A 105,917-nucleotide genomic window follows, 5' to 3' on the forward strand; every position below is an offset into this window, starting at 1 on the left:
AACTGTGTTGCATCCTAGAAGAAATGTTGAAAGACTCAAAGTATATTTGGTATTAATAGATAAATGGATATGATGTGATTTTGAATCAGATGTGAGGCTGCTATTGTGATATAACTCAAATCTGAAATAGAAAAGATGTTCTGCAGGAATGCCTGGTGATGTAATGCCTGCTCTCTGTTTCACTTATTAAATGGTAATGCTGATTTCTGTATCTGACACCTGGGCTAAATAAAGATTTATTCCTTAAGTTGCCTTAGTAATGTATACTTATGCTTAGCAATATATACAATATTACAACTGAAACATGTATTTACTAAACAGTTTGGCCTACATTTAGCAGTCTTTCGGATATTTGTAATTTTAGTTGCTGAAAGAGATGCTATCCTTGAATAGAAGTCAGTTTTATATTTATAAATATAAAAGTCAGTTTTATTTTTATATTCCAATTAAGGAATAATTGGAATATCCAATTTTGGAGGGTCAATGAGCCTAGGTATTAAAAATATGAAATATGTTTTAAAAATAAAACTAATTCATCAGACAATATTATTTGGATCCAAAGAATGTTTAAACTTTTTGTATTGGCAATGAAAGCATTATTTAAATGACATCATTTGGTTTTGTTCTGTTATACTGTGGTTTTGGTCTCAATATATACTGTATGTTAATATGATTTTGAAAAGACATTAAAATCTCAATGTCATGTTGAACTGTATTTTTTAAATATGGATTTTTTCATATTGTGATGAGCTTTAGCTTTGCTGTATTGAGCTTAGAGTACTGCAAAGATGATAGTTTTATGTAACTGGAAAGTCACTCTTCAGATTCTTGGTATTTCTTTTCTTCAATAAAACAATACTTGTTATTTTTCTTGTATTTTATAAAATATTGTTGGTTGATTAATTTAACTTTTCTTGTCCTTCCTATGAGATGTGGAACTCTATCAATATACAGATACATTTTTTAACAGTCTCTCCCAATAACCAGAAGGGATTTTCTAGATCAGTTTTAAGAAATATAATCTTGGAAAACACCAAAAAGATTGAGTTTGGTTTATCCTTAAGTATATGCACTATGGTAGTACATATTTTAAAAATACATGTATCCCGTATATATTCAATAGATAAGCCCATTCATAGATAAACTGACCCTCAAATTTTTAATCAAAATAACATGAAACATGGATGATCCATGGACTACCTATGGTCAGACCAATTGTAAAAAAAATTTTTAAAATGAAAATTTTGAAGGTTCACTTATCCACAGGTAGTGCAGTATCTTGATTAAAAATTGGAGGTTCAGATTATCTATGGATGGCCTTATATGTAAGTATATATGGTAAATTTAAGAATATATGTTATAATTATTATCAAAATAATGTTTTTGGTAATCATTATTTAATCAGTGCAATCAATATTTATCCATTCAGAGCAATTTATGATTGACCAATTAGTTGATATTTTTTGTTAATAACATATACAACATTGCTATTGTCATAAGCAGTTCCACAATTAATTTCCTGTATATTATTTGTAATTCATATGTGACCTTGGAAGGTAATTATCTGTCTTTCTGCTTGACTGATTCTGCTTGACTCTGTGATATTGTCAGGGTAACAGCAACACACACACACACACACAAACACACACACAAACACACACACACACACAAACATAAACTTTATTTTTATGCTGCTTATTTACAAAGCTCTTGGCACATAACAATAAAAAACCACACAAAAAGAATAATCTAATAATATAAAATAAAAAGCAAAATATTATTGTAGAAAGAGACCAATGAATCAAATATCAATTAAAGGAGTACATGCTATTTTAGTTTCAGAAAATAATAGTTTATCACTTGGACATGCACTGAAATATTATTAATTAGCAATGTAATTCTATATATAATGTCTGAGTAAATATGGATTATAGTTTCTGAAATGTCTGTATTTGTTCCAATTTAATTGCATAAGCAATCTGAGATGGCCTGAAATAGCAAAATAAATATGAACCAACAAAAGAGCATGTAACACCTTGGGTTCTCTTATAATTGTGTACAACTTTCACCATAAAAACTAATCAAGTGTAAATGCAATAACAACAATCCCACACAACAATGAAGGATTCATGTATGATAAACAGCATGCTTTTCCAGATTTGCTCTATTAGTTTATGTGATACACTGTCTTAAGACAATAAAACAGATTGAGCTGGCTTTGTTAGGTTTACATTCCAGTTATATAAAATTACAAATAGGCCCTGCTAATAGAATGCAGCACTGTGGTACAAGCCAAATACATTTGCAATCCTTTTCAAAGTTACCCTGAGCTATCTCATCTTTCATTTGGTTTCTTTTCCCAGTCGAACAATCAAACAGTCTACATTGTATGTCATTTGGTTCCTTATAAAAAATATTCATTTACTGAGGTTTGTATGCTGCTCCAATCCAACAGGACTGAGCAGCTTTCACTCCCTTTACAGTAATTGTATTAAAAAAAATAATAAAATAAAATAGAACATGTAACCAAAAATCCTGCAGGAAATGGCCATTTTGGTAATGGATCTATATTGCCTTTTCCATATGCAATGGTTTGGCATAAAATAATTTTCTAATCATGTATTATCGAAAAGAATTTGCAATCTTTAGTTTTGGTCTTTTGCCTAAATACCTAATTGTATTTTACTAATATAAATAGAATGGGCTCCAATAGGGGAGCATTGCGGTGGAGGTGATTGATAGATTAAAAACAGATCCTCGTCCTCCCCTCCATCCTGCTCCCACACTCCCCATATTTTAATTGGGGTATTTGGATCTTCAAAGTATTTGATGTATATGCTTTAGCTCTTGCATAATTTTTAACTTTTTTTAAATTGTAAGCCACCCAGAATTACCCTGTGGTAAGATATGAGTCCAATAAATTTTATAAACAAACAAACAAACAAAATGTTTATAGTACTTACAGAACATAAAGGAAGCTCCTTATGTATTGGCTATCAATGAATTTCTTTGCTGATATGCTGCACAAATTCTCCAGCAGATGGAGTATCTTGATTGCTTTTCTTTGAAAATTCTGCATTAGGGAAAATGCGTTGGGGAAGCAAGGCAATTCAGTCTGCTTTCATTGTTTCAAGTAGTGTTTTATTTACAAGGCTTTTAAGCTGCTACCTTGGTTCCTAAGTGGAAAACACTTGTGGACATTTTGCTAGTAACCAAAAGAAAAGCTATATTAATTTTGGGATTTGACAATTAGACATGTTTATGATTATAGAAACCTTGGGTATTACAGAATTTTAGATTAATATTATTTTTTTAATATATTTGTAACTATTGAAGAAAGTTGGAAGCGATTCTGTCTTTATTTCTGTTTGTTTTTCTTTATTTTTTTGCACTTTCCCTTCACCTATGTTTTCCTTTTTTAATTAATTTTTATTTATTTTTTATATTTTATCTTTTGTAGAAAATTAGTAGGGTACAGTATATATATATATTTAAAGGCTTTTAAGCCATTCCAACGAAAGCTGACTCTGAGTGAAGGATAATGCCCAACTTCATAGATTCAGATATAAAACAAACAATGAAATAAAGTGATAGAAATAATAATAGAACATGTCCATAGCAAAAGAAAAAGAAGCAAACAAACAGAGAGGAATTTCATAATCAAAGGATCAAAAAATTAAAAAAAAAAATACCATTCTTCCCCAGAGAAAGTAGTTTTGACATCCCGATTGCTGGGATCTAATGGAACGTCCACATTTCAAAAGACTTTCTAAAAACTAGGAGGAAAGGAACCGGTATGATGTCCTGAGGCAAGCTAGTTCAGAGCAAATGACTACAAAACTACAAAACTACAAAAAGCAGCTCCTGAGAGAAGGAATTAGAATTAGAATAGAATGAGCTGGAAGGGACCTTGGAGGTCTTCTAGTCCAGCCACCTGCTCAAGCAGGAGAAGGAACTGGAGTATGACCACCTAACTCAAACTAATTAGGAATGCAGATGATATTGGGAAACAACAATGTAAGCGATATATAAGTCTAAGTGCTATTGCTATTCCAAAATCCACAGTAGATCCTTTGGTTTACCATGAGGGAAACTTTAGGAAATGTGAATAATAAGGAATGCTCTAATCGGTTTTCTTGCCCTCAACCCAACTGCTTTTTCAAAAGGCTCCTCCCCCTTCCTTTCCTGTCAGAGCAGTTACTGAATCTTATTGGACAAAGTCAAAGGCCCAGCAGCCAATCACAGAACTGTTGCTACATGACCCCTAACTGCTCTCTTCAAAAGCTAAGAAGCCTTCAGGGATTGAAGTGAGGGAGAAAAATTGCTTCTGCTGCCCAAAATATATGGATTTATTTCTGATTGCAACCCTCCGTGTTTCCAATACTCCTTCCCTAAATACTTGCTTTCCCAACTACAGCTAAAACCCTGGGTGTGTGTGTGTGGGGGGGGAGAGAAAAGCAGTTGAGGGGTCTGGTTGAGGAAAATGGCAAATAAAAGCTTGCATTTGTGGAAGTGCGATGGTTGAAGCTATTTTAAAGCTGCAAAATTGCTTCTCACATCAGCTTTTTAAAATTCTGGCAGAACATTTATTTTTATTTATAAATAAAAATAGATTATTTACTTATAAATAATTTATTAAGGGGAGGGAAGTTTGTAGGATATTAGAACTGAAGTAAGAAAAAAATAGCTGCAGCACCATCTCCCCCTCAAATAATGTTTGAATAGACTAGTATGTATACAAATGCTTTCCTCTTTTCAATTCTCCATTAATTTACTTGGACAATTGAAAACAAAATTGGAGGAGAAATGAGACTAACCAGATCTCGAGTCATGTTGTTAAGGGGGAAAATATCAGGGAGCACCTTAAGCTCATGTATAAAAAAGTAAGATATGCAGACAAATAACAATCTATCTATCAGTAAAGAAACAGACCTTGGAGCACAGTCTTGTCTATACAAAAAATTACTATTAGTCAGAAAAATAATTACTATAATTTGCTACTGTGTCACAGTATGCAGAAATCAACAAGCACAGCTTTTAGTTTTTCTCAAGATGTGCAGATAAATCTAGTTGCTGATGCCTGTAGATCACATTATTGTCAAAAAAGCCGGTTCAAAATAAATCAGCTTAAAGGATGCTGAAACTTTTTCCCATAAGGAAAGACAGATGAGTTAAAACAAAGATGGCTAAGTGGATAGTGAAGAGATATGATAAAAGGAAGGGTACAGTCCAGTTGGTTTGTGAACCCTTAAAAAAATGTCCAGGAGGGCAACATTTCAGAGGATATTTGACATACAGACCCATGAATGGGGACTAAACACATCCAGGCAGTGCAAAGGATGGGGCATCCTTTTGCTCGGCACTATGCTTAGAAGAGCAAAGGGCCAGAAAGGCAAAAGCACCTCATACTAGCCAGACATTCATAGATTAAGTGTGAAGTGGTATAGCAGAGGAGAGGTGACCCTGTTTGTGAGAAGAATTGTCATCCACAACTTGAGGCACTTGTCTTACTGCCCCACCTGCATGGAGGCTAAGAGTGATCAGTCTTGTAGGATTGTTAGAGGAAGATCTGGATTAGGAATATGGACAGAACAGAAAAAGGGTGTTATTTCCAACTGGGAATGATACTGTCTTTCTCAAAATGTAGTGCATAAAGAAAACTCAAAATGGTTTTCCTTGGCTTCTGAGTTCTGTCAGAACAAAACTTGTAAGGTTTCAAGTGTTCTATTCATAGGTAACACTAGATATTCAGGACCAGCTTCTCCTCCCTTATTTATCACTGAAGGCAGGAACAGGAATATTCAGTACGTCTCTTACTGTAGGTAATCCATAGTGAATGTTACCTACAGTACCATCAAAATTTTACAAAAATTTGGTAAAGTTATGCTTTGAAAATAAGATACTTGTCCATATTTGTTCAAGTTATCTATCATGACTTTTTAAAAAGATGTTTTTAAGTTTAGCCTGCTTTCCTATTTGTTTTTGCCTCCTTGACAGTTTTAACCAAATAAAACCAAGTGCATTATTCTTTTTTGATGTGTCTGCTTGCAGAAAGTACAACTGCTTCCTTCAAAAAATGGGGTCATTACTGATGACTCTTAATACCATAGAAAACATCTGTACATCAGGGAAGAAAATCATACACAGATTGTACTTACAAAGTTCAACAAGCCAACTAAATCCAACACAGTACTAGCTGTCTATTCATTTATACAATGTTAGTAACTTTAACAATACTTACATTTCAAGCAAACTAATCCAGGCAAATATACTTTTATATCACCTGCCAGTAAATTAAAGCACAGCAAAGTATTCATAGAAACCATGAATTATATCTTTCCATCAGCAAAGCTTTTTTAAACACAGCAATAATAAAGCATTCTTATTTATTAGATATGTTAAGGCTGTCCAATTCCCAAAAGATTCTGGGCATCTTACAATATTTGTAATATATTATTTGAAAACACAAGTCCTATAAAACAGCATTTCCAATATTTTAAACAAAGACGTAACAGGGACTTCAGAGACATCTTACCCCAGGCCTGGTTATACTAACTGGCAACATGAACTGTTGTATTCTTCTATCATGAATTTAACCCCCTTTTGTGACATAGGCTAGGTGTTGTCTTTTTTTTAAAAAAAACTCCTTTCAACTTAATATATCACATTTGATAGAAAACTCTGAGGCATGTAATTAGTTTGAAGTTAGGCATTTTGAAAAGTTGTTTGGAAGTTAAAATATTTGAAGACAAAAACATATTGAGCAACCAGGCATGAGACCACATCTCTTTAATTCAATTCAATTCAAATACTGAATATAGTTTATTATTTAATTTTACCTTTTGATTCACATCAAAGTGGGAAAAGACTTCACTCAGAGTATGATGGATATTTTCATAACTCAAAACATTTCACGCCTACATATCAGCTTACTTTCCCCTGGGTTCATCCAGATGTTGCTTATATCATAAATCTTCTATTATCTTCAGAAAATGATTTAATATATTGACAAAAAGTTGGGGTATCCTAGGTACTCCAAAATTTGTTAGCATTTTCCTCTTGGAAGTCTGGATCCTGCCTGTTACATCTAAATTTCAGCTTTCCAGCATCTGTATTTCTCTTTAATTCTTCTTTGCACCTTTCCCAGTTTTTTGTTAATTACCCCCTCATCTTATACTCATAAAAGTTTACATTGGGAATAATGACAATAACAATTATTAATGAAGTTTGAATATAGGAAGTAGAATAAATGAACAAACAATGAAAAAATATGATTTAAGTGATTCTCTGCAATTATGAGTTTATAATTTTCTTTTTCTGCTTTTAAATTTAGATTGCAAAATGGCTGATACTCTCTTAAGCAATCTGGACAAGCTGCTGCTACAACTTGGTATGTTAGAAAGTTTCATCCTAAAAATAGTCATTAAAGAAATTCCTAACTTTTTATTCCAGGTTGTCAAAAATTTTGGATTATCTGAATTAATTGCACAGATGGCTCTTATATAAATCTCTTTATGAGAGGATGTGACATTACATAGAAATGTCTCTAGTTACTCTCATTAAAGTGTTTCTTGGTATAGATAATGGTTTAAGAAATTACATATGGAGCGATGCTGTTTAGAGCAGAACAGAGTTACAACTAAAACTCATTTTGATATTTGCAGATCAGATCTGTTAGCCCTGAACTCTTCTGTCATTGGAGATTCTCAGTCATCCAGGTCATGGTTATCCCGAATGTGCTTTTTTCCAGAGGCAACTGGATTTTCTGGTTTTTCTTTGAAGACGTTTCACTTCTCATCCAAGAAGCTTCTTCAGCTTCTTGGATGAGAAGCAAAACGTCTTCAAAGAAAAACCAGAAAGTCCAGCTGCCTCTTGAAAAAAAGCATCTTTGGGACAACCTGAACTCTTCTATTACTTCTCATTTTCATTTTGCTTCCCTATTCCCAGACACTGTAAACAAGAAAAATAATTGTAAACTGTAATAGTAAAAGTAACTTGGAGATGCAGAATTAGAGCTGGAATAAATAAGGAAAATTGCATACTATGGTTCAACTACTTAAATTCATGTAGAATGGCAATAAAAATTGACCAAACTATGATTGAAAATGCATATTTATTTTTTACATTTAAATTTTGATTTATATCAATACAAAACATGTATATATCTTCTTCAGTTTTTCAGCTTGAACAAGCATCTTACTCCAAGGAATATGAAAGACAACAGATACAATGTGAGTATATTTTATGAATATATAAAAAAGGATGTAATATTATAGTAAAAAAATTACAACATGGTTCAATTCAAGGATTTATTTTTACTTTTACTTTTGCAGATTGAGTATCATTTTGAAAATTTCACATTTATAAATAGTTCATATTTCATATTATGGAATATTTCATATTCTTACTACTTTTTCCATAGCAGCTTTATTTCTGCCTCCCAATATCTTGAATCTGGTATCACTTTAGTTATTTTCTCCCTTACAATTTTCTCCCTTACCCATCTGCATGTGATATCATAATACAAATATGAAACAGTAGAGATATTTTATCTTTTCACAAAATAAGCTTTGTCATTTTGGTGTCACTGTGGTTGGGAACAGACGGTTATGTCTATGCTATGCCATGAAGTGTTTCTTTCAATCTTAAATTCTTTATATACCAGACATACAAAAATTTATTTTCAGTATATACTGCAAACATTTTGGAGAAAAAAAGTGAAATCTGCCACCTACATGAAGAAATAAATAAAAGTGAGGAAGCAATTCTTAACTTATGCAGACAAAATAATACTAATAAAGAGAACTGTAACATGTAAGTATATTGTATATACGTATATTTATTATATAAACCATTTTTACACTTTTTACTTTATTCTTCTCTTCACTGGAAAAATTCTCAAAAACACTAAAAATCAATAATAAGAATTCTATAATAACACAGGGATGTCAAAATGATGCCATGTGATCAATGACATCATCACAAAATAATGCAATTATGCTATTATGTCACAGCATATGTTGCAAATAGGTAAGTCATGACATTTATGCAATGATGTCATATTTGTTGCACTCCTTATAATTGCTTTCAGATTGTACCCAAAGGAGCTGAAAATATGCAGAGTAATGTAATTCAAATCATCAAAGGGCTCGAACAATTTTCCTTTGAAGAATGTTTGCAATATTAGAGGCATAATCAGGACACAAGCAGGGCCGGATTTAGATGAAAAGAGGCCCTAGGCTATTCCACTTATGAGGCCCTTTCACCTATAGTGAAAGTGTAATTTTAATTTTGCTAACAATTTGAATGTAGGCCCCTCTTGATCTTGAGGCCCTAGGCTGAAGCCTAGGTAGCCTATAGGAAAATCCGGCCCTGGACACAAGCAGTTAAAACTAAAAAGGGAAAATAGTAAACTGATAACATTTAACTTGTCATTCAAAGATGCACTAGAATATAGAATAAGAGAATTGGAAGGGACCTTGGAGGTCATCTAGTCCAACTCCATGCTTGAGCAGGAGACCCCATACTATTTCAGACAAATGTCTGCCCAGTCTCTTCTTAAAAGCCTCCAGCAATGGGGCACTCACAACTTCTGAAGGCAAGGCATTCCACTGGTTAATTGTTCTCACCATTAAGAAATTTCTCCTTAGTTCCAGTTTGCTTCTCTCTTTGATTAGTTTCCATCTATTGTTTCTTATCTTGTCTTCTAGTACTTTGGAAAATAGGTTATCCCCTTCTTCTTTGTGGCAGCCCCTTAAAAATTTGGAACACTGCTAGTCTCCTCTAGTCTTTTGTTTCACTAGACTAGACATACCCAATTCCTGCAACTATTCTTCATATATTTTAGCCTCCATCCACTAATCATCCTTGTTGTTCTTCTCTACACTGGTTCCAGAATCTCACCATCTTTTTTATATTGCGGTGACCAAGTGTAAAAAAGATGTTGAGACACTGGAAAGCATTCAGACAGAATTATATTATAGCTTTGTTACTTTGGACAATTCTTAAATTATGCTGACTCAACAAATATATAATTGTTATTATTTTAAACTTACTGATCTAGCTGGAAACCAACATATGTTATTTTGAAAAAACATGAAGACTATTTACAGAAAGAACTTCAGAATTATCAAGAAGCAACAGAAAAAGACAAGTATGCAAAGACATATGAACATTTCATACTATGACTTATACATATGAATGTATTATGTTCATTAACCAGAATAGTATAGAGTTTTGAAATCAAATTACAAAATTCAGGTGGAAACATATTTTTATTAAATTAAGAGAAATAACATTAATTAAATATATGTACAATACTACAGTGCTGGAAGACTGAATATGTAAGACTGAACCAATGAAAGACAGAATTAAAATATTATTTTAAGGGGGGAAAGGAATTTAAAACCCTCATTATGGAAAAAGAACATTGAAATTATAGACTTACATCTTTTGGCAATAGGAATACAGTCTTTTGGCAGACTGTATTCATGATGCATAATCTGCCTTTTAGGAATATGAGAGCTGAAGAGCAATGTCCAGATATTTAAGCATTTCAACTTGATCTATTTTATATCCAGTTTGCCAGCCATATTTTGTTAAATGCTTAGAGATGGTTAAATTATGAATAATTTGATGAAATACTGATAATTTTATTAATTCTATTCATTACTAAATAAAAGTAAAAGCAGTTGAGAACAATATAAAGTATATTTTCATGGGCAGTTGCAATTAGGATGTCACATATGGTTAATAGTGATAATATATATTAGTAATAAATACAAATTGTCAGAAATATTCACAGTTAATTAAATAATAGCATATGGTGTTAATATTTTTGCAAAACATCAGTTGAATAGAGTATATATTGTAAAATGTGATAATCTTTTGAAAATATAATTATTCACTAGTGAAAAATGACTATTTTCTTGTTTTAAAAGAAAAATGTACCAGGATTATATGAATCAATATCAAGAAGTTTTCAGGCAGCACCAAGCAAAATATTTAGAAACTACAATTGCTCAAGAATATTATCATGAAAAAAAAGAATGTGAAGAAATTCAAGATCGAGTTCAACAACATTCCAAATTATTTAAGCAGAAAGAAGCTGAATTGATAGATCTTCACAGTAAAATATGCTTTTAATAATTTTAATTTCATTTATGCAGAGTCTTTAAACTATGAGTTAAAATAAATGTAAAAGTTAAATTATTGTTTCAGAATATTTTCCCTTTATGGGCGTATTCAAAATGGCATTTTCCCCTGAAATTAAAAGCTATTGATAAAGATTGCATTATCCTGAAATCTGTCATGTTGTGCTTGATGTGTTCGCTTTTTTAAAAAAAATACTGTACTTCTTATTTGGATTAATACTGTATTTCATACCTGGATTAATTTCTCATATATTTTATTTCTATATATTCAGTTCATAAACATTTTCTTCTAGAACTGCTAATTTGGGTTTCTAATGTTTTTTAATATTTTTTCCAAAATATTATGAGGTTTGTAAGTATGTATAAATGTATCTATGCACATCTCCCAAAACTAACATGCCAAAAAAAGGAAAGAGGATATCTATAAACTGGACAAGATTGATATGAAGTAGAATTGTTCTGAGACCATAAAATCTAGGTTTAATTTCTGTTGAAAGGAATTAGCAAAATTCATATACTGAATGTGTTCAAAGAAAAGATTATCTTAATAAAGAGGAGATGGGACAACAGTGTTTGAAAAGATGTATACTCGAATATCATGAATATTGTGTTGCTATCATGACACAAATTCATAGAAAGTAGATTGGTGAAGGTAATATTCTGAATCAGGGGTGAAATGCTCCCGGTTTGGACCAGATCGCCCATCGGTAGCGATGGAGGCGGGTGGTTCAGAGAACCGGTAGCAAAAATCCCTGCCCCCCCCCCCATGCCCAGCTGAGCTGCGCTATCATCAGCGGCTTTTTTTTTTTAATTTTTAAAAGCATTTTTTCTACAACCTCTTTAGCCGAAAAAATGCTTTTAAAAGTAAAAAAAAAAGCCTCTGATGATCACGCAGCTCAGCTTGGATCGTCAGAGGCTTTTAAAAGTATTTTTTCTACAACCTCTTCGGTTGAAGAGGTTGTAGAAAAAATGCTTTTAAAAGCCTCTGACGATCCCAGCTGAATTGCCTGATCGTTAGAGGCTTTTTTTCTTTTAAAAGCCTCTGCCGATCAGGCAACTCAGCTGGGATCGTCAGAGGCTTTTAAAAGCATTTTTAAACAACCTCTTCGGCCGAAGAGATTGTAAAAAAATTCTTTTAAAAAGTTCTGACGATCTGAGCTGAGTTGCCTAATCGTCAGAGCCTTTTAAAAGCATTTTTTACAACCTCTTCAACCGAAGAGGTTGCAGAAAAAATGCTTTTAAAAGTTTTTTTAAAAAAAGTTGGCCATGCCCACCCAGTCACATTACCACCGCCACCCCAAAGCCATGCCCACAGAAGCGGTAGTAACAACTTTTAGATTTCACCACTGGTTCTGAATGATTTGTAGTATATTAGGAAGGAATTGTGGCTCCTGATAGCGATAGCAATAGCAATAACAAACCTCACCCACTCATTAAAACTGCTATTTGAGCAATATCATAAACAGGTGTATTAACTAATGCTATTACTATTACTATTAATAATAACAACTGTTTCTACTACAACAATAGAATCAAACCACTGTTTTTCTTCTTTGCTGTTTAATAAGATGCAGAACAGTTAAGATATTAATTGATTACCACTTTTTTTCCAGGACCTGGTCCTTTCCAATCACTTTCTTCATGGGCAACTCATATGTATCCATTCAACTCTCTCCCCCCCCCCCCATTGATTCTATCATGATAGTTGCAAGCTGTTACATCAATTGAAAAGCACATGTAGCAATAATGTATTTTGCCATTTAAGAAGCTAACTAAATTAGAATGACGAGAAGGAATTATGGACAATGTTCATATATTCAGGATATGTAATTGTAATCAAGATACCATATAGGGAAATAGGAAACTAGTTTAAATTTGGTTTAAAATGACTCTACTTAGTTAAATAAACGGCTATCACAATAATTAGTTATATATTATTTTTAGAACTACTAAATGTAAATTGTTATTCTTCCATACATCATATTGCATCTTAAATTTTGGGGATAGAATTTAAGGCAAATTTGGCTACCTCTTAGTGTCTATGTCTAAAAATGGATTTACGGTATACCCTCTCTTCTTTATCTCTCCCCCTATATATGTGTCTAGTTTTGTTTCAATAGCTCTCCCGGTCCAGTGAACCAATTTGGAGATCTGAGGAGGGATTACACAAAAGTAGAAAAATTTGCTTTATTCCTGGCTACCATTCTATCAATATAATACCAGTGTAAATTCATTCAATACATTAATGCAATTTTCTTTCATGTTTTATTTGAAATGGAATTAACATTCATGTCAACATCATTACCCTGGTCCCAGATTTATAGAAGCTAGCAGAGCTTCATTTTTTTCAGATGTTTTACGCAATGTTTTCTAAACTTTTGATCATTTAATATACAAATTATACCATGGCCTCTAGACTGCACTGTAGCCTAATTCTCAATTTAATTTGAAATACTAGGACCAATTGTTAGAAGTCAACTTCACATAATTAAAATGCTATATGAAATTAACATGATATGTTTCATGTTAGTTACAGGTTAGCAATTTTTAAATATAGATTCGAATCTTATATTGTATACTTTTGGGAGGCTAATAACAAATGATTCATCAACATGTTAATCACAAACTGGGTAAATTTGGATGGAGAATAAAATTATTCAAATTATGGAGAATCAGTTCATCGATTTCAGATATTTAAATGAAAATGAACTCTTCATAACTATGAGCAGAATTGTATTCCCTTTTACCTTTTTATTTGAATGTTAAATTGTGTGATCAATTGATTCCTTAACATATGAAAGTGCTTCTCTGTGGCAGAACACAAAGGAAACTCTTATTCATGCAGCAATTCTCAAACAGCAATCATCAGAACTTGTCAAAACTGCAAAAGAGCTAGAAAAGAAAATGAATTACTTCAAAGAGGTAAGTGCTTATGGTGCAGTCTAGGTGAACATGTTACTGCATCAAATCACATGGAAAAGTATTATTAGAGATTGGAGTGAATGAAGTATTTCTGAAAGTGGGAATCTAACCTAAGCAGTGATTAATGAATAACTATATTTATAACTATAACAGAAAGGAAATTTATTTATAAGAAATACATTATAGGGATAAGTGAAGTCTAATACCTAGTTAAGTACATTCTGCCAGGAGAAAAGTCAAAGACTATATGGTTTGTGCATGTATGCATGGAAAGTTAGACAGAAATAAGTGACTTCAGATTAGCTGGGTGACTCAACCCACAGGGTTGTTTTTTGAGGAAAATAGGAGGAGGAAGATTAGGTATGTTTGCTATCTTAAGTTATTTGTAAACATAATAAAGATGGGATAAAAATACACAAATAAAATATTTGCACAAAATAAATGAATTTTGTCTTTTAGCATCTAGACAATGTTACAGAAGATCAAAAGCATACTGAACAGATGGAAGAGGATTCTAATGTGATAGAAGAAAAAGCAAAAAATCAAGAAAGAAAGAAGGGCTTTGATGAAAGGTGGCATTTTAAAATCAAATATATCACAGTAAAACATGAGTTATAAAGAGGTTACTGAATGCTGAAATCTTTCTTGTCCAGAAGCTTTCCCCCTTACAAATTCAAAGAGTATTACAAATTGTATCTGCTTTACTTACTATTTTACAGAGAGATTTCTGTTCTAACAGATTTAAATACAGATTTTCAATATAATATTTACACGTAAATTGGCTAGTGCAGAAAGGTTTATACTATACTTTTCTAATGTGAAGGTTCCCTTGCAGTGATTACCTTAGAATTGAAATGGAATCATCTTATATTGCCTAAAAATATAAAAGGGCAATTGTGTGATCCTGGTAAAATGTGTGACTTTTCTAAATTGGTGTTGGCTTCTAGATCAAATCAGTTTGGGGGAAATAAAGAATGATTCTTTACACAGTCTAAGTAACTATAGAACCTCTCTAGACAAGAAAATACCTCAACTTAAAAAGCAAATCCAGCTCCTAGATAACATGAATTCACTCTAGGAACCAAAATTAAGTAACATAAAGTAAAGGTAAAGGTTCCCTCACACATATGTGCTAGTCGTTCCCGACTCTAGGGGGCAGTGCTCATCTCCGTTTCAAAGCCAAAGAACCAGTGCTGTCCGAAGACATAACATACGAACCCTCAAAGAATCAATGTGGTTTTCCATGTTTTCTCCAATAGTCAAAGGACATTTCCACACTAGTATTTTATATAGTATCTCTAATTTATATTTTATGTTCCCTCTTCTGTTCCCACTTTAAATCATTGGAAAAAGAAGATAATACTTATTTTATTTATTTTATTTATTTTATTTTTCATATTTGTATACCGCCCTACTCCCGAAGGACTCAGGGCGGTGAACAGCCATAATAAATACAAAGTCATATAGAAGTTAAAAACTATTAAAAACAGATTAAGTAATTTAGGCTCAAAGATTAAAACATCCAAATTTATCTAAAAGAGATCTAAAACCCGATTTAAAAGCCAATTTAAAAGCCAATTTAAAAGGGAGAGTTAGGCCAAACCAGCCTGTTTGAATAGAAACGTTTTCAGGGCACGGCGGAATATGCGTAAGTCTTGGATCTTTCGTAACTCCGGGGGAAGCCCGTTCCAGATGGTAGGTGCCCCCACAGAGAAGGCTCTCCCCCTGGGGGCTGTCAGTCGACATTGTTTGGCCAACGGCACCCTGAGGAGTCCCTCTCTATGGGAGCGAACTGGTCGGTGAGAGGTTATTGGTGGCAGGAGGCGGTCTCGTAGGTACCCTGGTCCTGAGCCATGGAGCGCTCTAAAGATAGTAACCAAAACCTTGAAGCGCACCCGGAAGACCACCGGGAGCCAGTGCAGCTCACGCAGGAGGGGGGTTACATGAGAGCGCCACATTGCTCCCATCACCACCCACGCGGCCGCATTCTGGACCAGTTGGAGCCTCCGGGTGCTTCTCAAGGGGAGCCCCATGTAGAGAGCATTACAATAATCCAGGCGTGAGGTGACAAGGGCGTGAGTGACCGTACGTAACGAGTCCCGATCCAGAAAGGGACGCAACTGGCGAATCAGGCGAACCTGATAAAAAGTCCTCCTGGCCACGGCCGTCATATGTTCTTCTAAAGACAGCCGCGAGTCTAGGAGGATGCCCAAGTTGCGAACCCCATCTGTGGGGGCCAACGACTCGCCCCCAATAGTCAGAGATGGCGCCAACTGACTATATCGGGACGACGGAAACCACAGCCACTCGGTCTTGGATGGGTTGAGTCTGAGTTTGTTCTTCCCCATCCAGATCCGTACGGCCTCCAGGCACCGGGACATCACCTCGAGGGCATTATTGGGGTGGTCTGGGGTGGAGATGTACAGCTGGGTATCATCAGCGTACTGATGGTACTTCACCCCAAAACCACGGATGATCTCACCCAGCGGCTTCACATAAATGTTGAATAGAAGGGGCGAGAGGACCGATCCTTGTGGCACCCCACATATAAGGGGCCTTGGGTCGACCTCTGCCCCCCTGTCAACACAGACTGCGACCGGTCAGAGAGAAAGGAGGAGAACCACTGTAGAACAGTGCCCCCCACCCCCAACCCTTCCAACTGCCACAGCATGATATCATGATCAATGGTATCAAAAGCCGCTGAGAGGTCTAGTAGGACCAGGACAGAGGAGCAACCCCTGTCCCGAGCCCTCCAGAGATCATCAACCAATGCGACCAATGCTGTCTCTGTGCTGTACCCGGGCCTGAAGCCCGACTGGAACAGATCTAGATAATTCGATTCATCCAGGTACTGAGGCAGTTGTCGTGCAACCACACTCTCAACAACCTTCGCAACAAAGCGAAGGTTGGAGACAGGACGATAATTTGCTAACACAGCTGGGTCCAGGGAGGGCTTCTTGAGGAGGGGCCTCACCACCGCCTCTTTCAAGACGGTGGGAAAGACACCCTCACTCAAAGAAGCATTTATAATCTCCTGGAGCCAGCCTTGCGTCACCTCCCGGGAGGCCAGTACCAACCAGGAGGGACACGGGTCCAATAAACATGTGGTCGCATTTAGTCTGTTCAGTATCCTGTCCACGCTTTTGGGAGTCACAGGATCAAACTCTTCCCAAATAATATTCTCAGGACCTGCCCCTGTCATCTCCCCTGGATCAATCCAGTCAGAGTCTAGCTGTTCCCGAATCTGAGCAATTTTGTCATACAGATATTGTACAAAATCCTCAGCTCTACCCTCCAAGGGGTCTTCCCGCGTCCCTTGATGGAGCAGGGAGCGGGTCACCCTAAACAGGGCGGCTGGGCGATTATCTGATGACGCAATAAGAGTAGAAAAGTAGTTACTCTTCTCTACTCTTATTGCAACTAGGTAATTCTTAATATGAGATCTTACCAGTGTTCGGTCGGATTCAGAACGACTAGCCCTCCAACTGCTCTCTAGGCGTCTTTTCCGGCGCTTCATCTCCCTCAGCTCCTCAGTATACCAAGGAGCCAGGTGAGACCGGCGCCGGGTCAGAGGCCGCAAAGGCACGACTCGGTCTAAAGCCTTAGCCGCCGCCCTATCCCAGGCGGCCACTAAGTCCACTTAAAGAAAGACTGATAAAAGAAAACAAATAATCCTTCAAAAAATAGCATCTTAATATTATTTAGCTGTAAAACATTACGTTTATGTATAATTTTGCTTTTTCATTGAACAAAAAAATATTGAGAGGAAAAACTAAAAAAAAACCCAACAAATTAAAGCTAAAAAGAACAACAAGCCAAAAATAAAACCAAAAGAAATGTGAAGACAGAACAAAAGTTGTGGTACATTGTTTACCTTTTATTTATTTATGAGTCAAATTTAGAAACTGCCCATCTGCCTCACAAAGATATTAATGCTAAATTAAAACTAATTATATTCTACAATAATGTACATGTTTTCAAAAAGAAAAGTTTATGTTAACAGTTTTAGTCAAAGGTAGGTCAATAATTTTGTAACAATTTGGTATTTTCCCATGCTTTTCATATTTCTATTAAGCAAGTTGCTCAATAGACATTATCCAGTGAGGACATTAGATAAGATTTTGCATTTTTGTATGTCCTTATCATTTATTTCAAAGTAAACTAAAATATGGCATTCAGGCATTCTATGTTTCTTTCATTGATTTAAAATTTTCTTTCAGCTTGTTCAAAGAGAGTCAACATTTATTGAACAAGAAAGAACAAACGTATAAACCATTTAATCTATCTAGCATTTTTCAGAAATTAGTTCAAAGTGTGCCAACTGTGAAACCACTATTTCAGATCACAGACAGAGGTAACAAAATATTAAGAGATTTAGCTGTGAGATTTTGAGGTGAATGAAAATAAATGTGCTACTGATGTTCATAATCAGATGTACTTCAGTTCATAATCTGTATATGAATACTCAGCTGTCTACAAATAGAGTTTTATAGAAAAGAATTGTGCTAAGTATAGTTGGGGAAACTATCTTAAAATAGTATCAAATATGAAAAAAAATTATAGAAGGAAACAAAACTTTTTGCCAAAAAAGCATTGATACAGTATTATCAGTACTGGACTTGCAGTATATTCCTATTGATTTCTAACAGCAGCATCAGAACAAGAAACAGTACAGGTAGTCCTTGATTTACTACTACAGTTGAGCTCAAAATTTCCATTGCTAAGCAAGGCAGTTGTATAGTGAGTTTTGTCCCATTTTTGTGACCTTTTTACCAGTTGTTAAATGAATCACTGCAGTTGTAAGTGAATCATGCAGTCATTAAGTGAAATCTGGTTTCCCCCATTGTCTTGGCTTGTCAGAAGCCAGATGGGAAGGTTTCAAGGCTTCCTCAGTTGTACCGAGACAGTGCAACTGTCATAAATACATGCCAGTTGCCAAGTGCCCAAATTTTGAACACATGATCATGAGGATGCTGCAATGATCGTAAGTGTGTAAGTCAAGGACTACTTTTGCAGTCTCTGGGACTCTGGAAAGTAAATGCATACATACAAACATAGATAGAATGCTGGATATTCCATCTATGGATAGTGCTGGATATTATTGCTATATGTATACCGTTTTCCCCACAGCATATATACAACCTGTGATATGACTTACCTGTGTCTTTAAATATTTATGTATACATCTGAATATTATAGAATATATTAAGGTATTTTCCTGCATAATTTGATATTTTTGTTGCAAGAAGTACAGGTGTTACTATATCAGTCGTATTGGAACTAGTTAGTGAAATACAACTGACTCGATTCTGTTTTCTATGGTGATGTGCCATCTTTCCCCTTCAAGGAAGAGTGACAAAGCCTTGCTCTGAGCATATAGAGCTCTGTTTTGCCCAATTTCTCCTCTTACAAGAAATAAATGTCAAATCCTTTGTGGGCACACCTTTCCAAGAGCCTAGCATAGGTTTTTAAGCTAGATCTGTCATCACCATCTCAAACTGAACATGGACAAGATTGTTATACTTCCAAAATCCAAATTGACACAGAACGTTTCTTAAAATATTTTATCAAGATAGCCATCAACATTTGTAATTTTTATTTGATGAATATTCATAGAATCCATCCGTTCTTCATGGCTGAGATTGCATAGCTGCTGGTTCATGCCCTGATTTCTCTCATCTGAATAATTCTAGTAGAATCCTGGCCAGATTATGTCCATATTGTTCTGTTATTCTGGGCCTCATTAAACTACCCTTAGTGCCCTCTTTTTCTAGTACCTGTATTAGCTGGATGTTTGCAGAAGGTCAGCACAAATTTGTATCAGCACAAAAATTGTAATCCCTATAGCTGATTCATTGGCTGACAAACTGTACACAATGAGTAGTCCTTAATGGTACTACATCTACATGGAGGGAAGTAAGCAGTGGGGTACCACAGTGGGGTTCCATCTTATACCCAGTACTCTTCAATATCTTCATAAATGACTTAGATGATGGAATAGAAGAGGATCTCATCAAATTTTCTGATGATACTAAGCTGGCAGGAATAGCCAAAAACCCAGAAGACAAGCGCACGATCCAAAAAGATCTTGACAGACTTAAACAATGGGCCCTATCCAACAAAATGAAATTTAATGTGGAGAAAGGCAACGTTTTACAGCTGGGCAAGAAAAACCAAAGGTTCAAGTACAGATTAGATGAAACCTGGCTCAAAAATAGTAACTGTGAGAGGAACTTTGTAGTCCTAGTGGATGATCACTTAAAATTGAGTCAGCAGTGTGCGACAGCAGCCAAAAAAGCTAATACCATGGCATAGAATCAAAATCACATGAAGTATTAGCCCCACTTTGTAAAGCCTTAGAAAGACCACACTTGGAATAGTGCATCCAGTTTTGGTCACCACATTACAAAAAATGTGGAGTGGTCGGTAAAGGTGCAAAAAGAGCAACTAATATGATTAAGGCCTGGAGGCTAAAACATGAAGAATGGTTGCAGGATTTGGGTTTGGCTAGTCTAGAGAAAAGAAGGACTGGGGGGATATGACAGCAATATTCCAGTACTTGAGAGGCTACTACAAAAAGGAGGGGGTCAATTTATTTTCCAAAGCACCAAAGGGCAGGACAAGAAACAATGGATGGAAACTAATCAAGGAGAGAAGCAACCTGGAATTAAGGAGAAACTTCCTAACAGTGAGGACAACTAACCAGTGGAACAGCTTGCCTTCAGAAGTTGTGAGTGCTTCATCGCTGGAGGTTTTTAAGAAGAGACTGGACAGTCACTTGTCTGAAATGGTATAGGGTCTCCTGCTTGAGCAGGGGACTGAACTAGAAGACCTCCAAGGTCCCTTCCAACCCTATTCTGATTGATTGATTGATTGATTGATTGATTGATGTCTTACTGCTCAAGCCTCTGCAGACACCTTCTCTCCTAACATGTTAACAGGTTTGTTTGAACCATGTTGGAGATGGTTCCCAACAATAAGGAGGAAACACTGTGTTAACATTGTTTCACCGCCCTGAGTCCAGTAGGAGAAGGGCGGTATAAAAATCTAATAAAATAAAAATAAATAAATAAATAATAATAATAATAAAAAGGCAAAATATGCCCAAAAAAGGTATTGCCAGGACAATTTTGTGTTATGGTGGGTGCAAATAGCGAAAACCCTTACTCAAATATCTTTTTTATTATAAGATGACTACAACTATATGATTACCCTTTTGATGTCATTTTTATATTATTCCTATGTGAGAATCAGCTGAATAATATAGAACTCATAATCTTATATAATACAGGTGCAGAAAAGGAAGAGGATCTGGCAGGACATTCAAGAGTGACTAGTATGTATTTCAACCATATGGAAAATGAAAATCAGGTATGCAATCAGGTATGCAAACAAAAAGCAGAATGAATAATATGCATCCATTAGTTCAGCACAATAAAATGTATTTAAAAATAATGTGGTGCATCTAAAGATAATTTTGCAAAAATAATTCTGTTTTCATTCTACTGGGATTCTTTTTGTCTAAGTCAACACAAGGTCAGTATGGGCAGATCTATCTACTGTATGAAATCCTTTAGATTGAATGCATTTTGTTTTCTTTTAAGTACAGTACAGTATAGTACACAAATTCAAAGGAAAAACAGGAAACTTACTTAAAAGATATGTTGGGTCCAAGTATCCAATGTTCAATTCTTTAAGACATGCTAAAAATAAAATAAATAAAAACAAACAATTAAAAATACAGGGATTTCACTATAACAGTTTTCCTTCCAACAAAAAGGATAAGGAATGTAGTAGCAGGGAGGAATAAGAGTCACTTGAGTATTATTTTTAGTGCTGTAGGAGAATAAATGGGTCTTCTATTAGAATTTTATACTCCTCTTAATTTGAAATACATGTTGTTTTGTTTTAGAAATATGATAATTCAGAAACCAATATTGTAGAAACAGATTCATCTATAACAAATGATCCCAAGGAAATATCAAATAGGTAATTTTTCAATCATTCTATCTTCATTAATAATATATAGTTTATGAAAATATATAATTCTGCTTAGCTTATGTAAATTAATTATTTTCTGAATTGTTTCAGATTATTAGCTAATCAGAAGAACACACTTACTAAACAGTGCTTTAACATTGAAAATACAAAAGGTAAAAATTTACTAAAATATACATTATATATAATGCCATTTACTATTAGCTATTTGATAACTTAGGTTTTATCAGAAAAGAGACGCAAATAGTTTTCTCTCCATATTATTTAAGAAGATTGGGATACTCATTATAGCTGATTTGAATATAAGTGATTTCATATAAATATTACTAAATAATATTTGATTAAGTGGACCAGTTAAAATCATATTTATACATTTGTATTACTGTTTTTATCCCCAGTTATTTAACCTTAATACAGCATTAATGCAGATTTTTTTTAAAAAAGTATATAAAATGTGTTTCAAAATACAAAAGCAGAACAGTGAATCATTTAAAAAATGCACAATATGAATGATCAGTAAAATTATGAATAACATTAAAATATATATGAGCATTTACTAGAGTGGCCTATGGCCAGATATCTAGATTGTTTAGCTATTAGGTAATATACTTAGGTGACATACTTAGGGATCACCCTTCATTTTATCCCCTCAACAACCTTTCATGAGAGATTGGGTTAAGAGATTGACTGGCACAGAGTTACCCACTGAATGCCATGATAAAATGAGCCTGAATCATAGTGGCTCCAATCCAGCACCTTTACCATTATACTGCATTGGTGAGTTATAGCACTGCACATATTGGACTGAGGCAAGAAATGAATTAAGTATGAATGGCTTCTTTGGGTAAAGTGGGGTCTTCTTTTTTTCCTTCTCAATTGACCCTACAATGCTTGGTTCTTCACCTTGTTATACCCTACATCAGATCTCCAGGATCTTAAGCTGGCCATTGGAGTATTTTGCCTCTCACCCTCTCAGTTCATACATTCATTTTTTATTGTCTGTTTGAGAAACTCCTTCTAGGTGCTGAATTTCCCATGGGTCCACAATTTCAGGGAAATAAATCAAGTGATGGATTGTTGTTTGATATTCTGCTCCCTGTATCTTACAATTTTTCTGACATTGATGCTAAAAGCTGATATACAGCTACATGACTGGAATATAGCAGCATATGTTTCTCTTCTTCAATAATGTACCAGTATAATCACCAATGCTACACCATCTTGATTTTTATAAAATATAATTTTCTGTGGTAGGAAAAAAGGCTGACTACAAACAAAAGGAAAAAAAATCAATGGATTCTGCAGTTATATCTCAAGTTAGTTTAACTTTTTGTTACATTGTTCTATTAAATGATTTTCAATAATGCTGAAAACCAGATACATGCTGATGTTAATTGATTTGATGTTTGCTGCTTTAAATTCCTTGCATTGTACTTTTTTGGAAATCAGTTGGTTGAGAAAACGATCTTCATGTAACATACCTGCACAGAAGACTAACAGCTTCAAATCTATGTAGAGTTCTCTCTGAAAAAAACACTTCAGTTCTTATTCCATCATTTATGTACTGATTTTACAAATTTGGATATGCTTTGGATGGTGAGATGGGCAGCATATAAATTAAATAAATACATTTATAAAATAAATAAATTTATATCTTTCAACTTTCATATTATTGTTCCAAAAAGTGATAGTTGAAAATTTTAAAAAGCCCTGAATATATTTGTGGTAGTTGTGGTTTCTTCAAATATGATATAGCAGCATTTTCTTAAACAGGATAGGCAGACAGAAATTTCTACTAAACCTGAATATTATTCTTCAACAAGAGATGCAGATGCGGTATCAACTCCAGGGTTAATAACTCCAGAGCCTAACATACTTCCAAAAACCCCTGACTCTGTTGAGATGAGAACTCCATTTGAACTGTAAGCATTGTTAATTCAAAGTTTATTACTGCATCAAATTTTGCCTTTCTTCAGGATCTTTCTGATTTTTAACTTCCACTTAATATTCATATCTTCTTCTTTTTCATTGTACTAGATTTCCACCAGAAAATGAAGGATTGCTGGCCAAGTCACCTGCTTTTTCTTTTCTTGCTGGGTTTACCTCAAAGTCACAGTCACCTGGATTTAATTTTTTTGATTTTTCTGCATTTGGAACTGAGAGTTCATTAGATCAGGTATATTTTAGGGTGATTAATCTATTCACCAGGGAAATCTGGTGTTTTTGTTAAAGTTTTAGACTAGAATTGACAAGATTCAGATTGAAATCCTAACTTCTTGTATAACAGAGGGAAGAATAATCATGATCAGTATCTAGAATTATGTGGAAGAAAGCCAATAAAGAGGTGTCAAAGCAGAGATGTCAAACTTGCGGTGTCACTGCGGCATCATGGGACGTATCGGGACTTTTTCCCCCTTCGTTAAATGGGTGTGGGCATGGCCAGCGTGTGACGCATCCTGCCTGTGGGCTGCGAGTTTGACAGCCCTGTGCTAAAGCCAAGGAACAGAGAGCAAAAGGCCTGGTTAATGCATACAGACCATTGCTCTTTGCAATTGCTGTTCCCTCCTGCCACAGGTTAGGTCACCATTTCACAATGCTCCTTACTGGATGGTACATTATCATTGTTATATTTGATTATATATGCAAGTTAGCAGTGGTGGGTTGCTACCGGTTCTCCCCGGTTCGGGAGAGCCGGTAGCGGAAATCTTGATGTGAGAGCAAACTGGTTCGGTCCAAGCGTCAGCTGGGCCCTCCTGCCTGCCCCCGCACTATACCTACCTTTATTCCTTCATTTTTAGCCCAGCTGTAAGACACAGCAGAGCGGATTGCCATGCCTCAGCTGTATTATAATTTAATGCGTGAAGTGCAAGTTTGGCGATCGCGCGTAAAGCGCGTGCACAAAGTGAACCGGTGGTAACATCGGTTAGAACCCACCACTGCAAATTAGCATTACTGTTTATGCTATGCTTATGTCCTTCATTTGACTTTATTTATATCCTGTTATTCTGTTCTGTTCAATGTGCAGTTGCAAGGATTCAACTCACTTTGTTGAGAAATTCAATAAACTCAGTTCTGATGATAGATTGATTGGTTTTGATGTGGTCTCATTCTTCATCAAAGATCAAGGAGACCACATCAAAACTAATCGATTTATCAGCAGAATTCAAGAAGACATTGCTATATGTTAAGAGAGTATTTCCTGAAGATACCACAAAAATCTTCCATCATTGCCTCACATCCAGCTACATACAAGATAACAATGAATTTTATGAGCAAAATGAGGGAATAGTCATGGGGAAACAACCTGGCTCTGGTAATTGAGTGCCACTTTTGTGATCTGGAGTCCTGGTAAAGAAGTCAAAAATCCCTAAAACATCTGAATAGCCTGCTTGAGAGTGCGCTATTGGTTGATCTGAAAGATTAGGTGAGGGACAGATTGTCATGGAGAAAGTCTATATATGTCGTTATTAAGAGTCAACAGTAATTTGATGGAACATAAGCAAGCAAGCAAGCAAGCAAGCAAGCAAGCAAGCAAGCAAGCAAGCAAGCAAGCAAGCAATAGTTTAGGAAAAATATAAGAAACAAGGGATAGGATGGAAATGTAAATAATTATTCCTGGTGCATAGAACATCCTTAGAAAGAAATTAGAGGATGGGACCACTAATTAAGCTGAATAATTCAGGTCAGACAAAATAACCCCGCATAATTAACTATGGATTTGCTTCCACAAGCTGTGCTGATCGTCTTTAATTTGTTAGAGAGGTATTAAACACATTTAAAAACGATAAGTTCTGTTACAGAGATTCATGACTCGCACCCCACCCCCATGAATAAAGCTAATGAGTTCTTCTTTGATATTATTGGGAGTGCCAGTGGCCAGTTTAGCACTGACTATGCTCTTATCTCATTTATTATTCTATTTGCCCATACATATACCTAATGTGCCATTTTCTAATGAATTCACTTGGTGTTTTAGTCAGGTGAAAGCTGCTCTGCTGGAAATATAAATCCAATTTCTCCACACAAAGGTATTGGTAAGTTTTCATGGTAGAAATATGTTGTGACTAGCTGTTGTTTATTCATAAATTACTGAAAAGCATTTATATTGAGAGACAGACTATGACTTTACCTTTTAAAGAAAAATATTTTAAAAAGAGCTCCATCCAGGAGCTAATGCCATCTCCCCCATTTTATAATATTTCTGGACAGTCCAACGTTATTATTAACAATGGAGTTCTTTTTTGTTTTTTATTTTAATAATAATCAATATTCATATGTTATTGATATATACTGTATCAAATTTTAATTCAGAGTATTATTCTGTTCAAGGAGATTTCTTTGGGAAAATGGATAATGAAGACTCATTTACATTTGCATTTCCAACACTTCCTTCTGCTCAGGTTTTTCAAGATGGGAAAGAAGACTTTAATTTTCCCTTTGCTTTTGGATCATCTGAGCAATCCACTCTAAAAGGTTTTCAATCTGCCTCAGAAAACAGAAAGTCATTTTCACTTTTCTGAATTTATCCTTAGCTGTGTTGTAATATTCTACATAAAACAAGAAAAAATGATAGAAAAAAAAGAATGTAAATATTTTTATCCATGGTGACATGTGTTCATTAGATTCTTTCTCAGTTTTTAAATAGCTCTTTGTTAAAAGTTAATTTGTTTAAGTGTGTAATGCATTTAATTGTGAGGCATACAGTGTAAGCTTCTAAACCTAAATTTGCACACTAGCCTTTTCAATAGGTTTGTTGATGTTGACAAAAGAATGAACTGTTTGTTTCTGTAATGACACCAGAAATATTAAAGCAGTTTTGGTAAAGTTTTTACAGTTAATAATGGCAAAATTGTTTCTCTTTGTTCTGCTGAATATATGAGATTATATTGTCACATTGTTATATATTTTACATATAAGCAAAATATTGTTTTTAACATTTAAGAACATGAATTCTTATAAATTGTTATAGTATAAAACAATTTAAATTGAAATAAAGTTTACATCACCATATTAAAACTTCACATTTTTTTCACATCTGGAAAGAAAGGACATTAAAATCACTTCTATGAACTGGTCTATTTTCAAGACAACAAAATATGATCCAATTAGCCAATAGATTACGGGACAAAGTAATCAACATATCTCTTTAATACTGCATTTATTTTAATTAGCTTATCTTTCAATCAAAGTTGTTAGAAGGAGAGGCAAAACAAATCACAAAATATGTATTGGAATATTGCAATACAAACTCTGCCCTTTATGCATTGGCATTTAATTTTACAATGCTAGTGAAAATGGGTGATGTGAAAATGAGTTGTGCTTAAATACCATAACGACATTTTAGGATTTTGGGGTCATTGTGATTAGGAATGAATAGAATAGAATAGAATAGAATAGAATAGAATAGAATAGAATAGAATAGAATAGAATAGAATAGAATAGAATAGAACAGAACAGAACAGAACAGAACAGAACAGAATAGAATTCTTTATTGGCCAAGTGTGATTGGACACACAAGGAATTTGTTTTCGGTGTGTAAGCTCTCAATGTACATACAACAATAGTGATAAATAACAAAGTTATAATCATAAGAAGATAAGGAGATCGGTAATAGGGAAGATGAGAATAATAATTGTAATGCTGCCTTTTTAGATAGTTTGACAGTGTTGTGGGAATTAGTTGTTAGCACAGTGATGGCATGGAGGAAAAAACTGTCCTTGTGTCTAGTTGTTCTGACGTACAGTGTCCTATAGCATTGTTTTGAAGGTAGAAGTTGAAACAATTTATGTCCAGGATGTGAGGGGTCTGTAAATATTTTCACAGCCCTCTTTTTGACTCATGCAGTGTACAGGTCTTCAATGGAAGGCAGGTTGGTAGCAATTGTTTTTTCTGCAGTTATAATTATCCTCTGAAGTCTGTGTCTGTCTTGCTTAGTTGCAGAGCCAAACCAGACAGTTATAGAAGTGCAGATGACAGACTCAATAATTCCTCTGAAGAACTATATCAGCAGCTCTTTGAGCAGTCTGAGCTTTCTGAGTTGGCGCAGGAAGAACATTCTTTGTTGTGCTTTTTTGATGACGTATTTAATGTCTGCGCTCCCAGTTTGTAGCACAGGCATTAGTTCCTAATAGTTTTCTGAAGACAAATAACTGGCTGTAATTTCAAACCAAAGAAACAAACACAAATCATACTTTCATACCTATTACGTTTTCTTAAAAAATATCTCCTGGACCATTTTTTTCTGACAGTCCACTTGCTTCACAAAATCAAGTAGCCAGCAAAGCTCTAGAAACCATCCATGATTTTTTATTATTAAATGCTGCTGAAAGATACGCATTAACTAGACATAATAGCATGCAAAGTGCATTTGCAACCAAATCTTTACAGGATTACAAGTTCAACAGCATTAGCAATGTGTTTCCATTGCCAGTCTGCAAAGCACAGCAAAAAGCACAAGTAACCCACTCATCCAGCCATGTAAACTCTATGTTCCCCATAGTGAAGATTAAAAAAAAAAGACTTGTCAGGCAGATTTGGTATTTAAGCATCTGCTATCAGTCTTCTTCGTTTAGCCCTGTGCTTATAATTTCTTCTTTCCTTTAAACATTCCACTCCTACCAGTTTGAAAAAAAAAATCCCTATCACAAGTCACAGGAAAATGGCCATTTCTAGGTCAAAATATTTTTCACATCCCTAAGGGAAAAAAGCTTTCTCAGGGATTTCCACTGTCATATTTCTAGATATTCAATATGTGACAGAGCTAAGTATATATAAACCGAATCCGTGAGGCTACACTGAGTAGGTGACAGCCCCAATGTGACCTTATCTGGAGTAGGAAACTAAAGCAGCATCAAGATTGTTTAGAACTTGAATGAAAAACATTCAGGAAATAAAAGAACTGTAAATCAAGAAGGCAATAATAACCCCTTCTATACTGTTACTATAAAAAGTACAAATATGTGTTCACACTGTATTCTGTTTAGAGGACTAGGACAAATGTCAAAACTACATGAATGAAAATTTAAATTACAATTTCTATTTTTAGGAAAACTGGGGACAACTTACTCACATTAGCTATTAATAAAACTATTAATATTAGTAAATTAATAATTTTACTTATTTAATCATATTCACAAACACACACACATATATATTTCTGTTTATTTCAAATATATAATCAATCTAAGATGAATTCTTTTCACTTTTTCTACTAGCAAAGAATGCATTCTGGTTACAGAGTTGTAATTCTTCCTGATCTTTTGGAATCTGTTGAAATCCAGTTTGATAGTGCCAATAACAATGACTTGGTATCTCTAGATTTTCTACCAAATTTTAATCAGCATGAGAGCCACTTAAAGAAAAAAGGCAGTGAAAGGAAAATAAATAAATAAGGCTTAAATACTGTTCAAGACATTTGACATAGTATTTAATACATAACTCTCTGCAGTTTATTATTTATTATGTCAAATAGATAATCTTGTCTGAACATAATTATCACAATAGAATATGGTCTCTGAAATTTGTAAGTCCCAAATGATTTATGAAGAGACACCCAGAAATCTAAAAGCTGGCTGTGCAGTTGGTTTAATTGCTTCTCCACACTCATCACAGGTATTATTTTTGACACAAAATCAATACTCTGTCAGCTCATCCATCCACATACTTGCACTGATCATCATCAGATAACAGCTAGGCTTCATGGATACTGATGGGGACCTAGTTATAATTTTGCAGAGACCATCTATGTGCTGATGTGCATTCATATTTTCTTCTCTTTTGATATTAGTAAGGATGGAACTTCAGAGGGCACACCTGGATTTCCTCCCCCTCCCCAAATATTGAGATATTGCCAGCTGCTTGCCTTCAAGGCTGAATGGCTCATTTAGAAACTTTTTTTTTCATCTTGGCTTCTTTTAGGGTATATCTCTTGACATCTCCAGAGTTGACACAAGTCACATGTTATCAAATCTCTGTTCCTGGTGAATAGCATTCAGTCTAATGTTCTCTGACTCACACCCAGGTTGTCTTCAGAGAGCAGTTCTGCTTCCAGACATATCACTCTGTATTCTTACATTAACATTTTGCCAGGAAATGGCCTTTGGCATAATACTCCAATTATCTTTGTTGATTTAATGTGAAGTTGATGCTCTTTTTAAAGTATTCCCAACAATTCACCTTTGGAAAGGTAATTTTATATTGTTTATATATTTATTACTTCCTCAATTATACTTTGGCCTTTACAAAAGGGCTTAATTTCTGAAGAAGAATTTTAAGCCTTATAGAATCAAGATCACGTGAAGTATTAATACCACTTTATAATGCCTTGGTAAGACCACACTTGGAATACTGCATCCAGTTTCAGTTGCAAAAAGATGTGGAAACTCAAGAAGAGTGCAGAGAAGAGCAATTAAGATGAAGAATGGTTGCAGGAATTTGAATATGTTGAGTTTAATGAAAAGAATAATTAGGAGTAACATAATAGCAGTGTTCCAATATCTAAAGGATTGCCACAAAGAAGAAGGAATCAATTTATTCTCCAAAGCACCTGAAGGCAGGACAAGAAGCAATGGGTGGAAACTAATCTATTTAATATGTTTTTTAAATTGTTTTTTAAATTTTATATTGTATCTGTTTTATCTATGGCTGTTCACCACCCTGAGTCCTTCGGGCGGTATATAAATCTAAATAAACTCAAACTCAAACTAATCAAGGAGAGACGCAACCTAGAATTAAGGAAAAAATTCCTGACAGTTAGAACAATTAATCAGTGGGACAAAAGCCTCTAGAATGCTCCAACACTAGAAGTTTTTAAGAACAGATTGGACAACATTTGTCTGAAATGGTATAGGGCAGCGGTTCTCAACCTGGGGGTCGCAACCCCTTTGGGAGTCGAACGGCCATTTCACAGGGGTCGCCAAAGCCCTCTCTCGCCCCCCCCCCCACGCCTTCACTCACCCTCACCCTCTGCCTCTGTTGGATCGCCGGTAGCCGTTTGCTTACCCAGCCCACTCCCAATCTATTGCTGCCTCCGGAGTCCCAGCTGATGGCTAGAGGGAAAAAAACTTTAAATTCTTGCCGCGGGGCTTCAAAGAGCCACCCTACTCTCAGCTGTTTTGCGGAGGGCTCTGTTGCTAGCTAGCTGCAAAGAGGTAAATTCCTGGAGCAGATTTTTTTCCCCTAGCTATGCTGAAAAAGCGAAATTGAAAGTAAAGCAGGGTCTTTGCTGCAACATGACAAAATGAGGCAGAGATATTTTTTTTTTCTTTTTCCTCACCAAAAAAGGTAGGTGCAAAACTGCAAACAATGAGAAATTTAGGGCAAAAGAGGAGGTTCAAGATTTTAAAACACAAAAGAAAAAAAGCTCTATTTAACTAGGGAATTGTAATAATTGAGATACTATTAATTGTATATTGTGTTGAAAGCAGAAATGGTTGAGTTGTGGTTTGGAGGAATATATGGGGGAAATTATTTGGTTTATTGTTATTGGTAAATATAATTAATTGATTTGTAAGAAATTGGATTGCATGGAAATAATTGGAATATTCATGTTCATATTGATTAATATACAAAAAAGATAGTTATATAACTAATTGATTTATATTAAAATGTTGAATTTGTATTAAACAACTGTATTACATAATTACATAATTAACCAATATGAAGATGGATATAAAAATAGATGACAATGGGAAGGGGTATAATATAGAATAAAAGGGAAAAATTGAATTTGATTAAGATTAGAGATGAGGATGAAGGGTAATATTGGTTTTTTAAAAAAATAAATGAGGAATAAATATGGTAAAAAGGAAATATAGAAATTGTAAATTTAATTGAAATGACTAAACACTGTGTTGGAAGAAATATACTTCTGGGTTCTGCTCCAAGTGGGGAAAAAGACACTGGAAACATGGAGACTGCTTGGAAAGATGGTTTAATGGTGGACAGGATCACATGGCTTGAGTTCCTGAACAGAAAAGGGGCAGATAAAGTAAATCCTCGGGTTTTTATGCTCTCTCTGGCTTTGCATTTCTTGGGGCCCCGAAAGAGTATCCTGATTGGTTGTCAGACTCCCAGGGGGTGGGGGTCTTAGCTAGCCTTGCTGGCTGATGGTCACATGTGCTTCCCAGGTCACATGCTTCCCAGGTCACGTGTGGTGAGTTTCGGTTGCTAGATGGGGCCCATTGTGTTAGTTTCTGTTGCTATTGTGTTGCAAATGTCCTTTGACAAAGGATTGACTTTCTGCCTCTGGCCCATTAACAAAGGGTGGGGGGCAGGAAGGTGGGAGCTGCTTTGTCTGTAAAATATGCTTCGCCATTTCTCATCCAGGGAAATATAATATTCTGCCTTTTTAATATTTCCCAAAATATTTCATTCTTCTAGGAAAGGGGGGGTGCTAACCTCCTACAACTGTTTAAATTTGTGAACCGGCCAAATACTCTGTTCAAAGAAAATACGTTGTATGTTTGTATGTGTGTTTCTAATTATTGCTATTTATTGCTAATTGTTCTCTTTTATTCTTTAAAGTTTAACAATTCATTCTTTATCTTAATATCTTTATATTTGTTTGGGGTTGGCTTTCTTCCCTTTCATCTTTTTTATTGTACAGCAATCTTTCTCCTCAAACCTACCACCTCTCTCTTTTCTTTCCTTCTTACTTTCTCTTCCCCCCACCCTCTTTTTCTCCTCCCTACTTCCTCTTTCTTTCTCCTTCTCCTCCTCTCTTCCTCCCTCTCTTACCCTCACTCCTACTCTAATTTCCCTTCCCTTCCTTCATCCCTCTCTATTGCTGTAATCCTTTAATGCATATGGACTACTCAGAGGGCTGAAAAAGTTATTTTTGACTGGTCCTTGCACTTTTGACCAGTCCTCGAACTTACGACTGTCCTCACAATTTACGTTTTTGCCCTATCTTGTCACCATGGTGAAGAGAAGCAGTTGTGAAATGAGTGACACGGTTGTTAAGAATGGTACAATGGGCATAAATGATGACCAGTCATAACTGTGAAGACTGGTCAAAAGTGTGTGGACCTGTCAGAAATCACTTTTTTCAGTCCTCTGGGTAGTCCTTTTGTGCACAGGGACTACTCAGAGGGCTGAAAAAGTTATTTTTGACTGGTCCTCGCACTTTTGACCAGTCCTCGAATTTACGACTGTCCTCACATTTTACGTTTTTTGCCCTATCTTATCACCATGTTGAAGAGAAGCAGTTGTGAAATGAGTGACATGGTTGTTAAGAATGCTGCACAGGCATAAATGTGAGGATGGTCATAAGTGTGACGACCAGTCAAAAGTCCGAGGACCTGTCAGAAATGACTTTTTTCAGCCCTCTGAGTAGTCCCTATACACATGACCAGCTAGCCACGCCCACCCTGTCACATGACCCCCAAGCCACACCCACAAAATAAGCCACGCCCACAGAACCGATAGTAAAAAAATTTAGAACTCACCCCTGGTTGGGAGTCACCACAACATGAGGAACTGTATTAAAGGGTCGCGGCATTAGGAAGGTTGAGAACCACTGATCTATGCCAAGATCTATCTTTCTTGAAAAGTTTATATTGTTGGGAAAATGGAAGGAAAAAGAAGACGAAAACCACCAGCAACAAGATGGAAGGATTTTGGTCCATTGGTTGGAAAATCTGAATGAACAGATTAGGAACAGATTGTCCTAGAGAAAAATCTCTAAGAATAAGTCACTAAGACTTGACACCAACTTGATGGCACATAATCAGTCACATTTTCTACATTCCTATTGCACTGCCTCATTGGTGGATGTTTTCCTGTGGGTTAGTGATATATCAAAGGGAGACAGCAGAAAGCTAGAGAAAACCAATTGCCAAAAATAGCATGCCGAAGCTTTATTGTAGTGATACACCAGTTATTATAAAAAGCAATACACATTACTCAAAAAGAGTATATAGGTAATCTTCGACTTACGACCAGGATTGGGGCCAGAATTTCCATTACTAAACAAAGCAGTTGTTAAGTAAGTCATGCTTGATTTTGTTCTTAAGCAAATCATTGCAGTCGTTAAGTGAAATATGGGGTTGTTAACAAATCTGGCTTTTCCCATTGGCTTTGTTTGGCAGAAGCTGGCTGGGAAGGTAGCAGATGAAGATCACATGATCCCTGGATCCTGCAGCCATCATAAATACATGCCAGTTGCCAAGTGCTCAAATTTTGATCGTGTGATATGAAGATGCTGCAAAGGTCATAAGTCACTTTTTCCAGTGCCACTGTAACTTTAAACAGCCATTAAACGACTGGATATAAGTAGGGGTGGTATTGACTTACCTTCGCTACCGGTTTGCAAATATGATTGTGCGTGCGCAGAACGTCAAAACTGGGACGTGATGACGTCTGGGCGGGTGGGCAGAGCTTCCCACAGCCGCCGCTACCAGTTCACCCGAATTGGATAAAACCGGCTGAATACTACCACTGGATATAAGTCAGGGACTACTTGTATACAGATACAAAATAAAACGTAAAAATAATAAGAATGCAATATTCCCAATCTGTGCTAAATTAATTAGTTTTTTCAGTGATTCAGGAAGAGTGAATGTTCTATTGGGATAGTTGGAAACCCTGGACTATTAATTCACTATAGCACTTTCTCCTCATCTGACATGTCACAACAATTACCACTAATAGAATATGAATTTTAAGTGCCAACTTATGTATGACAGGCACCACAGCAGAACATGTTCCCTCAAGTCCCAATGGAACCATGCATTGGTTTAATAAACCATACCTTCTGAGGTCTAATTCAATTTCTTTTTCCCAAGATGATTGATTACTATCCAGGAGGGTCAAGGAGGCAAAAATCTCTCATTAAAAATCAGTTTGGATCAGAATTGTACATGGCACAACTTCATATAAACCACAAGAGAAACTAGTCCAAATGTCAAATGTCACAAAGGCAGGTGCATTTTGAGGCGCTTGTAGTATAGATCATAAGAATTTGACTTATAGGTCTTCAAGAGACTATAAATCTTCGTAAATGCAAATCTGCTAACTGTAAAGAAGGGGACATATCATTTTAGGCAGTGGTGAAATTCAAATTTTTTTACCACTAGTTCTGTGGGTGTGGCTTGGTGGGCGTGGCTTGGTGGGCATGGCAGGGGAAGGATACCGCAAAATCCACATTCCCACCCCACTCTGGGACCAGCCAGAGGTGGTATTTGCCGGTTTTCCGAACTACTCAAAATTTCTGCTAATGGTTCTCCAGAACCTGTCAGAACCTGCCGGATTTCACTCCTGATTTTAGGTTTATAGATGTTTAATTCTATGAATAAATAATTGTCATTAACCCGGACATCTGAAAATCAGAATGAAACAGTTCATGGGGAGTTGCAACCCTCACCCATGAGCCACATAGATATTAGCAGTAGTAACGTATCATAATATTTTATGATGGCAGTTTTGTTTGTTTTTCTTAAAGTTGGCATAAGAAAAAGTGGAGAGTGAAAGTAAATTCAAGTAAGCAGAATTATACCAAGTCAGTTTGTTACCAACATATGAAACAAACACAAACTGTTGTTCTCCCTGATAGTGGATACAGTTGAGCCCATTTAGTAAAGTGGTGAAGGTTAACAGGATAGAAACTAGGAGATCTTGAGGCAATGACAAACCACAACAAAACTGCAGGGATTAGTACAGGTGGCCCCCAGAAGTCAAAACTGACCCACAGGCACACACAAAACAATTGATCTGTTTGGTGAGAAAAACGTTAACACCATTAATGATCCCAATCTTGTTCATCTCTCCTCTCCATTCCCAATCATGGCCATTTTCACTAGGATGGCTGCTAAAAACCTGGACAAGTTAAATATCTTTTCTGTAAACATTTAATAGTTCATTTCCTGTTAGAATCCTCATCTGGATATTTGTCATAAGAGGGGGAGGGGGTATAATGCCAAAGAGGCAGAATAAGCGTAGCAGTTTAGGCTATGGGTGAAAAGTACCATTTCTGAAAAGGATAAATAGAAACAGGCACATAAGGAAAGGTGACTCCTAGTTTTTAACTTAGAAAGGATTTTTTTTCCCTTTTGTTTTTTTTCTTCAGTAACAAAAGGGAACATTTAAAATGCCATTGCTTGTCCCTTGCATCTTGACTTGTTACAGTTCATTCCACTTTGCTGTATGCCCAGAACCACAAAATGCAATAGGGAGGTGTTGTATTTTTCAGCATCTCTGAAAAATGATGCTTGGTAAACAAACCAGGAAGCAAACCAATTGGAGCTTTGCAGAGCAATTTCTTGGGTGAAAAAAGGGCCCGCAAGATCATTGAAAGCTGAGTGGTGTTTATGCTACTCTCCGATGCCCACTTGGCCCTGTGGACCGGAAGAGTTGGGTTCAAAGGTTGAGAAAACTTGAAGTGACATATTTAAACCCACCACACAAATAACCTAGGTATATTTTGAAACACAGAAGCGTTTTTAACTAGCTGTAGGCAGCTCTAGCTATGCTATAATGAAAAGAGCATCATGCATAGATATGTGTATGCGTATGTGTGTGTGTATATACATGTAAGCTGTTACATGTTGCAATGGGCAGTGAAAGTGTCCAGTTGTGTTTCCAGTGTTTAACATGCTTCAGCGTGGGGCAATGCGTGCTGAGAGGAGGGGAGAGAATGTGGCCTCAATAAGGCAAAATTTTAAAAAGAACATCCTTTTCATTCAATCTCAATTAGAAACAAATGTTTTCTCTGGCGTGCTTTTCTTTTCCCCTTTCAGAGCTTCGTGCGAGGCTCTTTTGTGGTTTCCAAAGAAAAGGAGCAAGCAGTCAATAGGAGGGGAGGGCCGCGTACAGTGGATTTCTGTTTCCTGCAAGCCAGCAGCATAATGCATTGTGTCAGGGAAAGAGGCCAACATCCGGAGGAGGAGATCTAGGAATTAAACAGCGCAGCAGGGAAAGGAGACTTGTTGCTAGGTGACTGGCGGCTGCTGCATGTCCCTCTACCGCGACGAAGCCGGAGGTTGGCTCTTCTTTTATCCTTGTGATTGCGGACTCCTGTGACCTTGCCTTTCAGTCGGCACCCATAATTAACTCTGCTCAGAGGACGTCTTTCCATTTATTTGCCTTTCACCGAGGTTCAGAGAGTCCAGGTCAGTTGCTGCCGTTATTGAATCAGGAGCCTCCAAGAAATACATTTCAGTTGGCCATTGACTGGGTACCAGTGAGACTGGCTGGAAGACAGCTCAAGACAGGGTTTTTCGACTTTGGTAACTTTAAGAAACGTGGACTTCAACTCCCAGAGTTCCCTGGCCAGTAGCCTTTTGCAGTCTTCGCAATTCTAAGATGCGTGGACTTCAAACTCCCAGACGGATCCATGCATCTTAAAGTTGCCAGGATTGAAAAACTGGCTCAAGTTTCCCTCTTCTTCATGCTTATGCCAGTGCCTTCAAGTCGCAATCTTTCTCTTTTCATTCTTTGGAAGACCCTGCCATCTTGGTTCATTTTGCTGTTTAGAGAAGCAGCTCCTATGAGTATTTGTTCCTTCTGTAACTTAAATACTACATTGAACAAAGTATTCCCTCTTCTCTTCCTCCATAAATGCCTTTCTCTGAAACAAAGATGGGTTCCCTCTTCCCTCTCCCCCCCAAATATTAGCTTCAAAATTGGAGGGCTATATTAAGTAAGTTGAGATTTAAGTTAAGTGAGAATATACTAATGCAGATAGACCAGGTGTTATTTACCTCTCTTTGGGAAAGGGAGAGTTTTCATTTCTGGATCATGTTCGTTTTTGGTAACTTAATACTAAGATTTCTTGCTTTCAAGGCAAGCGTGCTGATTGGGTCTTCTCCCTTAGTCTAGTCTAGCTCAGTCTACTCTGGTTTTTAAAGCCTCTGCAATATAGTAGCCTCAGGACTTGAACTATTTTGCTCCTTTAGGGAAACAGATTGTATCCCAGATCTTATACAAGTCAAAATGTCTAAGATGAGCAAGCTGCTTTGGCTAGAGAGGTAGAAATAGTTGCCAGCCGCTCACTGGCAGTTCTTTTAATTGGACTCTGAAATCTAGATGTTCTAGTCCAGTGATGGCTAACCTTTTTGCCATCACATGCCAGGAGTGGGGGGGGGGGTTCGCGCGCACACGTACCCACATCAGTGGTGGGTTGCCCCCGGTTTGGGCTGGTCCACAAGAACCGGTAGTAAAACCGGCGGGAGGCTCCGCCCACCACCCCGGATGTCATCATCGGTGATCTGTCTCACATGCGCGATCCCATTGCAAACTGGTAGTAAAGGTAAGTAGAACCCACCCTGGCCCACACCCATAATTCTATGTGCCCTGCCCCCCCACATAAACATGCAACCCCCCACTCCTGGCATGTAATGGCACGGTGGGTCCAGTAGGCCCTTTTTTGTGTCTCCCCAGGCTCCAAAGCTTTTCTAGGAGCTTGGGGAGGGCAAAAACGGCCTTCCCCATCCCCCCAGAGGCCCTCTGGAGGCAGGAAACAACCCTTCCCTACTTCCAGTGGGCCCAGAAGGCCCAAAAATGGAGCTGAGCTCACGTGCCCACCAATATGGCTATGCGTGCCACCTGTGGCATCATAGGTTCGCCATCACGGTTCTAGTCCAATCAATAAATACTTTATAAGAAATATAATGACTATGAGAAAAGTTTAAGGGCTTTTTAGGCTATACACAATTGGATTCTATTTATTTGAGTGCTTAAAGGACTGCTTAGGTGTCTTTGAAATTGTACCACAAAGGAAAACAAAGATTTACATAAAATGTATCTGGATAGCTGGAAATCAGGCAAACACTGCTGTAAAATAGAAATACAATGTGTCCCAACTTACTGGAGAAGATTTAATAGATGAACTGTGTTCCTGTTTAGTTTGCTATCCTGATGACACTCAACTTTAAGGATACTTTGCACTCTATCTTCTTACATTTCTTTAATTTTAACCAAAGTTCAATATAGGATACTTTTAAACAGAGAAATGTTCAAAGTGAAAAGGAACATCCTGCCCTCACCATAAATTCAAGAGGGGTTATATTGGGTTTAAGGCCTAGACTTGTAACACTTAACTCTCAGAAATCTGATTTAACTTCCCTTTCTTTGCTTTCCATGGGGAAATTAAACAGCAGTTCATTCAATAGATCTTTGCTTGAGTTTCTATTTTTGTCTTCATTAAGCAAGTAACAAAGAATCCATACTTGAGTTTTTGACATCTACCACCCAGTTGGCAAATATTTAGTTTCTGACAAGGTGCTGGAGAGGGTAGTGGTCATCCAGCTATAAGCACACAAGGAAGAAGCCAATTATCTAGACCCATTTCAGATTAGCTTCATGCCTGGATAGAGTTATAGCTGTTATAGTTGTCTCTAAGGCTGGAGACAAGTATCTAATGGATGGTCAGCCTGTAATTGGAGACTCAGCAGGCATATCAGGCAGTTCCTGGGACTAATGATCTAGACTTGGAACAGATGGATGTTGACTTGGATTCTACCAGATACTAACCTTGAGTGGGTGCCAACTCCACAAATACAATGGCAATTAAAAAATTGAACAGCGGAGACCTCTATGACTTCTCAGAGAAAAGGCTTTAAACTCCTCTAATTATAGGATCTACCAGACCTTGCTTTTGGTTTAGGCAAAAATTATTGTGTTGTTTTGGTTTCACATTCTTTCATTCTCCCAACTCCTTATTTTACACTCTGCTCTTTGACTTTCCCTGGGATTAGTTCTTCTGGACTTCATCAGCTCAAGACTACAACAAGCATTTTTGTTTTGCCCTTCTTCAACCATTATATTTTATGGCTTGCAAAAATTAAACAATAACAATGATTAACTGCATGCACAACTCTGCCTAATTTACCATCATCTGTCTCTCTGTTAGCTCTTTCTTAGCTTTCTTAGCTACTGCTTTCGCTAATTTATGAATAAGGTAATAGAGCCTAGGCTTCGAACAGGACAGAGATAGCAGTCATGGTTGCCCTGCTATGAAGACTTTCAACAGGAGAGACACATAAGACATCCTATTATATTGACTCACCTGCTTTTCTCAGCAGTGATCATGCTGGAAGAGTCCAGTGCAGTGGTGGGTTTCTACCGGTTCGCACCGGTTCAGGCGAACCGGTGGTGGTAATTTGGCCTGGATCGCCGAAGTGGTAGCGACCGCTGGCTGGCCACGCCTCCAAACCAAGAACCCAATTGCCGCTCGCTTGCCCCACTCACCTGCATGACTGCTGGGAAGCGGCTGGCAAAGAGGTGGCAGCTGGGAAGCTTCTCGCAGTCGCATCGAAAAAGAAAAAGCCACCCAGCTGCCGCCTCTTTGACAGCCCCTTTGCAGCGCCTGGCTGCTGCCTGCTGAAAACTACTGGAGGTCGCTGAAAAAGCCACTGCCGTCACCACCCTGTTCTTGGCACTGGCCACACACACACATCCCATTGCCTGCTGCGCGCGCTCGGACTGATGCAGCAGGCAATGGAATGCATCAGTCTGAGCGCGACACAGCAGGCAATGGGATGTGATGGCAGCGGCTTTTTTGGCGACCTCTGGTAGTTTTTGGCGGCCTGCGGCCAGCAGCTGCCTCTTTGGGAGGCTTTTTCTTTTTCGATGTGATTGCAAGAAGCCTCCCAACTGCCACCTCTTTGCCAGCTGCTTCCCGGCAGCAGCGGCTGGCTGAGGCCACCAAAAACTACCAGAGGTCAGCTTGCCTTCCGGACTCTGGACCAGCTGCCGTGGGAGGAAGGTAAGCAACCCAAAGAAAGAGGTGGTGGAGGGGGAGGAAGCAGGGCTAGGACCAGGGCCGTTGAAGAAGGGGAAATGAGGCGACGCATGCAACTGGCAAAGGGAGGGCAGGGCAGCATGCAGGAGGAGGCCTTTGATAGATTAGGCCAGGCCTGGGCAGAAAATAAGTAGATAGGTAGAAATTTTAAAAACATTTCCTACCTTTTACTGTGGGCGTGGCTAGGTGGGGTGGTCATATGAATGAGTGGCCGTGGTCGTGAGTGACATCAAGTTGACCATGCCCACTCAGTCACATGACCACCAAGCCACGCCCACCAAGCAAGCCACGCCCACAGAACCAGTAGTAAAAAAAATTGAAACCCACCTCTGGTCCAGTGGGCTAGGAACAGGAGGCATTGTGTTCCAATAGTTATATTCTTGTGTGTAGCATCATTAGCAAAAATAACAATTAGGAAATTTCTGTTTGGCCCTATGGAGTTGTGTTATGGAATCACATGTAGATTTATTCTTTCTTTTCTGCTATTCAGTGTCAACATGAAGTAGTGAGGTGTCATCAAGATCAACCTTATCATTGGTGTGCAGTATCACCAGTATGCTGATGGCAATGAGTTTCTTTCTTTTCTATCTGAATCAGGGAAGTCTGTACAGGTGCTAGAAAGGCAACGAGACTATGATGAGTTGGATGAAGGTCAACATACTAAAGCTAAATGCATATAAAATAGATATACTAAGGAAAGACACTTCTCAAGCATGGAAAAGTCTGGATTTAATGGGGTAGTACTTCTTCTAAAGGAATAGGTGCATAGGTTGCATTCAATGTATCACCAAAGACGCTTCAATGACAAGGGCTATGTTCAAGTCCGTTGGAAAAAGTTTAAACTCAATGATCCATGTCCTAATGTCCCCTGGATTGGATAGCTGTAGTGCATTTTACATAGAGATAGCCTTGAAGTTGATGTGTAAACTACAAGTGGTACAATACAATTCAATGAAAGGGGCAGCTAAGTGGGATCAGATAACACCCTTTCCTGGAAGTGCTGCACCTTCATCCTACCAAGACAAATTTACAGTGTGCTATTTGCTTATGACTTCCTTAACAACTCAGAGCTTGGGTACTTTAAAATCTCTGCCCCGATGCATTCAAATCTGTTGAGAAAACTTTACTCATAATCCCACTCGTCGATTTGGTTCACAACATAGTGGCCAGAAATAGGGCCTCTTAGTGACAGTGACCTAGATACAAAAATTCCTGGGAACTGTTTGGCTGATCCTACTCTATCTTCTTCCAGAACACAATTGAAGTCATGTCTATTTACCCACACGTTAAAGGGCCAACAACAATTCCAAATCAAAACGTCTTTCAGCTTTTCTCTTAGTTATCTTGCTTTTCTATTTATTTATTTTTTTAAAAAGCTTTATTTTCATGTTTGAGGTTCATTTTCTTTCATCACTGTTGCATTGATTTGGAAACCCCTCCCCCCAGCTTTAGGATTTAGTAATAAACTGCTCTAGCCTGTCCTGGAGAAAGACTATAAAAATAAAATATATAAATAATGTATTATTTATAATATATAATAATAAAGTTTCTGGATTTTCTTTGGTGCTATTTATATAGTTCATACCTTTCATTTTGCATTGTTTTATTGCAACCGGTTTAACAGTAATAGTTATATATTCTGGTGATCACATTTCTGGGACAGGAGGGCAAATTCTGTTTTGCTTATTTAGGATTAAGGGACAGATGAATACACAATAAAACCACTCTAGAGATGCTCATTCAAACACAAGTCTTCCAAATACAATTTATTCATTATAGCTACATTTGATCCCCCAGTTTGAGAGATTGCTGGCATCCTAGATCTCCTTAAATAAATAAAAAAAAATCACGGCTTCTTAAATATGACTTCTTTCTTGATCCCAACTAGTTCTCTGCTAGGGAGATTTAGCTGACATTCATTTTTCGCCAGTTTTGCTAAAAAGGTTAATAGTTCAAGGAGTGAAGTTATAGCAAACAGAATTTCCCATTGCTAATCCTCTGTCTTGAAAAGCCAGGGCTTTTGTGTTGACAACTAAGTGAGATGTAATGAGACTCTAGTACATTCTTAAAGCTTGTTTCATTCACTCCCCTGTGAATGCAGCCAAGTAAAATTATAACCTATAGGAGTTTTTCCATGGCTCTCTCATAAGGAGGCTTTCTGACACCAATTAAAAAGATTATGTCATCAGCTGAAAAGAAAAGCCATAACTTTTGTGTGATAAAAGTTGTGATTAATCAAGACACAGTCACAGGGCCCAACACAATACTGGGTGACTTTTGCAAATTAAGCTCAGAGCTCAGTTCCTAATTAACTGTTTTCAGTGAAAGGATGAGTAATTTCAGGCAATGGGTCACAACATTAACGTTTTCCAAGAACCTGGATAAAAGTGAGTAAGCACAATGTTAGCCTTTCATATAATGCTTAAAAAAGGTGGATTCCAGCAGATTAGTCTTTGTAAAGCGCTATGGGGTGGTATGTAAGCCAAAATGCTAAAAGGTAGGAAAACAAGTGGAGGGAAATCACAGCAAACACAACTGAATTGTGGACCTCTCTATTGCTGGTTGGTCCAATTCCAAAAAGAATTAAACTATTTCCCTGAGATCAGAGTTTATTCTCCAAACATATAACTTTGAACATGTAAGCTCCCAAATTTAATCTCAGAAACATTCCAGAAGAATGATGAGGAAACATTGAGGAGAGCTGCTACCAGTTTCTGGTTACATAAACCAATGGCCTGTCACCATACCATATGAAGCCCCTTCATTTGTTCGATGGACCAAAAACCAAGGAAACTTTAGAAACCTAAAATTTTAGAAAAACTAAAAAGTTAGATTGAATCCAGTGAATTGATCATGCGGAAGTATATACCTCTTCCACCCTTTTATGTGGAATGTTCCATCAAAATTTTCAAGAACAATCATGTGGTTTTGTGTAGTTGTTTAGCCCCCATTTGCTTGTCAAGATCTGGTTTTTATCCACATAAATCCTGCCCTTTCACACCAAATCATTGGAAGGAGTCAATTCAAGGGAATTTCTATTCATCAACGTAGAGCATTGAAGTTAGTAGAAAAAACTTTACTGTTAGTGGTGATATCTTTGGGGTCATATTATGAGCCCTGGTGGCACAGTGGTTAGAATGCAGTATTGCAGGCTAACTCTGCCTACAGCCTGGAGTTCAATCCTGTCAGGGCTCAAGGTTGACTCAACTTTCCATCTTTCTGAGGTTGGTAAAATGAGGACCCAGATTGTTGGGGGCAAAAGGGAAACAATGCTTATATTGTAAACTGCTGAGAGAGTGCTGTAAAGCGCTATGGGGCAGTATATAAGCCTAAATGTTATTGCCATGCAATGGATTAATGAAAAGAGATATCCATTTTTAAATTTGTATGGATAGGAAGGGAGGGAGGGAGGGAGGGAAGGACATTGTATATCCAGAAGCAGAACTTCATCAATGTCAATATTTTTATCATAAAGAATACTCATGTACTCATGTTGAACTTTTGAAGATTTTTTTCGTTGCAAAATCCAGCAATTAAGAGCCTTGGTAGTACAGTGGTTTAATGCACCCTGTTATTAACACAGCTGCCTGCAATTTCTGCAGGTTCGAATCTTACCAGGCTCAAGGTCGACTCAGCCTTCCATCCTTTCTAAGGTAGGTTAAATGAGGACCCAGTTTGTGGGGGCAATAAGCTGACTTTGTATAAATATACAAAAGTATGAAGGCTATTGCTTAACGCACTGTAAGCCACCCTGAGTCTCCAGAGAAGGGCGGCATATAAATCAAATTTAAAAAAATAATAATTATATTTTTATTCATTCTCCATAGAGAGTAGGGGCGAGGCACAAAACATTTTTCTAATGTAACCTAAAATAGAAAACAAGCAAACTTAATCTTTATCCCTTTAGTCTACATTTCTTTTGTATGCAATGATTACAGCAAAAACATACACATGTAACAGTATTAAATTGTCATCATTTTTATTTGTGATAATAGAGAGGAACATCACAGTTAATTCAGTGATCAAATCAGCTCCTAAGGTCTGCCACATACCAAAATATTTAGTCATTAAATATCTCAACTCTGGACAACAAATTATCTTAATTTCATGTGTTCCTACAACATTATCTAAATTAATTATTCTGATGTAACATGGATTATACATTCTGGAAATGACATCTGGTGACAATTGCAGGGGGTTGGGTTAAAAAGTCAGGATGGCAGAGGGATTAAAGACATACATTGATATCACACATACACACACATCCTCCATAGACACTGCTGATGGTTGCACAGGCTACTGATCAATAGCTCAGACCACACTTTGACAAATGTAACTTAGCTCTCATATAACTTTTTATTGAAAAAATGCAAAGTCTAGAGCATGTAATTCGAAGTCACATGTTGAGACACTGGAAAGAGTGCAGAGAAGAGGAACAAGAATGATTAGGGGGCTGGAGACTAAAACATAAAAAGAACTGTTACAGGAATTGGGTATGTCTAATCTAATGAAAAGAAGGACTAGGAGAGACATGATAGCAGTGTTCCAATATTTGAGGGGCTCCTACAAAGACAAGGGGGTCAAACTATTTTCCAAAGCACAAAAAGGCAAGACAAGAAACAATGAATGGAAAGTAACCAAGGAAAGAGGTAACCTAGAATTAAGGAGAAATCTCCTAGCAGTGAGAGCAATCAACCAAAGGAGCAGCTTGCCTTCAGAAGTTGTGGGTTCTCCATCATTTTTGAGGCTTTCAAAAAGAGATTGGAAAACCATTTATCTGAAATGGTATAGGGCAGTGATGGCTAACGCTTTTGCCATTGCGTGCCAGGAGGGGGGGCCGGGGGGTCATGCGCGCACGTGCCCACAGCCATAATTGTATGCGCTCCACTCCGTGCATGCGCGCCTGACCCCCCTGATCCCCCTACTCCTAGCACGTGATGGCCCGGTAGGCCCGTTTTTCTCTCTCACCTGGCTCTAGAGCCTTTCTAGGAGTCTGCAGAGGGCGAAAACGGCCTTCCCCACCCCCTGGAAGCCCTCCGGAGGCCAGGAACGGCCCATTTGCCAACTTCCAGTGGGACCAGAAGACCCCAAAATCAGCTGGCTGGAGCGCACATGAGCACTGGAGCTGAGCTCGCGAGTACACTGATATGGCTACGCGTGCCATAGGTTCGCCATCACGGGTATAGGGTCTTCTGCTTAAGCAGGGATTGGACTAGAAGACCTCCGAGGTCCTTTCCAACTCTATTATTCTATGTTCTATGTTGATCCTAAGAAAATGAACCTCAAGAGAATCTATTCTGAAATTCGGGAGACAGTCTCCAGTTATATAAGCACCGCAGAAAAAGAAGTGTTATGTCTGTAAACAAACCAATAAAACCTGCTACTTTCATTGTTTGCTATTTAATACAAGAAGGGTGAGGCAGAAGAATGGAGAGGAATGATTAATCGATATGTATTTAATCCAACCTTCCCTAATTTGTTGCCTTTCAATGCCTTTACACTAAAAAGCTCCTAGCAATTCCACCCACCAACATTGTGTAACTGGATTATGTGCTAAGGAAAGCTTTTGCTTTAGCCTCAAGATCAGCCCCACATAGTGTGCTGCTCTCCTTCACCTTTTCCTTTTTTTCATTTAGGGGTACGGAGTGAATTTAAGTAAGGTGAGTATGCCTTGTAGAGACTTAAGGCAACTGGCCACACCTTAAAAGACAAATGTCACCAAGGAAAGGGTGAGGTGTCATTAGTATTTGATAACACATTGTTCTAATTCTGAATTTCAGAGGTTGATTATGGATGTGTAAGTAGCATCTCTATGTACAGGGACAGAATTGTTCTTAAAAACAGGGAGGGAGGGAGGGAGGGAGGGAGGGAAGGAGGGAGGGAGGGAGGGAGGGAGGGAGGGAGGGAGGAAGGAAGGAAGGAAGGAAGGAAGGAAGGAAGGAAGGAAGGAAGGAAGGAAGGAAGGAAGGAAATTAATATATCAGGGTTTCCAACCTGGTACTCTCTAGAAGAGGTGGATTTCAACTTGCCATAATGGTCACACCAATTAAGGTGCATAAAAGTTGAAATCCAATACAGATGGAGAGAACTGGATTGGAGCAGGGTGTTGTATTTACATTCAGAATAACAGAGTTGGAAGGGATCTTGTAGGTCATCTAGTCCAATCCCCTGCTCAAGCAGGAGACCCTATACTGTTTCTGACAAGTGGCTGTCCAGTCTCTTCCAATGATAAATCTTCCATAAAGTTGTGGGCGCTTTATCTTGATAAAGCGCCCACAACTTCTGAAGGCAAGCTGTTCCACTGGTTGATTGTTCTCACTGTCAGAAAATTTCTTGTTATTTCTAGGATGATCTTTCCTTGATCAGTTTCCATCTGTTGTTCCTTGTCTGGCCTTTGGGTGCTTTGAAAAATAGGTGAACCCCCTCCTCTCTGTGAACCTCAAATATTGGAACACTGCTATAATGTTTCCCCTGGTCCTTCTCTTCACTAGACTAGCCATGCCTAGTTCTTGCAACCGTTCTTCATATGTTTTAGCCTCCAGTCCCCCAATCATCTTTGTTGCTCTTCTCTGCACTTTTTCTAGAGTCTCAACATCTTTTTTATAGTGTGGTGACCAAAACTGGATGCAGTATTCTAGGTCTGGCCTTACTAAGGCTTTATAGAGTGGTATTAGTACCTCACTTGATCTTGATTCAGTCCCTCAGTTAATGCAATTCAGGATTGCATTGGCTTTTTTGGCTGCCACCGCACACTGCTGACTCACATTTGATTGATTGATCCACTAAGACTCCAAGATCCCTCTCACAGTTACTGCTGTTTCACCTAATCACAGTCAGGTTTCACCTAATCTGTATGTGTGCTTTTGGGTTTTCTTGCTTAAGTGTAAAACTTTACTTTTTTCTACGTTGAATTTCATTTTGTTAGATTTCTTCAAAGCTACTCAAAAAAATCCCAGGAAATTTGCTGGGTTGACATCTCAGACTTGCCCTGAATTTTCTCCATTTCTCTGGCTACAAAGTTTGCCTGTTTGTTTCTACAAAGGAAATATTTTCAACCTGCAGTTTCAGTTGACCCTTAGATGAGGTACTGGAGCCTCCTAGTGTTCAACTGCAAATCTATTTGTCACTGTAACCAGTTGTAGGAGATCGTTGCAGCCCGAGGCATATCAAGATCATGCCACCTAAAAATACAGAGATGTTCACAATATACTTGGTGAACATGATTATGTTATCAAAGTTCCACCCATTTTCACAAATCACCACTGTAGAAAGGAGACCTTTGCAGACATTTTACTGTAGATGAAGCATTCCCCAAAGTTCTTGTGTTCCTTGAGGCTTGCAAAGATGGGAATCTTTGCAGTCCCAAAGGAAGTTTTCAGTATTGTGCTCTGATTGAACTATGTGAAAAAACGATGCTTCAAAGCATGGAGCGAAGGTGTCAAGGGGCTCTCTAAAAGAGTACTACCTAAACCAATTGTATAAAATAATCTACCCTGTTTCCCCCAAAATAAGGCATCTGCTGATAATAAGCCCAATTGGGCTTTTGAACGCATGGCAATAAGGCCAAGCGCTTATTTCAGGGTTCAAAAAGAAATATAAGACAGGGTCTTATTTTCGGGGAAACACGGTATGATGACTGTCAATTTCCATGTATATTTATTCTTTCCAATATTTGATTTTTTAAAGAAAAATGCTCAAGATTTTAAAAAAAGGTTTTTTTAAAAAAATTCAGTGGCTTTCTGAAATGTTCCTTAGATAGGTCTCATCACAATTATTGTAGCTGTATTGCAGAGAGAAGCCACATCTTTCTGTTGGAATAGAACCCCTCAACCTCTAACATGGATAGACCTCAAACATACAATATTTTTGTCTTAAGCCCCAGGACATCTGTGGACTGTGGGAGGATGGGATTAAAAAAAAAAGAGTCCTGATAGCTATCTAAAAACAGACCAGAGCTTCAATTATGTAGTCATGGCTGCCATTTTGATATTTTCCTTCCTCCAAGGCACCTACTTCAGTTCATGAATCCATGGAATTACTTTCCCTGAGGTAACTGTAGAAGTTGATGTCTTCTTCACAAAGAGAGGGTTGAAAGTGGAAAAATCCTGCCCAAATGCAGCATTGAAAATACTAGCCACTTTCTGTTACGATGAGTTCCTTCTCATCATAAAGTGTTCCAGAGTATAAGACAAAAGTTCAGTCTATACCAGGGGTCTGCAACCTTAAACACTCAAAGAGCCATTTGGACCCGTTTCCCACAGAAAATACTGTGAGCCAATAATTTAACAACCAGTGTGACTGGGTGGGCATGGCCAACTCGACGTCACTCACTGCCACCCAGTCACATGACCCACCCACCCCCAGCCACGTCTACCCAGCCAGTCATTAGGGCAGAGAACCAGTTGTTAAATTATTTGCCCTGCCTGGACCCACCTCACCTCTCCCCTCCTAGCCACCTCTTGCCACACCCGGCCTCGCGGGTGTTGTTCACCTTCTCTTTCTCTCTCTCTCTCTCTCTTCTCTCTCTCTTATCAGGAGTGAGTGGGGCAGGGTTGCATTGTGCCTCCGCATCGTAATTGGCTCTAGGAGGAGGAGGGGACCCCATCTCCCCCATTGTGAAGAGCGGCTAAATTTCACTGTGCTGCGCAAGCTGCTGCGAGAGCAGCAGGCAGGCCATGGAAGCAGCACAGCTCCAAGCCCGAAGCGGCAGGAGGCAATGGCTGCCTTGAGTGCAAATGTACGCAACGAAGGCGGAATGCTGGAATATAGAGTGAGTCTCCATCCCCTGCTGTCGCCCCTACCTTCTAAGGCCAGGTGAGGAGTGACTGGGAGGAGAGGGAGGGGCCAGCCAGTGGTGGGATCAGCCAACAGATAGCCACAGCAGAGGGCCGAAAGAGCTGCATGTGGCTCCAGAGCCACGGGTTGCCGACCCCTGATCTATACAGACTAAGTCTATGGGTACGAAATGATCAAAATTACAGCTTGGCCTCCATCTTCTTCCTACACTGAATTATGAAGTGGAAGAACCAAGGTAGCTGCTTTTACTCTTGTACTCTTGTCTATTTGGATTGGTAGCAACATTCTTACACCTGAGTTTTTCAATCTCTAAATGGATTTTTTCCAGATTTTTTTTTCAAACTTGGCAATAAGATGTATGGACTCCAATTCCCAGAAGCCATGGCTGGCTGCGGAATTCTGGGAGTTGAAGTCCACACATCTTAAAGTTGCCAAGTTTGAAAAACACTAATTTTAACCATGTGCTTTATTTCTACAACTATATTGCTGCAGAGTCAACTACACCACTAGAAGATGTAACTTTTCTGCCTCAGCTGCCAAAGCACCTCCGATCCTGGGCAACAAAGTGTGTCAGGCTCAACTTCTACAATGGGGCAGCTGAGATGGAAATAATCACTATTGATGGTGCCTCCCTGTGAGTCAGAATCCCTGATTACACAAAAGCAGCCACTGTTTCCAGGGATGATGTCGAAATCAAAGCTATAGAAAGGGGAACACAGAAGCATCATCATTTAATACTCGATAGTTATTTCTTTCTTTGAATAAAGAAATGTGTCCTATGTACAATAGTTGAATTGCCTTCATGGTTGCTGCTCTATTTACCAAGGTGTAATGGCTTTTATTTGCGCTTAGTGTCATTTTTGACAAACTTACACTTCACAGCACACTTCCATTGATCTTATAGTCCTAAATTGTATGCTAATAATATTTATCTATTAAATGCAGCCTTTGAACAAAAATATTTCCAATTGAGCCCCTGCCTTAAATAAAACCCAGCAATTCGACAAGAGAGCTTATAGGTAGTGCTTGATTTACAAACTGTTCATTTAGTGACTGTTCAAAGTTACAATGGCACTGGAAAAAGTGACTTATGACTGTTTTTTGCACTTATGACTGTAAGCATTCCCATGGTCACATAATCAAAATTCATATGCTTAGCAAGTGACTTATATTTATGACCGTTGCAATGTCCTGGGGTCATGTGATCACATTTTGAGACCTTCTTGCATGCAAAGTCAATGGGGAAGCCAGATTCACTTAACAACCGTGGTACTAACATAACAACTGCAGTGATTCACATAACAGCTGTAGCAAGAAAAGTTGTAAAATGGAGCAAAACTCACTTAACAGTAACAACAATTCACTTCTTCTGAACTGAAGAAGCTTCTTGGATGAGAAACGAAACGCCTTCAAGGGGGAAAAAAAAGGAAGTCCAGTTGCATTTTGAAAAAGCATCTTTGGTGCTTGGATGGGGTTGTACAACCTCAGACAGACTCACTGCACAATCTGGAGGTCCTCCTAGGCTCACGACTCCTGCTTGAGGAACAGGTGGCAGTCATGGCTTTGTCTTGCACATCTTTTGCTCCCATTCCTGGATCAACAGACCCGACTTACAATCACTCATGCCATGGTCACCTCCGGACTGGACTCCCCATTTCCTCCCAATCAGCTGGGACTCGGGAGGCAGAGAATAGATGGGGGCGGGGCCAGTCAGAGGTGGTATTTACTGGTTCTCCAAACTAATCAAAATTTCCGCTAACGGTTCTTCAGAACTGGTCAAAACCTGCTGAATACCACCTCTGGTATACTTCCAGAACAGTGCATATTACATCTCTGTGCCATGAAGTTGCCCGTTTGCTTTCATTGAATTAGACCATTCAATGTGCTGGTTTTAATCTTTAAAGTCCTTCATGGCAGGTGGTGGGGCTATCTAAGGGACCAACTCTCCTTGGTTACTTCAGCCCACTTCACTTGATCTGATAAGAGTAAGCCACTTGCAGGTACCATTGGCTAGGAAACCTCATTTGGTGGGTCCTAGGAGGTGTGTCTTTTTCTGCCACAGTGCCCATATTATGGAAAACTACCCGCCCCCCCAATTGAATTATCTCCATCCTTTTTGATATTCCAAAAGGCATTACTCAAGGCCCTCGACTCTCAGACAACTGGAAACTTACACAGATGGCTCCATTGAGATGATCATTTTTATGTTCCCTTTCCTTATGGTTTGCATCTTTCGATATCTATTAATATAATATCAATTGCACATAACAATATTTTTGTTTTTGTTTCTTGTTTTTTTATCTATTGTGCACTGCCCAGAGTTGCTTTCGGTGAGATGGATAGGAAGGAAGGAAGGAAGGAAGGAAGGAAGGAAGGAAGGAAGGAAGGAAGGAAGGAAGGAAGGAAGGAAGGAAGGAAGGAAGGAAGGACACATTATTCCAGAGTGAAAGGACCAGTGGATTCACCCTTTGATAGTACCACTCTTTCCTCCATCTTGTCACCAATATGAATTACACAGGTATCAATTGCATTTTCCCAGCAGGCCTAACAAGAAGTCATCATACGCACGATCCTTCAGTTCAGTTTACTGTTAAGGCTTTAAGACACAGGTGAGGCTATACTGAGATTAGCAGGAAATCTCGGAAGGCAGAAATCACTCACCTCTGCATTACTTGCCTTTTCGGATGGCTGTGCTGCGTAACAGAAAATTGCCTTTCCTTTTCATTAGCTCTGCAGTTGCACTGGCATTTAGTCACACTGGCAGTATTTGAGGGGATATATGGAGCCAAGGACCTCCCAGGCACATTAGGAAAACAAGCACGTATTAGTAATACAATATAATGAATCCCACCCATTATTTTTAAATGGATACCGAGGAGGCTCTTGATTTTGGTTTCCTGATGGCTGTTTTAAAAAAATCAGCAGTTCCTGACCTCAACAGGGATGCCTTGGAGGTTTAGTAACAATCCATTCTGTATCAATGCACATACTAAAAACTTCGGAGGGACTGAGCAACGCTCAGTGCTTCTGATAGCAGGCTTTTGTCGACAACCCTCCAAGTAAAAAGATTTAATGCATCCCTCTGAATGTGAATGGGATTGTGCCCTACTGTCATTAGATATCTTGCCTCCAGGAGATCAAAGCCGGATGCTGTGGGTTTGCGTTAATGTCACCTTCATGACTACACAGAGTAATTGAGCATGACAAGAACTAGATCATAATACGGAGGGAGAGGGGCAGGAATAGGTCAGAAAGACATGTTGACGTCTCTGGCGCTCTACGTTATTGAAAAACAGCAAAACTGAAAGCTTTTTGTGAGCTTTCTTTCTTTCTTTCCATTGCAGGTAGTCCTCGATTTACAACAGTTCATTTAGTGAACATTCGAAGTTACAACGGCATTGAAAATAGTGACCTATGACCATTTTTCACACTTATGACCATTGCAGCATTCCCACGGTCCCGTGATTTACACTTGGATGCTTGACAAGTGGTTCATATTTATGACGGTTGCAGTGTCCTGGGGTCCTACGATCACCTTTTGTGACCTTCTGACAAGCAAAGTCAATGAGAAAGCCAGATTCACTTAACAGAGGTATTACTGATTTAACAACTGCAGTGATTCACTTAACAAATGTGGCAAAAAAAGTTGTAAAATGGGGCAAAACTCACTTAACAAATTTCTCACTTAGCCACATAAATTTTGGGCTCAGTCGTAAGTCGAGGACTATCTCTATTAGAACGTTTTTTTTTTTTTAAAAAAAATTGATTTATATGCCACCCTTCTCCGAAGACTCAGGGCGGCTTACAATGTGCTCAGCAAAATGGCAGTGATGGCTAATCTTTTTACCATCGTATGCCAAAAGTGGGGGGAGCACGGGGGGGGGGTCGTGCACGTGCATGCCCATACCCATAATTCAATGTGCCCCACCTCCCCACACATGCGCACGTGACACACACCCCCGCGTTCCCCCCGCTTTTGGCACGTGATGGTACAATGGGCCCAGTCGGCCCGTTTTTCACTCTTCCCAGGCTCCAGAGGCTTTCTAGGAGCCTGGGGAGGGTGAAAACAGTCTTCCCCACCCCCCCGGAGGTCCCCCAGAGGCTGGAAACAGCCTGTTTCCTGACTTCTGGGAGGCCCGGAAGGCCTGAAAATCAGCTGACCTGTGCATGCATGCATGCTACAACTGAGGTAGGGCAATGCTCGCGTGCCCACCGATATGGCTCCGTGTTGGTTCGCCATCACGGTTTTATGCTGTTAAAGTTTCAAAGGTAGGGGGAAGAGGAGGTGGAGATAGAAATGAAGAAATTTGTTGAGTCAAGAGTTCTTCAGCATAGGGTTTATCAGGCAAAATTTGGCAAATTCAAATTAACAAATTGTTACCCGTTTTAATTCCTCTTGAGTTAGCTGGTTTACACATCTTGGTGTATTCTTTCCTATCCTGGTGCTCTTCAGATGTGCTAGAATACAACTCCAGAATGCAGCTTGTAATGGCCTTGGTGGCTGAGAACTTTGGAAACTTTGGAACTTTGCCATGGGCCCAGAGGGTTCACCATTGGGGAAGGCTTCACTATTGTCCCAATTCATCTTGTCCTAAAGCCAAATTCTTGAGTTACTGACTTATTTCTTCCAAGCAGGAAAGCCAGTGTGAGATTAGTCCCTGAACCATTTTTATCTTGTTCCCATCTTCCCCTGAGCACGTTCACTGGTCTTTTCCTTTGATACTTGCTCTGTCAATGAACCAGCCTTGGCTGTTCTTAGGTCTATAGTGGAGCCTATGGTGCAGCATAATCTTGATGTCTCTAGTATGCTTTGGCTGCAGACATCACAGGATTTCAAAATTGATTGTCAATTTTCAAATTGAGTTACTTCACAATGTTTTTGAGACAGACCACATATAGAGAATGTGTTATTTTGGCACAGATAACTTTTTGCACTCACTTATAGTTTCCCAAAACAGTTATATTCAAGAGCTGAGGTGGCGCAGTGGTTAGAGTGCAGTACTGCAGCTACTTCAGCTGACTGCTAGTTCAGCAGATCAGTGGATCAAATCTCACCGGCTCAAGGTTGACTCAGCCTTCCATCCTTCCGAGGTGGGTAAAATGAGGACCCAGATTGTTAGGGGGCAATATGCTATTTAGTATACTGTCTTTGGTGTAAGCCGCCCAGAGTCCTCGGAGAGTAGGCAGCATAGAAATATGACTAATAAAATAAAATAAAATAAAAATACTTACTGATTTTCTGCTTGTTATTTTTATTCCTTTGATTAATCAATTATAAATTTACAGAGTGAAGCAATGAACTTGCTGGTTGGTGACAGAAAACCTTGTAGTTTTTCTAGGGCTGTGCTATATCTGTTGTCAATGACACCATTGTGGATAAAAATTATTGTACTATGACACCTTTCCTCAGAACTGACTCCCTGGCAGCTCCATATCCTTCTAATAACAGTTAAATATTGTTAGTATTTAAAACCTGTCCATCTTTCTTATTCTACAATTAAGTTATTAAATTTTAGACTTGCATTTTGGCTTGAACATTTTTTTAAAATTTGGAATTGGAATATTTTAAACATAGAAGCCTCTACATTGAAATCACTTGAACCGTCAGCAGTCAAAAATTGTCCAGTAGAATTAAACCTATCAAATACCAAAAACTACAAATGGCAATCAACTTTACATGATTTTTCTAGGCCAACCTATAATATTAAACATTACATGAATTAGAAATCAAACCCTTGACAACTATTCAAGAATTCAGTCAGGATCTGGAAAATGTTCAACATTTTAAAAAGAAAATGCTGAACTCAGTTCACCTCTCAATTGTAGAATATAAATAAAAATGGCTGTCTAGAAAAAAAAATGAACACTATAGTTACCAAAAAATGTAAGGAAAGCTAAATCTCTAAGGTGTTAGGTTTTTCTTTAAAAAAATATTTATTAAAGAAGTCTGTAAAAAAAAATCAAGAAGAGGGATGAGAAAGAAAAGCAAAGATGGCAAATTGTGAGGAACACAGCTTCCTTTGATAGCATCTTTGTTCTGGTTGCATCAGATGTTGCTACACTGCATTCCCAAGTAAGCACCTAGCTTTTTGTCCATCTTTAAAACATTGATTTCCCCTTCTTTCATACCAACTTTTTCAAGCATGCAATTAACAGCACCAGGTGCAACAGTTCCATTCAACTTGTGCCAGATCTATATAATCAGGACTCATCCTCAACACTTCTTTGTGGAAGTCTCCAGATGCTTGTTGTCACATTATCTCTGCCAGAAAACAGGCACAAAGGGAAGGTAAATGGAATGTGGCTGGCCCACAAAGGATTTTGCACTTCTCTGCCTCAATCCCCTCCCTTTTACTTCCCCAGGTGATTTTAACTAATCAATGACTAAATAAATAAATAAGTAACAACAATGACAATAATTTTAATGGAGGAAAACCTGACAGAAAGCCAGGTTTCTATCTTTCTAGTGGGTTTGTCCAAGTGTGCGATTAACTGTTGAAATGCACTCTGCTTAACCTGATACAAAACGATCAGATAATGATAGGTACCAGCACATGATTTAGCTTCTGCCTATGCCTGGGATAAGGACAACCCACCTTTTCATGCAAACCCCCCACTGTTAGGGTGAATAAACATGACTGCTGGTTAGAAATAAGTTCTTTACTGTTAGGAGGGAGAAGTTAAATATATGTTGTATTTAAGCAAGACATGGCATCCAGTGTTGGTTCCTGTGAGCTAGAAGGCAAGGGCATTCAGTTGTGGTGGTATCTTCATAATGCAGGAAAGAAGTGATTGAGGACAAAGATGACAGAAAAGTCTGATATTATGTGTGGTATGGAAGAAGGGATGAAGTACCATTTTCGATTTCTCACCTAAATACTAGAACTCAATCATTTGGTGAAACTGGCTAGCACAAAAAATTGCCCTTTCCTAATCAATGTCCCAAAAACACACAGTTAGCCTGATCCTAGATTTCTATTTCTGGCCCAGAAATAGGGAAGAGATGGGGTTCATCTGTGCTAACTTTCTCTGGCCCGGAGGTTCAAGGAATCTGGCCCATCCAAAGCCTCTGGATGGGCCAGATGGGAGAAAGTGGATCTGTGCAACAAGGACAACTGTCCCGGTATATAAAGATGAGGAATAGCTGACATTCCTCCTCCTTCTTTTGCTGAAGGTGGCTCATGAACCTGTCCTCAATGGTTTGAATTTATGTAGCCACCCCTCTCATAAATACAGGACTCTGGGCTATACAACACAACAGTTAAAACTCAGTAACAATCCAAAAACAATAAAAAATCAAATAAACAGATAAAATGTCTATGGAGATTCTCAGTCATCCAGGTCATGGTTGTCCCAGATGTGCTTTTTCAAGAGGCAACTGGATTTTCTGGTTTTTCTTTGAAGATGTTTCACTTCTCATCCAATAAGCTTCTATGGCACAAAGTCCAGTTGCCTCTTGAAAAAGCACCTTTGGGAAAGCAGATAAAATCCAATACAACTTGTGAAAACGATCTTGGAATAGAAATTGTATGCAAATTGAACATGAGCCAGAAGTCTGATAACTGCAAAGGACAAATGCCATATAAATAGGCCATATAAATAGAAGAATAGGAATCCAATTCGTAGGAATTAATAATTTCATTTCATTCTGTTCTGACAAGATCCCAGTTCAAGCACTATTATCTAATTCTTGGCATCACATTTTTATAAAGAGTGAAAACAGGTTCAGAAAAGGGTGATGAATGTGATTAGAAGACTTGAAATTTACTAAGAGACATGAAAGGAGCTGCTTATTTCAGCCTTGAGAAAAGTCGATTGAGGAGAATATGAGAGCACTCTTGTAAATACCTGAATGGATGTCACATAAAAGGCCAGGATTGGTTATCATTTCTGAATGCAGGACATAGAATAATAGTTTTAAGTAACTGGAAGACAGATTCCAGTTGAAGAGCAATTTGATAATGAAACTAAATATCAAGATGGCATGTCCCTTTCATTGGATGCATTCAAGCAGAGGCTAGATGGCCTTTTATTTTGGAAGTTCTAAATTTGGATCCCTGCATGGAGCATTAGCCTGAACTGATGATCCAGATGGCCTTTCCAATTATGATTCTAAACTATTTCTGCCTATTCCTGGCAGATGGCCATTCACTTCCCATTTACACCACTCAGAAACAGGGTGTCCCACTACTATTCCAGGCAGATGGTTCCACTGCTTAACAATTTTTATTATCAGATCACTTCTGATATTCCGCATGAACTTTCCTTCATGTTAAAACCCCCTGAACCCTGCCCTACTGTTTCAATAGATACCTTTTTGTATGTAAAAACAAAATGGATATTTATAGTGTTTTGTATCATCCCTTAGCCTTCCTTCTATAAGCTAAATGTGTCCACTGTTTTGCTTACAGGATTTGATTTTCAGACACCCCAACCCTGTTGTAGTTCTTCTCTGAACCTTCTCTAGCTTTATCATGTTCTTTTTTGAAATCTGGTGCCCAGAACTGGACCCAGTACTCCAATTGCAGTCTAACTAGTGCAGGATACAATGAAACTAGTATCTCTTTAGTCAGCATATAATGCTTCTTTCAATACACTCCTAAATGACACTTCACTTTTAGCTGCAGCATCAAATGGCTTACTCATGTTTAGCTTGATATCCAGTAGTTTTCCTTGCTCTTCTTTACATACACTGCTGTCAAGTTACATCTCCATAATATTGTATCTATGTGTATGATTTTCCGTAACCATTTGCCTGACTAGGCATCATCGAGCATCATATAGTTGAGTATGGTTTAATATGTATACCTGTTGAGATCATTTTGAATTGTAATTTTGTTCTCTAATCACCCTATCTTGGTATAATCTGCAACTTTAAAAAGCCTCCTTTCCATTCTGGGCAGCGTTATCAAAATGTTGAATGAGATAAAAGATGGAACCTTGAGGACCCAATTTAATATCCTCCTCCATGTTGGTACAGAGCCCTTTATGAAATGTTTGTTCAGCCCCTCATGAATCTGTGATTTGCCCATCAGTCCATCTTGTCTACAAAGATATCACACAAGGCTCATCTTTATTGAGACAAAGGTATGCAACATCTCTAGCGTCCCTTTGGTATTCTATACCAAACTAGTAATTTTGTCTAGATAATGTTCATCCAGTTTTCCAAACCTTTCTGGATGAAACAGATTATATGGACTCTTTTCAGTTGGATTTCAGTACAAGACGTAGTATTGATACTGCATCAATGACTTCTGGTAGGAGGAGAACGGGAATAATGTCTCCATTGGATCCTCTGGATCCCTCAGCAACTTTCAAAATCAGCAACACCTGTATACTTCCAGACTGACAGCAAGGTCAGTGGAGAGAAGATGTTCTGATGATTCCCTTCAGTGCAGCTAGTTCCATTCAATATTAATGGGGGAAGAGGTCAAGCCCAAGCCCCAAGGCTTGTAAAGGGTCTCAGGATTTGATGCTCTCACCCCTCCTATTTGGTTTGGAGCTGGGCATCAAGTTGGTTGTTGCCCCAAACCTGGGCTAGGTAGTTCGAGGAGATCTCTCTTCAATGGTGGGTGAAATGGACATTTGTGGTGAAATTTTTGTAGTTTTTGTTATAGCTTTTGTATCCCTTGACATGACAAAACATATGATCTGCTTTTCTTATATGATTTTTGTCAGGAATATGTTGATGGAAAGTCACAGGTTTTCTTTTTTCCCATGGGAAAAAAGAAAAATAAACTATTTCACAGAATGTCTAACTTCATTTATTACACTTCCCTGCCTCTAATTTACAGACAGTGGGCCACCTCAGTAGAGTGCTGACACCTGCTGAAATAACCAGAAATGCTGAGTTAAATAAAAGGCTGCACCCCCCAATCCTTGTTTCATTTGAGGGCAATCATGAAAAACCAGGGAAGTTTGCAAGTGACCCGATGAGGAAGAAAGGTCTCCATTCCTGGTTCAGTTTTCCTGGAAGTATGCTCCCTGGAATATGCTTGGATAAGGAAAAATGTGGGGGTACTTAATAGTGTGGAACCAAATCATACTTACTTTATTATTTATGACTTTTGTAAAACAAACCCAAACACGCTCTCCTTCCCAAAAATAAGAAATGATGGAATATCATTGTTTAAGAGTACCTAATACAGAATTGCCTTAAATTACCTTAAATTTATCGGTTCTCAAGTCTCCATTTAAACTATACCAGAAATTTAATGCTGTGAAAAATACTGTATAGAGAACAAGATGCATAGAAAGAAAAGGCAAAAGTTGGGACCATTGTTTTATTTTATTTCATCAGCAGACAGGCATCCACTCTTTCACCTCTGGCTAGGGAAATAAATACTGTAGCACACAATTCTTTAAACTATGCTGGACTGCCCCTGAGGTGTTCAGACATTTCTAGCATTTAAAAAAGTTGCAAAAATGGAAAAGGAAAAAAAAAAAAAAAAACCACACACAAGGTTTTATTTTTTGCAGTTTGGTGAACAAGAATAAGCATCTTTACTAAAATTTGTAATTCATGGGTTATATGAATTTAATTTCACTTTGATTAATATGTAAAATTGCCGTGTATTAATAAAGCCTAGTAACACAGTGCCTTGACCCCATTAAAGAGCCAAACATAGGTAGGCCAATGTACAACTGCTGTACCTCTTTTCTGCCCAATTCATACTTTTAAGAATTATGGTAAGCAATAGCAGAATAACTGTTCTCATCTTTCTTTAAGACGTTGCACCAACACCAAATTTTAAACATGTGCTATTATTACAATTAATAATATTAATCATATGGCTTTCCATTTGAGAATTTTAAAAACTTTTCTGATCTGAGTTTTTGTCACCTTTACATACGTGTATACTTCAATGTACACAAAAAATAATGATCTGAGTTCTGTTTCTAACTCTAAACCAATCCATTATTGTTAATTGATTAGTACTTCAAATATAGCCTCTTAATTAGGTGTATACGAAGTTATACTTAAAAATTTTATTGCCTGAACTCAACAAAACTGTATTTTAAGCATTTAATGTGGGTAGGATAAGGGACTGCTGCTTTACCTAAAGTTGCTCTAAATTTATAAATACAAATAGTGCTTATGTTTTCTTCATTCATGCTTCAAAGGGGTAGAAACTAAATACAGTGATATTAAACAACCAAACAAGAGAAATAAAATATTTGCGATTATAATAACAATCCTTAGACATTTCTTTTTCAACATTTCCTAACTGCAATAGTTTTAAGGCTCTATATACAAACAAATGTATATCTGAAAATTAGGGAAAGAGGGATATAAACATGTGAGTTGTACATTGCTTCCTATAAAAAGGTATGTTTTACACCTTTTAAAAAATGCTAGCTACATTGTTACTATCTATTTATATTTTTGTTGATTTTCCTTTGGAGGGGCATCAGTTGGCTGAAAGTTTAAAGAAATACATAATGATCATGCAATACCCTCAACTGAAAAAAACAAAAAGGAAATACAAGGTGCATAAAACAGTAGTTCTGCAAACACATAATCAATTTATCTTGTTTTCAGTAGAGGAAAATTCAAGTCAAATTAGTTTTATTATTTCATCTTTTTTTTAAAAGCAAATTAAACTCAACAATTAAATATTCTGAATCTATGCACTTCAAATCACACCTACTGTTCAGTCAAAATAAGATTGTCAGGCTCTCTGACAAATTAATTTTCGTTAAGAAGCAAGTATACACTATGCTCATAGAATGCTATCAAACTAAAATCTTGAAATAAAACTCATGTAACAGGATCATTCTGTTTCTCAAAGCATATTATGCCCACTAATTAGAAAATAAACTCCATTTGTGCCTCGGGCACAGTCAGGAGTTCTTCCCATTTCATAAATGGGCAACTGTTTAATAAAAATAGTTATCAACATGACACTTTATTTATGAACATTTCAGAAGACAAAAGGAAAGAGAAAGAGTTACACATTTATTGTTAAATTTCTTGTTAAATCAAGCTTTATTGATAAAATGGAATTAAAAGAATTTTTACTTGGAACAGCAGCCAATCCAGCCAATCAGGCTAATAAAATGGTGCATGCTCCTACTAAATATAGAAAGATACCATCTCTTAACATAATTGATACTTAATCGAAGGTAAAGGTTTTCTCTAAAAAAAGGTGCAATTCATCAAAGTTTTTAGCTCCCATGATCTATTTAATAGCCATCTTGTAAAGTTGGTGAATTTTTCTTCTTTTGCTGAAATCTTTCACATATTTCAGTGGGACTTTTAGATCTGCCATAATTTTAAGATAAAAAAACAATTACAGTCTGAAGGAAAATTAACTGTGTTCCAGTTATTTTCCATACTACAGTTACAATAATCTGCTTTTATATCAAATTTCCTTTACAAAATTTTCATGCACCTCCTGAGTATTTTGCTGGCTAGGTTGCTACTCCCAGCAATCCAGAACCACAAAAACAAACAGAAAGAGCTAGAGTACTGTTGCATTTAAACAACAAACCAAGCCTTTCATTTACGATGTAAAATAGCTCATTATGAAATAAGCATTCTGGACAACCACAACTGCACTTTACAAAACAAAATCATACAACATAAAATTGCTTGGAGTCCAATTTACAGCATCATAGTTTCAGTATCACTTTTACAGAAGTTTGCTTCACACACAAAAACAAGATTATTCCTGGGATAAGCGTTGAACTGCTGTTGTATTCACTAATACCAACATCACTTCCCTTCAAGCATGTATGAAACGGATGCTAAGAAGGATCATTGTTGGTTGGGTGAGTTTTTCCATTAGGAGAATCGGTGCTAATTCCACAGCTTAGATGGCATTTTACCACATATCATCAGTTGTTGCAGAGTCCTTTAAGAAAAGAGAACAAACCCTTTAAAGTCTGGAGCGCCCAAAATTACAGCAATTTCTGGATAATCCAGACTGAAAAGGGTAGTAGATATGTCCATAATTTTAGGATTTTGATTTCTTTTCTGTACGTTGGGGCAAATTATAAATTTAACAAAACATGAGAGAAAGTTATTGAGAGCAAACATCACCCTTAAATAACTAACTTCAAAGCACAGTATGTTTTCTGCCAGTGAATTATAGCTGGTCATTTAACATAAAAGCAATAAAATCTTCCAAGATATTTCAGTTTAGTACTTTATTAAGCTTACGCGTACTGAAAAGAATATTTTAGTGAATACAATTTATACTAACAAAGTAAAATTAAAGACTGACAAGTAATTTTTCAGTCAGAATTAATAAGGAAAAACTGCTATGTGGTGCCAATACTCACAGCTTCATCATTCCGATAAGGATTCAGTCTGTTATAAATGGCTTCAATCACACTCCGTCTAAATCAGGTAAAGAAAAACAAAATAAAAGAAATTTTAAAGGACAGTAATCCCTAGTAGTCAAACATGATTATTAAAAGTTTTTGAATAGAAATATTGTAAAATATGTCCTTGATCATTATCATTATGTCTAGTTTTGTTAACAAATTACATATAATATTTGAGCCAAATGGAATTCAAGGTGGCACCAAAAATTCCAGAGTATTAAAATAAAATAAGAACATTACCTTTAAAAAAAAACAAAGAAAAAAAGGAACTGTGGAGCTATTTGGTAATCTAAAATAATGGGAGAATCAAACAAACTAGCTTAATTAAGCAGGATATTAAATTATCTTCATTCAACACACTAACTGAACTCAGAAATGAACATATAACCAAGTCAGGTCATATAATGCCAAAGGTTCTATTAATTGTCTGGTTGGCAATATTTTAACTTCATACCACTTTTTGATGTAAACTTGAAACGCAGCTGAATGTATTTTATCTTTTAAAGTTATATTCCTTAGATAATAAAATCTTGGAAGCCATTAATCCATTTTATCTGGAATAAGACCATTTATAAATTGAATTTTAACATTATTAAATCATTAAATAACAAACATATTTAAATGTTAGGATCAGAGGCTGGTTTCAGCAGGTTCTGACCAGTTCTGGAGAACCGGTAGTGGAAATTTTGAGTAGTTCGGAGAACCGGTAGTAAAAATTCTGACCGACTCTGCCCACATCTATTCTCTGCCTCCCAAGTCCCAGCTGATTGGGAGGAAATGAGGATTTTGCAGTAACCTTCCCCTGGATTGGAGAGGGAATGGAGATTTTATAGTATCCTTCCCCTGGAGTGGGGTGGGAATGGAGATTTTACAGTATCCTTCCCCTGCCACGCCCACCAAGCCACGCCCACAGAACTGGTAGTAAAAAAATTTGAAACCCACCACTGGTTAGGATGCCTCTTTAAAAATCAGTTAATTAGCTGGTACTGATTTTATTTTTAGCATTTAGTATGCAACAGATCAGGTAAGTTTATAATAATTTGAATTCAATCCCTTTTAAAACAACACAACCTATTTCAGTTTCAAAACCCCATTTCAAGTAAAAAAAAAGGTCATTTTGAGCTTTCGGAAGATGCTTTAACTTTGAAAGAAACCTGCCTCAAATTAGAAACATATTGCTTCAAGTTTAAAACACACCCAAAATATTTGAAACACTCTGGCTTCATACTCAACATGATTGTTTCATGCTAATTTCAAACTCAAAAGGATGCATTTTTTTAAAAAAAATATTTATACATTTTTTCTTTAATATACATAAATGAAAAGGATGCATTTTAGGCATGAAACATTTTGCAATTTATATTAGTTTCACCTCTGTTTCATCATTTGTATTAACATTTGAAAGAGACTGATTATTGATGGATGTTACTGAAAATATTTTATCACCCTTAAGGCAGGTTTTATGAAAGGTATACCTTATTTAAACTCAAAAGCATATTTACACTGGTGCAAACTTACTTGCTCGCCAATTCACCCCCAGGTGGAAGATTTGGGATGCTCTCTGTTTGCAATGTACGCATGACGTGGACTAAGTCTGGTACTCCTTCACCCTGCTTCTTTATGATCTCTGGGAATCAGAAGTTATCTTCTTGTAAATTCAGTTCAATCACAATTAGAAAACATTGCAACATTTAGTTTAATCAAAGAAAGTTCAAGGTTTCAAAAGTTTTGCCTTTTTCATGACTTTATCTTGATTTTACCCTAGCAAATTTGAGCAGAAATGCAACTCATGTATTTTCAGAATATCCCTAATTCTGTGTATCTTTCATTCAGAAACAGATAGAAGTTTGTAATGTATTTATTAAATCATTACATAAAAATATCAGTATTCTAGCACCCCTCAATACTGATATGTTGATGTTTGGAATTACCAGAAGGAAAGAGAGAACTTCTTTACTGATACATTCAATTAGCATTTTTAATCAATAAAATTCAAATTCCAGCGTGATTGGAACTATAGCCTTTGCTTTAATAAACTAAAATACAAAAAAAAAAAAAAAAAAAATTCATACAGTTCAATGCATACTAACTTGGAAAAAAAGAATTGTAAAATAATGGAAGTTACACCAAACTCAAATTCCTACAAATGCTCATTATATAAAATGTACTAACCACCAAGAAACTGTTTAATTACAACACGCTCAATACAGTTTGAACAATATTTGAACTCTTAAGACCTATAACACTTTCAATCTACTTTCTGTGAATAATCAAAGTTGCACATTTCATAGATATTTAGTTTTCAGAATATATGTTTTGTTTAAATTTATATACCGCCCTTCTCCCTGAGGACTCAGGGCGGTGTACAGCCAGAATTAAAAAACATAAAATACAAATATTAAAAACAATTAAAATATATATAAATTTGGCCAAAAATTAAAATACAAACCAATTAAAACATTTAAAATTTCTTCTTATAAATAACTAATCTAAAATAATTTCTGTTCTTCTGCTTCAATATTCAGAAAATCAAGAAAAATATAAAAAATAATTTTAAAAATAATTTTTATCAGTAATGTTTCTATTACATGGTGGGCTAGTCCTCTAAAATGTCAATTCAAGGTATTTCTGAGATTACCTATTAGAGATTCCTTAACTGGATACACACACACACATGCTTTCTCATAGATATATGCAGGTCTGTGGGCAGTCCTTGACTTACGATTAATTACTTAATGAATATCCAGTTATGATGGGCCACCCCAGAGCTACTTATGACACATTTTCAAAATTACAATGGCCTCACACACTCTCCTGTGGTCATATGAACACATTTTGGGTGATTGGCAATCAGCTTGTCTTTATAATCAATTTGCACATGACTGCAATTGCTACATCTTTTGCTGGTTTCTGGCATTTACTTCTGGTTTCTGATAATAAAATGCTCATTGGGGAAAATGGATGCATTTAATAATAACAGTTGCAAAAATGTTAAAAAAAAATTGGGTGCAGTCACATGATGCTTCAACTTACAACCATAGTTCCAGGCTCAATTACAATTGTAAGTTGAGGACTACCTGTACAAACCATTAAAAAGATTACAATTTTTATTTGCGAATATTTACTTTGATTTGTGATATAATTGCATGAAACGTTTCTACAAATATGAATGTGTATGCAATATTCATGTTCAATTGTTTATAAATTGTTTATAAAATAAGAAAAAGTAAGTAGTAATAGAAGTTTGGACACCATTTCCATCAGCACTTTGTTATATCCCCTTTGGCAAAAAGTAACTGTTTCTAAACCTTCTTTTGTAATTAGCTTATTTTTGTTTCTGCAATTTCTTCCCACTGTTCCTTGAAAAATTTTAACAAATTCCTCAGGTCTCTTAGCACACACTGCATCTTTGAAATCTCTCTCAAAATTTTCAATAATATTCAAGTCTGGGGACTGTGAAGTCCATACCAAAATCTTTAGCATTCTTTCCTGTAAGTATTTTCATGGTTGATTTGTAGGTATATTTTGGATCGCTGATGTTGACCTATCCAATCTCTTTTCAGGTTCAATTTGTTCACTAATTGGGATATTTGCTTCTACAATATTTTGCTTTTTACTTAAACCCATTGTTGCTTTCATTTGCATAGTATTTCCTGTGCTACTTATATCCATTCAACTTAAAAACATAACAAAGCCACTGCTGTGCTTAACGGATGGCAAGGTGTCCCCGTCCCCACACAGCAAATACTTTTTTCTCTAAAACTGTTACTGTGGCAGAAAAGTTGTGTTTCACTTTAATCAATCCAGAGCACTTTGCTCAAAAACATTTCACACTGATCTTTTGCATACTTTGAAATGCAACTTATGTGATGCATGCAAAAAAAATATTTTCACCTGACAACTCTCCCATGCAGATCACAATTGTATTAGCAACACTGTTCAGTGGACCTGTGGAAAACTATTCAAATGACAGCTTCACTTTTCAGCAATTGTTTGCAAGCTCTGTTCATTCTGCTTTCACTTCAAATGTTTCATGTAACTTCTATTTGTTAACCATGTTTCTGGCAGTTGAAATTGCTAGCTAGAAACATTTAGAATAGTGTTTTTTTAAACTTGGTTTTAAGATGGACAGGCTTCAATTCCCAAGGTAGCCATTTTAACATCTTAAAAGTTACCAAGTATGAGAAACACCGATTTAAAGGTTTTTTTTTTTTACACAGCAACCTTCTTCTATTTTGTAAGAGTAAACTGTATTTATTTGCAAATGCTGAGATATTAAAAGTAGAGAGAAAAGTATTTATATCTTCTGAAAGGTTATAATGTACAATAGAATTATATTTGCTTGGCTATCAGCAGCCCAAATGAGTCAATCACCTTTATGGGCCTTACTAACAATTTTATAATAAAGAAATCTAGAAGTAAATCAACTGGGTGTCCAAATCCCTCTATCTGCCATAATAACGGTTTTCTTATTGTAAACAATTGTACATAAGTAGTACATATAGATTCAAATTTCTTCAAAGAAATTATTTTTAATACAGAGTCACAGAGACATGCAATCAGTCCGGGGGGGGGGGGTGTACGCTTTTGCGTGTAACTATGGATAATCAATAACACCACATGGCTTTTTATTAGTAATTGTGGGATAGCTTTAAATCAACATATTTAACCAAGCCATAGTATATTAAGTTCTTATGGTCCATGGTTTCCCAAACAGATATATGTCAACATTCTACTCAAAATAAAATAAGAAATAATTTCATAATCTTGATCTATATAAAAATTTGAAATTTGAAAACAAGAACACAATTGATGATATAATTCTGAAGTATATGACAGTAACTTTTTAAAAATATTCTAGCCCCATCTGTAGGCTAATACATAGCAACAACAGAAAGCATACTAGAAAATCTAAGTAGTTATATAACTTTACAATAATCCTCTACAATCCAAAAATAGCAATATTTTTGAAGAGTTGAAGAGCTGATTATAAGGCTACATTCAAGGGAGTTATGCTAATGCAATGAAATCACTGGACTTCCTCTCCCAAAGAACAACTGACCTCGACATTAAGTTTTTAAAGTCAATTGTTGTGGCACAGGAAACTACTTTTTTGAAGATGGGGTGAGGGTAACTAATTAGTTTCTTGGATCCTGGATGTACTGTGAGACAAATGAGTGTGAGTACAGATAGTCCTCAATTTACAACCATTTGTTTAGTCACTTTATAAAATTATAACGGCACTAAAAATTGACTTATGACCGTCTTCTATACTTATGATCATTGCAGCATCCCCATGGTCATGTGATCAAAATTCTGCCGCTTGGCAATTAGTTTGTTTATGATGGTTGCAGTATTCCGGGGTCATGTGATCACCCTTTGTGACCTTTTGACAAGCAAAGTCAATGGGGATGCCAAATTCAAGTTACAACTGTGTTACTAATTTACACAACTGCAGCAATTAACTTAATTAACAATTAGCAATTAACTGTGGCAAGAAAGATAATAAAATGAGGCAAAACTCACTTAACAACTGTCTTGTTTAGCAACATTAATTTTGGGCTCAATTGTGGTCATAAGCCAAGTACTACCTGTATGTTTTAAAGGTGAAACTGTAGGGCCAGAATTTTAATTTCACCAACTTTTTAAAGCAAAAATTTCTACTACTGAACACAAAATAAAGAACAAAGATCTCAAAATTGTTTTATAAAGTATTTTATTGTGAATTGTGAACATCTGGTATTGGCTACACCATTCTAATGCTATGTTATCTTTTGTACAAAAATAAAGGGATTTTTACCTAAACTACACAGTTCCAGAACCTAAAGCTGTAGTACATTTGAAATACATTCTCCATTAAAATACATTTGAACTAAATAGAAATATGAACAATCACAAATAATTTATGGCATAAATGTAACCAATTTATTGGCCTTGGTTTTATAGTAACTTGCAGCTGCTTTTTATTAACTTAAAATACTTTCCCAAATGTAGCAAAAAGATAACTGAAGGACAGATGGAGCTTGGAAGTGCAATTCACACTACCGTAACTAAATGGGCACTGTACTTTTTAAAAAAGGTTTGGGAAATATTTTATTTTCACAAATGTGAGAGAACAGGAACTTTTGGGTATCCAGAAATCATCTTATACTTTTTTCTCAGTAAGAGGAACTCTCTCTACATAAATTTACATGTTTTACTGAAGATGGGTATTACAGCATATTAAAGTCAATAACCATCTATGGAACAAACACATGTTTAAATAGTGAAATTTTCCAGGGTAACCCCTGAAATATTATAATCCTACTAAACTGAAAATTTGCACTAGGAAAATCTCCCTGAGGCCTGCAATCTCAGCTGTATTTGAGGGACTTAATTTTATTAGGCTAGTCCTAGTATCTATCATATCAGAAGATCATTTTGAAATATAATTTTAAGGAACCGCACTTAGTATTAAAGTTTAAGTGTCATAAATACTCTTTGTTACATAACTATAATTAAATGCATTCAGAATAAATATAAAATTGATCAGAACAGATAAAGGCATAATTTATAATATATAATATATTATAGTAGTGTAACTCAGTCAACGAAGCAGCTTTTGCAAAAATATGAATCCTAAAGTTAAATCCTAAAGTTTCAATTTTACTTCAATTAGAACACACATACACATACACATGTATGTTTGTGCGTGTGTGTGTTAAATGTGATGATTTTAAATTTTAATGTTGGCCTTTTCTGGAATTTTAATAGAAATAGTATATTAAGCATATAACTGGATGAGTCAGCAGCTATATCATTTCTTGTACCAAAAGTTCTATATTTCCAAAAATTGTGCAAAAGAGAACATAGCTATTAACCAGAATAATTATTTTTAATAGACCAAGAGGGGCCAATATCCCGGTTTAGTACATATTTAAAATTTAAACCATTCCCAGTTCAAAAACAATTATAATCTAAATTGCTCTTCAAGACTCCTGAAGTTAGAAACCAGGCAATACTGCCTGAAATTTACAAACAGTTTTCTTTGGCACAGTTATCCCTTTTGAAATCCATCAAACTACTTTTGAACTCAGAGCAAATTCAAGGAGTAATTGGATGCTTTGTGGAAGACTAAACAGGAAACTTCAAAACACTGCAAAATGCTTGTGTTGTCTTTTAGGGGTGTGGGTGTGGGTGTGGGAGAGAGAGAGAGGGGGGGGGAGAGGGAGAAAGGGAGGGAAGGAAGGAAGGAAAGAAGGAAGGAAGGAAGGAAGGAAGGAAGGAAGGAAGGAAGGAAGGAAGGAAGGAAGGAAAAAAGAAAATATATGATGTAACTCAGGGTTTGTCAAAATGTGCTCCATCGAAATCAAGGGTTCCACAAGAACCTGATGAGCACCTGTGACCGATGAAGGGCAAAGCGAACAAAGTTCACCCAAACATACACGGAAGCAGTTTACTAGCCGAGTCATAACTAAATAATATTGTTTGAAGTATTTGCATGTCAAAATCAATACTCTAAACTTAAGAAGCAATTTTCTTTTAGGAAGAATAAGGTCTTCACTTGGAAGGTGATTTAAATGATGGGGAACTCTTAGACTGCAGACATTGAACATAATTTTATCTCAAGGTAAAGAAAACTGCCCAATGTCTGCTTGTTGTGGCGCAGTGGTTAGAATGCAGTTCTACAGGCTACTTCTGCTGACTGCCGGCTGCCAGCAGTTTGGCAGTTCAAGTCTCACCGGCTCAAGATTGACTTAGCCTTCCATCCTTCCGAGGTCAGTAAAATGAGGACCCAGACTGTTGGGGGCAATATGCTGACACTGTAAACCGCTTAGAGAGGGCTGTAAAGCACTGTAAAGCAGTATATAAGTCTAAGTACTATTGCTATTATCCAGGTAATATATAGACTTTATCATAAGACATAGCTTCACTAGGTTGTCACTACATAATACTTCTTTCCACTCTTATTAATTACATTCACTTACTATGCTTGCAATATATCGTATAAGCAAAGACCGTGATTCTGTAGAAAAAAATGCAGTATTAGCAATCACTATCTGAATTTCCTCCAGTGTAACGTTCATGTGCTTTGAATATTACATTTAATACTATCACATAGTCCCTTCAGGGGTTTAAAACACTTCATAAACATTATCTTAATGTAATTTTTATGTCAGGTATATCAGTATTATGTTCCCCTCTTGAAAATGGGAGGGAGAGATTCAAAGAAGTTTGTTTTGCCTGAGACATCTAATGAGGTAATTATAAAGATGAGACAGGAACCAGAAGTTTCCTGATTTCTACCTTAGTCTCCTAGCCACTGCAGCACACACTGACTTATTGGTACTTCACTAAGAGAATTTTAAGATCTCAAACATTAATAGATAGGCTTATAACTGACAAAGTTAGCTTTTATAACATAAAAAAAAAATGCATGAAATGTTTAACTCAAAGGTCAATAAAGCAGACAAAATTTCCTACTAGTCATACTCGTAATTCCATGGCCTTAAATTATAATTAAATCACCCTCAATTTATATTCATATAAATTGAATGTAATATAATTTGGCCATTACAACTATTTCAAAGGTATGATGAATTATGACTTAATCAAATTTCATGCTATGTTCATTTTTTTTGAGAAATGTGTATTTGTCCATATTAGTATTCTTTACAACTAGTAATATGAATAAAAGCTTACTTGTGAACATACTTAACATCCATGTATAAAAGCACAGGATTGCACCACACATATTCAAAGGCGCTATATAAGAGATTGGCATGCATCTTTTAATGCATGATTTAAACCAAAATAGTTTTTGAATTCCATTGTACAAAATCGTATTAATAACAAGTTACAAGACTATGACTACGCTGTCTTGTAATTATTACACATCTGTAACAGATACTGACACATATATTTAATGAGTATTCTGTTAAATGTAATTCTATTAAGATAGCTAAATGCTCTTTTAATATCAATTAGAAATTGTTCGGAACATAAATTTATTGCTGATAATGGTTGTGACAAAATGTTGTATCTGTGTTTTCCTCTATTGTAAACAGAACAGTCAAGGACACATATTTTAATAGGATAGACCTACACATGTAACAAAAGGCAACAAAAGTACCTTTAAGTGATATGTGTCATAAATATCCCACGGCACTTAAGGATTTAATTGAAAAAACAAACAAATATTTACAACTTGGCTTTTCAGGTTTTGTTTAAAATTAAATTAACTTATTTTTTTCTTAAAGAGCCACCTTCTACTCTGCTTTCCAGGAACTTGTCCAGCTCTGTCTCTCTCTTCACTGCATCCGGTAATACCTTTGGTGCATTTGGAAAACAGATCAGTATCACACTCATGTTGTCTCGGCTACCCTGAAAACGGAAGGAAGAAGTTTCAGATTTTTTAAAACATTTCTAAGCACACTACTTGTAAGTCAATCAATTGTATCTTCATATTTATAGCATGGAAGAAAAGGGTAGTTTGATTAAGATATGAAAGAGAACACTGTTCTATGGTATTTGATTTCACATAAAAATTCATTTCAGCCTAATTTATAGTTAGGAGACTATAGATATACCTATCTGATTTTTAAACTTAAGACATGAACTGTCCCTGATGATTATTAAGGTAATTTATTCACTATCTGACTTAATAATTAGAAGAAGCCTGATTTAAGATCAATTCTTTTCCCTGGATGAAATTTAAACCAGGATCCTTCTACTTATTAAGTTAATATTTCAACTCAAACTCTCCATCATATATCTCATAGATGATTTTTAAAAAACTCGAAAAACAAAGCAAATAGTGAAATTCAGCCCAACATAGAAATTAAATATCGCTGCACACACCAGCAATCCTCAGCCTAAAGTTGTAGCTTCCCAAGGCCGTTAGATTAAAAAAAAAAAAACAGTAAATGAGCTGAACTGATTCAGAATCCCAAGACCTTTGCACCTTTAAAAAAAATGTGTTGTGAAACATTAGAAAATAAAATAAAAAGTAATGTTCAAATTTGCTCTATAAATTAACTACCCATTTTCTACATTGTAAAAATATACAAAATACAATGCAAATTCAGCAATATATTAACAAAGTAAGTGTAGTTTTAAGTACACACATTATTGGCATTGTATGGTCTTAATAACATAGAATAAAAATAATAAGACCAAGTTATTAGTTGGCAAAGTACCCTTTTCTAAATTCCACATGTGCCACAAAGGAATTCTTTCCAAGATTATATAAAGCATGTATAGATTTTTACCACCACCCCCATGTAAAACTTCTAATGTAATAAAAGTGTATTTCCTTCAGAATTTCTGGCTACCTTGTACAAGCAGGTGTCAACTATCTCATTACAAACTCTTTCAAGATCATCAGTGACTTCAAGCCTTGATCTGACAAATTCACACAGCTCTTCATTTCCCATAACATCCCAGATACCATCACAAGCCAATATGATGAACTGATCGTCTTCTTCTGATCTCTCAATTTCATATACTTCAGGTTCTGGAGAGACAAGCTGCTCTGTGGGGCCTTTCCCATGAACGCACTTGTAATCAAAGTCCCCAAGCGCTCTAGACACAGCCAGAGATCCATTCACACGCTGAATCATTACTGAACCACCTGCATTTTGTATACGTTCCTTCTCCAGTGGATTATTTGGTTTATGATCCTGTGTAAAGAAATAAACCTTTGTGTTTCTACAAAGTAAACCTCTAGAATCTCCACAGTTGATAAAATAAGTGTGTTGGGGAGAAATCAAGACTCCCACAGCTGTTGACCCGCTTCTGTCTGCACCATGTTTTTTTTCTGAGAGTAGCCTCATTTGTTCATCAATCTGCAGAAAACCTGTTCTGATTCCAGTCTTTACACTTTCCACAGATGGTGAAGCACTGCATCCTTTAAAATCATGATTGCTTGTGATGTGATCTAATAAATGCTCACAGCAGTATTTGGCAACTTGGGATCCAGCATGTCCATCATACACAGCAAAAAAAGACCATCCATCAAGTCCATTTGGCAGGCCGATCACAGCTGTATGTGCATCTTCCATCTCAACTCGCCAACCTTGCATGCTACTTAACCCATAGCGTAGTCCATTGCCCTGCCCTTGGGCATTGTGCTTCTCCATCTTTGGCTTATCTAGAAAAGCTCCCATGATGTATTCTTTCAAATCTGTGGAGATAAAAGTATCTGCTGTTAAACTGTCATTAGAGAGAGAGAAAGAGAGTTAATAATTTAGCATAGGTTCATTTATCAAAGAAAAAAGATTCTCAAAATGGAGCTGTAGTCCTATAGTCCTAGTCCATTATGTTGAATCACACAATGTCAGCTGAAGCGCAACTATTTTGCTTTTGCGGATTTATAGACTTCTGTTTTAGGCATACTCTGTATATTTATACAAATATTTAAACTGTTACTATGCATGAGAAGGGTTTGTATTTTATTTATGTATCTTTTAACAAAATATTTGCAGTTAATATAACCAAAGCAAACCAAAGTTCAAACTATTCAGAAATAAACAATGGTCCTTGAATCCTTTGTTGCAACAATAATATTTTCAGATATTTGTGTAGTAAAACACAAATCCAGATTCAATTAGATCAAACATGGTATCCACATAGTAAGACCTTATGGATCATTAATGTGCCTGAATATTCTCACCTGGAAAGAAAAGTCAAATTATCACAGACTTTACAAGGCCTCAGCGATCTAATTCAGCCTTCTTCGGTATTCTGGCCTGTAATTCCCAGCAACCATTACCAGACAGACAATAATGATGAGAGATGGAAGAATGCTAGACTTGGGAAGACAATATATTCTAATATTATGCCAATACTGTAATAATAAACTCTATAGCCCCCCTCTGTCACTTTCTTCTGTTCCTATAGAATTTCAGAGAGAAGAAACTTCTGTAAGAAATGCAAATGTGATTTCCTACAGAAAGGTTTGTTTTTTCAACCACAAATTCATACTATAATGTCACAGAACAGATTAAAGCAAAACACATCCCTTTTCAAAGGCTGGCAATTGGCATTATCCAGTCTAGCAGGTTATGTAGGAGACTTAATCTGATCCCCAAACAGATTCACCTCTACACTTGTAGTGTAGATATTCTCTATTCTCAGTTGAGTCCAAACTTACGTTATAGTTACATTCTTTCCAACATTTTTCTCATCTTCCACAATTTTCTTCCCTAAACGTTTTTCACAAAGCTACTGTCACCTCAAGCCTCACTGGACTATATTAAGTTTTTGATTGTTTTTAGCTACCATGTACAAGATTTTTCACTTGTTTACATTTATCTATCCCATTTGAAGAGAGATTACAGTAACTCTTCACTGCCCCTTTTTGTTACTACATCTTTTAATTAGAGCTGGTCATTCCTAAATTAAAATGGATTTACATCTCTGTTTAAAAAATGCATGTTTTTTTCAAAAATCTCACTGTTTATATTCTATTATTACGAGGACTGTCATTTATTTATATTCCTTTTTGTTTAACTCGATGCTCTCCTGAAAGAGCACCTCTCCTCTTAAACCTGACTTCTAAGGTAACTTTGATGGTAAAATTGTTACAAAACTTTTGAAGGTAAACAGTGACTAAATCATATTTTCATTTTGCTGACAGGGTTTTCTGCAGTCAAACCGTTTATGAGATTGTGGTTAAGGAGATGTGCCTTACCAAATTTATAACTAGGGCTTCTTTTGTTAGTGTGTTTTACCCATGATATAGCATGGATGGAAATGAATAATAGTCTTTGCCACTAGAGAGATAATGAAAAATGTTCATTACACTACAAGTCATTTTGCAGAGAAAGTTAGAAAGTTTTTAAATGATAATGGAATCATAACATGCAGTATACTGTATGTTGTTGAATATATTTGACAGAGTATGTTAATAATAAAATATTCAAATGAAGAATGTCTTGCTATAGATAGCAAGAATGCTTGCATAAATAACACAGTTTACAAATTATTTCCTGTGGCTGGTTAATGATCAAATGACTCAATGTAGGATTATATTCCTTGAAAAGAATACCGTATTTTTCGGAGTATAAGATGCAGCGGAGTATAAGACGCACTTACCTTTTTTGGTTGTTGTTTTTTTAAAAAAGTTTTTTTTTACTTTTTAGACAAATACACATACAAACATACAATGTATTTACTTTGAACAGAGTATTTGGCTGGTTCACAAATTTAAACAGTGTTTAGTCATTTCAATTAAATTTACAATTTCTATATTTCCTTTCTGCCATATTTATTCCTCATCTATTTTTTTTAAAAAACCAATATTACCCTTCATTCTCATCTCTAATCTTAATCAAATTTAATTTTTCCCTTCTATTCTATATTATACCCCTTCCCATTGTCATCGATTTTTATATCCATCCTCACATTGGTTAATTATTTAATATTACAATTGTTTAATACAAATTCAACATTTTTATATAAATCAATTAGTTATAACTATCTTTTTTGTATATTAATCAATATGAACATGAATATTCCAATTATTTCCATGCAATCCAATTTCTTACAAATCAATTAATTATATTTACCAATAATAATAAACCAAATAATTTCCCCCATATATTCCTCCAAACCACAACTTAACCATTTCTGCTTTCAACACAATATACAATTAATAGTATCTCAATTATTACAATTCCCTAGTTAAATAAAGCTTTTTTTCTTTTGTGTTTTAAAATCTTGAACTCTCCTCTTCTGCCCTAAATTTCTCATTGTTTGCACCTACCTTTTTTTGGTGAGGAAAAAGAAAAAGAAATCTCTCTCTGCCTCATTTTGTCACCTTGCAGCAAAGAGCCTGCTTTACTTTCAGTTTCATTTTTTCAGGATAGCTAGGGGAAAAAAAATCTGCTCCAGCACTCTTTGCCAGCAAGCAGCAGAGCCCTGCACAAAACAGCTGAGAGCAAATCAGCTGAGAGTCAGGAGGCCGATCTAATCAACTTGTGCTAATTAACCTATGCTGAAGCTGAAAGGGGCTGTTTTTTCTTGCTGTTTGCTTGCAAGAAGGTAACTGCTGCGAGGCACAGGCCAAAAGGTGGGGGGCCAGTGGGTGGGCAGGGCTACATTCGGTGTATAAGACGCACCTAAATTTTCACCCCCTTTTGGGGGGGTAAAAAGGTGCATCTTATATTCTGAAAAATATGGTAGTTTAGCCATAATGTATGTTTTGAAGCAGATAACATTTCAATCCCTGGAAATATTGATATTTTTTTAAACAAATGGTGTAATATTAAAAAAAAAAAAGTATTACGGCACTTTTTATGAATGTTTTTAAGGTTCCTAGGGTTAACTAATAATTTCTCATAACCCCACATGGGGCTTCTTATAGATGGAGCTCGTATGACTGCAAATTAGCTTTTTATTTCAGCTTTTTTTAATTATAGCTTTTAATACTATTTTGATATTATTCTAGATTGTGTTTTTATATGATGTTAGCCACCTGGTGTCACTATAACAAAATGGGCAGTATTACATATCCACATTTTTCTGTAGAATGACCTGCTTATGAGGTAGCATAAGCTATTAGTAAGTGATGTCCCAGAGTCACTGAGGGAATTTCCCAAATTATTGGCGCAGCATCTTAACTACTAAAGCATCATTCCTGTGTCACATTGGCTCCCAATCTCCAGTACCATCTACTAGAATATAGATTTATTTCAGTACATAAAAAAGACTTAACATGAACCACCAGCATAAAGTTAAATTGCCCCTAAGAAACTAGATATAGAACAGATATCTATTTAGTCAAATTAGCTGAAGAATTAAATGCTTTATTTATAATCACTACTGTATTCTTGTGATATGGTGCCTCAGATGCCATAGATATCAATGCAATGTCAGTGCCCTAAATCAAGCCAACCTCTGATTTGTTTGGAACTTGAAAATGGTAACAGGGTTTTTTGTTTCTAGGGAGGGGGATGTAATTCTCTTTCATCAATTTTCAGTAGGATATTTTTGGTTCAGAGAATATACAATGGAAGTGGACGTTGGTCTTACCTGATACATCCGTTCTCGAGTAGTAAGAAACGCCAGTCAGGCTGGGTAATCGGCTCCTTTATCCAGCGATGACCGGGTCTGCACTAATTTGAATAGCTCCGCCCTCTTCCCCAGTGTTTCGGCGAGGGCCATGGCGCAGACCGTCGTGTCTTCCTGAAATGAGAGAGAATTAATATCCAAACCCCCCTCCCATCCATTCCGGAGGGCCGGACCAGGGGCGGGGCTGACTGGCGTTTCTTACTACTCGAGAACGGACGTATCAGGTAAGACCAACGTCCATTCTCCGAGGTGAAGAAACGCCAGTCAGGCTGGGGACATACCAAAGCTAGGTGTCACCAGGGAGGGAAGTCAGGCCCGCCGGCTTCTAAGAACGAAGCACCTCCTGCAGGACCCGGGGACCAAAGGCTGCGTCTGCGGAGGCGAAGGAGTCCACCCGGCAATGGCGAATGAATGGAGAGATCGACGTCCACGTTGCCGCTCAGCAGACCTCCTCCAGAGAAGCCTGGGTAGCCCAAGCCGCCGACGTGGCGGCGCTCCTCGTCGAGTGGGCCGTGATGCGAGGCGGAACTGGGAGATGTTGCTGTTGATATGCTGTGGCGATAGTGGCCCTGATCCAACGCCCTATGGTGATACTGGAGACTCTGGCACCGATGGAAGCAGGTTGAAAAGATACGAAGAGGGCCTCCGTTCTACGGAGAGGGGCTGTCCGAGAGATGTAAATCTTTAGTGCCCTACGAACGTCGAGGAGATGCCAAGATCTTTCCAATCGATGCCCCGGACGCGGACAAAAATCCGGTAGTACAAGCTCTTGAGCTCGGTGGAATCTAGAGTTGATTTTGGGTAGGAATGCCGGGTCAAGGCGGAGGACCACCCTGTCAGTATGAAAAATGCAGAGGTCGCTGCGGATTGATAGAGATGCCAGCTCGGAGATTCGACGTGCTGAGGTGATGGCAACGAGGAAGGCCACCTTGAACGACAAAAAGCGGAGGGACACTTGACGGAGGGGCTCGAACGGAGACAGAGTTAAGGCCTTCAGAACCTTGTTGAGGTTCCATGTAGGGTAGCGATGAATCGGGGGAGGACGGAGGTTGACCGCCCCGCGAAGGAAGATGCGAATGTGAGGGTGACGAGCGATGGAATCCGGAGAATTACAGGATAGAATAGAAGCGATGGCTGCCACTTGTCGTCGCAGTGTATTTGGAGTCAAGCCGGAATCAAGCCCGTCTTGAAGGAAGCAGAGGACTTGCAGAACAGAAGCTGACAGTGGATCAATGGAGGAGCGTCTGCACCACTTAGAGAATGATTGCCACGTAGCTTCATAAATACGTGAAGTAGACGGTCGGCGAGCCGCCTGCATTGTGGAAATTACTCTGGTAGGGACACTGGCTTCCCTTAGGAGGAACTGCTCAGCCTCCAGGCGGTTAGATGGAGCCAAGCGGGATCTGGATGATGTAGAGCCCCTTGTGTGAGTAATATCCTGGAGTCCGGAATGCACCAGTGAGGTGCTACTGACAGCGACAGAAGATCCGCATACCAAGGTCTGCGGGGCCAGTGTGGTGCAATGAGGATGAGTTCCGCTCTTTCGTCTAACATTTTCCGGAGAACCCGGGGAATGAGAGGTAGAGGAGGGAAGGCATATAGGAGTCCTGTTGGCCACGGGGTGCGGAGAGCATCCGTGGCCTCGGCCTGGGGATCCGGAAAGCGGGAGAAGAACCTTGGGAGCCTGTTGTTCTGGCTCGAGGCAAAGAGGTCTACTACTGGGAGGCCGAAGCGGTTCGTGATGTCGTGGAATAGAGGGAGAGGAAGGCTCCACTCCCCGTGATCCAATCGAGAGCGGCTGAGGGCATCCGCTTGGATGTTGGTTGTCCCCGATATGTGATCCGCCTTCAGTGAGGAGAGATGCGTCTCGGCCCACCGACCAAGGAGGACCGTTTCCGCTAACAGGGCCCTGGAATGAGTGCCCCCCATTTTGTTTATATGAGCCTTCGTGGCCATGTTGTCGGTTAGAACAAGGACGTCCTTGCCCTCTACAAGAGGTTGGAACCGAAGGAGAGCTAGTTGAACCGCACGCAGTTCTAGGTAATTGATGTTGTTGCGGCGTTCTAGCCGGGACCACTGACCCTGGGCCATGTGATGAAGAAGATGGGCCCCCCAACCTGTCAAGCTGGCGTCCGTTGTGAGGACCAGGCGAGGAGGTTCTCTGAAAAATGAGCCTTTGGAGATAGCATCCGAAGTCCACCATCTGAGGGAAGAGATGACTAATCGAGGAAGGCGAATACAGGATCGTGAGGAACTTCGACCCGCTCGTTGATGGGGAAGGAGAAGCCACTGGAGCTCCCTACTGTGTAACCGGGCCCATGGGACAATCCCAAAGGTGGAGACCATCTTACCAAGGAGACCGGATAACCTTAGGAGGGACGCTGATTTCTGTGTAATGCACAGATCGGCCGAGGCTTTGAGACTGGCCTGACGGTCGGGAGAAAGGAATACCTGGGAGGAGAGGGTATCAATAGACGCCCCAAGATGGACAATACGAGTAGATGGGGAGAGATGGCTCTTAGCCCAATTTACAGAAAACCCATGACTTTGCAAGAGGTTTAGGACAGTAGAAAGGTCAGAGTGTGCAGAAGAGAGAGAGGAAGACATAACTAAAATGTCATCCAAATAAAATTGTAAGCGAATAGGGAGAGAACGAATATGGCCAATTAGGGAGGCCATAATCTTAGTAAAGACCCTAGGGGCTGAAGACAGACCAAAGGGTAGGGCCCGGTACTGGTAATGGAAACCCATGTAGTGGAAGCGGAGAAACTGGCGGTGCGAAGGGTGAATAAGAATATGGAGGTAGGCCTCTGTGAGGTCTATGGAGAAGTCACCAGGTCTAAGGCATTCTAGAATAGAAAACAACGTGTGCATCTTGAACCGGCGGTAAGTTATGTACCGGTTCAAGGCTTTGAGATCTAATATGGCTCGCCAGCCTCCCGATGCCTTCTTTACAATGAAGAGGCGGGAGTAAAAACCCCGTCCGCGCTGGTCAGGGGGAACGGGTTGGACTGCCCTGATAGATAAGAGATGGGTTATAGCAGAGGAAACCAGAGCTTGTTTAACTGGATCCTTAGAGAGAGGACAGGAAAGAAAGAGGGGGGGGGGAGGAGAAGAAAATTCCAACAGGCCTGAGTTTATAGAAGACAAAACCCAAGCGTCAGAAATTGAAGACCGCCATTGGTCATAAAAAAGGGATAGGCGGCCCCCAATTGGAGGATCCCCCTTGAATCTATCTACCTCTCCGGGAGAAATGACCCCGACCCCCCCGATATGAGCGCCTAGGTGGGAACCGACCCCCCGATCTGACCTGATTGTCGGGCTGGGATGATCTTGGCTGGAACGGACGCTGGAAGCGGGGCTGGAAGGAGGAATCAGATGTCCGAAAGGACTGGAGGCGAGGATAAGGTGAGTAGCGGGAGTCGGAACGTTGATGTTGGGAAGGGAGGATCTTGCGTCGATCCCGTGTCTCGACCAGGAGAGGTTCCAAGGACGGTCCAAAGAGATTTCCGGGTGAGTAAGGGGAGGATGCTAACTGCCACTTGCAGCGCATGTCCGCCTGCCAGTTCCTAAGCCATAAGAGGCGGCGTGAAGTGACAGAGGAACTCAGAGCCTTTGCAGCAAAACGGGTAGCGTTCAGGGTTGCGTCTGCCGAGTATTCTAGGGCAGCTGTAATTTTGTTGATGTCTTGTTGAACCCTGGAATCAGTGTGAAGTAAGTGATCCCGGAGTTGTTTGACCCAGAGGAGTGCGGCCCTGTTGAAGAATGAGGCCGCAGAGGATGATTTAATAGACCAGGCAGCTGCGAGATGGCCCTTGATCAGCGTCTTTTCTGCGCGCTTGTCCTCAGGGTGGAGAACATCTTCCGGTGGTCCTGTAGGATGTGATGGGTTAGCCAAAGCCACGATTGGAGCGTCGACAGTGGGAGGCTGAAGGAGGTCAGACATTGTAGGAGCCGCGTTGTAGAGGCGCTTGTCTAGATTGTTTGGGCTTGGACCAGCCCCAGGCAAGGACCATTGGCGACGAAGAACATCCAGAAACAGCTTTGGAGCTGGAATGGTTTCAGGGGCCACAGTCGGCTCAGCAAACAAGGCCGAAGCAGGATCAGCAGTGGAAGATGAGGACTCTGGAAGGGGAACCTCGCCAAGTCGGGTGGTAGCAATGGCCTTAAATAGAAGAGAGCGGAACATCTGAGGGCGGAAAAGGCCTATGAAGGGAGACTTATCTGGGCTCAGACCCTCATCCTCAGATAGAGCGGAGTCGGGGGCCTCCTCGGGCTCGGAGACAGCTGCTTCTTCCGCGGCCAGCTCTAAATCATCCTGATCCATGTCCGAAGAAGGATCAGCCTCAGGAAGATGGCGAAGGTCTCCTGTGGATTGAAGGACTGGGTCTGGGTTAGGAGACTGAAGGCCTGCCTGTTGGAGGCATTGGGTAAAGCCTTGGCGCATAGCCCTGATGAGGAGGGCTTCAAACGCCTCTGGGAGAGGAGGGATCGGATCCTGAGGAGATGAAGGAGCTGCAGGAGCAGGCAATTGGGAGGATTGCAGAGGGGTGGGTGAAGGAACACAGCCAGCCTCAGTCTGGAAAAGAGGCTCCTTGCCCGGGGGAAGGGCAGGTTCCAAGGGGGCTGGGCGATCAGGAGAAAGGCTTCTGACACTACGGGCTTCGTCTTGGACTGCCAGCCCTGAAGATGAGGCCTGTGGAGGGAGGCGATCAGGTGAAGTAGGCCTTGTTCTGGAGGAAGCCCTGTTAAAGGCCTTCTCCATGGCCTTGTGGCGCCGCTGCTCCTCTCTAGAAGACTCTGGCGTGGCCTGGGATGAGGAGGTCTTACTGGCCTTATGAGCCCTTGATGGCATGGCCAGGCTTGAAGGCCCTTCTAGAGGATCGGAAGAGGGCTTGCGAGAGCGATTGCGGCCTCTTTGTTTATCAGCCATAGCCCAAATTGAGTTATGCCCCTTTAAAATGGCCGCCGTCCCAAGCGCGCCAAAAATAAACCGCCCAAAAAACTTACAGCCGAAGGCTCTGTTCCGTAGCTAAGCTCTGCAGCGTTCAGGCAAGCAATTAAGCAGGATCGCTAGCTCGAGGCTATTACTGCGATGTTTTCCAGGGAGCTTGCCGATCGTAAACAAAGGGAGGCTGCTGGGCTAATCGCCTTTGAAATGCAGCGCCGAGTAAAGGAGGCAGGAATTTGCCGCAAATGAGGGAATCTGTCAGCCGACAGATTCCAAGCCGGAGCCCCGGCTAGCGGCAATCCAGGAAGCCTCCAACCAGGAAGCAGTTGAATAATTAAAGCCAGATACCAATTAGAAGAGTTTAGCTGAAATTTAGTTGTAATTTAGTAGAAATAGCAAGCGAGAGCTGAAGACACGACTATCCAGTCAAGGACCGAGTCGAAACACTGGGGAAGAGGGCGGAGCTATTCAAATTAGTGCAGACCCGGTCATCGCTGGATAAAGGAGCCGATTACCCAGCCTGACTGGCGTTTCTTCACCTCGGAGAATTTATGGAGTACTTTATTCCATAGATTTTCACATAAATCCCTTTCCCTGCCAAGGTCAACAGGAGTTAGAGCCATATCCCCTATGAAAGGCATTTCTTCTGTCAAGCACAGAGTAGATGGAATCATCTTTATGAATTTATTTTGTATTTTTAATTGGTGGGAGGAAGATGTTTAAGGGACAAAGTAGATTTATTAAATCTGTCAAAACCTAAGGGACCATTCTAAATTCTCCTCCTCCAAAACAATGAAAAAGAACCTGCAGGCATTTATTCTGAAATTGTTACTTGTGTTTGTTAATATTTCCCTTTATTAATAGAAAAGAAGCTAGAACACAAAAATGGGAATTACAGTATTTTTTGGAGTGTAAGACGTTCTGGAGTATAAGATGCATATTAGTTTTTGGGGAGGAAAACAAGAAAAATAGATAGATCCAGCGAGGGTGACGGAGACAGGTCTTGAGACTGTTATCTGGGATGAGTTTGATCCTGTGACCCCAGATGAAGTGGACAGGATTCTGGGTAGATTGAACGCGACCACATGTTTGTTGGACCCGTGTCCCTCCTGGTTAGTGCTGGCTTCCCGGGAGGTGACGCGAGGCTGGCTCCAGGGGATTATAAATGCTTCGTTGGGTGAGGGTGTCTTTCCCGCCGCCTTGAAAGAGGCGGTGGTAAGGCCTCTCCTCAAGAAGCCTTCCCTGGACCCGGCAGTATTGGCTAATTATCGTCCAGTCTCCAACCTTTGCTTTGTTGCGAAGGTTGTTGAGAGTGTGGTTGCGCGACAGCTATCCCAGTACCTGGATGAAGCGTCGTATCTAGATCCGTTCCAGTCGGGCTTCAGGCCTGGGTACAGCACGGAAACGGCATTGGTCGCGTTGGTTGATGATCTCTGGAGGGCTCGGGACAGGGGTTGTTCCTCTGTCCTGGTCCTGTTAGACCTCTCAGCGGCTTTTGATACCATCGACCATGGTATCATGCTGCACCGGCTGGAAGGGTTGGGGGTGGGAGGCACCGTTTTACGGTGGTTCTCCTCCTTTCTCTCTGACCGGTTGCAGTCTGTGTTGACAGGGGGGCAGAGATCGACCCCGAGGCCCCTTATATGTGGGGTGCCGCAGGGATCGGTTCTCTCGCCCCTTCTGTTCAACATTTATGTAAAGCCGCTGGGCGAGATCATCCGTGGTTTCGGGGTGAAGTACCATCTGTACGCTGATGACACCCAGCTGTACATCTCCACCCCGGACCACCCCAACGATGCCCTTGAAGTGATGTCCCAGTGCCTGGAGGCCGTACGGATCTGGATGGGGAGAAACGGGCTCAGGCTCAACCCATCCAAGACCGAGTGGCTGTGGTTTCCGACGTCCCGATATAGTCAGCTGACGCCATCGCTGGCTATTGGGGGCGAATCATTGGCCCCCACGGAAAGGGCTCGTAACTTGGGCGTCCTCCTGGACTCACGGCTGTCTTTAGAAGAGCACTTGAAGGCCATGACCGGGAGGATTTTTCATCAGGTTCGCCTGATTCGCCAGTTGCGTCCCTTTCTAGATCGGGACTCGTTACGCACAGTCACTCATGCCCTTGTCACCTCTCGTCTGGACTATTGTAATGCTCTCTACATGGGGCTCCCCTTGAGGTGCACCCGGAGGCTCCAACTGGCGCAGAGTGCGGCCGCGCGGGTGGTTATGGGAGCAACATGGAGCTCCCATGTAACACCTCTCCTGCGCGAGCTGCACTGGCTCCCGGTGGTCTTCCGGGTGCGCTTCAAGGTTCTGGTTACCACCTTTAAAGCGCTCCATGGCTTGGGACCTGGTTACTTACGGGACCGCCTGCTACCACCAACAGCCTCCTACCGACCAGTACACTCCCACAGAGAGGGGCTCCTCCAGGTGCCGTCGGCCAAACAATGTCGGCTGTCGGCCCCTAGGGGGAGAGCCTTCTCTGTGGGGGCACCGACGATCTGGAATGAGCTCCCCCCAGAGATACGGAGGATTCCGGATCTGCGCACCTTCCGCCGCGAGTTAAAGACGCTTTTATTTCATCAAGCTGGCCTCGCCTAAATCTTCTCCCTTTTAAGTGTAAATTCTAAATTTTTAATGTATTTTAAAATATGGGTATCTTAAATTACGGGTATTAATTCAGCCAAATTTATTTAATTCATTTTATTCGATTTTAAATTTAGTATATCTATGTGTTTTATTTCATGGCTGTGCACCGCCCTGAGTCCTTCGGGAGTAGGGCGGTATAGAAATTCAATAAATAAATAAATAAATAAATAAATAAATATTCTCCCTCTGCCCACCAGCATCCATTGGTATTCATCCAGCTAGCGTCCTTACACCAAAACAGCCTGGTCAGCTTCAGCACATTATCGCAACCTCATTTAGCACAAACAGCTGATTGGTGGTTGGATCGGCCTCCCAGAATACCACCAATCAGCTGTTCCAGGCTGCAGGGATCGCCACAGCACATCGCCACCGATCGCCACTTCCGCATGTCGCATTTTTGGGCTCTGCACATCGCATTTTATGCCTCTGCACACCCCATTTTTTGCTTCCACGGGTTGCATTTTCAGCCGGTTCTAGGTGGCAGGGATTGCTGCTGCCGCCAATCCCTGCCACCTGGAACTAGCCAAAAATGCGACCTGCGGAGGCAAAAAATGAGGCGTGCGGAGGCTGAAAATGCGATGCGCAGAGGTGGCAATCAGCAGTGATGTGCTGTGGCAATCCCTGCAGCCTAGAACAGGTCTAAAATAGGGTGTGTGGAGGCCGAAAATGGCCAAAGGGTGGGAACTGGCATGTGGGTGAGGCTTCAGCAACATTCGGTGTATAAGACGCACCACAATTTTCACCTGTTTTTTTTGGGGGGGGAAGTGTGTCTTATACTCTGAAAAGTAGGGTAACTGTCAATGTTTAATTGTCAATGCTATTAAAGACCCTACGAATAAAGAAAAAAACAAAAAAAATTAATGGGGAAAGGATAAAGCCTATACTTTTAAAAATGACAAATGGTAATTGTAAAATAAATATTTAAATCAGAAAAATTAAGAAAAAACTAAAGAGGCCCCCACCTACTTATATAGAACAGATCAAAATCAAGTGCAACTCAAAAATAACACTATTTTAAAGAGTGAAACTACAATATACATGTATGTGTGTGTATATTTACTTTCAAGTCAAGTAATATTTGATATTTCAAATCAACTAATGTTTTGTATTTTTTCACATTGCACAATTAACTTAGGAAATCTTATCTTAAGTAAGAATTACAGAAGATTAACTCACTGGTTGGTATTATACTGAGCATATACAGTACAGACAATCATTTCAAGTATGCCTTTACTAGGAACAAATGAGCAAGGAAGGCTACTACTGATTCTAGTATTCTACAATATAATTCTATATAATCTGTTATATACTTTTATATTCCACTGATAAACAGTATTTCTTGATATTCTTAATAGCAGTTTTTAAATTATTTAAAAACCACTACAATGGTTTTTTTCATGCTTGATTTATAAACAGGATTGGAATAATTTACCTTGTATGAACTGAGAGGCACTTCCTTACCCTGAAAGAAGAGCATGAATTTCACCAATTCATGTTGCCAGTGGCAGTGAATTCATCTCCCAAGGAATGCTATTTTGAAAACTTCAGTGACTGGAAGAATTTGGAAAGCCCCAATATGCAAGAAGGGCTCTTCACTACTTTCTTGATGCAACAATTTATTTATTTTTAATCTTTATGATAATCCAATCCAATAAGATCCTTTTAAATTACTGCAGCAGCTATGCCACAAAACAATGAATTCTATCCCTGAAATTCTATAATCACTACTACTAAAGAAAACAAATGTAACTACCTAATTTTGAAGTTCAAACAACTATTACTGAACTAGTGTGAAATTGTCTGCATTTGTAAGTCATTATACAAAAAAAATTAAAAGGCAAGAAAGATTACTGAAGTCCATTCATCCATAATTTGAAGAAGAAATAAAATTAAATTTAGCTTCTCTAAAAAGTTAAATAGAGTTGGTGTTTGTTTGTACTTGCATGGAAGACCAACATGGAGTCCAGTATAACTGGTTACACAGGAAAGTAAAATATCGTTCCAGAAGGCAATGGCAAATCACTTTAGCACCATACCAAGAAAACTGATGGACATTCCACAAAAGCCATCCAAGTTCATATGGAAGATGATCTTATAAAGCTGTATAAATTAGAATCCTTTCTTGGAGCTTTCTTTTTCTGAACATAAACTGTACTGAAACCAAATTATGGAGATGTAATCTTCCAGTTCCAATAACTCTCTAATAACAACTACCATATTTTTTTGACTATAAGACACAAGATTTCGAAGAGAAACAAGAAAAAAAAGTTTTTGCTCTCCCCGGCCCCTAGGAGCACTCTGTAGGTTTTTACGAAAAACGGGATGTGCAGAGGGTTTGGGAGGCCTGCGGAGTGTTCCTGGGGGCCGGGGAGGGCAAAAATGCGACGCATGGTTGGTTTGAGAAGCCAAAACTGGGCCCATTTTTTGCGAAAATGCAACACACAGGGTGGAATTTCTGGAGGCCAAAAATGGCTATATTCGGTGTATAAGATGCACCAACATTTCAACCCTCCCTTGGGGTGGGGGGGAAGTGCATCTTATACTCCAAAAAGTACAGTACATAGTTTAGAACATCTCATAGTTCTGAAAGTTACCAGAATTAGAACCTGGGAGCCAATTATTACTACTCTGGAAGCAGGAATTGCTATACTACAAATGTTACTGAAAAGCAAATACAAATGCTTCATGTTAGATTTGCTTCAAATTGAGACCCAAAACCCCACTAATATTTGGAAACAATCAGTGATATAAGGTTATTCCCCAATCATGTCTACATGTCCCAAGATGAGAAGCATGTTATGGTCCCATTCATTAAAAACTGCTTTCTGGTGGGATCCAGGAAGAAAGCACTTTCTATTGCAGTGCCTACTCTGTGAAGCACCATCCCATTAGAAATCAGATTGTCTCTGATCCTACATGACTTTCACAAAGTCTTGAGACGTAGTTATCTTTCTGGATTTGGAGGGTGAAGTATCTGTTGGAACCCATAAATCAGTTTTCTTAGAGTCATTCATTTGAGCTGGGTGGCCATACAGGTAGTCCTTGACTTACAACAGTTCATTTAGTGACCGTTCAAAGTTACAACGGTACTGAAAAAAGTGACATTATTGTTTTTCACACTTATGACCTTTGTAGCATCTCCATGCTTGTGATCCAAATTCAGATGCCTGGCATCCTTTTGCAACAAAATCAAAAATCAATGGGGAAGCCATTAACAACCATGTTATCAACTTATCCACTGCAGTGATTCACTTAACAACTTTTGCAAGAAAGGTGGTAAAATGGAGCAAAACTCACTTAACAAATGTTTCACTTAATAAGAGAAATTTTGGGCTCAATTGTGGTCTTAAGTCAAGGACTACCTGTATAAAATTGAATAAATAATTAAAAAGCAAATGTAGTAGAGTTCATTTGAATGTTTATATATTAATCTAAAATAGCATTTTAGAGCGTAATAGAATATTTTCTAATCTTGGTCCCCAAAAATGGTCATTCAAATGTAACCAATCCACGCTATTAAGGTGTCTGGAACTTATGGAGCTGTAATATGATGCCACCTGGGGGCATAAAACACTTCTTATACCTGGCATGAGCTATGCATAATCTTGCAATTTACAGCCAATTTTACTAAATATGTAGAGTCATTATACTGGTATTACAAAGTAACTGAGGTATTGTATGAAGATAATGAACAGACTCTAATTTTCATAAAGACAAGGAATGCACTATTGATTTATATGTTACCATAGTATTACACAGTAAAATTGCAACGTAACAATGAATTGAGGGGAATTGCTCAATTAAAACTCCTCTCTTAAGGAGGCGGTGGTTCGACCTCTCCTCAAAAAGCCTTCCCTGGATCCAGACTCACTTAATAACTATCGTCCCATCTCGAATCTTCGCTTCATTGTGAAGGTTGTTGAGATTGTGGTGGTGCAACAGCTCCCACAGTTCCTGGAGGAAACGGAATACCTAGACCCGTACCAATCGGGCTTCCGATGCGGGCACAGCACGGAAACAGCATTGGTCGCTCTGGTGAATGATCTCTGGCGGGCTCGGGATGGTGGTTGTTCCTCCATCCTGGTCCTACTTGACCTCTCAGCGGCTTTTGATACCATCGACCATGGTATCCTACTGCAGCGACTTGTGGGGTTGGGAGGCACTGTTTTACAGTGGTTCTCCTCCTACCTCTCAGGTCACTTGCAGTTTGTATGAGCGGGAGGGCAGAGGTCCACCCCGAGGCCCCTAAATTGTGGGGTGTCTCAGGGGTCGGTTCTCTCCCCCCTGCTCTTTAACATTTATATGAAGCCGCTGGGTGAGATCATTCGTGGCTTCGGGGTGAGATATCATCAATATGCTGATGATACCCAGTTATACATCTCCACCCCAGACCACCCCAAAGATGCCCTTTCCGTGATGTCCCGTTGCCTGGAGGCGGTGCGGGCCTGGATGGGTAGAAACAGACTCAGACTCAACCCCTCCAAGACTGAGTGGCTGTGGATGCCGGCATCTCGGGTTTCAGAGGCCCCATCACTTTTGATGGGTGGGGAAAAACTTGCCCCCATTGATAGGGCTCACAACTTGGGTGTCCTCCTGGATGCTCGGCTGTCCCTAGAAGACCACCTGATGGCCGTGACCAGGGGGGCCTTCGCACAGGTTCGCCTGGTGCGCCAGTTGCGCCCTTTCCTAGACCGAGATGACCTTCACACTGTCACTCATGCCCTGGTTCCCTCTACATGAACCTGCCCCTGAGATGCACCCGGAGACTCTAGCTGATCCAGAATGCATCTGCACGGGTTGTTACGGGAGCCCGTTACTCCCATATAACACCTCTCCTGTGTGAGCTGCACTGGTTACCAGTGGTTCTCCGGGTCCGCTTCAAGGTGCTGGTTCTCACCTATAAGGCCCTACATGACTTAGGTCCGGGATATTTGCAGGACCTTCTCCTGCCTGCCTCCCACGATCCTGTTCGCTCACATAGGGCTGCTCTCCTCAGGGTTCCGACGGCGAGCCAATGTCGTCTGGCGGCATCCAGGGGTAGGGCATTCTCTGTGGGTGCTCCCACCCTCTGGAATGAGTTGCCTACCAAGCTCCGGGCGGCTCCTGATCTCCGCTCCTTCCATCGGGACCTGAAGACTTGGCTGTTCAAGCAAATAGGCTGACTCTGATTCTGGGTTTTATTATTTATTACTTAATTTGGTTTAAAATGGGATTTTGTTGTACATGTTTTTAACTTGTGTTCGCCGCCCTGAGTCCTTCTGGAGAAGGGCGGCATATAAATACATGAAATAAATAAATAAATAAATAAACAAACTGCAATGTAGGCTGCTCTACATGGGGTTACCCTTGAAGAGTATCCAGAAACTGAAACTGGTACAGAATGCAATTGTGGAAGGAGTTCTGGGTGCCTCTAGGGTTGCACATGTAACACCTCTGCTACACAAGTTGCATTGGGTATCCGTTTGCTTCTGGTCAATTCAACACAATAGTTATCTTTAAAGCCCTTCAAGGCATTAGATCAGGTTATATGAGGAGCTGTCTCGTCCCAATTGCCCCAGCTGCTCAGGCAGGGAGATCATGCTATGGATCCTGCCAGTTAAAGAATTTCAACTGGCAAGATCTAGGAAGAGGATCTTCTATGCTCTTTGAAACATCTTATCTTCAGAGGTGAGGCAAGCCCCAACTCTTCTCGCTTTTGTGAAGAGAGTTAAGACATTGGTCTGCCAATTATAATGAGTGTCTGTTAGGCAATCCTGGGGATGGCTCGTGGCTTAAAGCAGTGTTTCCCAAACTTGACCCTTTGAAGATGTATGGACTTCAACTCCCAGAATTCCTCAACCAGGCATAGTGGTTGGGGAATTCTGGGAATTGAAGTCCATGCATCTTAAAATAGCCAAGTTTGGGAAACACTGGCTTAAAGATACTTCCTCCACCTTGTTAAACTTTTAACTTTATTCTTAAATTTGATTTGTTAGTTTTAACTTATGAAAACTGATTTTTTAAAATTCTTAACTGTGCTTTTAGTCACATTATTATATTATGTTATTATGTTGCAAGCTCCTCAGTGTAACTTAGGTGAGATGGATAGTGTAGAGATTTGATAAATAAGGACAAAATTACAAATTAAGCATAATACAATGTAACAAATCAACACCACTCATTTACATAGTATACCATTCTTTAGTGCCTATTGAGCAAGATATTTTTGCATCACTAAAATTTACATTTTTCTAAACTACTCAATATATACAACATAGTAAGAAATATTAGAATGATTTTAGATTTTGTTTCCAATATTAAAACACTAATAAAACCCTTTTAGTTAACAACTTGATACACTATAAATAGCATCTGAACATTAAAAAGACACATAAAAACATCCATGTGTAGTCCTACAAGCATTTCACCATTGGTTAAGGGTTTTACAAATGCAAAAAATGTCATTCCAATTTCACATATGCGTAAAATTCCATGCAGGTTTAACTGACATTCTGCTTTAATGAACACCCTCCCAAATTAATACATTACATTGAAAGTTTAATGCATGCTGCTTTTAAGGAAATCATTAGTCTCAACCTCAATTCCTCATCTGTATAATGGAAACTTTTTCCCACTCTGAGTAGAGTAAGAAGTTAAAGAAAGTAAACCATTCTTTACATATCAACTATTACTTAGGATACTTTATATTAATTCTATTTTATGGAGTAAAAATTAGCAAATCTTGATTGCCAAATTATTTTATAATAGGTTATGAAAATCATGTATGATTTTAAAGGGTTGAAGTGGAATTTTCCAGAGGTGATACTGCATTAAAGACAATCCTGCTCCATTGGGTAGAAAATACTATTCTGCCATGCTTAGAATTAGCCTTCATCAACTGAGCATATAAATATTGCTCTTATCTGGCTTTTTTGAGGGGAAAACAACTTCCAGAGTAAAATTATTAGATTATGTTGCCATATAAGCCTTTTTCTCCAGATTATGCTTTCAAAAAGTTATACCTACTATTTATAGTTTGTTAAGTGAATCGAAAGCAAGCTAACAATTGGTTTTTTTTCCAGCCTCTAGATAGCCAAGACTCTAGAGGTTCAAAATCTTCATTCTTAGAACTTGACAACAAAATACTAAGTCACAATTGTGTTACGATTTTAATAAATAATCCCTTTGGGAAACAAGTTGTTTAAATAAATAAATTTGATTACTTGTTAACTCTTAATAAATATGTTAAGAAAATGTTTTTGTACAGAAGATTAAAGCATGATATAAGCCAACCACACTTTCTAAAATAGATACTTGCTTTTTCAACCATAAATATTAATATTTATAGTCATTCCTCAACAAACGGTATATTATTCTTTCACAGACCTATAGCATTAATCTGCAAGTAAAACAATAATTATTTCAACTTGCTACTTGCTAAAAATTTGCCAATGTTATATCTATTAGTTATTATTGAAAGCTGCTTTTATGGGAGCTGTACTTGACACAAAAGGCAGCTGCTGTTCAGCATGCTGACCAGCACTAGTTGGTATAACACTTATTTTGCCAGAGCTATACAGGCTGCTAATAAGCTTCCAGGCCTGATTCAAAGTACTGATGAGGGAAAGCTTTATACAGTTTGGCCTCTTGCTAACATCAGTACTAGTATTCCATCTTTATTTTGTGCACTTCAAAATAAAATACATAATGCTTCTGTTTTTTTACCAACATTCTCATGAGCTGAGAGTGAGTGGCTGGCCCAAAATCATCAAAGTAATTTTCATGCCTAAGGGAGGACTAGAATTTACAGTCTCCTGGATTCTAGTCCTACACCTTTAACCATTGCATCAAATTGGCTCTCTTGCCATGTTTACAACTTTTCCAAGAACACTATACCCATCCTACTAGTTCTGAGAGAAAGGATGCTTCCCATGGGGGAAGCTGAGATCTGAAAAATGCATTCAGATGTTGCACCCACCTCCCATGCCAAGAGCAGGCCCATAAGATTAGGTCAAACCCCACCCTTTTGTTCTGTAGGAAAATGGTAAAGGCAGTTCTCATGCAGAAAACATTTGGATAAGTAACCGGAATTAGAAGTAATAAAATTTTATTTTTTTAATCTGATATATCATGATAAGTGCCTTAATGTATCTATTTAATTCTCCTTCCAAAGATTTGACATTGCTGGCCTTTCATAGGGCCCTAAAGACTTGGTTCTGTGCCTGAGCCTGGGGTGCCAGGTGTGCGTAGGGACCTGTTTTTCAGTACTCTTAGCAATTTGGGTTGTTGTTTCTCTGCTGCCCAAATTTTATATTTTATAGGTTTTTAAATTTTTTTAATTCTGCTTGCCACCCAGAGTCACGTCGAGATGGGTGGGCAATATGAATTGAGTAAAATATATTGTAAGCCACCTGGAGTTTCTTCAGCATACAGCACATAAATTAATATTTTATTTATTTAATCTCTATACCTAAGTGACTCTGGGTGATTTACAACATAATAAAACCATATAAATACATGAATTAAAGCATAGCTTAAAACAGCTTAAAAACAAGTTAAAATACTTTTTACTACAAGCCTATATACGCTGATATGAAAATTCATTCTGAAGCTTACTCTATTAAAAAAAACCTCTTTATTTTAAATTATCAGCACCAGCAGTGTATAGATTATATAATCAAGGTGTAGAAAAGGAAAACTTCATCATTCATCATTCCAGCTATCTCAACTTTTCAAAAAGTCTTCCAGTTTTAAAGCTAAGACAATATTTAAGCTGTAGGAATTACATATAATCAAATCCAGGGTGAGAAGATGAAGCAATACCTCTATACCTCAGGGCAACCAATATGTCTTTTTTCTCTTCAATGCTAAAAGCTACATGAATACAATATAAATTAAATGCATGCATGGGCTGTACTAGTATAAAAGTCACAAAATTTGACTAAAATGACTATATTAGGTAGACCAAGATAAAGTAATGTGTAACACAATAACGTGTATCCTAAATTACAGAATTATACTTAAAACAAGACTACCTGACAGACTTCTAAAGAATAAATTACCACATATCTACATAACATTGTGCTGTATATTAAAAAATGCAGATTACATTAGCAGAGACTACACCAAGCCACAGTAACATGTACAGTATCTTAAATTGCAAAATTACTGCTAAAACAAGAGTATCTTGAAGGCTTTTAAAGAATCACAACGTATCTACATCCCATTGGACATATTCAGTCACCTGAAAATAATGGTGCCTACAGCCTTTATTGACTATGCCAAATATCATAAAAAGGAAATTTATTTCCATTTTTGTTTTATACATTTCTCCTTCTCATTTTTTTAAAAAAGGGGCAGTAATAGCTATGCAGTTAGGAAATGTAAGGTAACGATTAAGGCACATTGCTGTATAAATATTGTATGTTTGAATTTACTCATCAAATTGGATCAAGCACAACTCTTATCTTATAAGGATATATATGGAATCTGCTAAACAGTCATATCCTATAGAATCTTATAAACAGTCATATCTGTCTGACTGACAGAACACTTGCAGCAGGAGGGGAAAGTATGCTTTTAATCATGCTTAATAAAGCTTAGCAGACAATGAGTTCTTCGCCCACTTCTGCCTCTCCAGAGAAAGAAACAACATCATGCTACGTCATCTCTGGACTGAGTTGACAAGAACAATGAACACAGAGAAATCAGATCCAAAACAAAAGGAGTCTAAACTCATTTAAGAACTTTCTACAACACATGTATGGAAAACATCATAAACAATTAGCATACAAAGCATAGCTGGAAATGTATTATACTAAAATGGAACCGGCTTTTCTTCTAAACCAACCAGCCTGTGAATGCATTTATAACTTTTGCAAGATGTACCACATTTGAATATTGCTAAAATGTGCTTTAGACATATACATATATTTCATATGTATGTATGTATGTATGTATATATGTATGTATGTATGTATGTATATGTCTCTTTAGCCAGGTTCTACCTACATAAACCAAGATATTATGCAGCCCTATCTTGGTTTACGTAGGTAGAACCTGGCTAAAGAGACATACACATAAAACCTACGAAAAAGAAAGAAAAACATATATATATATATATATATTGTTCCTGGAAGCACGAAGCCGAGAACACCAGCCTGAAGATGACGAATGAGACTTCGTCGAAACGTCGCCAAGACACTTCCAATTTTACGTGGGAGAAGACCCGAATAACCAAAGACCTACATACAAACACCCGCAAAAACCTGAGAAAACATTATATATATGCCTCCTACACACATTTTAAAAAACTATGCAAATAATGGTATCTGCAAAGCTTCTCTTCACCTATTATACCTCTACACATTTCAAAATATATTCTGGATCTGTGGTTTTTAATATACGTAAAGTTTACATACATATATTTTACACGTAAAGTTTATATACATATATTTTACACATATGCGGAGCAGCAGTTTGTACATTTTTGTCTGGTCTTAACCAAGCTAATGCCTGACGACCAGATTTCAGAATTTTCATTTCAGATCACCCTAGCAGGCCTTACTAATTATATACTTTTCTCTTTCAAATGCAGGCAGGAAGGGGTGGGACCGAAGCAGAAAGCCACCCTAAACTGAAGGCAAGCATGTTCCACCTCTGTCACTCTATTCCCTAAAACTTCATCTTTTTCTTGCTGGCTGCCCTTACCTGGGCCTCGAAAGTACCGTCTTTTAGTCGATGACTTTTACTACAGGCTGCACAGAGGCAATAAATCATCAGTGACAACGCAACGCGCGGTTCCAAACAGTATCAATCCAATGATTAACGAGCAACAACAACGCAATCAAGGTGGACAATATAATACGATTCTACAGGGGAGAAGCCGCCGGCATCACCTCCACACACACACACACACAGCAGTGTAAGCTGCCCTGACGTATCAAATTCCCTCAGTGAAGCCGCCCATCAACCCCCTTCTCTCCCAAACGCCAGCTGGGTTAACGAGGTAGGGGCGATCTTTCTGGGATTATCCCCACATGTACAAGCAGGTCGTCGCTCTCGCTTCTCCCGCTTCTAGGCCCCGAGTTCCCAGGCGGCGGCCTCTACCTTCTCCCTCCCAGGCCTTGGCGCGACCTCTGCCACCGCAGCGGCTTACCTTTCAGCCCAGGCGAGGCAGTTGGAGAGAAGGCTATCAGAAGGGGGATCGGAAGGGGGGGGTCGGAAGGATAGCACTGGAGTAGGCCGGGCCGAGCCGAGCCGGCGAAGGCGCCTTTGCCTCAGTTCATTCGCACGGCAGAGACGGCAACGACGACGACAACCACGGCCGCAGAGGCTGGGGCTGTTCCTGCTGCTCCTCCTCGTTGCTCCTAAGGAACCGAGCGCTCATCTCTCCTGCCTGCCTGCCTGCTTCACTCTTCCTCCAGCTTCTCTCTCTCTCTCTCTCCCGCGCCCCCTCCCCTCAGCCTTCCCTTCTCGCGGCGGCGGCGGCGGCGTCCTCTCGGCTGCCTGCACGCTCAGCCTCCCACGACACCCCGCTTCTTTTTTCCTCCTCCCGCCCTCCCCCCTCCCGCCCCGCGTTGTTCGGCTCGGCTCTTCGGCTCCTCTAGGCAGGCGGACTAACAAGAGAGCGAAGACGGCGCACGCGCAGCGGTGCCACCCTCCCGCGCGCGCGCGCCAGGCTGGGGTTGGGGGGGACGGCGACGACGACTCGGAGGAGACCGGGAGCGAGCTCAAATTTGGTTTTGGTGCGCATGCGTCGGGGGGGCCCGAACGCCCTCGAATGATGGTTGTGGAGGGGTGCGCGCGGGAGCCGTAACGTTTCTTTGATGTTCCTCTAAACTGAGAGACGGCGTTCTCCGCCTGGCAGCCGAGGCTGTCTTTCTCTCTCTCTCTCTCTCTCTCGGGCGGGTGAAAGTCAACTATTAGTCGTTTCTATTATTCTTACTCTTATTCTTACGCCTACTTTGATATAATGCATTGAGAACCCGGATGCTGAGGTCGACAGGGGAGGAAGGAGGAAGAGCTGCTGCGGGGTGGATTGGGAGGAGGAGATCTTTGAGTGATTGCTATGACGTCACCCCGATTTCCTCCTGGGCCTGCAGCTTTTCAGGACGGGGGAAAAGTAGGTCGGGGAGAGCATGAATGAGATCCGGTGCCATCAGCCTCATCGTTTCCATTATTAACGCTCTTATGTCGGCTTCGCACAAGGAAAACCGCGCCCGGGAATTTGCTGTTTTGATAGGGTGCAAAAACCTTTACAGGCCATTTTTGACGATTGATCTTAGCCAAAAGGCCAAGAAGCTACAAGAAAAGACGGGCTTAAGACTCAGATCAGTCAGCAGGGGGAGTTTCCTAATTACATCAAGACATCCCCAGAGGTGTGAAACAGGGTTGTATAATATATTAGCCTCATCGTGGTTCAATATTTGTATGCATTCTTTAAATAAAAGATTTCATTCATGCCCCTAAACTAGCTGATAGAAGATTCTCAATGTTTGTGTATGTAGATGATGTATTAATATTGCCCCTAAAACAGAAGTTGGCCTGAAGTATGCATTGAAAACTATCAAGCTATTATAAAGATGAATAACTATTAATTATGATAAAACCAAAATTTTAGTTTCCCTAAATAAGACAGAAATACAAATGGTCAATTAAAGATAACACAGCTGAACAAGTTAAACAATATAAATGGCTTTGTATTTCAAAATAATAGGAAAATTACAGCCCAAACTAGCTATGTTGTTTCAAAAGCAGAAAAGATCACCGAGCCCATCTTATTGGTAAAGGACACAAGGACACAGGACACTTGCCTGGCTGCACCTAAGCACTTTCCGGCCAAAGCAATTGCACAATTGATGCATGTACAGCACGGCTGTCAAACTCGCAGCATCACATTGCTGTCACATGATGTTTTGTGACATTTTTTCCTTTGCGGAGCTGGGATGGGCATGGCCTGCGCATAATGCATCCCTAAGTACAGTATGGAATTCAAATAGAAAACATCCAATCAAATTTCCTTAGGGCCATTGTAGTTTCTCCAAGATAAATAGCCATTACAACACTGGATCTACCCTGTTTCCCTGAAAATAAGGCATCCCCTGATAATAAGCCCAGTTGGGCTTTTGAGCACATGTGCTAAAATAAGCCTCCCCTGAAAATAAGCCCTCTTCAAAAATATTTAAACGCAGAGCTGGAAATCAGGTAAGACAGCAAGAGGAGTGCCATCTTGTTCTCCGCACCCCAAAATAATATCTCCCCAAAAATAAGGCCAAGCGCTTATTTCGGGGTTCAAAAAAATATAAGACAGGGTCTTATTTTCGGGGAAACATGGTAAAACAGGACTGTCAAGCATTGGATCTCATGCCTGGTCCAGAATATTGTTATCCTGGAGTCTTATTAAACCCTGGTGATTTACTATCACTCTTATAACTGGACAAGGAACTTGTCAACAAATCTGCAAATAAAAAAATTACAACATATACTCTCATCTGAATTGCTACATATCATGGACTAGGACCGTAATAGGAACCTATGGCATGCGTGCCAGAGGTGGCACACAGAGCCCTCTCTGTGGGCATGCACGCCGTTGCCAACTGCTCTTCACGCATGCAGCTGGCCCATGTGTATGCACATGGTCTTCAGGTTTCCGGCACTCCGGCATGCATGAAGACCAGCTGGCCGCTGTGCATGGGCGCATTGGAAACCCAAAGACTAGGTGGTCAGTGTGCACATATGCACCAGCCAGCTGGTCTTTGGGTTTCCAGGGCTCTGGCATGCACATGTACGCACACACGCACGCATGCACATACGTTCCAGTTTGGGCACTCGGTACCAAAAAGATTTGCCATTACTGTGCTAGGAGAATGTTAGGAATACAGGTAGACTTTGCTTAATGTCCATTCATTCAGCAACTTCAAATTTATGATGGTGCTTAAAAAATACTTGTCACCAGTCTTCAAATTTAGCATGCAGCATCCTTGTCAAATGATAAAAAGTTGAGCCTACCTATGTTTATGATCACTCCCTCCTCCCAGGCTTTTTGTCATCTTTGCCTGCCTTTCTCCTGCACTGGGCTCACCCATCCTGGCCACGCGTAGGGAGGCATTGCAGAAACATTCTGCAGGGGGTGACATCAGGCTGGCATTTCTTGCTGTGCCACGGCTCAAGGGCTGCTTATCATGGACTTCTTAGTAAGCTGCAGCTCAGGGCTTCTTGGCGTGTCACAGCTCGGGTTTCTAGCAGTTCCAGAGCTGTCGTACACTCAGAAGCACATTGCTGAAGCATGGCATGCAGGGCCAGAATCGTTCTTGAGTTGCTTGCTGCACCACACCTCTGGTTTCTTAAGTGTGCCATGGATCGGGGGCTGCATGGCACAGCAGCTCAGTGGCTTTCTGCAGAAAGAAAGGCCAGTAGAGGGCATATAACTGATGAGGTATATCTTCAAAAATAACCCGGGAATAAAAGAAAAGGAGTAACAGCCAGTAAGATAAAATATATAATTTCTTCATCTCCAGATGTACAGGATTTCATACCTACCTACCTAAATACTTGACTTTCCTTCATTTTTTCCCTTTCATGGCAAGCAATGCTATGAAGCACAGAAAAGCAGTAAGACGTAGTAAACTAAAGAAATTAAAGGCAAAGACAAATTATGTACTGCGTATATAAATTTTATTTGAATTTTAATAGGCTTATAAAATTTGATACAAACTATCTTTAGGTTACTATTTATTTAAAATTCCATCATTCCTTATAAAGCAACGCTTCACTACTGGAATTGTCATGCTGTAGATTTTATCAAAAACATTTTCAAATAAAGCTATAGACCAGATCTTACCATGCCCTCTCTCTACTGTACTGAAATATCTGGATCTTTCCACTGTTCTACAGCAATTAATTTGGCTGCTACTCAGTAAAACTTAAAAGTTTAAGTAAAACTTAAAAGGCTGTTTTACTTTGTAATTTCTTATTGTGGCCATCAAATATTTCTAGCAAACATTGCTTTGGAGATAATTGAATGTTTTGTTTTGAGGGCAGGACAAAAAGCAATGGGTGGAAACTAATCAAGGAGAGAAGCAACCTAGAACTAAGAGAAATTTCCTGGCAGTTAGAACAATTAATCAGTGGAACAACTTGCCTCCAGAAGTTGTGAATGCTCCAACATTGGAAGTTTTTAAGAAGAGACTGAATAACCATTTGTCTGAAGTGGTGTAGGGTTTCCTGCTTAAGCAGGTGGTAGAAGACCTCCAAGATCCCTTCCAACTCTGTTATTCTGTTAATTTATTTTTAATTGCCTTTATTAGTTATGTAACACATTTCTTTAAACATCCTTCCAAAACTCTGATACTTTTATCATATTCTCACCAAAGATGAAAGAATATTCTGTTTTATTATTTTAGAGGCTTACCAGCAACTTAATGAATATTGAGAAGATAAGACATTCTTATTGGGGTTTGATGCTACCAATGCAAAGGTTTAAGACATATTTCCTGTATAGATGTTGATGTAGAAAAAAATATTGTCTAACTGTTCCTTTAAGTATAAACCCCAGGCTTCTTTTAACTCTGTGGCAGATTTACCATAAGCTATTTTAAATCTGATAAATTTTTGAAATTATATCCTTAGGTTCTATAAAAACAATTAACATTAATTTTCAAAAGACGTCAACATGTATTTGCAATTTCCTTAACTTTTAATCTTATAGTATTGAATTGACCTGACGCCGAAGAATATGTGGCACTTTTTAAAATTGTTCATTTTTTCTCTTAAATTATAAGATTTGGAGTTTTTATAGAAACCTTTTATTGCATAATCACTTCTCCCCCCCCATGACTTTAATTGTATTGTTCTGTTGTTATAATTTGGGTATGTTATCAATGAACACCTCACCCTAAAAATTTGGCACATCACTTACATAAAGTTATTATTGAAGTCTTTTAGTCTAGAAAGATCTACTAGGGTGAAAAGAGAAAAATTTAAATTCTTACCTCAAACTGAATATTGTTACCTATAGAACTTTTATCGCTTGTATATAAATTTAAAGCAGAATATTTGTTTCTGCCATTTAGAATTTTATCAGCAATATAGGAATGTGTGTGTGTAAAATACCTTTCCTTTTTCTAACTGCCATTATATATGAACTGATCCTATACTGTTCCATTTTGTCCCTAAATTTTATTTATTTATTTATTTGTTTGTTTGTTTGTTTGTTTGTTTCCATTTCTATACCGCCCTTCTCCAAATAGGACTCAGGGCGGTGAACAGCCAAAGTAAAAAACAGAACATACAAAATTTAAAAACAGTTTAAAATAATTAAATATTTTGGCCGTAAATTAAAACAACCCAATTTAAAATCAATTTAAAATTTAATTCAAGCCAGCCATTCTTACTCTCTGTATGCAGTTGTTGCCTGTATATATATTTACTACAGTTATTTGATTCTTACTACAGCTTTTATAACATCGTTTTGTTTCATAGCGTCCCTACAGCATCTTCTTAAGTAATTTCTAGAATCTGAGCTAAATATTGATTCATCTTATGAAAAAGTCTCTAAAGAAAGAATACGGAGTATTTTGTTCTATTGAAGGCTTGAATGCAATTCATTTTGTAAAGTAATTTGACTTAAAAAAACAAAACTTGTCTCCTGCCCAGTTTATTTCCTTCAGCTTGCAGCTTCTAGTACATTTAGAAACATAATTATAATATTCCTTGTGATTTAAACTCTGCAAGCCTACCTCTGAATTCTATGTGCATGTAACCAGTCCATTTCAGACAAATGTAGATCAGGTTAGCCGAAGTGAGAACAAACCTTCTTTTAACCCATCCCTCTTTAATTACTTTATAAGTAACTCAAGGTGGCAAACATACATACTGTATTTTTCGGAGTATAAGTCAGCACCTTTTTCCCCCGTAAAAGGGGGTGAAAATTTAGGTGTGTCTTATACACCGAATGTAGCCCCACCCACCCACTGGCCCCCACCCTTTGGCCTCTGCCTCGCAGCAGTTACCTCCTTGCAAGCAAACAGCAAGAAAAAACAGCTCCTTTCAGCTTCAGCACAGCCTATTTATTTATTTATTTATTATTTATTTATTAATTTAATTTATATACTGCCCTTCTCCCAAAAGGACTCAGGGCGGTGTACAGCCAGAATAAAACACACAGATATAAAATTTAAAAACAATTTAAGAGATATTAAATAATCTGGCCCATATCTAATTAAAATAAAACTACCCGTTTTGGACATTTAAAAATTAAGAATTAATGATTAAAATTTTTAAAAATTAGGCCAGCCCAGCTTGTTGGAATAAAAGCGTCTTGAGGGCCCGGCGGAAGGTGCATAAGTCGGGAATTCTCCGCATCTCAGGGGGCAATTCGTTCCAGAGGACAGGAGCCCCCACAGAGAAGGCTCTCCCTCTGGGGGTCGCCAGCCGACATTGCTTGGCCGATGGCACCTGGAGGAGCCCCTCTCTGTGGGAGCGAATTGGCCAGTGGGAGGCTATTGGTAGCAGAAGGCGGTCTTGTAAATACCCAGGTCCTAAGCCATGGAGTGTTCTGAAGGTGGTAACCAATACCTTGAATCGCACCCAGAGGACCACCGGAAGCCAGTGCAGCTCGCGCAGGAGAGGTGTTACATGGGAGCACTATGACACTCCCATAATCACCCGCGCGGCCGCATTCTGGACCAGTTGGAGCCTCCGGATGCTCTTCAAGGGGAGCCCCATGTAGAGAGCATTACAGTAGTCCAGGTGGGAAGGATATTGCAAAATCTCCATTCTCACCCAACTCGGGGGCCAGCCAGAGGTGGTATTTGCCAGTTCTCTGAACTACCCAAAATTTCCACTACCAGTTCTCCAGAACCTGTCAGAACGTGCTGGATTTCACCCCTGAATTAGCACAAGTTGATTGGATCAGCCTCCCGACTCTCAGCTGATTTGCTCTCAGCTGTTTTACACAGGGCTCTGCTGCTTGCTGCAAAGGGGTGAATTGCTGGAGCAGATTTTTCTTGTGCTAATCAAGCTATGCTGAAAACGAAAATGAAAGTAAAGCAGACTGTTTGCTGCAAGGAGGCAAAATTGCTCAGAAGCAGAGGGAGATTTTTTTTTCTTTTCCTTACCAAAAACGGTAGGTGCGTCTTATACCCCAAAAAATACGGTAATACTCCTTCCTCCTCCTTTCCCCACAACTGCTCTGTGAGGTGGGTTGGGCTGCATGAGAGTGACTGGCCCAAAGTCATCTAACCAGCCTTCATGCTCATGGTCTGGTTTTTAGGCCAGTACCTTAACCACTATACCGAACTGGCTCTTTATATTCCTTCCCTTTATTTGATAACAAACTTTAATTCAATTCAAATATTATCATAGGATTTGATTTGCCTTCATTCCGCCTTTGTTCCGTTGAACAGAGCTCTTCAAGGCTTTATTAACCTTTCTTGTAAATCCAGTAAGAAAAAAAAAATATCCAGGTCACTCTCCTTGTGTTTTCATTTGTATTTCCTTTTTAAATTGTAAAACCTCACCGGTTTCTTTTGTAGGTCAGCGACCCTTTTTAAATTTCTTTTGGCCTGTCGCTAGTAAATCTACTTTCAATACCATCACTATTTTGTCAGCTAAAATTTGTTCTATGCCTGTCATTTCTTCAATAACTTTTGGATATAATTTATCCACAGAAGTAGACATTCATTACTGACTGTTGCTATTGTGGTTATTTCCTGATTCCCATTTTCAAAATTGTCTCTCAGCATTTTAATTGCTAATAATGTTTTGCAAAATATTACAGACTTGTAAAGCTTTGCTCTACCTAAAAAATTTAGTCCCCTCTAGTGTCCAGTTTTTGTAATCATGAAATTGCTTGTATTTGTTATATCTTGTAAAAATCAAAACAGAATCTATTTCCCACAAAAAGCTATTTGTCCTATAGCCGTGATGGCGAACCTATGACACGGGTGCCACAGGTGGCGCATGGAACCATATCTGTGGGCATGCAAGCATTGCCCTAGCTCAGCTCCAGCACACTTGCGCATGCCAGCCAGCTGATTTTCGGGCCTTGTGGGCCCACCGGAAGTTGGGAAATGGGCCGGTTCCGGACTACAGAGGTCCTCCGGGGTGGTGGTGGGGAAGGCTGTTTTCACCCTCCCCAGCCTCCAAGAAAGCCTCTGGAGCCTGGGGAGAGCGAAAAAACGGGCCTACCAGACCCACCAGTAACCTTTTTTCCATTGCGTGCCAAAAGTGGGGGAATGGGGGGGGTCACACACGCACGTGCAGGAGGGCACAGGGGAATTGAATTATGGGTGTGGGCACACACATGCGCGACCCCCCTGCGCTCCCCCCACTTTTGGCACACGACAGCAAAAAGGTTAGCCATCACTGTCCTATAGCAATAGCACTTAGACTTACCGGTATATACCACTTTGTAGTGCTTTACAGCCCTCTCTAATTTAGAATTAATTTTAAAACTCTATTGCAAAAGTTACAATATTCTGATTTTATTTGCACTCCATGTCCAAATAAACTCCACATATAACTTTCTAAGATCAAATTTTATTTAGCTTTTTGCTGTTTATTTCTGATTCTCTACATCTTTAATGTTATGATTAAAAAAATTTTCAGACAGGATTGAAGGCTGATCACCCAACATTTTCAAGCTTATCATTCCAAATGTCTTGTTTTTAATAGCTTAGAAGTAGTTAATGAGCCGAAAGTGATTATAACAGGGTGGCTTTTTTTTCCAAACTTAATCTTTTAAAAATCTCCATGGTAATGAGCTAATCTTGTCTTCTGGTGCTCAAATCCACAGAAAACGGCTGTCCTGCAGTCTCTTGCAAGGAGCAGCTATCAGAAGCACATGTGGCCAATCTCCCATCTTCTCCTCATCCAGAAAGGTTCCAAGGAACTGGTCTACTTGCCGATTTCTTGGTCTTAGCTACAGTTATTGACTTTGCTTTTGTTAAGCCAGTTTTGTTTGACATACTTCCCCCCCCCCAAAAAAAAATCCTGTTTCACAAATCTTTAAACTGTTTATTAATTTTCTCAGACATACCGTACCTGCTAAATCTTCTTTTGCTGAACTAAAACTTGTGGCAAGATGGGTGGCAAACAAATTTAATAAATAAATACAATAAATTCCATCTCAATTTCAGGCCCCATTTAAATTCTTTAAGTGAATGCTTGATAGTATTAAAATCCTCTTTAGAGCAATAACTTAGAGGTTATAAATCACACCCTGGCCTCGTCTTCTTTTTCTCCACTGGAAGAGAGTTTATTTATTTTTGGCTCTTTCATGTACATTTTGATCCATTTAGTTTGTTGTGAAGGACTGTTTGTCCCCTGGACATTTTGCATTTAT

General features: G+C 38.6%; 2 protein-coding genes across 5 annotated transcripts; one reads left to right on the forward strand and one right to left on the reverse strand.

Annotated features, from left to right (window-relative positions):
- Positions 1-7,341: 7,341 nt before the first annotated feature.
- Positions 7,342-26,593, forward strand: CUNH14orf39 (chromosome unknown C14orf39 homolog). Its single transcript, XM_070931625.1, has 17 exons — positions 7,342-7,390; positions 8,175-8,231; positions 8,688-8,814; positions 10,064-10,153; positions 10,941-11,128; positions 12,767-12,809; positions 13,955-14,075; positions 14,535-14,647; positions 18,296-18,429; positions 21,367-21,458; positions 21,988-22,064; positions 22,167-22,228; positions 23,328-23,389; positions 23,847-23,995; positions 24,111-24,249; positions 26,050-26,107; positions 26,403-26,593. Exons 1-17 carry the CDS (start codon positions 7,342-7,344, stop codon positions 26,591-26,593), a joined length of 1,752 nt encoding a protein of 583 aa, XP_070787726.1.
- Positions 26,594-59,877: 33,284 nt separating this feature from the next.
- On the reverse strand, positions 59,878-97,095 carry PPM1A (protein phosphatase, Mg2+/Mn2+ dependent 1A). Of its 4 annotated transcripts, none has more exons than XM_070942509.1 (6): positions 96,729-97,095; positions 73,254-74,104; positions 72,186-72,303; positions 64,459-64,567; positions 62,896-62,953; positions 59,878-61,873 (listed from the first exon to the last, which is right to left on the reverse strand). In XM_070942509.1, exons 2-6 carry the CDS (start codon positions 74,085-74,087, stop codon positions 61,868-61,870), a joined length of 1,125 nt encoding a protein of 374 aa, XP_070798610.1. In that variant the 5' UTR covers positions 74,088-74,104; positions 96,729-97,095; the 3' UTR covers positions 59,878-61,867. The 4 variants fall into 4 exon arrangements, with proteins under 4 accessions (XP_070798610.1, XP_070798593.1, XP_070798602.1 ...); XM_070942492.1 differs by having other exon boundaries at positions 59,878-62,465; XM_070942501.1 differs by lacking the exon at positions 96,729-97,095 and adding an exon at positions 77,956-78,218 and having other exon boundaries at positions 59,878-62,465.
- Between the last annotated feature and the right edge of the window lie 8,822 nt (positions 97,096-105,917).

This window comes from Pituophis catenifer, unplaced genomic scaffold, assembly GCF_029215685.1.
Source record: "Pituophis catenifer annectens isolate HBS135680 unplaced genomic scaffold, rPitCat1.0.hap2 SCAF_1, whole genome shotgun sequence".
NCBI classification, from domain to species: Eukaryota; Metazoa; Chordata; class Lepidosauria; order Squamata; family Colubridae; genus Pituophis; species Pituophis catenifer.

Bases quoted from the DNA above. Each gene is read 5' to 3' on its own strand.
- CUNH14orf39 (XM_070931625.1), top strand. From the start codon at position 7,342: ATGGCTGATACTCTCTTAAGCAATCTGGACAAGCTGCTGCTACAACTT. The intron at 22,229-23,327 runs GTAAAAATTTAC...TTTCTGTGGTAG, and splicing joins TAACATTGAAAATACAAAAG to GAAAAAAGGCTGACTACAAA. The intron at 24,250-26,049 runs GTATATTTTAGG...TTGGTGTTTTAG, and splicing joins CTGAGAGTTCATTAGATCAG to TCAGGTGAAAGCTGCTCTGC.
- PPM1A (XM_070942492.1), bottom strand. From the start codon at position 74,087: ATGGGAGCTTTTCTAGATAAGCCAAAGATGGAGAAGCACAATGCCCAA. The intron at 72,304-73,253 runs GTAGCCAGAAAT...TTCCGTTTTCAG, and splicing joins TTGACACCTGCTTGTACAAG to GGTAGCCGAGACAACATGAG. The intron at 64,568-72,185 runs GTGGCTCTTTAA...TCTGATTCCCAG, and splicing joins CCTGGAAAGCAGAGTAGAAG to AGATCATAAAGAAGCAGGGT.